We start from the raw sequence: 144,179 nt of genomic DNA, 5'->3' as shown, positions 1-144,179 counted from the left end.
CGTATGCTGTACTACCTCAGGCGGTACCCCCTTATCTTTTTGTAATTCCAGGCGAAATAGTCCTTAAATTTCCTTAAGGAGGGCAATGAGCTCATCTTCTTCAGCCGAAGTCAAGTCCTTCGCAAAATGTATATGGGTTTGGCTTCCTCCCCTGGTCCCGCAATGTCAACTTCCTTGACTTCCGATGGGCCATCGTATGATGTGGATAGCCCATCCTCCTTAATCCTTGTTGCCGTCAGTCGGACCACTTTTCGTTCATCAACACTGTAGGTTTTTAAGTGGTCTGACACTCAGAGCAAGTCTAGTTTATCCTCATTCTCACTTTTTATTTTAGCCATGACTTTTCTAACCTCACGTTCAGATTCTGCCAAAGCTTTATTGCATTTTCGATGCCCAACTTTTGTAAGCTTAGGTGTTTCTAGCTTTTGAAGGGTGACTACCTCTTTGTGTCTTCCTTCTAGTGATATCTTACTCAACTCCTCACCCCAATCCTTAGAAAACTCATCGTGTACCTTAGTGGCCTTTGAGGTATCTCAACCACCACTGGGCATCCGTGGGTTTTCTTCATAATAGGGCATTTCGTTGGGCGTTATATCATTTTTGTTTTCTCCATCTTCTGAGGCGTTGAGTGTTGGTGCGGCCTTGTGTTATGGTCCCTTCTATGCTAGAGACTTCCTCTTTTGATTCTTCATCAATGGTTTGCCAATTAACCATACATATAGAGGTCGTCGGAACAGATCGAGATTCCTCATATTGGGTCCCCCTGGGTTGCATCACATCTATGGTAGCTAGCACATGCATCCAGTTTTCACTGAAGTCTAGAGGAGGAAGTGATACATACATTTTCGTTTCCTCTTCCTCTTTGGAATTTTCCACCGTGGGCTGGCATATTTGTACAGATGTGATCCGTTCTATTGTGACCGAATCATTACCAAACAATTGTCCTTCCATGGGATGTGCTTTCCATGTTCTTAGATCTATCTTTAAAATTTGTGAATCCCTATGCACATACACGTGATCTAATGCCCAATCATGCACCAATTTGGATTCCCTCATGAAGGGTCTCCCCAATATTATGTTATATGAGTCTAGTTGGCACAGGAAGTCCATTACCACAAATGTATGATGGTAGCAAAACGTAAAGAGTTTGAGTTTCACATTCTCCAGAAGTCCCCAATGGGCCTTGAAGATGTTCCGTCAGCCATTTTAATGATTAGATCTACCCTTTTTAAATTGGGTTTTTCCTAGTTCTCCCAGCAACGCTTTGTGATGATGCTAACCCCCGTCCCATCCAAGAGAGCCAGTGCTTGGTATCCACCATGATGACTCGGGATTGTAGCGTTTGTGTCTTCGCTTTCGTAATAACGTCCCAATTGATTAACTGGTATCTTGATGACTCGGGTTTTCCTTGTGTGTCTTAAAGTTCTTTTTGCCAGAGGTGGTAGAACCTTCTCTATAGTCTTAGTTGGATTTAGTCCACCTTCTACCCATTCCTTTATGTCTGCCCATAGGGTTGGTGAACTACATAACAGTTGCACTAATAGCATTTGTACAGGTGTGGACACTACAACCGCTGCGAGACTTTTGAATATTATGGTAAGATCAGTGATGTCATCAAGCCATACATCCAAGAAGACATTATCACAACCATTTACATTATGTGCATCATCATATAGCCCTACATCATTAGTCATAATATCGCATGATAAATCATGGGTTTATCATTTATGACATTCCTCATAAGATGCATTATGTGTCATATCATCATGTGCACCTTGGTATCATCATGAGCGTTATGCTCTATCAAGTCTATTCAGACCATCCATATCATATCATCATTGGAAAAATGATTCTTTGCAATGCCCTTATCAATAATAATCAATCCACATTGATTTTAGAATATCCAAATGTGGCAGGGATGCATGAGATACGACAAGATCATCATTAACATGGTTGGCACCATGATTATTAGAGACATCCTTAACATTCTTATTATATAAAGTATCTATGTTAGACTTATTATTATGAACAGATGCACCATGATCCTTAACATTGTTATTTGTATTACACAAAGTATTTGTGTTAGACGTATCATTATAGGCTTATTATTATGAGCACATGCATCATCTTAAATCGTGTCACCACATGCTATCTTGGCATCATGCAATGCATTATTCCTCACGTTATCCCAATTTACCTTGATCTCCTGCTGGGGCGAGCTTCGTCCTCCACTATGCTGCATTAACCTCACCTTTCCTCTCCTACCATGATGAACACACATTGGTGGATGATGGACCATCATGCTTGTATAATTTTCAAGATTCCTAATGGGCATTTATGCCCATGATGATTATCATTTAATGGATAACCATACAAACTTGGAAATGTTGACACATGCTTTTCAAACCATTTCATTTCACCATAAACATAATTTTCAAAAATGTATAATATATCTATGCCATTTTAAAATTTGATATTTAAAACTATAGAGGTAAGGCATCTAAATTAACTTTTGACTACACAGCCACCCAATCCTTAGACCGGTGTGGCCGAACATGTGCATCGGCGGATGAACATGAAATGTAACGCATTGTTTAGAGTTATGCCATTTGTTGTCACAAAATTATAGATTTTATTTCCCATTATGCTTTCACCAATAAGAATTTGAACTCCAGAGTGGAACTCTTGTGGTTGTCCTCACCACTGGCTTGTGCTACTCTTTGTGCTTATAGCATGTCAGATTTATCAAAAGAAAAGGAAAGATGGTTGATGAGCAGAAATAAAGACCAAAATTTGTCAAAGTTATAGACATCCTTAACATTCTTATTTATATTACACAAAATGTTAGAATTATCATCATAGGCTTATTATTATGAGCACATGCATCATATTGAATCATGTCACCACATGCTGTCTTGGCATCATGCAATGCATTATTACTCACATTATCCAAATCTACGTTGGTCTCTTGGCCTCCTCCAATGCCACCTTAACCTCATCTCTCCTTAACCGAATCTACCTTGGTCTTCTGGCCTTCTTTTTCCTCCTCCATTGTTGCCACCTTTTTCTCATTTTTCTTGTAATCGCATGAATGTTGGTGGATGATGGACCATGATGTTTGTATATTTTTCAAGGTTCCTAATGGGCATGTGTGCCCATGATGATTACCACACATGCATGTGTGCCCATGATGATTATTATTCAATAGATAACCATACAAACTTGGAAATGTGGACACTTTCTTTTCAAATCATTTTATTTCACAATAAACATCATTTTCAAATGTGTCTGATACATCTATGTTATTTTCAAATTAGACATCTAAAACTACAAAGGTAAGTCATCTAAATTGTTTTTCTACTATGCATGGCCAATTCTTAGAGTAGCGTGGCTAACTTGTGCATGAATGAACATGGAATTATCATGCATTGTTTAGAGTTATTCCATTTGTCATCATAAAAACTATAGATTTTCTTTGCCATTATGCTTCCATCATCAAAACAAGAAGTCAAACTGTTGTAGTAGTCTCACCACCTACTAGGGACTTTTCATGCTTATAGTGTCTCAAATTCATCAAAAGTAAAGGGAATATGATTGATGAAATAAAAGAATGACCAAAAGTTGTCAAAGTTAATGAACTAATGGACATGGGGATAGGATATATGTGTTGGGGTGGAGATTAAAGTAGCAACACACACACATAGATGTAGTAAGCAAGGAGAGATAGATGGAAGGACAACACTCAAAGTAGATTGATGAGAATAAGTGAAATACGAGTGAAGTGACATGATAAAGTCACTTAAAAACACTCATAAGAGTGTGTACATATGCTCGAGGGAAGAAACCTCCTAAAGAGGGAAAAAGTGCCCTGGCCCATTATTAGCCTATGTCCACACATTACTACCATATAACTGGCTACAAATCCCCCCTACAGTAATGATGTGAACATATACAAAGATTATGTGGCTGATTAATCCCCAAATGGAAATAAGCCCAAAGCCTTACGAAAAGCTTCAAACTTCTCTTGAGAGAGAGCCGTGTAGAGACATAAGCCAAGTTAATCTGTCTTACAATGAGTCTCTCCCTAACATAATGATAATAGAGTGGATGATTAGTAGGTACTTACAAGGGGGTGGTGATATTCAGCCGCATGCTTTCACTGATTTTGATTGGGCTGGATGTTATGGCATGCAAACATCCACTAGTGGCGTTTGCTTTCATCTGGGTGATTTATGTATATTATGTCTTGGTGAGAAACATCACCTTTTACAGTAACTATGGAGTGTGTATGGCTAGCACATACACATTTTGGCAAATCTTGGTGTTGGACACAATAGTCCTTCCCCTCCATCTTCACTTACAACTATAGTGCATTAGCTGTTTGTGAGTGTTTCATGCTTGCACAAAGCACATTGAGACGCATTATCATTATGTCAAGGAGAGACTCATTTGTAAGACATATTAGCTTGGCTTATGTCTCTCCACACAAAAAACATATTATCTTGGCTTATGTCTCTCCACACAAAAAACAGATTAGCTTGGCTTATGTCCCTTGTAAAGTACCAAAGTACTTGCTTGTTGGCAACCTACCAATGCTTACTTCTAGGACTATGGCACGTAATTGAACAAGCATTATGTACCAATATCTCATACATGTCCAACATGTAAAGCCCATGGCTTAGAGTACTATGGATACGACAATGATGTCTCCATCACTCCGGTCATGAATTGTACAGCTCATCAACAAATGTGATCACAACTAAGCCTATCCTAGCAATGTAGAGACTAATATTAAGTTTTTTTAGTGGCTGACATAAACAAGACTTTTTAAGAGAGTGATTGTTCCACCATTTACAATAGTGATAACCTTACGAACTCTTGTTACTGTGGATACGAGGAGTTGTTTAGACATATGAAAATTCCTCCTTGAGGGAGCAGACTCAAGTGAGGAAAATAAATCATGCTGAGAAGTAATGTGCTTGCTATCACCATTATCAAAGTACCAGACATGTTAACTAACATGCATACATCATGGATAAAATGATCACAATTATAGTGCATAATCAATGCCCAATCATCATGTGCATAGTTTGTTGACTCCTTCTTTTCAACACTTGGTGTTGATGCATCAGTCACATAGCCATGTGCTTAATTCTTTCTTCTCCTCCTTCTCCAGTCTTTTTCTACATTCATTTACCTTTCTTCTTAGGCTTATCACTCCCCCTCTTAGCATGCTTTCTAGAAGACTAGGCTGATTCTACCTTTGGCTATAGCCACCTTGAGAAAAGTTTTGCCTTTACCTTTTTGACTGGGCAGCAAATACTTGACATCCCACATGCATACTACTTTTTTTAAATTGAGAGTGCTCTTCTTTCAAGATAAGCACTACAACCAACTCATCAACAATGAGGGCATTAGGATTAATCTTTATCATGAGCCACCAAAGTGTAGATGCAAAGCCCTGGTGTGAGTCTGGTAGAGCTGTGATAATAGTAGACACTAATAAAGAACTATTTGGATACATGCAAGCTACTCCCTGAGATCTTTAATCCTTGTAAAGAACTCATCCATTGAATCTCCCTCATTTATATGCTAAAATTCTAATTTCTTATACAAGTAGGATGTGCAAGTAGGCCACTCGTGCCTTGTTACACACCTAGCAAAGTGCAACAAGTGCCACATCCATGGTTTTACATAAGCAAATATGAGGAATAATGCTTCTTTTCACTAAAAGTGCCACTAATGCATGTGCCTCTGCATCCTTTCCATCCCACTTAGCTTGTTTCACTATGGGAGGTGTGGAGGTAGATACCATGTTACATTTGACCTAGTGTCACCATCCAAAGTACATGTACTATCCTATGCTGTGGTGAGATAGGGTGTACCTCAATGCCAATGTGTACATGACACATCATATATGACCACCATGGTTAGTTGGTCTTGTTAAGCTTATCCTCAAGAAAGCATCCCAAATACATCTTACTCCCTGTCATTTCAACCTACAAATAACTAGTCTCTGACACAGAATGTAAATATCCTTAATACGTGTAAATATCCCTACTACTTTGTAGGTACTATCAATGCCCACTAATGCCCCACTGAATGTAACCAGCCAGTAAATCATTGATGGGCGAAGGAAAGTTGTATAGTGTATGAAAATTTACAGAGTGTAAAGTGTGGAAATGCTACTTAGCAAGAATGTACAAAAAATCGATAATAATGTTAACAATGTTGTTGAAGTTGTTATGAAGATAAGCTTGAAGATGCGATGTCAAAGATGACAACAGCCCTATCTGCGCACCAAATATTGTTGCATTGTGTAAAAAACCCAAAATCAAACAAAAATAGTTCAAACTAACACCCTAGGGATGCCTCAGAAACCTTACAACATGTAAATGAGCCCCGAAATGCACCTGAAATGCTCCAAAACATGTAAAAACTTTGTTAATGTAGTTAACTTCACACTATAGGGCATACGTTCTCCACCTAAGAGGATAGCCCAATATGAGATAATCAAAAGAGGAACTCAAGGAGAAGATGACAAGGGGATAAGGGGGAGGGGGGGGGCAAGAGAGCTTACTATGATACCAATTGTCGAAGTGGAGATCAAAGTAACAAAACACACATAGATGCAGCACAAGCAAGGAGAGATAGATGGAAGCATAACTCTCAAAGTACACTCAAAGTAGATTGATGAGAATGAGTGAAATACAAGTGAAGTAATAAGATAAGGTTACTTACACACACTCTTAAGTGTGCATATATACGCATATACGCTTGAAGGAAAAAACCTCCTGTAGAGGAAAAAATCATCTCAGCCCATTATCAGCCTACATCCACACATCACTATCATATAAATGGCTACAATATGGTAGTACCACATATATACTACTCTTGGGTATAGTGGAAGGTAGTTGTGGTGAATATTAGCCTACATCGACACATATGTACTACTCTTGGGTATATGGTAGTACCACATATATACTACTCTTGGATATAGTGGAAGGTAGTTATGGTGAATATTAGCCTACATCCACACATCACTATCATATAAATGGCTACAATATGGTAGTACCACATATATACTACTCTTTGTTATAGTGGAAGGTAGTTGTGGTGAATATTATATGGTAGGCTAATTTGAAAATGCAGATAAGCTAGATATAGAGAATATTTTCATCCCACATTTGATCTCGTGTGTTTTGTTACATGCTATCTATATAAGTTATGATGGGGTTCATTCAATCAATTAGGTAGTTAGAGTAGGTATGAGCCTTTTTAATGAAAAAGATTTTTTATTGTGCCCTAATTTTCTATTATAAGAGACATTGAACACCAAAGATTATAGCACTAACAATAAACAATTATGAACTTATGATTAATTAACAAAAAATGATGAAAAAGGTTTTTATATAATTAGATTATATTTCAAGATTGAACCCACATGATCGTCAAATCTTTTAGGTGGCAACTTAGCTAACATGATAGAACATAAATCAAGAATGACATAAAAATGAGCAATGATAGGCTAGAATTTGTGCATCCTAATATATCTCATGCATTCCATCTCTTTCAAAGAGAATTACTTACACATGGGAATCTTGTAACCACCTGCATGTGCAACTCCACTAGCCCGCTACTTGCTATAACTCCCATTTCCTGATGTGTAGTTTATTTTAATGATGCTTTCTATCTCATAGTTGTTAATTAGAGGCGTTTGGACTAAGGGCAGCTCAATCTCGACATCATGCTAAAAGTATATTCATCTATTAATGATTTTCTTTTATTATCCAAAATCATTATCAACCTAATACATTTTTTATGAGTTTAAATCTACTATATATGTATGTATTTTAATCACATGACATAATATTTGATTCTAATGATAGATCATACATAATTTTGAAACATTTATAATGTTTGATATACATTGCTTCAAATCCTCTCATTTATTAAAATTCAAGATCATCTGTCATCATTAATTGTAAAATCCAAAATCAAATTTGAAAGATATTATTATAAAAATATAGTTTATGATATGAGATTTCCAGAATGGACGATATGAACAATTATGATTTGGAGATGGGATCGGCGATCCAAACTATGGACAATCTAAAAATGGGATCAACATTCCAAACTGTGGATGATCTGGTATATGGGATCGTTATCGGCAATCTAGATTCTGAATTGGCGATCTAAATCTCGGATGTTGGTTGCTAGTTTTTTTAGTTTTGTTGGTTTTTTCTGTGTGGTCCTCCCCAACAACTTCGAGGTGCTTAATGCATGTGCTTGTGTAAACATAGGCACCCCTAAGTATGAATTTGAATGGATCATGACGTGCAAGTACACTAAGTTAGGGGTCCATAGGCTATTGGTGAGATGAGATCTTTACCCTAGGTGTTTAGTGCATGTGTGATGTGTTGGTATGTTTGTGCACTAGTAAAAATAGTTGAAGTGTGCCTGATGCAAGTGTGCCACATGAAGCAACACCCTAGGATCCTCTGTTAATTCTATTGTAATAATCATACAATGCGATAAGGAATTGAACAAGGAGATCTCATGCGATAATTCATACACTAGGCCAAGCAGAGAAAGGTTTCCCTTTCATAAACTCACTAGTTCCTACCCATCCAAAGAAGTACATGCTGAGAGGTGCTTGAAGTGAGGCATTCATAGTTGAGGTTTTGCTAAAAAAAAATCTATGGATAGTGCATGAATGGGACTTATCTCCATCACTTCTTTGATTTTGACTTGGACTTGACACTTACGCCTATCGCATCTTGCATAGGTGTCCCGCATAGGTAGCTTGACTTGACTTTTATGCTTGCCTCTCCAGTATAAGCAACTTAACTTTGAAAATTTCATGATGGATAGGGACATTATATGCTTAGGATTTACATGGACACATTTTGGCCTTTCACAACCTGACTCTCCACTCTTATACCCTTAGCATATTTTGGTCTTTTGTAACTAACTCTCCACTCATGCCCTTGGCACATTTTGGCCTTTTTCAATCTAACTCTCCACTCTTATACCCTCGCACATTTTGGCCTTTCATAACCCAATTCTTAACTCTTATGCCCTTGACACATTTTGGCCTCCATCGATAGAGTGGGTTACACACCTATCTTTCTTTTCTTCTTCATGTTGCTATTGGGTGAGCAATGGCTTCTTCTAACTTTTGATTCTAAACGTGCAGTTTATAGTAACCTCCTCATCATCAGTAAGGCTTCATCACATGTAATAAATGAAGACTTGAGAATATTGGGGCTTCCCAGGAATGATGTTTTCTTGCAAACAACATGCTTTTTTTCTCCTTCCACTGGTGTGGAAGTAGGGATAACTGGAATACCCTCTAAAGGAATCTCCTTTAAACAAGAGGTTGATGGCAGTCCTTGGATTTTCTTTTGGAGGTGTTCTCTTTCTTCCTTGGTCCATGATTCTTCTACCTTGGCCTTGGCCTTGAATTTTCAATCTTTTTAGGCAACCATTTTTGCTTTGGTGTAGCTTGATGATGTATCTTCTTTGAGCACAATGATAATTTTTGACACCCTTCTGTTATGATCCTCTATTTGTTGCACCCTTGAGTTGGCATCATTTTTTGTCCCTATCCTTGGTAGTATCCTTGGGCTTTTAAAGAGCTTTCTCTGATCACCCATCATTGAGTGGCTAGATGATCACCCTTGAGTTTGTAGCTTCTTCCTTTCTTTGGGATCCATACCTACTTGTCTTTTTTCATCTATTTGTAGGCTTGAAATATCAGCTTTCAAGATCCACACCTTCTTTGGCCTTTTGAATATGGTCTTTGGAGAAACATAATGTAATGTTGTTGGAGTCATTGAGACTTTTTGTACCACAATTGTCATTTTTTACCTTTGGGGATTCTCTCAGAAGTGGAGGTAGCAGGGATTGGGGTATTCTTGGCAATTCTTTGGTTTCTCCTCCTTGTTTCTAGATTGGATTTCACATCCTTTGATTCAACTTTTTCTTGGCTAATAAGATTGGGAAGGGTTATTTTGATGAGGCTTGGAGCTTGCAAAGACGATTGTACTTACTAGCTTGATAGGACTTTTATTTTTTTTACTTTTTAAAATTAATTTAATATATATTAATCTTTTGAAGATAGCATCGTACATGAGAAACTTACATAGAAAGAGAATAAAATATAAAATTTTAAAGAATAAAATATATGACTTATAAATATAAAAAATAACTAATTTCAAAGGATTATATTTTTTAAATTATCAAAATAGTAGATTTTTTTAATTCCATGTCATTTCATTTCAAAATGTTTTTTATTTAATATTTCATAGAAAAAATATTATGTGTAAGGAAAACCTTTGAATAAATTCAAAAAAATACATTATGAAAGAAAATGTAGTTATATTAGCAAAGAAAATATATATTTTAAAAAATATTTAGTAATGATAAATATTTAAATGTATAAATATTTATTATTAATAATAGATTTTATAAATGTATAATAGATTTATTTTTATCTATATGTTTATCTTAATTATCCAATCAATCATGTACTATATAGATAGGAAATATAATGAGATGTGAAGTGGATAAGCTAACTTTCCTATATAAACACAACTATCCTATCATTGAGTCTTCATAATTTTTTCTCTCTTAGCTTCCTTATGAATAGGTTTTCAAAGTCGTACGAGTTGAAAAACGTAATATGACTCCCCCTGTCCCCCACCAAGCTCAAGAGGAGGAGAGGAAAAGGATAGCTCGTAAGAGAAAGGGAGAGTGAAGAGAGCACGTCAACGAGCAGCAACACGTACCGGTGGGCAACGATCCAAGCCTTTCCTCTCCCTTCGCTATCTTCTCCACCACTATCTCTTAGTTTAGATAATCCATGCAAACTAACCCTTCCTCCTCCTCAAGAACCCCCCCTTCTCTTCCATAAGAACCCACCCCCCTTCTGTGGGTGCCCAAGTGTGGATAAGAAAAAACTATAGAATCGTCGTGCCCATGCAATCTTCCAATTCTATTTTAAAGACCTCACACCTCCATCACAAACATGCGTTCTTAATGCTTTGATCGATCATCCCAACATGGTCGAGTCCAAGGCGCTATCTAACATTGGAGGTCGAAGAGAGAGAAGAGTTGGCATGGCAGTGCTACAAAGTGTTCATCATTCCTATGTGGTTATCAAGAAGTGGAACTATATGGATGCTTTGGATACTTGGTGGCGGACTATTGTGGCGGCCATAAGTAGCTCCCAAACGGAGAGTAAGGTGAGTGCCACATCTCGCATCCTTCCCACATGCACTTAAAGTCGAGTCTAGTAGAGATGGCACAGTTTAGATGCTAATAAGGCTGGTGCTTTGTGGGCGAGTAGTGGTCGTGTAGCTAGGCATGATTACCTACTAGATGCTAATAAGGCTGGTGCTTTGTGGGCGAGTAGTGGTCGTGTAGCTAGGCATGATTACCTACTAGATGAAACCACTAGAGCCTTGATAGAAAGGTTTTGGGAGGAGAATTACCATGCCTCACCAGTTTTCAAGAAAGCTTAGCGAAAGAGAGCCACAAGATGAGTGTTCATTGAGCATGGTGTTTGCTTTCTCAAAATGACCCAAACTAAGTTGTATTCTCAATTTGTGGCATCATTTCCAGACCTTAAAATTGAGCAAAGGTCATTTTAGGGGTGTAAGCCTTGGTTTATATGATAACATGACACCTATCATTATTGCTACTATGTATTGAGTTCCAACTATTTTATAATGTGCTCCGTTCTCTTAGCGGCGGGCATAGAGAGTTGCCTCACAATCCTCATGATTTCATTCACTCTCTTTTGTGTGCATGCAAAGAGCATCTGCCCATTACCATATGATGCCTTGTGTGGAGACTAGTTGCACATCATGTGGTTCAATTGCATGGCTCTACAGATGGTAGATCTTGATGAAAGTGGACCGAGATAGTGCCATGGTGACACTATGAGTATGTAGCACATCAGCTCCAGAGTGGTGGGTAGTCCAAGAAGTTGCCGCTCATGGACAAACATACACCATGTTATCACTTCACAGCGAAATTTAGGAAGCAAATCTACCCTTATATGCAGTGTACTCATTGGGTAGGATTTCCAGTTCGAAGCATGCCTAGCGGAGTTCCCTATTGTTGGTGTGGTTGTCTTTGTGGACAATTTTGCAGAGAACTACACCTTCACACCTTTTCAAGAGATACAATCTGAGTATTACATCTTAGAGTAGGTAATGATTATATTTCATATTATTTGAGCTATATTACTTAATTGATTTTTATGACCTAATCACCTCTCCCCCTAACCTCACTAGGTTGTTATTATGGTCCACATTACCTATCGCATGTAAAGGCACATATAGATGGGATATCGAGCACCCGCGAGGGGCCCATGCCATTGTTCGGGAGTATTTACATTAGTGTTGATTGCTCACATGATGCACATTTTATGCAACACTATTTCCATCTCCATGATGATTTTTTATAAGATCGTGGGGTCACATGGCGTGAGCAATGGGTTTGGTTGGATGGTTGTGGTGCATAGTTCAAGTTAGCACAAAAGTTCTATTGGCTCTGCAAGTGGTACTTATAGTTCTCAAGGATCCATAGATAGCCTAAATTCAGTAGAACATCTTAAAGAAAACAATAACCAAGACTTGCTTTTATGGGTTTATAGGTGGCATGTGCAATCTACCAAGTACCTTGGGCTTGCATTCCATCAGGACCACATGCATGGTGAGCATCCTTAACATCGAGTGTTTTCCAATGAGCACATTGGTCCTATGTGCATGGCCAACTATGATGATGAGCCGATAGATTTGCTACAAGAGGGTGATATATTTTTTGTTATTGTTGATGATGACAATAGCAAGGGAGTAGACTACTATCTCATGAGTTGCACTATGCCAAAATGCATCCTCATGCCTTGCAACATTAAAATCTATTCGATTCTTTCTCCTTTGACATATATGCAACATTAAAACCTTCCGTCTGACCGGTGCTCACATCCTTTATCTACATAGCATCCATGTCTTCATGTGTTGGCAGTGGCTTTTCCAACATGATGGAACACAAATCAAGAATGACACAAAGATGAGAAATGATAGACTAAAAATGTGCATCCTAATGTGTGTCACATGTATTCCATCTCTTTCAAAGAGAAGATTACTTATATATGAAATTCTTGTAACCATCCACGCTAGTGTGGTGTGCAACTCCACTAGCCAAGTAGCACCCCCAATGTGCAAAATTTACAAGCCTGTGGGAGGGACCATAAACAATTTAAATCTTAAAACAAAGTTGGTATACAAAATAAAAGAGACACTTAGTTGGAGACATGATCAATACAACATAAATAATCATCAAGATCAACTGCACTGATAAAGTACAAAGACAAAATTGAGGTAGAAGAAATGTCAACATGAGAAAATATGAAATGCCTCTAAAAGTACAACCATGAAATGAACAAAAGTACTATGATGGTAAGTAGACTCCCTATCATGATAGAGATCTAGTCATCAGTACCCTCTCTAGCTCTCAAATGCTCGAGAATACTCTTGTGGTCATCTACTCAAAGCCAAAAACGTGGGCGAAATCCATGCTTTTTACTCTATACTTGATCAAGAGTGAGCGTGATTGCAAGCACTAGATGAGAGTACTAAAATTCCTCTAACTCCCATTGCCCCACTGCTGGAACTCAAGACTCTCCCACCAATGTCTGATCTACTAGTAGAACCGGCCTACCACGATCATGTTGTGGACATTAAGCCCATCATCATCCACGATCGTATCCTGGTCAAGGATGCACTTTGGCCTAGTGCAACTCATGAGATAGTAGTCTACTCCCTCCCTATTACCCTCACCAGACAATAACGGCAAATACATTACCCTCTTGTAGCAAATCTATTGATACTCATCATAGTTGGCCATGAACACAAGACCAATGTGCTCATCAGATAACACTCAATGTGAAGGATGCTCAAGAGAGAGCATTGTTTGTATCCATGCATCTACCTATCCTCTCGAGGCACAATCTAGCCAATCTTCATCCATACATGCTCCACAAAAGCATGCAAACCGTCGTGGGCTGCCATGCAGATGCTCTCGATTGAATGCAAGCCTAAGTTTTCTGGTACTTTGTCAAAGGGATAGAATAAGGCTATGCTCGCACACAAATGCTAGCACATCTCTGAACCGCTCAACATATTGCGGCAACTGATGATGTCTCAAAGCGCATTTCACACATGCGCTTGCACCATCATGTTTACCCTTCCCGCTGTGATCAATCTCAAAGAAGCTCCACATCAGTTACTTGTTGAATACTCTATGTGGACAGTGATTGTGTTCCAATCCACATTATTATTCATGCATGCATGTATGTTGTTGGGTTTGACTAATGAAGTAGAGCATATGAAATGTGAAAACCAAAATAGGGAACAATACATATCAAAGTTTGAGTTAATCCAGACCTTCTGTAACCATTTGTTTGTAGTTTAAATTCCTTCCGATTTCTCCCAAAATACACGAATTTCACAAAACATGGCATCTAATTATAAACCATGCACTAGGAAGTTCTTGTTCTCATTCCCCAAACTTCACCAAAGGCACAATGCAACCAAGATACTTTCTACTTCCACAAATTGGTTGCCACATCATCATCACACACCACACTAATTTATTATCATGAGAGTGAGTTTACAAAATGATTGCCATGTCATCAATATTTAAGTGACTTCACATAATGGTTGCCATATTATCGATTTTTTATTTACTAAAAAAATTGGTTTACTACATAATCATGTTTAAGTGACTTCACATTATGGCTCCCACATCATCGTGTCTAAGTGACTTCACATATTAGTTGCCACATCATCACTTGTTGGAGTGAGTTGCTACATCACCGTTCACATTTGTGAATGCAATTTAATATTCACACACCATTTTGAATTCGTATTCACACACACCAACAATGAGTCAAATTACAAGCTAAGAAGCAAGCATCCCTATGGAGCTCAATACTCAAATTCTTTTGGAAACGTGAGCACTCTCTGCAAGAAGACTCCAAGGATGGACTAGTTGTCAATTAGTGTAGGTAGGTGGAGAATAGGAGTCAAGTGTGCGAGAATAAAAGTAGGAACAGGTAGAATCGTAGTGTTGTCACTTCCCATGTTAATCTACTATGATAGCTCTTTATGTCACAAATGGAAGAGGGAGGAACAAACAAATTCAATTCTTGTTGAACCCACCACATTAGTGTAGGTAGTTATGTGGCTAGTGACCGCAAACCCAATGATAAACATTTGGGCATCCATAATGCTCACGATATCATTACAATGTTTAGTTTTAATGCTTAAGCCCCTTTTAACATTCACAATATTCATGTACTTCATTGCTCTTCTCTATTGTTTCAATGCTACTAGAGGTGATTAAGCTACAAGAAAATGTGCTTGTTGCCGTTGAGCCACACCCTCAAGTTGCATATATTGAAAATAGTTTAGTGCTTCCTTGCCACCATGCACACGTGAATAAACAACAAGAAGAAACCATTCTAAGAAATAAGGTCTCTTCCCACATTTCATATACTTGTTGATAAAGATGGTGCCAACAAAAATTACTACCCTTGTCCATGGCTCCAATGTTGCCACAATTAGAGAGATACCCCCTTATGTTGTAACGTCATTGTGTATTACGCTACCCTTGTTTGTGGCTCACAATTAGAGAGATACCCTTATGTTGTATTTGTTTAGAAAAGTTTAGTGCTTTCTTGTCATTCTTATCTTGTACAAAACCTGCTAGCAATGCATTCCAAGAGACTAGGTTTCAAATTGGAAAGACGTCAAACATTTTCCTTTTTTCAAGAATCCTTTCTAGAAATATCACCATTATTTTGCTTCAATGCTCCCACATGCATTCAATCTTCAAGAAAAAGTGAGCATTTGCATTCTACAAGACTCAATCTCAAAACTAAATAAGCATGCCAACCACTTTCTCCATTCAAGTGCCACCAAACTTCCTCCACTTTTGTAGTAACCCTTGTTTTGTTGCTTCGATGCTAAGATTGCCACATCATGCATTTGGCCAGGTACCCTCTAGTTGCATACTTTCAAAACAATCAGGCGCTTCATTGCCACACTCACGTTGCACATGCCCTGTGAGCAAAGAATTCCAAGAACCTGTTCTTTGAAAAAGCACATCAAACACATTTTAAACTACTGCATTTAGCATACATATCAACCAACACCCAAGGGTGGTCCTCTTTTCAATAACCCCTTAAAACAATCCCAACATACAACCCCATCTCTAGGAATCTCAACATGTATTTCTTTACACTTGTCTATGGCTCAAAAGCTTCCATAGGCTTACAAGCTACAAGCAAACATAATGGCATTTTGTAAGACTCTCAAGTGAAATTTACTTATAACCATATTCCCACTTTACTACCAACAAAAATGCAACTTCTTGAAAACCCTTTCGAGGAATATACTTCTTGCCACTTATGCACAACATGAATGTTTTGAACGCATGCAACGTGAGGAAGCTATCCTTAAAATGCAATCGAATTTACTTGCAGCTTGAACCTTGGTGTCAAATTGGAGCAACAGAGACGGGCAGTGAAATAAATGCTGAGGGTGCATCCTCTCTTCTCAATTCATCTACATTTAGCCTCAACCCCCTATACAATCAACCATCTATTAGGCATGGAACACGCTTGTTGCTATGCCTTCTCTAGCCTCCCATAAGATGTCTAGTCTATTTTATTTACATAGCAACAACTTACAGCCCACTTCCTTTCGAGATATCAAATGCAATTTGTGCTGGTGAGTAATTAAAATACGTTTGAAGGAAAATTGCCAGCAAGCACTTACGAACAACATGCAGCTCACTAAGATATAAGCCACGTACTCCAACACTGCCCTCCAGCCAAGAAGTAAAGTAGAGACGCCATATTGACTAATGTAAGGTTTAATATGCCTTCACAAGTTAGTTAGTCTTTGCTAGAGCACATCAGAAACAAAAAAGTAAACCTCTGCAGGATATCGAACATAAAGCAAACCTGAAGTTGGAAGACACCTCCGACCGATATTAGAGTTAAGGAACCCGGAATGGCTATCAACCAGGGTTCAAAGCCGAGGACTTGGATAATAGATACCCGACGATTTGAAGATTCATCATATTCTTTAGCGTTTTTTCTGTGCTGCGTGGCAATCACAGAACTTTGACAAATCATTCAAATTTGGAAGATACATTATTATATTGTGTTATCCAAGTATTGCATATTTAAAGTCGGGACATGGTGTAAAAATCACATGTCACGTCATCCTGTTGAATCTTCCAGCATGTTCTTTTAATAATAATCATCGAAAGTTTAACGGTGGTATTTTCAAAACGTTCAAAACAGGCATTTTGGCAGCGCAAATCTGAGGAAAGACCAATAAATAGAAGGCCACACTAGATGCACACTGTTTATACTGTTTCCAAATCTAAAACCCCAGCAAATCTAAGCCTTTTGAATAACAACTGCGTTGACAAGACCTGCAGCCTCAATAGTTTCTGTCACATCACTCAAAACTTTTGGAGGAAAGCCCATGGTCTGCAATTGATAGGTTCTAGCATGACCAGGTCTAGCTGCATCGATGAAGCATCGAATATCAGCAACAGTGTGATGATGATTGAATCGTGCAACCATACGAGTACCATCAGACAGCCGAAGCTGGATAGATGTCACAGGCTGTGAGTTGTCGACAGTGAGACCTTGCGAGGACTGATTGCTGGCACCATGGGCACTAGGTGCATTGCCTGCATCAGTTGCAGAAGAACTCCCTAAAGTTCGCCCAACCCCTTGGAAGGATACATGTTTGGGTTCTGGTGGAGGCTGTAACCGCAACAAGAAGCATGAGATCAACTTTATCAAAATTTATTTGTGACAGTTTACAAGTTGATGTTATGGCCAAAACTGAAAAGACCAAAAAATTCAGGATGCTGATGGGTTTCCATTTCCAAAGAGTAAACCTACATTCCAGTCCTCCTCTCTTCGTATGAGATTTACATGTACAGGAGTACCACGCTCTGCTGGTTCCAACTCCTTAGGGCACTCAGATTTTCCGATACTCTGCCAAAAAGGTCAAGTATTTCAGTTTCTTTGAAATTCAGAGCAGCAGCATCAAATTGAAAGAGTAGAGGGGGGGGGGGGGGGGGGGGGGGGGTATTCATACTGCCAAGAACTGAGCGTTGGCAGGATCATCGATCCTTCTCAGAGGTCCATCATCCACTGTAAAACCGTTCCTCCAGAAGGTTATATTGCGAACAATAGGGTCTGGTTGATGAGGTGGTGTTCTTTGAGCTGCTCCTACAGCTACTTGCTGTGTTGGTTCTCCTGAAAGTGTTCTTCCCACCCCCGTAAAAGTGCTTCTGCTACCGGATCGAGTTTGTGCAGGTTCAGAGGGCCCTTCCTGAGCACCCATTCGTCTGGCTTGCTCAAAAATGGCATCAACACGATTACCCTTCTGGGGATCCTGTACCAACATACCACTAGAATAACACCATAGTGAGATTAAGAACCAGACTCTCAAATCGCTGTGTCAACGTCCAGTATGGAGAGTAAGATAAAAAACCAGCAAGATGCAAACTAATAATGTACATCCACACTAATAAAAAAGTCACTTCAGCACACAACTTCTATTAAAAAGAAAATGCAAACCAACAAACACCTACCTATACATTTTCAAGAATCACTCAGATCCATCTTAATTGCACGCAATTGATTGATGTCATGTTGTACAATACTTTTTGTTAAGATGCAAATCATATGTGCACATGCAAATTAATGAAGACTCTCTTTATTCTTCAACTTCTGCAAGCACAGCACTGCACTGCTGCACTCTGACGCGCATGTCACCTATCATTGACGTATGGCACACCTTAGTCTTCTCTTTTGTCTGCACAACCTTGAAGCAGAATTTCCATCTACTCACCCATGCAAACAAATCAACTGGAAAGGCCTTGCCAAAGAAACTGGTGAAGGCCACCTTGTCAAGTCCTTCAAAGAAACTGGTGAAGGCCACCTCATCTAAGCTCCAGCTTGGGTGTCGGTCAGAGCTGTTGTACGTGCTACTACCACCTTCTCAAGGCCACCTGTCCAGCCTCTTCACCGCCCGCTTCTACACCTGCCCCTCTGTTGCCACGCCACCTTCACCTGACAGCGCCATACAGCTGAGCAGACCTACAGAGCAAGACAATGGGCGGCGATACAGTGGTGAACCACCAGTTCGGCTGAGCAGATCCGTCGACCTCAACTTTCAGTCATTCTGATAGACACTTCTCCAGCACCCCTTCATATGTCAACTCGCTGCCCACTGTCGCTGACATCACCTATGTGCTGCCACTCTTTCCTCTGTCCCATGGCCACTGGTTGCAACACCGACCTCGACTTTCAGTCATTCTGATAGACACTTCTCCAGCACCCCTTCATATGTCAACTCGCTGCCCACTGTGTCGCTGACATCACCTATGTGCTGCCACTCTTTCCTGTCCCATGGCCACTGGTTGCAACACCGACACCATCTGACCTGCAGCTTCCCGCCTCTGCTTTGCCCACTAGCTGTGGCCCAACCGCTGCTCATCAGACCTCTCACAGAAGCTCCCAAGTACACAAGTCATCAAAAACTAATTTGGGGTGGTTTTCTTCATTACTGACAAAAACCAGTTAGTTGAAAGCATTTGCGTCAGAAGAAATAGTGCTTTCAGCAATTAGCTCAAACTGAACCCTACCTGTACTCTAAAATTTGGGGAACTCGCAAAAATCAAACAAAATCAGTCAAATTGAAGCTCTTGGATCAATAAAAATTAGGGGGTTTTCAGAAGTTGAGGTAATTTGACCCTAATTGAAGTCTTTCCATCATTAAAAATTGGGGCTTTTGTATAATCCATAATTTGCCACATAGTTTGAAGCTGTTGTAACCCACAAATTGGGGTTTTTACCCAATTCGACCTTTTAAACCCAAAATTGAAGACTCCAACCCTACAGTTTCGAAAGTCATGGGCTAAACGCCCTAAGCAACTATTCCCATGGGCTACATTGACATTATTTTCTGGGGCATTCTTGCCAAAGGCTTCATTGACAACATCGCGACCAGAAAAGCCCGGTAACATCGCCACAAGAGCAAGAATGTGCACGTGTGCAACAGCTATGCAGGGAGCATCTCCCAACTTGGGAGAATTATCTTTTTTCCTAAATATTTATGTTTGTATGTGTGTTCAATTATGAGTCCTCTACCCAGGATGCCCCCCAAAAAAGATATGTACTAAATGTTCGTTCAGTGTGCCTTGTTTTATAAAAGAATTCGTGTTTCCATTATCCCAATTAAGAGCAAGGGGGCTGACTAAAGTGCTGGCCTTGCTACCTCGACAAGGTATATTTCCCAGATGTTAGGGTGAAACGAGAGACTGGGGTGCTTTTTGTTGTGGCTTGTTGCTCTTTGATGGAGATTCTTATTATGATGATAAAGGTAGTCAAAGAAGAGGCAAATGGTCCCATAAAGACCACACTTATATTCTTTGAAGATCTTAGGTCATTGCACATTCAAAGAGGATCCAAGTGATGGGTCATACCAGGGACCATGCTTGCGCCCGGACCATGCTTGCGCCCACAATGGCCCCCCCATCCAGAGATATACCTAGATACCTATTAATGATGAGACTCAGTGCACGTGCTAGCAATGTGTGTGCCTATGTCTGTAAGATGTGCTTGTGAATTGCAAATGTGGCAACTATGGCTAGGCTAGGAACCTTTGTGTAGTATAGATCGTTGAAATTTTTCATGCAAAGCCACATCTTTATGGTGGTGAGTGATGTGGGTCCAAGGAAAGCTATAGACATGAGCACTTTTCCTTCCATGCATAATAAATTGCACTAGGACCACCTTCTTTTAATTGGCATGGACCTTGAGTTGATGCGAAATTCTCTCGACACGACCATGTACTCTCTACACAAATGGTAATCGTTTAGGAGATGGGGCTTGCGCCACTCGGGTTGTGCTTCAAGATGACCTGTGTAGTCCATTGGTTGGAGCAATAAAATGCTACCTTCTCCTTTGGTGCACCGCGGGTGGTCGATATTCCACTATAGGTAAACAAGTTATCCATTTGTTGATTCCATTATGTGATTGGAGGGCTATCATGACACGTGATGAGTCGGCTTTGACACTGCATGTGATGTGGTTAGAAGGTAGATCTTTCTTTTCAATTCGGGTCTCACCACCTTCGCTCCAAAGGGGGGGTTTGTTGGGTATTTGGAGCCTCGTATTCGTGTATTCTTCACGTATGTACCCGTGTATATGTATCCACTTGTGTCCATGTGAACAACCCCCAAATGGGGCTAAGTATTTGTGAGTGTCATAGTTGCATTCCGTACCCGTACGTACTCATCCGATGAGTACCTTCAATACTTTCCGTACCACTCCATACGTACCATACCTCGTACACATAAGATATTCGTACCAAATATGAGGTTCAATGTACAACACTTATTTGGCCCGTTTTTTTATTATTTTAGTTAGTGGTCATTGCTCAGTATGGATGATGCTAGATGTTTCTTATTTTATATATATATATATATATATATATATATATGTATGTATGTATGTATGTATGTATGTATGTGTGTGTGTGTGTGTGTGTGTGTGTGTGTACATATATACATATACATATGTATATATATACATATGTATACATATATATATACACATGTACATGTGTATATATATATATGTATACACATGTACATGTATATATATATATGTGTGTGTGTGTGTATGTATGTATACATATACATATGTATCTGTATATGTATATGTATATATATACATATACATATACATATACATATACATATACATATACATATATATGTGTGTGTATATATATATATATATATATGTGTATATATATATGTGTGTGTGTGTGTGTGTGTGTGTATATATATATATATATATATATATATATATATATGTATGTATGTATGTATGTATGTATATGTATATACATAACATATATACATATACATATATATGTATATGTATATGTATATGTATATGTATATGTATATGTATATATATATATATATATATATATATATATATGTATATGTATATGTATATACATATATACATATACATATACATATATGTATATGTATATGCATATATATGTATATGCATATATATGTATATGTATATGTATATACATATATACATATACATATACATATACATATATAAACATATACATATATATACATATACATATATACATATACATGTATATATATGTATATGTGTATACATATACATATACATATATGTACATGTACATGTACATGTACATATATAATGTGCATTGTGAACAAGCGCTAACTCCAAGGTCACTTTTGCCCTGGACATTTGGTGTGAAAGGACACCGCTAACTTGAGGGTTAGATTGGTTAGTATGTTAAGGCTCATAAGTTAATAATCCTATAAGTTATAGCTATTTGTAACTCATGAGTGATATATAAGTGGGATGAGCCTAATAGAGTGGATATATTGTAATGTCGTGACAAGATGGTCTAGGCACTAACCATGAGGTGCAATCCACTCCAGTTTTCCATCCTTGATGCAGACGATCTATCAATAGACCCTTGGAGCAAGTCATGGCGGTATGGGACGCCAAGGCTGACTAGTGTGAGTCTGTATGGACAGAGCCTTTAGCACCTATGCTCACAGGAGATCTTGTGTGTACAAGATCTATGGTTGGGTGGTGAGCTAGGCTGCAGAACCTTAATCTAGATACTAATATCCAGAGCCACGTTGTACAGGAGATTTCTGATATGGCATTGACATGGCACTGAGGAGGCAATTGTACAAAGGTCATGCACGCTGAATAGGAGTTGGACAGTGTGCCTTATAATGCTAGTGTAGGTCATTCAACACTGGTAGTGGCCCTACACCAGCGTGTAGTACCGGGACTGGTGCTGGTACAGGGCTGCCTGTACAGCACTAGTGCATGCTCGTACAGCTTGTACAGGGCCATACAGCGCTGGGTCAAGCTCGCAGCTATTGTGCCAGGGAAGGTGCATGAGATTGGCCAGCCAAAAGGCCCTTAAGAGGGTAGTTGGGACTACTCTTCAAGTTCAAGTTATTGCACGCACTAAGTCAAAGAAAGCAATCTAAGCAAGGGATAGAACTCATTGGTTGGAGTCCTCACAACTAGAGTCAAGGGCTAGAGTCCACACAAGTTGCTCCTCAATGCATAGAGTAGCCATAGGTTAATGAAGGAAGCCATGAAAGCTTGGGCAAGAAGCTAATGGCTCCAAGAAAGGTAAACTGTGTATTATGTCCAAAAAGGTACCAAATACACAAGACATGTGCCTTTTATAGTCCTAGGGCCCATGTGCCCCATGTACAAATGACCCTAAGCCCCCATATGCCTAGGCCCGTGCATGTGCACCTAAAATCACTTTCTTACACTAAGTTAATGAACTCTTCCACCTCTGCACGCACGTAAAGCATGTAACAACTGAGACCATGTTCAAAGGTCAATGTTGGCCACTTGTGAGCCCTGGTTGACAAAGAAACAAGGCTATTGTGTGTACAAATACAGGGATGCACCAAGGAGGAAGTAGGTGCACACAATAGTTGGAAGATTCAAGGCTTATATGAGGAATTGTATAGACCTACAAACCCATATGGAGTCAAAATAGCCAGTTACAAAGGATAAGTTATGTACAAGCCAGTTACAATCACCATCCAGTTGAATCTTTAAACACTTAAAAGAAAAGTAAGATTATGAGCAGTTACCTGCTTTCAGTTTATGAAGTCAAGAAAGCAGAAATAAACCAGTAACTACTCCATTAAACCTCCAATTAAAAGCCAGTTGCAGCTGGCTAATCACTTCATTGAATTCTGGGAAACAGAAAATTGATATACTTTTGAAAAATAAAATTGGATATGCACTTTGACAAGTGCGAAAAGTGCTCACATTTGTCCCTCTGCTTCCCCCAATTCATGGGCTAGCCTGTGTTTCCGAGTTTCCCAGCTTCGCATCCTTCTTTCTACTCCAAGCTCTTAGCTACGGTCTTTTTTAACTACAAAACTATCCTAGGCAAGTCTTGTGCTCCCTCTTGGCAAAAAAGCAATGCGACAAATAGCACAACTTTGTGTCAAAGCTCACCTTCCATGACTGGTCTCTTTCCTAGAGACATGCATGTGAGTGAGACCAGGACTCTGCTGGAGGAACCCATCCTGCCAGAAGTATAAAGACCTTACTATTTTTACTCCACGCAGTTCCTTAGGGTCATTCTTTCGACCTGGCAAAGGCAGCACTTTTATTCTTCTGATCAAATTATCAGCTAATATGATCCTTCAAGGTCATTTGCATTATTCCAGTGAGCAAAATGAGGCTTTGCCGAGCTTCAACTTAAGACAAGCCTGTGGAACTAAAGTAAAGCTTCAGGTAGTAGGTAGCAAAGGATTGAAAACCTTCTCTTAAACATATGGAAAACAATTAGCCTCACAGCTTATGGAAAGGGTAGAGGGATGTGGATCAGTCATCCCCCGTGAGTTGGAATAAGGCATAAGGATACCTCTTCTCACCACCCGTGTAGTACTCTTGTGTGTCGTCATCGCTTTCCGAATCGGAGCGCCTGTTGAAATCGGACAAGGTCCTGATGCTTCCACGGTTACTGGCTGGCTTCTTGTCTTTAGCATGATCGCCGCCGCTTCTGCTGCTTGGGGCAAACCTCCCCACACCTTGCACGGGGCCCCCTGCCTCTGCAGCTGCCGGAGCCGGAGCCGGAGTCCCCGCTTCTGCCACTTCTTCCTCTTCCTCCTCCTCCCCCACGCGCGTCTCCCCGACGCGTGGGAGCGCGGCATCGGCCTCGTAAAAGTTCTGCACAGCCATCTCGACCTGCCAACCAGAGCTCTCCAGGAAGAAACGAGCCTGCTCCGGGTTTGATGCAGTGATGCTACAGAACTCCTGAACTGCGTCGTCGTGTTGATCCATGGTGGGCAGAAAGTAAAGCTTTGCCTTCAACGGGAGGAATGCTGCTACTCCTTAAACGAAAAAGACCTAAATTTATAGTATCCGTTTCCCACAACGTTAGACAAGAATCTGCCTTCGGCAGATGAGTGAATAGCAATAGAATAGACACGGCACCCAAATTTTGTCTCTAAGCTTTTCAAGAATAAGAGTGTTTTTTTAATAGCTTATTTTCTTATGTAATGATTAATACTTGAAAAAATCAAAGAAATGATGGCCTTCTATTTGCTACCATATTCAGGCTGAGTGTGCTACTAATTAATTACGAGCGCTAATTAATTATTAGCGCTCTAAGGTCAAAAGCTTACGAAATTATGGCCTTCTATTTACTACCATATTCAGGCTGAGTGTGCTACTAATTAATTACGAGCGCTAATTAATTATTAGCGCTCTAAGGTCAAAAACTTATAGAGCCCAGAACAAAGAAGAAATTTTTGTTAAATCTCATGGCCATGCTCTCTCTCTCTCTCTCTCTCTCTCTCTCTCTCTCTCTCTCTCTCTCTCTCTCTCTCTCTCTCTCTCTCTCTCTCTCTCTCTCTCGTCACACCGGAGACCAGAGTGCACGAAAAAAAAAAGGATCATTCTCTTTCTCTCTCTCACGCGCACAAGGGCTTTGCCCCGACTGTAAATCCTGAGGCGGACACCTTTTTATAACCTTCACTGAGGCGGTTATGGGAAGTTTCTGGAGGCACCCCTTCCTCCTAAGGTTTCCAGCACCATTTCATTCTAAGGTTTGCAATTCACTCCATCTTGCCTCTCCAAGTAATTAATTAATGCAAAATAAAATTTTGGTGTCATATTATTTGCATGCATTCACTCGTGTCCTTTCTTTCATCACAATTCTCTACAAAAGGCTTCACTACACTAGAGGGGGGAAAGGGGGGGGTTGGGGGCTCATATACTAAGGTTGTATTAATTAAATGTCACGTAATTAATGCAACTATGATAATTTAACTGAATATACAACTATGAAAATGCTTTTCGGTTGCACCAAGGGTTCAACGTTATTCTAAGGTTTTAAGAGTTTTTTTAGCAATAATGAAAATGAGTTTCCTTTTAAGGCAACAATGGTGCAAAATCAAAATGTTAGCTATAACAGCTTGTATAAGAATGAGTGTAAGATGGCACGCGAGATCTTTAGTTCAATGTGTTATACTAAATAGCTTAAGCATTGTTAGAATGATTCACTAAGAAAAGGGCTTGGTCCATGCATATCTAGTGGAAAAAACATGTCAAAAATAATGCCCATTCCAATTGCTAACCACTTGTCACATATGCAGGCTAGTGGAAGGGGGGGGGCTCATATACTAAGGTTGTATTAATTAAATGTCACGTCAGTGGCATTTAATTAATGCAACTATGATAATTTAATTGAATATACAACTATGAAATTGCTTTTCAGTTACATTAAGGATTCAACATTATTCCAAGGTTTTAAGAGTTTTATTTAGCAAAATGAGTCTCCTTTTAAGGTAACAATGGTGCAAAATCAAAATATTAGCTAGCAATGCCAAAGCTGACAGCTTGTAAAAGAATGAGTGCAAGATGGAATGCTAGACCTTTGGTTCAATGTGTTATACTAAATAGCTTAAGCATTGTTAAAATGATTCGCTAAGAAAAGGGCTTAGTCTATGCATATCTAGTGGAAAAAACATGTCAAAAACACTGCCCATGCTAATTCTCTTTCTAGTCGAAAAAAAAGGATCGTTCTCTTTCTCTCTCTCGTGCACACGGGGGCTTTGCCCCGATTGTAAATCCTGAGGCGGAACCCTTTTTATAACCTTCACTCAGGTGGTTATGGGAAGTTTCTGGAGGCACCCCCTTCCTCCAAAGGTTTCCAACACCATTTCATTCTAAGGTTTGCAATTCACTCCATCTTGCCTCTCCAAGTAATTAATTAATGCAAAATAAAATGTTGGTGTCATATTATTTGCATACATTCACTCATGTCCTTTCTTTCATCACAATTCTCTACAAAAGGCTTTACACTAGAGGGGGGAAGGGAGGGGGGCTCATATACTAAGGTTGTATTAATTAAATGTCACGCTAGTGGCATTTAATTAATGCAACTATGATAATTTAACTGAATATACAACCATGAAAATGCTTTTCGGTTGCACCAAGGATTCAATGTTATTCTGAGGTTTTGAGAGTTTTTTTTTAGCAATAATCAAAATGAGTCTCCTTTTAAGGCAACAATGGTGAAAAATCAAAATGTTAGCTAACAATGCCAAAGCTAACAACTTGTATAAGAATGAGTGTAAGATGGCATGCGAGATCTTTGGTTCAATGTGTTATACTAAATAGCTTAAGCATTGTTAGAATGATTTGCTAAGAAAAGGGCTTAGTCCATGCATATCTAGTGGAAAACCCATGTCAAAAATAATGCCCATGCCAATTGCTAACCACTTGTCACACACGCATGCTAGTGGAAGGGGGGGGCTCATTCATATACTAAGGTAGTATTAATTAAATGTCACACGTCAGTGGCATTTAATTAATGCAACTACGATAATTTAACTGAATATACAACTATGAAAATGCTTTTCAGTTGCATTAAGGGTTCAACATTATTCCAAGGTTTTAAGAGTTTTTTTTAGCAATGAGTCTCCTTTTAAGGTAACAATGATGTAAAATCAAAATATTAGCTAGCAATGCCAAAGCTGACAGCTTGTATAAGAATGAGTGCAGGATGGCATGCTAGACCTTTGGTTCAATGTGTTATACTAAATAGCTTAAGCATTGTTAAAATGATTCGCTAAGAAAAGGGCTTAGTCTATGCATATCTAGTGGAAAAAACATGTCAAAAACATTGCCCATGCTAATTCTCTTTCTAATCGAGAAAAAAGGATTGTTCTCTTTCTCTCTCTCTGGCGCACGAGGGCTTTGCCCCGATTGTAAATCATGAGGCGGACCCCTTTTTATAACCTTCATTGAGGCGGTTATGGGAAGTTTCTAGAGGCACCCCTTCCTCCTAAGGTTTCCAGCACCGTTTCATTCTAAGGTTTGCAATTCACTCCATCTTGCCTCTCCAAGTAATTAATTAATGCAAAATAAAATTTTGGTGCCATATTATTTGCATGCATTCACTCATGTCCTTTCTTTCATCACAATTCTCTACAAAAGGTTTTCAGTACACTAGAGGGCGAAAGGGAGGGGGGGCTCATATACTAAGGTTATATTAATTAAATGTCACGTTAGTGGCATTTAACTAATGCAGCTATGATAATTTAATTGAATATACAACTATTAAAATGCTTTTCAATTGCACCAAGGGTTCAATGTTATTCTAAGGTTTTAAGAGTTTTTTTGTGCAATAATCAAAATGAGTCTCCTTTAAAGGTAACAATGGTGAAAAATCAAAATGTTAGCTAACAATGCCAAAGCTAACAGCTTGTATAAGAATGAGTGTAAGATGGCATGTGAGACTTTGGTTCAATGTGTTATACTAAATAGCTTAAGCATTGTGAGAATGATTTGCTGAGAAAAGGGCTTAGTCCATGCATATCTAGTGGAAAAAACATGTCAAAAACAATGCCCATGCCAATTGCTAACCACTTGTCACACACGCATGCTAGTGGAAGGGGGGGCTCATATACTAAGGTTGTATCAATTAAATGTCACGTCAGTGGCATTTAATCAATGCAACTATGATAATTTAACTGAATATACAACTATGAAAATGCTTTTCAGTTGCATTAAGGGTTCAACATTATTCCAAGGTTTTAAGAGTTTTATTTAGCAAAATGAGTCTCCTTTTAAGGTAACAATGGTACAAAATCAAAATGTTAGCTAGCAATGCCAAAGCTGACAGCTTGTATAAGAATGAGTGCAAGATGGCATGCTAGACCTTTGGTTGAATGTGTTATACTAAATAGCTTAAGCATTGTTAAAATGATTCGCTAAGAAAGGTCTTAGTCTATGCATATCTAGTGGAAAAAACATGTCAAAAACGCTACCCATGCTAATTGCTAACCACACAAATAAGATTTGAAAATATTTAAAACAAGTAACCTTAAGGAGTTGCACCCCCCTGTTCTAGAAGAGATAACCCATGATTCTAAAAGTTTTAAAACTCAAAATGTGCAAGCCACTCGTGCTATGCGATTGGGTAAGCAATCTCTCAAAGGCCCAACCCAAGAGATTTTTGCACAAGAGAATCTAGTAGCACAAACACTCCATCTCTACTAATGCTAGTAATTTTGAGCCAAGGTAAGGGCTCACTCAAGGGTCCTAACCCTACGTTGATGACCCATTGTGGAAAATGGCCATCAACACTTTAACCTCCTATGACCCTAACAAACTTTTAGGAACAAGAGCCAACTAGTTGGGCACAAGCACTTGACTAGATTGGAGACCCTAGCTAAATGTGCCACTAAGCTTATATAAAAATGAGTGCAAGTGGTATGTGAGATCTTTAGTTTAATGCATTATACTAAATAGCTTAAGCATTGTTAAAACGATTCACTAGTCCCATGCATATTTAGTGGAAAAAACATGTCAAAAATAATACCCATGCCAATTGCTAACTACTTGTCACACACATAAATAAGATTTAAAGATATTTAAAATTAAGGAGTTGCACCCCCTAATCTGAAAGAGATAATCCAATATTCTTTAAAAAATAAAACTCAAAAGTACAAGCCACACACGCTATGTAACTAGGTAAGCAATCTCTTAAAGGCCCATACCCAAGAGATTTCTTCACAAGAGAATTCACTAGCACAAATACTCCATCTCTACTAATGATGCTAATAGCTTTGAGCCAAGGCAAGAGCTCACTCAAGGGTCCCAACCCCATTCAACTAGGTAAGCAATCTCTTAAAGACGCATACCCAAAAGATTTCTTCACAAGAGAAACTAGTAGTTTTAAGCCAAGGCAAAAGCTCACTCAAGCGTCCCAACCCCACCTTGATGACACTTTATGGAAAATAACCATCAACACTTTAACCTCATATGACCCTAACAAACTTGAATGGGCAACCTTTAAGAACAATAGGCAGCTAGCTAGGCGTAAGTGCTTTATTAGATTGGAGACCCCAACTACTTGTGCCACTAAGCACATGGACTATTGAATTTGATAATGTACAAACAATGTCCACCCTACTTGCCAAAGGAAATTTTTGATATGAAACCTTATCTTGAATCTAAGCTATGTTAAGAGAAGTGTATATAGCACTCGAGCTTTAGATTGCAATTAGCATTGTAACATTGACCCACATATCTTGAATCTAAGCTGTGGTAAGAGAAATGTATATTGCACTCAAGCTTTAGGATAATGAGACTAAAATTTATATTGACCCACATATTTTTTACAACCTTGCCAATTTAAATAAGGATGATGAGAGACTAAATTGGAGTATCATCTCATGATTGGATACCCCTCTCTCCACATATGCTAAGACTTCACCCATTAAAGATCGCATGGTTAGAGAGAGAGAGAGAGAGAGAGAGAGAGAGAGAGAGAGAGAGGCTTTTAACGTCATAGGAACAATCCCAAGAGACCAAAATGATCTATCTAAAGAGAAGTGAGATTCAAACACAGAACGTGTGAATATCACCTCCATGAACTAGCCACTTTTGCCACATTTGTGGCAAAAGGGTTAGCCCATTTTGGTTTATTTAAGGATGATGAGACTAAAGTGGAGTACCATCTCATGATTGGATACCCCTCTCTCCACACATGCTCAGACTTCACCCATTAGAGATCACATGGTTTTCATATATATATATATATATATATATATATATATAGAGAGAGAGAGAGAGAGAGAGAGAGAGTCATCCAAGTTCAAAAAATACTCTAACAAATATTATCAATGAAGTGTGTCCTACATTCTTAGGTCTAATGTTGTCATGAACTTTAAGACCCTCGGAGAAAGAATTATAATTTCTTAGCACAAAAATTAGAGCATAACATATATTTGCACAAATTAAAAGCATAAACCTTCATACTAATAAAAAATAAACAAGAGAGAGATGGAGAAGAAAGTAGAGGTCACCATCGATACAAGATTGGGTAAATCTCCCCTATCACTCACCCATATTTATATGTATTAGAAAAAGCGCTTGCTTTCCAAAGAGATAATTCTTAAAACAAAGCACAAGTGCTTTTGAGTTTATGAGAGTGCAAGCTTTACAAAAATATAGCAAGCATTAATATAAAGTCTTGGGCCTACCAAAAGTATGAAATACTATTTGGTATGTACAAAGGTATGAGGCTTTAGCCTTACAAAAATATAAATACCTAAATATAAAACCATAAAAGGTGTTCACATGTCTTCCAAAATATCCCATAGTGATTCAACACATATTCCACCCGCTATTAACACATAATCCATCACTCAATCATTGACTTTATCTAAAATAATATTAGTATATGCATACAGCTGATTAAACACATTAATCTTGACCATACTATACCATCGCACATAGCCAATTAAACAGATTAATCCTGGTAGACATCATACCAGCGCACACAACTTGATTATACACATTAATCTTGGTTGATGATATAAATAAAAGGTGCATCCAAAATAAAACATCCAAAAATAAAATAATGGGCGTCCCTATAGAGGTTACATTCCCTCTTGCTTGGGTTGCAATTGACCTCAATTGCATAGATGGTATGAGTGGATAAGATTTTGGTAAGAATGGAAAAACTTTTTTGGCATCCATTTGGCATCTTCAATAGGATGGTTCTTGAAAGTCATAAGATACTTAACATAAGTATTGCTCGTGCGTGTAGTGACGGTCTCATGTGGTGAATGATAGAATTAGGTATAAGACATTCTTGTTGTATAATGCTGAAAGGTTCATAAAATTTAGGAGCTAATTTTAGCATATATTACTTCCTTGATGAAATATGCAAAAAGAAAATGTTGATAAAACCTTTGAAATTATCCTCTTGGTTGATGCAAGGCCTTGCTCTTTGTTTGTAAAGCTTTTTGAGAAAGAAGTGTCGAAGAAGCCCAAAATATGTAAATTGTTAATGCTCAAAGTGTCCTTGAAAAGCCCTTGATTTAATTTTATAGTTCTTTTTCTATATAAAGCAAAGCTTCAAAGCTTTGGCCAACGCGCTCAGCACTTAAGAAATAAAAGAAACGACAATGGTTAATTGGTGCCAAAAAGAAAGGAAAAAAGGTCGGCGAAAAGGAGGAGAGAGAAAGTCGCTGGATAGCAAAGAGAGATAGGAGAGAGTTGTTAATTCCAAAAAATGTTATGGGCTACCACACCTCCAAGAGGGAACTCAATGCACTTGCCTCCTAAAGGAAGAACAATAGAACACAACTATCGTAGTGCACTTACCAATGCTTCGGACTTGAGTCCCTTGAGGCCTCTAAGCTTATTTGTTAAGCTCCAAACCTCCAAGCTCCACCTCCACGCTATCACCGTAGAGTTTCTCCCACCATCGCAGAAGGCAATCACTCTCTCTCACTCTCCCACATAAGCATGAAACATACAAGCATAGAAGAGGCACAAATGCTAGAATGCTCTCTCTCTCAACCTCTCTTAAGACACAAAGAAGAGCTCTCAATAGCACAAAGGGGCATTGTGTCTTTTCATTTATGAGAAAATGCCTTATATACATTTGGCCCTTATTCACACTTTGGCACCCAAAACTTACTTAACTAAGGCCTTAGGTGGCCAATATCTCATAATGTACAACTTTTATAGTGCCTTTACATGACACTTATTAATGTTCTCAATTGGAGGAGCATGCTTGTTAATCCAAAATGGGATTAACATCCCCCCCTACTTGATGTAGGTTATGTCCTCAGAACCTGTTATACCGAGGTCGAAAGACCTGGTCACCGAACTTATGACAGTAAAAGTTTTGGTGTGATTGAAGCTTTTTGAGGGTTCTTCTTAATGCTGAGTGTGATCTCCAGAACTCTGTGTCCACCATATTCTTGAATGTAACATGCACGTAGGTAGGAAGACATCTTAGGTGATGATAGTACAACATCATGCCCTTATCAAATGGACCTTGATTCATGTCGAATCGCAGTTGTCCAGCTTCATACCCATCATATGGTTCCTTGGGTTGATCAATTAGGACCATGAGCAATTTTAAAAATCTTACACTGGCCACTATTGCTGGGTCCGGGATACGGCGCCATGCCTATATCTAAGTGCATGGCACTGTATCCAAGTCAGCATCTATTTTCTTTGCTCCCTTATGTCTGTAAATGTTGCTGGCATGAAGATTGGGAAGTTATAATAGATATGCGAGTCTCGCTGCTTGGCCTCTTGAAACTCCAACGGAGTCCATCTTCTAGTGGCATGTACAAGGGATCAACTCGTTGAGTTGGTGGCACACACATATACACATGGCTATATTCTGGAATTGTTAGGAATTCCTCTCTCCAGTCTGGCTATATTCCAAAATCTTCTAACTTGGGGTGTGCATCATTTTTGATGATTGTTGCATAGCCCCCTCGTGTGTGGACTGGGTGAGCTTTCCTCCACCTGTGGAAGCAATAACTGATCATAAATGTAACTACTCGGATTTTCAGCAGGTCGGCCAATTGTGGATTGGCTAATTTGGTATGTCGTGCTACATTAGACCACAATGTACCCTCTCCAGCCAAAGATAGTAGTTCTTCTAAATCTGGGTGAGGTGCTTGTAGAGGGTACGGTACATAATGTTGTTTTGTTGGCGTGACATCGGAGTAGGCCTCAGGTAGAATCCTTCGAGTTGGCTCAAATGGTGTTATTTGACTGGCTGGTGGTGGGAGCTGCAGAGCTTCGTGGATTAGATCTTCAGTGATTAGGACTTGCAATCGGTTGGTGGCTTTGTCATATGTTTTTATGTATTCGGCACAAAGCTTTGTGTCGATATTCTTGGGAAGAACCTGTGCCATTCTACCGAGGCCCATCTTCTCCAGCTTGTCCTTTACTTTGGCCTCTTCTAGAATCTAGAGGCACTCCAGGCTATGGTATTGTAGCACCACCTTTCCATGTGTCGTATGGATCTCCTTGGGTGCTGATGATGGCACCATGAAAGGTGTGGGCATATGGGCCCAGGTAATCCCGTGTTGGCCTCTTCTTCTGGCTCACTGGGGAGCCCATAGCATTGGCCTGTGTTATCGCAGGGGTCTCTACGGCTTCGGGGTTTGAGGTCGACATCTCAATGCGTGAATGTCGATTAGAGTTCGAAGAAGCGAGGAGGGATGCAATGCAAGAAGATCGATTACGTTGAGCACACAATGGAAGGCTATTGCAAAATGATGGAAAAAGGAAAGATTTTTGAATTTATGGTGTAGCCGTCGTCGGACTGGGCGGCTGCCTTAACGAAGAAGTCCACGTGTCATCCTACAATTGGTCGTGAAAAGTAGCCGTTTCACGACGTGAAACACTTTGGACCAGTTCACGGTGTGAACTGTTTTGGATTAGTTCATGGCGTGAACCTTTTAAGATTGGTTCACGGCGTGAACCTTTTTGTACCAGTTCACGTCGAGAACTTTTTCGGATCATGAGTGTGCAAGATTGATACCTTCTATTTTTCTTCATGCTCAGACATTCACACATGCATATAAAGGAGTGAATGATACCCAGTTTTACCTTGTATCCATTTCTTGACTAATGGATACCTTCATCTTTTATTGCCATGTAAACCAAGGTGACACCTTGGAACTTCTGGGTAGGTGTTATTGCAGGCATTTTAGTTCCATGTGGAAGTGTTTGATTCTTCCCTCCACCTAACTGAATAGCTTTACTATTGAGTCCTGTGGATTGGGGCTTTTATCTGTGTCCATTTGCTGAACTTCTTTTTTTCTCCCTTCAAGGTCCTTGTCCAGCTCCTTGATCGAAGTGGTTACTCATATTGTTTTGGCAATATTTAATCCATCTTGTTGAGTTGTCTTCTTCCTTCACACCAGTGTTTGTGTAGTTTGAGCATTGGTTTTAGTTGGGAGTTGGTTCCGTATGCTTTTACTACCCTTTCCTTTGTATTCGGGGGTGTTTGCAATGGTGGCCACTGGGAAGGGTTTGGGCACCCACACTGCCGTATTGCCTTGGTAGTATCCTTGTGCCAATAACAAATCCTTTCAGACCCATTGCTTATGAATGCCTTGTGGAGTGTTGATTTGTCTAGAGTACCGCCAACTTTATTGTGAAGGCCATTTCTGATCATTGATTTCCTCTTGAACCCTTCTTATTGTTTCCTTATCAACCTCCTTCTCCTTATGGGGCTAGTTTCTAAGTTGAACCTTGGGCACCCATTGCTATGTAACCTGTGACTTAGGATGTTTTTTGTGTAGGGATTGTGGAATTGTTACCTTTTTTGCTTCATGAGTTTATGTCACCGTGCTTGGTGTTGCTATCTCCTCAATCATGGCATGCTTCCCTGTGTTTGTTAGGCTCCATATAAGGGTATGGACATGACATTGTCGCCCTCGTTCAGCAGTGCTGTCCTCTTCTCCCATTGGATATTACATTTGCCGATGTAAATCCAGGATCGTCCTAGGGTCATTTCCTCTTCCATGGAACTTGTAGGCATGACAAACACCTTTCCAACCAAGGACTTATTTCTGATGAAAATGTAAATACTTAAAAATCCCTCGACTTTCGTAGTTGTCAAGTGCACACCATACTTGTGCATTGGTGCGTTCAAGGTGCAGTTTATCTAAGGCTACCCATGTCTCATATGAGATCAGGTTATGACTTGATCCCGTATCTATTAATGCAATGCTCATTGCATGGTATTTTGTCATAGAGAGTTCCACCCTAAGTTGTGATGGCTCAATGTTCAGATTCTCTGTCCACCAGGAGAGTTAAGGAACCCATGTTTACGTGCAGCATTCTCTTTTGGAGTAATTGTTTGGCTTTGGCCTCCCTTGCCTTAGCCTCTTCTTAAGCTTGTTGGATTTTTTCCTTCGTAAGCTGCTTTTGTTGTTTTAAGAGATGTTCTTGCAAGAGCATCTCTTGGGTCAGCGGTCCAAAATATTTTTTGAGTTTGCTCCCATTGATATAACCCTCCATTTGTATGCCCTTGATTGTCTCAATTCTAACCAACCCCTGAGAGGTGATTTTAGACACTCGAAAGGGTCCTAGGCCTCTGTACTTGAGTTTCTTTTTCCTGGTGCTTCCTACACTATACATAACAAGGTCTCCCATTTCCAGTTCTTTTTGTTTCAAGTTTTTGTCAAACTAATGCTTTCTGCGTAGTTTCTCGACCATGAGTCCATGCGATGCAATTAGTATGGTCTCATCAAGCTTCTCTAAATTGATTAGCCTTTCAGCTATAATACATTCTCCATCAGACGTTCTTGCATTGCAATCCTTAAGCTCAAAACTAGGTATTCCATAGGCATTACTGCCTCAACACCATAAGCTAGACGGAAGGGAGTGCATTCCGTCGCTACCTTATATGATGTTCGATATGCCCATAAGGCTGTTGTCAGCTTATGCTCCCAGTCCGTTCGACTTGCTTTCAAAGTTTTCGTCAGATAGTACACAAAATTTTATTTGTACTCTCTGCTTGACCATTAGCCTATGGATAATAAGGTGATGATTTCCGATGGACTATTAAGAATCCAACAAGTAAATGATCAATCACCTCATTAATGAAATGTGAACCGCGATCACTAACTAATTCTAATGGGTAGCCGAATCTCGAGATAATTTACTCATATAAGAATTTTGCTATTGTTCGTGCATCAGCTCGCTTTGAGACTCTAGCTTCTGCCCATTTGGTGAAATAGTCCGTGGCCATGATTATATATCAAGCTATGGACTAATGGGTCCAACAAAATCAATCCTCCATTTCTCGAAAAGTTGTCTTACAATAACATGGTTGAGCGGCATCTTGTCCCTTTGTTGTGGGATAGCAAATCGCTGACATTCTTTGCACCTTTTGACAAACTCTATGGCATACCTGAACAACGTAGGCCACCATAATCCTACTTGAAGTACCTTACAAGCTGTAATCTCTCTAGCAAAATACCCTCCGACTATCCCTAAATGAGCTTCATCCAATATCGTGAAGAACTTATCTTCTCTCACACATCTTCTTAGGACATTGTCCTTACCTAGCTTATATGGTTCTCCCGTAAAATCAATTATAAGGTGCAGCAAGCTTGATAAGCCGCTGCATTTTATCTTTGTTTAAGGGTTTTTCTTGTGAAAAACCATAAGCTAGATAATCTGACATCTCCTCGCTCCATTTGGGCACCATGTCCAATTTAAACAAGCAAGCATATCAGGGAAGTCATCATCAACACCAGTTGCTGGCTCCCCGTTTGGAATTCCTGACATATGATCGGCCAACACATGCTGTGTTCCTTTCCTTACCGCCGTAACTATAAAGTTGAATTCCAATAGTAATAGCAACCAGCGTGTGATTCTTCCCGTGGTGCAAGGCTTGTTCACCAAGTATAATAAGGCTTGATGGTCCACGAAGAATACAAATTTGTTGGCCAATAGGTAACGTCGATACTTCTTGATAGCGTAAACCATGGCCAACCCTTCTCACTTTGTGGTGCTGTAATTCACCTCTACATCATTCAATTGACGATTAGCGAAACAGACTGGATAGTCCAATTTGAACTCACCGGGTTGTGCTATTACGCATCCAATAGCAAAGTTTGATGTATCAATATGCACATGAAATATGAGGTCCCAATTGGGGGGTCTTAGAATTGGCGTGCTAGCCAATGCCTACTTCAATCGATCATCTGCTTCCTGGCATTCTTCAGTCCATTCAAAGACAATCAGTAGCTTATACAATGGCTTGGCAATTTTAGCATAGAAGATTATGAAGTGGCGGTAATACCCAATGTGGCCCATAAATCTTTGCACACCTTTGTAATTAGTGGGTGGTGGTAGCTCTAAGACCAACTTAACCTTGCTGTTATCCGTGGATATACGGTTCTTTGAGACAATATGTCTCAATATCACACCATGTTTGACCCAAAATTGGCACTTTAAAGGGATTAGGGATACACGATATAATCGACATCTCTCAAATACCTTTCTTAAGCAAGCCAGATGGTTTGCCCATCGAGAGTGTGAATACCCAACGTGGCCCATAAATCTTTGCACACCTTTGTAATTAGTGGGTGGTGGTAGCTCCAAGATCAACTTGACCTTGTTGTTATCCGTGGATATACCGTTCTTTGAGACAATGTTTCCAAATATCACACCATGTTTGACCCAAAATTGGCACTTTAAAGGGATTAGGGATATACGATATAATTGACATCTCTTAAACACCTTTCTTAAGCAAGCCAGATGGTCTGCCCATTGAGAGTGTGAACACAGATCATCAATGAATACCTCCATCCATTTCTGCAAGTAGTCTTTGAAGACTATGCACATCAATCATTGGAATGTTGTTGGGACATTGGTGAGACCGAAAGGCATGATGTTGTGTGCAAACGTCCCCCTCACATTGTATTGAAAACTATCTTATGCTGGTCTTTTGGTGCTATAGACACCTAATTGTAGCCTGAAAAATCCATCCAAGAAGTTGTAAGCTTCTTCACTAGCCACTCTCTCCAAAACATGTTCCGTATAGGGCAATGGTGGATAATGGTCTTTCCTAGTAGCTGTGTTGACCTTTTTAAGATCGATACATATCCTAAGTTTCCCATTCTTTTTTGGTACTATTACGATTGGTGGCAACCAATCCATATGTTCTATCTCATAGATGAATTTCACCAGCAATGTCTATTTCCTCCTTTATATTTGAGGCATACTTAGGATTCATTTGGTATGGTTTTTGCCTAGTTGGCCTTGATCCTTCCATGATTGGGGTCCTATGCTGCACCACCTCAAGTGGTACACCCTTCATCTCCTGGTAATTCCAGGGAAAACAATCCTTAAATTCCTTAAGGAGGGTAACGAGCTCATTTTCTTCAACCGAAGTCAAGTTCTTAGCAATATAAACATGTTTGGGTTCCTCCTCTCGACCCATAATATCAACTTCCTTGACTTCAATCGGGCGATCGTATGATGTGGATAGCCAATCTTCCTTAACCCTTTTTGCCGTTAGTTGGATCACTTTTCATTCGTCAACATTGTTGGCTTTGAAGTGGTTTGGTATTGAAAACAAGTTTGGTTTATCCTCATTCTCACTTTTTGTTATAGCCGTGACTTTCCTGGTCTCTCGCTTGGCTTTTGCCAAAGCTTTGTTCCGTTTTCGACGCCCAGCTTTTGTAAGCTTAGGTGTTTCTGGCTCTTAAAGGACGACTTTCTCCTTATGTTTCCTCTCCAGTGATATCTTACTCAAATTTTCACCCCAATCCTTAGAAAACTCATTGTGTACCTTAGTGGCTTCGAGGTATCTCAACCACTGGGCATCCGTGGGTTTTCTTCGTAATTGGGCATTTTGTTAGCAAAATATCATTTTTGTTTTTGCCATCTTCTAAGGCGTTGAGCGCTGGTACAGCCTTGTGATCCAGTCCCTTCTATGCTAGAGGCCTCCTCTTCTGATTCTTCATCAATGGTTTGCCAATTGACCATACATACATAGGTAGTGGAAACAATTCCAGATTCCACATATTGGGTCCCTATGGGTTGCATCACATCTATGGTAGCTAGCACATGCATCTAGTTTTCACTGAAATTCAGAGGAGGAAGGCATACATTTCCATTTCGTCTTCCTCTTTGGAATTTTCCACCATGGGCTCGCATATTTGTATGGATGTGGTCCACTCAGTTTATGACCGAATCATTACCCAACAGTTTCCCTGCCATGGAGTGTGCTCTCCACATTCTTAGATCTATCTTTAAAATTTGTGAATCCCTACGCACATACACATGATCTAATGCCCAATCGTGCACCAATTTGGATTCCCTCATGAAGGGTCTCCCCAATATTATGTCATATGAGTCTAGTTGGCTTAGGAAGTCCATTACCATAAATGTATGATGGTAGCGAAACGTAAAGAGTTTGAGTTTCACATCCTCCAAAAGCCCAATGGGTCTTGAAAAGGTTCAGTCTGCCATTTTAAGATTAGATTTGCTCTTTTTAGATCAGGTTTTTCCCAGTTTTTCCAACACCGTTTTGTGATGATGCTAACCCCTACCCCACCATCCAGGATAGCCAATGCCTGGTACCCGTTATGATGAATCAGGATTATAACATTAGTGTTGTCACTTTCGTAATAGCGTCCCAATTGATTAACTGATACCTTGATGACTGTGGTTGTTCTTTCCCTTGTGTGTTTTAGGGTTCTTTCAGCCATAGTTAACTGAAAGAACATGGTTGTTCTTCCCCTTGTGTGTTTTAGGGTCCTTTCAGCCATAGTTGACTGAACATCCTCTGTAGTGTCAGCTGGCCTTAGTCCGCCTTCTACCCATTCCTTTATGTCTGCCCCCCCTAGTGTTGGTGAACCGCATAGTAGTTGTCCCAATGGCATTTGTACAAACGTGGACAATATCGCGAGACTTCCTATGTCTTTGGGTTCCCTGGCAATTGAGGGTTCCTTTCATGGTGGGTGTGACTCGTATCCATCCCCAGGGAAGGAATGGAAGGACTCATCCTGCGCATCTTCCTCAAACAATTTTGACATTGTATTCCATTGAGATCCCTCTTCCGTCTCTTCTGGAATTGGAGTAGGTACGTCCAATTCTCTTTCCCCCTTGGCTCGTTTCTTGGATACATTGTATCCCTGACCCGATTAGCCCTTAGCTTGGCTTCATGAAGTCGTTGACATTCTTCCACTAAGGCCATGGCATCTTCGAGCTTCCTTATCTCCTCTTCGGAATTTGGGTACTCCCTGACTCCTTTAGGGGTTGATGGTCTTTCCCTTTGCTCCTCTAGGTCAGGCTCTTTTTGGTTGATTGCTTGATCCCCTTCTTCTCTCGATTGGGTGGATGCGGTGTCGATCGTATCTTCTTCGGACCCATCTTGGATTGTGACCCTAGTGTCACCCTTACCCACTTTTTTCACTCTTCTTCTCTGGCCAATTATGGAAGTGGTCACATCTACTCGGTTCTTCCTCTTGTCCCCCAATTGGGCCTGGGCTCATGTCAGGACATTAAGTGGTGTGATATTTCCAGGCTGCACATTAATGGTCCGTATGGTGGCTTGGTTAGAAGTGGAAGTAAACCACTTGCACGATATGGACAATCCTTGATCAAATGATCAATGCCACATTTAGTACAAGTAAGAACTAGCATGTCATTAGGTGGAGCAGTCAATTATTGGAGTTGGTGGCCGTATGAACCACATTCTTGTTTGGACACTCAGTGATTCGATGGCAACCCACCGTAGCCAAAACATTGTAGCGGTCCTCCCCTCATGTTTGAGTTCATGTCCTTACCCTTCTCTTCCATTGTACCGTGGTTTGAAACATATATACTGGCATGTTATTCTGTAGGACATGGAATTCATGTGCAATCTCTGCACAGCTTCCTTATAGTACTCTCCACTAAGTTCTACTTCATGCACCATATCAATATCTTATGATGGCTCTTCATTCAACTTGGTTGATTTTAGCTTGTGGTGCTTGTGGTGGTAGAATAGGTGGTGTGGTAGAGGTGAAGTGTCCTGTACCCGAAACATCCCCCTAGGTAAATAGGAAGAGTTTGGCTATAATGCAGCAGCTGTAGTGATTTGCACAAGTGGTGCTGGTAAGGCCAACAGAGCTGCAGTGGAACCTTGGATATTTAAACATTGAAGTGTCATGATTCCCTAATTTTACAGTGTGCACAATAGAGTAGTGGCCTTGCTCTTAATTGTGGACATTCAGTGGTAGTGTGATTCAATCTTCACATAGAATACCACACCAATTCCCTACGGGGGTAAAGATGGTTATGCCTATATCCAGATGTTTCTCTTCCCTCCTTTACCTTCAATTTCTCTAGTATTGCGTTACTAAGCTCGTCCATAGTCATGTTTCCGACTTGCTTACTCTCTGAGTTGTTCCAATCTCTTGGTGACTCAAAACATACAAAGTCGTTGCTGCTGAAGATATTTTGACATCTTTCGGTTGTGGGAATTCTAACATATCATCTTCATATTCAATTGCCAGTTTGCAACATACATCTAGAGTAGCCGATAGGGCGAATACTAGATAATCATGCATCTTGTGGTCTTTAACTCCTCTCTGGAAAGCAAGGCAATAACTGATTGTCAGTTAGTCTCTCTCGTAGTTTGCATCTTAAATTGAAGTGTTTTAGTTGAGACACATAGTCTCTCATCGACTCCATTTCCTTTTGTTTGATATTGTGCAGCTGTGCCATAGGACTCCATCTGTCACCACTTCTGGCAAACCTGGGTACAAACACATTCTTGAGTTGTGTGAAGTTAACCTTATCTTCGGGTTTGAGGGTTCGGGACCACTAATGCTTCTTCCCTTCTAGGGTCAGTGAGAAAGCATGAATCATTGTTACATCACTGATTGGCCCGTAGGTTTTGCAAGTGGATTAAAAAATCTCTACATGTTGAATAGGATCCCCATCCCCATATAATTTTTGAACGAGCTTAGAAATGATGTGTGGCTTCATTTGAGAGGGTCGGGATTCTAGAGCAGTGCCTAGTTCCTTGACCATTCCTCAACCCATTTTTGCGGCCATATTCAACAGATCCGTCCTTGTGGCTACATTCAGATCGATGGTTGGATCCGCCCTTGGTCTTTGAGGAATTGCTCCCCCACTACCTAGATCTCGTCCTCTTCCTATGTTGGCTCTTCTAAGCAAATCCGGTCTATGGGATGGTCCTGCCACTTCACCTTGGAATGGCTCATCATTAGCCACTTCACCTTGGAATGGCTCATCATTAGCCGCCTCTGTAGTATGCCTTTGTAGAATTAAGAGTTCCATGTCCTGTATGAACATAGGATGATTGAACATCTACTCGATGTCTTTTTTGGTGTATAGGCAGTCTTCCACTTCCTCTGAGGTTGGGAAGAATACTTGACCCGTCGTGGCCGTACTTTCCATGTCTTTTCTCATTCGGGGGGTGCCAGTGTTTGACAGCCTCGAATTTGATGTTTGGATGGGCACTTCTTGCCTTGGACCAAGTCCAGCGCTGGTTGATGAACCCATGCCCACAGATTACGCTTCTTCGTCATTGTTGGTTTGGAGACCAAAAAATCCCCGAGCGATATCACTACTGTTGGATTTAGTTGGGGAGGGTGGTTTCTCCTCTTCCCCAAACCTAGAGTATCACAGCTCTTCTTCCATAGATTCTTCACTACTAGTTTCAACAATGGTCAGATTCTTTAAGACACTCAATTGAGTGCTTACTAAGTGGCATGAACCCGCACTTTTTTTATAGGAAGATCTTGGGTGATTTGATGCACTATCGTTCAGGAGTAAGGTCCTCTCTCCGATGAGCTTTCCAGGTCTCAAGTGCATGTATGTGTGATTTGATAAGCTATTTTGCTGCCCCAATTAAATTTTGGTCAGATTTTGTCGACTTGTTCTAAGGTTGTACGATTGCAGAGAATAGTTCACGGCGTGGTGTCAGAAAACAGTTCACGTCGTGAACGATTTTTTGCACTTTCATGTGTATAAATTTTTTGCTTTTGGAATCATAATTCCATGTTACCTTGTTATGAGTTTTAATTTTTTCAAGACTTCCTTAGCCTTAATTTGACTATACCAAGTTCATGAGTTTGATTATGTTACCTTGTTATGAGTTTCATTTTTTTCAAGACTTCCTTAGCCTTAATTTGACTATACCAAGTTCATGAGTTTGATTAAGGCGTGAAATTGCAAAAAAAGTTCACAACGTGAAGAGAAGGTTTCATGTCATGAAAAGTAATTGGTTCACGTCATGAACTAAAAAATAGTTCACATCATGAAGGGTTCTAAAATGGTTCACGTCGTGAACTAAAAAATAGTTCACGCCATGAAGTGTTCTGAAATAATTCACGTCGTGAAGTGTTCTGAAATAGTTCACGTCGTGAACAATTTTCTACATGTTCACAATTCTTAATTTTGTCAGACCTCGTGGTGTCAAAGGTATCACGATAAGGCTACCTATTTTTGGTAAGGTAATCCCATGAATTACGGCGTTAATCATGGCATTGATGCCGAGAGTGGTTCATGGTGTGAAGCTACAAAAAATGGTTCACGTTGTGAACGATTTTCTTGCAGTTTCATGTGGGAGTTTCCTGCGTCGACTAATGTGATTTCGGGTGCAAAATACTTATCTAACTGTTTCCAAAATGATTGTGCCATGCCTAAGGAGTGTAATACAAGTTCAAGGCATAATCAGTGGCTCCTTATTATTATTATTTTAGATAAAAGAAAAAACATAACACCAACCTGCTCATTCACGTTGATGATTCCAGTGATGCAAACATTAAAATTAACTAGAAAAAACAATGAAGCTCTCTTCCAAGACCACTCCACCACACAAATACACGGCAAACACGACCAATTTCTCACGATTTTTTTTCCCTTTCATACAAATCTTATCCATTCATTTCCTACACAATGCACTACTAGATTGCAAAGGCAATCATGAATCTTACGCAATGGGAGCTGAAACTACAAGAGGAAAGAAGAAACAAAGGTGTTTCCGGCAGCGGCGCCAAAAATATTATGGGCTACCATACCTCGAAGACGAAGAGGGAACTCAATGTATTCACTAAAGGAAGAACAATAGAACACAATTGTCATAGGGCACCTACCAATGCTTCTAACTTGAGTCCCTTGAGGCCTCCAAGATCACTTGTTAAGCTCCAAACTTCCAAGCTCCACCTCTACGCTATCACTGTGTAGAGTCGCTTGTATCATCGCTCAAGGCAATCACTCTCTCTCACTCTCCCACACAAGCATGAAACATACAAGCATAAAAGAGGCACAAATGCTAGAATGCTCTCTCTCAAACTCTCTCAGGACACAAAGAAGAGCTCTCAATAGCACAAAGGGAGATTGTGTCTTTTATGAGAAAATGCCTTATATACATTTGGCCCTTATTCACACTTGGGTGCTCAAAACTTACTTAACTAAGGCCTTGGGTGGCCAATATCTCATAATGTACAACGTTTATAGTGCCTTTACATGACACTTATTAATGTCCTCAATTGGAGGAGCATACTTGTTAATCCAAAATGGGATTAACAAGAGTAAAATAAAATTTTCAGCGTAATCAGGAAGAGAAGCTTAAGAAAAAAAACTATGGAGAAAAATTTAAACCCTTGATTATGGATTTCTTTTGTGAGATGAGATTAGCAATTTAATGATTAGAGGATTGAAGCTCTTGCCATGCTAATCACATCCATCTTGCTTGATTCTTGAGAGGTAGAAGATTGGAAAAGGTGGTTTTGCAAGAAGAGGGGTGGTTTTGGTTTTTGTAGAGATGTTTTTTTTGAAAAAGTTGATATTGGACTCTAGCCCTTGATCTTGTTCTTGATCTAATGGCTTGAAAAATTCCCATAAACCATCCAAAATTTGCCCAAAGATTTTTATGGCCTTCTTCTCTTTACTCTTTGGATATTTCATGATGTGGTTTTGCAAGAAGAGGGGTGGTTTTGGTTTTTGCAGAGATGGTTTATTTGAAAAAGTTGATATTGGACTCTAGCCCTTAATCTTGTTCTTGATCTAATGGCTTAGAAAATTCCCATAAACTATCCAAACTTTGCCTAAAGATTTTTATAGCCTTCTTCTCTCTTTGGATATTTCATGATGTCCTCTCTTTGGATATTTCATGATGTCCTCTCTTTGTCGTCTGAGCACTTGTATCCTTGTTGCAACTTTTTGTAGACCTTTCTTTTTCCATGTGATATTTCTCCTTTGATTTGTTGAAGCTTTAGTAATTTCTAAAAAGCAAACCTTTGGCCTTCTTTGCACCAAGTAAATTGTGTAAACCTTAATTTTTAAATTTTTCTTAAAAAATCCTTCTCCTTGAGTGGTCCCCAAATCTCTAATACCACTGTCAGGACCTTTAAGACCCTTGGAGAAAGAATTCAAATTTCTCAACACAAAAATTAGAGCATAACATATATTTGTACAAATTAAAAACATAAACCTTATTAAATAAAATAAAATAAACAAGAGAGAGATAGAGAAGAGAGAGATGGAGAAGAGAGTAGAGGTCACCATCAACACAAGGTTGGAATCTCCCCCGGGATGAGTGTGACCTTTGTACCACTTACCCATATTTATATGTATTAGAAAAAGCACTTGCTTTTCAAAAAGATAATTCCAAAAATAAAGCACAAGTGCTTTTGAGTTTATGAGCGTGCAAGCTCTATAAAAATATAGCAAGCATTAATATAAAGTCTTGAGCTTGCCAAATGCTATTTGGCATGTACAAAGGTATGAGGCCTTAGTCTTACACATGTTCCACCCGCGATTAACACATAATCCAATACTCAATCATTGCCTTCATCTAAAATAATATTAGTTAGTACATAAAAATGATTAAACACATTAATCCTAACCATATCATACTAGTGCGCACATTTGATTGAACATATTATTCCTTGTAGACATCATACTAGTGTTGATGTAGTCTATGTGTTGATGACATGAACACACTACAATTGTGTGGATAAAATTTTGTGGTGTGTATAGACAACACTTCTCTTAAGTATTTCTATAACATGTCTAACTCAAGAGGTTACTATCGAAATAGGCCCAATAAGAGGTAGGCCAAACCATGTAAAGAGGCTCTACTTAGAAGCCAAAGGCATTCCCAAAAACATAAAAAAGCCCTCATTACCATACTTTCAATATATTACATATAAAGGCACTTGCTAGTAGTTATAGCCAGGCCAAATAGCATGAGAAGAGGGTCACTAAAGCTTGAAGGGCACAAACAAGAAATTGTATGTATGTGTTCTTATGTTTGGACATGTATTCGTGTATTCAGTGCATAGGTAGGTAGTGTATTCGTGTATTCAGTGCATAGGTAGGTAGTGTAGCTTCTCTTGTGAACAACAATTCTCAATGCAATTGTTGATGTACATGTTTGATAAGAATTCACTTGGTGGTATGTTACTTTTCACCATTTATCCAACACAATACTAGTAATTCCACCATGTCAATGATCATTCTCTCTCTCATGAAGAGATGAAGCATTTGAAGGTGGCAGCTTAAGTAAGGTGCCCCAACCCTTGGAACCTAAACATTAACTTGAGGGAATGTGAGAAAAAAAAAACCAAATTTTCATGGGTACACAATTAAGGGGCTATACGATAATCTCCATCTAAATTATCACAATTAAGGAGCTGTACGATAATCTCCATCTAAATTATCACAAAATCTTATATTCAAAGTTTGGTTTTCTACTAGAGCTTAATAAATTCATGAATGTGTAAATGCAAGTTTTCCCTTTAGCACCTCAATCGTTAAGCTTATAAACTATTATATTTGAAGTTATTGTAAAATTTGTGTATGGCTGTTGCTCTATTTCTGTACCACTTTGTAATCCTTGCCCTAGCTTAGGTACTTCACATTATACATGCCAAAGGCCTTGCATTGTAACAAAAGATGGCTCATATAAGGCTTGAGTTGTATCAAGAACATGTTTTAGGTATCTTGTAAACTGGGTAAAGCCCAATCATATATAAGAGACTTATGGGAGTGTGTAAAGACACTTTTTGGTGCTACAATCTACATTTGAGCTCAACTTTGGGAGCTTCTTTATTCTTTGCTTGATTCTTGCTTATGATTAGCTAGATGTGGAAGGTGATTGAGAGAGAGAGAGAGAGAGAGAGAGAGAGAGAGAGAGAGAGAGAGAGAGAGAGGAATCTTGCTAGCTTCTCCCTCATGTGTGATTAGGTTACGGAGGTCCAAACATTAGATTGGTAGAACTTGAGGGTTTGACACCCCTTGAGGTTTCCATTCTTGTGTTCAATGGGCTTTCATGCTCTAGAGGGGTGTTAGCATGTGAACGCACTCTTAGGTTTTAGGACCTTTCATATGCTCATACCTTTTCATAGCCTCGTATTCACAACTTTTCATTTCACGTTCACGTGCATGGAAGCATAACCACTATAATCATCTTGTAATCGCGCGTGATATGCACAGCAAGCAATTGATGAATGAATTAATGATGCAAAGCTTTAATGGAAATCTCTTTGCCTCTCTGTGTGTGTTTTGCATGCATTTTACTTGTAGTGTTTTCTCAGTATGTTAAAGGAGGTTCCCCATTAACTGCAATTGGTGACCACAAGATCTTGACCTAGTGGATTACTTACTGAAGCCAGTTGTTTCATGATCCTCTCATAATAGGGAAAGAGACGGTCGCAAAATCAACGATGGCTTCTTGTTGAATTTTTAGTGCTGCTAATTTTGATAGCCTGTCGTGGAGCGCAGGTAGAGATGAGAACGAAACAGGTTTTGGCTTGGAGCAACTTTTACATGTAGTTGGGTACCAGATTCAACATTTGATCTAGTGTTATATTTAGCTTCATTTTATAGAGATCCTACCATAGGTCATATTCTTCTTCAGGGTTGCTGCTCCTTACTTCTTGACGGCATAATTTTGCTTCTATTCATATTTCCTTCTTCCTTATTGACTTATTTTATATGGTTCTACCCCTTCTTCCAATGGAAAATTCCTTAAGGTAATTCTCCTCCTCCTTTTGGCTATTGGTCTCCCTTCACTTGGTTTGCTTTTCTTTCTAGCGCCTTTTGATGGTCCAGCTTCATCCATAGGCTCTTTCCCTTTACTCCTAGTTCTTTTGGCAACTACAACATCCAACTCTGTTGCTTCATTTGGCTTCTCCAACTCAACCAACTGTACTATAACATCCAACTCTGTTGCTTCATTTGGCTTCTCCAACTCAACCAACTGTACTACTCTACCTTGACCATTATCCCTTTGCTGATTTCCTCCTTGCACTTGTTGATTTCCTCTTTGCTAAAATGTGTGGTGCTTGTGGAACAATCTATGGATAAAAGTAGGAAAAGCTTGACCACGATCCATTCTAAGCCAAGGACAAGTATACATACTATGTCCTAGCTCCCCACAATTCCAGCATTGCAAATTAGGGATCCTTTCTCTTCCTCTTCCCATTCCTCTACCTCTACCTTCTCCACTTGCTCCACCTGCTTCTCTGTGTTCTCCTTCTCTCATTCTTATGCCATGTGCCAAGTTAATGGAAAGATTATGCATATTCTCATTATTTTCATTTAACCTATTAACCACCTCTGGAGTAATTGTTTGAATTACCTGTGGATGACCTCCTTGTATAGCCTGCTCTTCTTTGCCTTCTATTTTTGGTTCTCCACCTTTTTCCATTGATGGTCCTTCATCCTCCAATGCCCCTTGCATGTATTTTCTATGCTTGTAATTCTTTGCCTTCTTGTATGAAGCCCTAGCTTTTGCTTCTTTAAAATTAGCTGGTTCAACCTCTTCTACTTTGGCCTTTAGCAAAGGATGCAAAATTGCTATAAACCTATCTTTTTTCAAAAATTCCACCACCTCTCCAAGGTTGGTTAAGGCTTTGATCCACTCCCCCCATAACCTCACAAAATTAGATTTATATTCAGCATACTCCCTAAATTTCCTTTGTTTCAAGTCAAGAATCTTCTGCCATAAAGTTGTTGCATCTCTTCTCTTGCAAAATTGAGCTTTGAAAGTTGTTTCCAACTGATCAAGATCCTGCTGTAACCGTCTATCCAAACTATTAAACCACTCCTTAGCCTCTTTCCTCAGTCCCAAAACCAAGTTAGTCCTCCTATATGCTGCTGCATTTTTGTTGCTTAAAATGCATAAAGTAGCCACATTTTCTAAAAATGTCTAAGCATCCTCCCCTTCCTCTCCAAAAAACAAAGGAATCCCTAAATAGGTAGGCATAAACTTGTGCTCCATAGTACCTATTTCTTCACACAAGCTAAACCTGATCTAAAGCCCTCGTCACTGGGGGCACTAGCCTATGAGAGCTTTTTCAACTCCCACACTAGCTATAACTAGCTAGCAGTATAAGAAGGCTTGATGAGATTAGGTATACTAGCCACCACCGCCAAACACCAAATAAAAAAACCACACAAACTGAAGGTCTTGGTTTGTCTCTCTCTTCAGCTCAATGGTCTTTGTTTAAATGGAGCTTCGAACACCTCTTGATCCTAACAGCTCTTGATATGGCCCTGATTCAGATGCTTCTATTTCAGACACCTTCTTGATTCAACTGGCTCCTAAACCCCCTTTAAATCTTGGGCCGTTAGGTTGTCTCCAGACAGTTCTTAGTCTTTCGGAAGCTAACTATAGAATCTCTGAATTAGAGTTATCTATGCCAAATTGAGCACCTTTTGATTCGGATACTTTCTAGGTTCAGATAGCCTGCATCTGAACACTTCTTACTTCAGTCCGCTCTCCTGATCCTAACAATCTAGATTTGTTCAACTCCTAATTTGGCTGCTCTTGACCTAACTAGCTTCTAATCTAATAGCTCCTTGTCTAACGGCTCAGATTCAGATGCTCTTAACCTGACACTTCCTTCTTCAATTAGCTCTTAACTAATTAACTCTTTCTCTAGACAGTTCTAAACTGACTCTTCCTACTTTCGTCAGTTGTGATTCAGTTAGTACTTATCCAGACATTTCCTACTTTAGTCAAAACTATTCCAGTCATCATTGATCCAATCAGCACTACAACTCTCATTCTGAACAGCTTCAGATCTGACACTTCCTAACTTGAACACTTATGAGAGGATGTGAAGCTGCATGTAGTGAGCACTATAATAAGGGAACTGAGTTAGGCTGATCTAAAAAAAGAAACCATGATTGAATTCTCTATCTTCCATACTCACGCTAATTAATAACTTGCACTTGCAAGAATTTCCCCTTTAGAATCTATTCTCATATTGAATTGCTCTGCCCTGACCCTTCAACTGACATCACTCATAAAGGCAACCAAAAAAACCACAAGCAGATAGGTCCTCCCTGACCCAATAGCTCCTGACTCATAGAAACTCAACAACCAACATTTCAATTGACACCAAACACAACCATTTTGACAACCCAGAGGCAATAATCAGATGAAAACAGAAAGACTCTTAGAGAAATTAAATTAACATGAAGATGCTCAATTCTCATCAGCTAGTGAGCAAGATAACATGTTACAAGATTCAAAACCAGAGTCCTTTAAGATTTTTTCCTCTATTGGATTGATTGTGCTAACCCTATATCTCATTCATACGTGCACAACGAAAGAGAAGAGACTGAGATAACAAAATGCTCACAAATTCAGCCATAGCTGCTGCATCTTCATCAATACCCCTCATCAATCACCTCTCTCAAAACCATTAACTTCACAAAGCATATATATATATATATATATATGTATATGTATATGTATATATGTATATGTATATGTATATATGTGTATGTATATATGTACACACACACACACACACACACACACACACACACACACATACACATATACATATACATATACATATACATATACATATATATATATATATATGTATATATATATATATATACATATATATATATATATACATACATATATATATATATATATATATATATATCTCTTTTTACAAAGCCAAAACTCATAGCTCTCCACTTTCCTACTCACTGTCTGTTTGTGTCCCTACGCGCGCACGCGCGCGTGTGTGTGTGTGTGTTGCGACCCTTAGCCAAAGCCCCTTTATAAAAAAAATCCAAAGCAATCCCTTTTTCCTACCTTCCTTCAAAAAAGGATTTGGCACTCAATATCTTTGAACTCCCCGCCTTCTCTTTCCTTTTTCGACACCTTTGTTCTTTTGGATCTCTCCCTATGTAGAAAAAGAAAAGAAAAGGAGAGGTATTATTCCTATCCATATGGCTAAAACACATAATGATCAAGAGGAGGAAGAGGTCAAACCCATAAGCCTTTGCCTAGACTTTCGTATAAACACACAAATGATAGCCAAACTTGCTTTATTGGATCTCAGAGCAAGAAGAAACTTAATGACATATAAGGCTTGGGTCTCATTAGGAAAACCTGCCCTTGATCCAACTCAAGCTCTAGTATAAACTGTGTTTGGCCTGCATAACCAATGCAAAAAGGGATGTTGAAGCTCAAGTTTCATATTAATTCTTACCCAATGGAAGGTAGTTTCTATGTTGTTTAGGACTACAAGTATGATGCCACAAAGAGATCATCCTTGGAAGGGGATGGATAGCCAAACATGACTGCAACATAGATTGGACAATAAGGATAGCTATAGTCAAGCTCGTATAACAAAGTTGTAAGCATTCTTCTTGCTATTGCGGAAGGAGAGCCAAGATGCAAGTCCCATCAAGCCAATAAGTGTAATTAGCTATTAACTCAAAACCTCATCCAATCAAACCCCCACCACATCTTGTAGAACCAAAAGCCAAGGAGGTAAAAGCCCAACCAAGAGAGGAAAAACTTCATCAAAAACCGAGGAGACAACGCAAGAGATAAACCAAAGGCTAGCCACCAATACTTCCAATTCTATAACTTCGATCTCTCATAAATTCCTAAGGAACCGGATAAAGCAAGTGTGCCAAAGGTGCCAAGGAATCCAACTTATATGCCCACCAAACTGCCAAAGCCAAGAGCAAAAATCCAAAACAAGTATGGACTCCAAAGGAAAGTATCCTCAAAACGCAAAAGTGGGTGACAAGATGGTATGGATCTTGAAGCCAATATGAAACCAAAAGTCATGTAATGATCCAGCCACACTGGGATGGGTAACCACACAAAGGTCACTAATAGCCCAAGGATACTGCCAGGAAAGATGCCCAATTTGGGTGACAAAGATGCAATCTACACAAAAATGTAACCCTCCAAGGGTGACGAGACGAAAGAAAAGTTAACAAAATCATCATCATGCTCAAGAACCATGCATCAACAAGTCACACCAAAGAAGGTATGGATGCCCAAAAGGAAAGATAAGGGGAAAGCTAAGATAGAGCACACATACTATAGAAGAGCAAGAACATATTTAGAACTATCCTCTTCTTCAGCTCTACACAAAATCCCAGCATCCAAGTTAACCGTTGAAACCTCTAATGCAAAGACTATCCCATCACAAGGAAGCCCGAGAACCATTAAAACCTCATTATTAACTTGGGAAAAAGCCAAGCTCATCAAGATGATGCACACACCCTTGACACGGATAACAAAACCGAAGATACAGTTGCTTAAGGAATAGCAATTGGGGAATGCCATCAGGTAAGCTGACTATAAGTTAAGTTGTCGGAGGCCAAAATGCACCAATGGCATAAGAGTTCAAAAGTCAAGCTGCCAAATGGCCAAAATGAGCATGAGGCATAAGAGTCAAGAGTCAGGTTACAAAAGGCCACAACAAGCCCAAGCGTAATTCCTTAGGGAGCCACATCATTGGTATATCATCACACAATTCCTTTTTTTAACAACTAGAGTCAGTTGTGCTAGAGAGACACAAGCATATGAGTTTAGTCGAGTCACTTATGTAGGACGCAGTAATACATAGAAAAGCACAATAGGAACACTTTTAGTAAACCTCACCATCAGTCTGCTCATAGCTTTTCTTGCACTGCATGCCTATTCACGGAACGCTATTTTCAAAGCATTTAGGTGTCACACTAACTCACACATGCATCACGCACTGTTTTATTTAGTGGTCTCCCAAGCACTTGCAAAATGCCACATCACTCATGCACCATATAAGCTACACAACCTTGACATCGAAAGCCCATGGATCCTCATTGAATGTATTGCATGGCACGACAAAACTTCATTGAGCATGACTAGGGCACTGATACTACATGGTGCAACATTAAGCACAAAAACTTGTTGGGTAAATTCTTGAATCGTAACAATCCAAATCTTAAACGATCCTACTTCAGCAATCACTGATCTGACTTTAGGATCATCTACTTCTTGGATCGCTTAACATCTGGAGTCAGCATCACGGATTGACGATCCTACCTCTACAATTACCATGATCCTACTTCTTGGATCACTGATCTGACTTTAGGATCATCTACTTCTTGGATCGCTTAACATCTGGAGTCAGCATCACGGATTGACAATCCTACCTCTACAATTACCATGATCCTACTTCTTGAATCACTCAATTTCCTAGTCATTTGGTTCTTGGTGGATCGGCCAACTCTACCCGTTGTGATTGCTTGATCTAACTTAAAGGATCGTTGATCCAACAATATGCCACATTATCAACTCAATATATTATACAACCTGCACTGATTTGACCCTATTACTTCCCTCAGAGCTTGGTACGCAGAAGACCTAACTATCGACTAGTGTGCAAACAAGACCTTCGACTAGTGTGCACACAAGACCTTCGTCACCTCACGCCTCTTAACTACAGTTCCTCTCTCGAAGGTACCATATCATTGTTCTATTTTTAAGGGTAAATTCTTTGAATCATAACGATCCAACTCTTAAACGATCCTGCTTCATGAATTGCCGATCCGATTTTAGGATCGTCTACTTCTTGGATCGCCTAACATTTGGAATCATCATCTCGAATCGACAATCCTACCTCTACAATCGCCACGATCTTACTTCTTAAATCGCTTAATTTCTTGGATCGTTTGCTTCTTGAATCAGCCGACTCTACTGTTGTGATCGCCCGATCCAACTTGAAGGATTGCTGCTCCAACAATATGCCACATCATCAACTCAGTATATAATACAACTTGCACTAATTCGATTGGTGCACAGAAGACCGTACCATTGACTAGTGTATAGACAAAACCTTCATTTCCCCTGCACCTCTCAATTGCAGTTCCTCTCTCCAAGGTAGGCACCATATCACTGATCTAGTATTGGTTAAGGTGTGTCCTTGAGTAGAGATCTTGTGTAAAAGCATAGACCCTTGTGAGTTGGGTTGAAAGTGCATGCATTAGCAGGTTATGTGTGTAGTTAGTGACCTTATGGTGGAAAGTGAATACTGATCTTGCACAAATCAGTGAGACACTCAGCAAATAGCAGATAGGATAGGTTCCCCTTGTGGCTGTACCAAATTCAATCGGTGCCCAAATAGCTTATCATTCTCATTTTGGCCATGTACCCATATTAATAGATATGTCAATCGCCACGGCAATGTACACATTCAAGCCAACCCAATCGGTACGTCGCATACCGACCCAAAGCAAGTCTTTTTTCTACATACAGTTTTGGGGAAAGGGGAAGCTTTTGTATGTTTGCTCCAAGCATATGCAAACAACTATGGGTGTTTACAGACTATAGACCCGCCCACGAAAAAGGTTGAGAGCTGTGGACAGGCACCTTTTTGATAAACAGTTGTTGCTGGGTGACAATACCCTTTATGCTTGTCGCTCTGCGGAAAAGGCATCTTGCAACTGAGAGCTCTGGGCGGGCTATTCGGCTCGGAACTGGAATGCTGGTTGTTGGGCTCCGGTTAGCAAACACATCAGCACTGAGGGTGCATAGGCGTGGTCACAGTCTATAAAGAAATGTCAGGTGGGCGGGTGGTTATGGTGATCTGATTGGTTGGGCAAAACTTTTTCATGGGCTTCCACCCAAGTGTGTAAACACCCTATATGATACCTTTGTCCTTGGGATTGCATGGGTCCATCCTTGGGGCATCCACATTCTCTAGTGCAGGCAATCTCTGGTTTGAAGATTTGTGTGTGTTCTTTGTTGTCTAGGGCAGTGAATATCTTGTGCGTATCTCCCACATTAATAAAGAAGTAATTTGTCGTCTTCTCAAAGGCCACAAAGTGTGCTCCCTAAGAGCATCACAGGCATCCCTCTATTTTGACCTATTCACCCTGCTCTTTTGATTACGCAGGCGGCAGGCACTGTGGCATGCCTTGCAATTTTATGTTTTACGTTGCAGCTCTCATGTGTTTGGCATCATCGCTGCCACCGAGTTCCCACGTAGCCCTCCGATTGGTGTGCCGAGCGTGGAGGCGAGCCTTGCTGCTGTCACGTGGATTACCAAGCTGTGTGTTATATATATATATAAATTGCCACGTTTGGAGATTGCTCATATTTGCTACACAAACCCAAAAAAAGAAAAAGGAAAAAAAAGACAAGTGATTTTTTGAGACCCCATATTATCGCTCTCCTGTAAAATACACGAAAAGAAAAACGTGGATCACAGCAGTCATGTTGGGGGTTTGCATGGACTTACCTTGGTTGTTTTTTTTTTTCTTCCACTAGCCCCTTTAATCTTTTATCCATTACAAGAAGGGCGGCTTGATAATGTTGGATGGGCCTTTATATTATATATATATATATATATATATATATATATATATGCGTAGCTTGCAGCTTTCTTGCTTCAGAAGGTGGCGTTGCTACGACATTTGTGCTATTTCTCCAAGTTTGATTGTTGACGCACCCTTGACACCTGAATAGGGATCATTGTATTGCAGATTGTTGCCGGTAGAGGTTCAGGTCTTAAGAAGGGTTTTCTGCATCTTTAACTTTTAATTAGGTTTTCCTGCATTCTTGACTGGTCGTTAGGGCTTGTTGAATGCTAGAGTGATTATTAGCTTTTGTGCTTTCTCGAGGAGGCTATTTGTCTGCTTGCCCTAATTTTGTCAACAGGGTGGCCTCCAAGAACATCACCATAGACCCCCACACTGTGAGGTGGGATTTTTATCCGAAGGGTTGCCTTGAGGGTATGCTAGCCCGCCCCGAATAGTTTGCATCTATATGGGGGAGGAGGCGGGGAGGGCAACCCCCGAGGCACTCGGCACCCACGGAACCTTGCCGGTACCCGGGAAGGCCTAACATGCCTACCCGGTGCGTGAGTGCGTTCCTAGGGTGCCTACCACGGGTCCGTGCAAGCCGTCCCGGGTGCCGGCGAGGTTCCGTGGGTGCCGAGTGCCCCGGGGGTTGCCCTCCCCGCCTTATAGATGCAAACTATTCGGGGCGGGCTAGCATACCCTCAAGGCACCAAGTCCCTTCGGATAGAAATCCCACCTCACAGGGACGGTCTAGCATACCCTCAAGGCACCGAGTCCCTTCGGATAGAAATCCCACCTCACACACACCAGCCCTAATTTTGTCGAAGGGGTGGCATCACCGTAGAATTGGCGTAGACCCGCATACCAGCACGTGGAGGAGCCTTTTCTTGTCCCAATGTGTGGCCTCTTCAAAAAGAAGTTCGACAGTGGTGGCCTCTGGCACTCCAATAGTAGTTTCTTTCCACACGTTGACTATCGGTTTGCTCTTGAGCATCATCTCCCTGCAGCTGATGATGATGCCTACTACTCTTTCATGTGGTTGCATGCCCAATCCACTACGCACAATGTATGGGCATATGGAGGTGCCACTAATAATGGATCTTCCCATGGACATGATGCATGCGCAATTGGTTATCCTACTGATGAGGATGGTGATACTGATGCTGCTTGTTCAAGGGTCATCCTGACAATGCATGGTCACATAGGTATGGACATTCCCCTGATCCACGGTTGCATAGTCATTCAAATTTCTCTAAGGGCTTTCTTGTAGGAGAAAGCACATTTTACCTTGCAAGGTTTTTAAAGCACATCATCGATTTTGCATACCATCAATCAATATCATCAATGCCAAAATAACGCACAACAATCACAGACAATATCTCGCTAAGCATTCTCAACACATGCACCGAATGAAAGGATGACGAAGGAAACAGATAGAAGGACCCTCATTTTTCATTTGTGAAATTAACTTGAACACTCAGATGTCAAAGGAAACAGATGGAAGGACCTTCATTTTTCATTTGTGAAATTAACTTGAACACTCGATCCATATATATATTGCAAGGCTTGCACCTACATGCCAGGTGGTGACTTTTTTAGGTGCAAGCCCTGTAATATACACCTTACCTTACACCCGACCTCTGTGGATGGCTCTTTGGCCCGCACACCTCCCCGCGACCAACATACACCTCCCCTTCTCTTTGTTAAATACACCTGACCTCTGCCAATGGCTCTCAAAATGTTAAATACACCTGACATTTGCCAAATGCTCTCTGGCATGCATACCTCCCCACGAAGCTTTTGGCTTTGCCCTCCTTCTCGCCCCTCTTCTACATGGGCACCACCGGAGGAGGCTGAGAAGGGGGTGAGCTGTTTGCCAAGGTGGGAAGGCAGCCTCCCAGAAGAGAAGGGAAGGTGTGCGAGCCAGAGAGCTTTCTTTATGAAGATCGGCTAGGGGGGGAGAACGAGAAAGTCTGTGTGGAAGGGCAATCTACTGGACGAGAGAATGCATTCCATGCAACCTGCGTTTCTTTGTCCGCTCTTTGCATACCCTGCCTTCAGAACGCAGGGTCTCCACGGAAGTGGTAGGAGGCACTGCTCAGCCAGGGCTCACAAGTTCTGGGAGCTGGTCGGGAATGTGGTCGGACAGTTGATGAGGCCGCCAAGTTGGGGAGGTGTCGGACCTGTGAGCAAGAAGAGCTTGGTGAGATTTTGGAGCTACCCTGGCACCATTGATGAGGCCGCCTTGGTGAGATTTTCAAGCTGCTATGGAATGGTGCCAGTGAGCCCGCAGTCGGCCATATCCAGTATCAACAGAGAAGACGGCTTCGTATGCACAGGCAAGGGCACTATGCAATCTCTCTCTCTCTCCCCCGTATACAGAAGACATGAGCACCTCCCCCTCGGAGCCACCCAAAACGCTGATTGTCTATGTGTGAAATCATTAGAATCGCTTCTAGGCGCATGGTGGAGACCGGTAGCGGCCAAGACCGGGTGTAAAAACTGCTGCTATTGTTGCTGGGTAGGTCCACGTAGTTGCTGCTACTGAATGTCATGTTGAAGGTGAGCTGAGTATCGTGCAACCACTTTCTGCTCGACTTTTTGGCGGGCTTCTCCGTTAGACAAGCCAGGTGTTTTCTTCTGAAATCAGGGGCTCGGGGATTCAAGCAGGCAGTGGATGACGAGTCTAAAAGATGAGCGTTGGCGTTGTAGCGCGACAGTGAAAACTACAAGGAGGGTGGGTGGAAGGAGATCAAGGCCGGGGCAGCATGGTGGCCGGAAATGAAGAAGGTGGAGGAGTTGGTGGAGGCCGTGACTCGTCAGACAGGCCAGCGAAAGCTACAAGGAGCAAGATGTAGGACATGGCACAACTATGTTGGAGCAGCATGGTGGCCGAAAATGGAGTTGGTGGAGGCCATGACCACACTGAACCGGGCAAGATGTTGCAGTGAGCTTTGGAAAGTATGATTACTCCGGGTTCATGCTTGAATGTGCATTATACTATTTGGGTTATTTCAGTTGTGTAATTTAAGCTCATTTGAGCCTTCAAAAACATAAATATATGTATACGTATGTAGGCATATATATGTGTGAATGTAAATATACATGGATAGACATCTTAGATGTATGTGTATATGTATATATGCCGAAAATGGAGTTGGTGGAGGCCATGACCACACTGAACCGGGCACGATGTTGCAGTGAGCTTTGGGAAGTATGATTACTCCGGGTTCATGCTTGAATGTGCATTATACTATTTGGGTTATTTCAGTTGTGTAATTTAAGCTCATTTGAGCCTTCAAAAACATAAATATATGTATACGTATGTAGGCATATATATGTGTGAATGTAAATATACATGGATAGACATCGTAGGTGTATGTGTATATGTATATATGTTATATGTCATGTCAGTTTTAAATTTTGACGACTTCCACCCACGTGATAAGTAAGTTGGATACCCTCCCATTAAGAAAAATTGGGTCCTGACTCCCCAAATAGGGCACCCAAACAAAGTAGACTATAGAACTTAGAAAGGATTTTTTAATTTCTTGAAGTGTGTTTTTGAAATCTATACTATACTATATCTAAGAAGAGAAGAGTTCATGATCCTACATGTTGTTGTATCTCTCTCAAAATAGATAAACCATTAGGCATGTAAATAGTGCACACAACTCGAAAAAGACGAGAAACATGCTAAGTCCCTTTTGAGCTTGAGAGAGAGAGAGAGAGAGATATGTATGCCTCTCTCTTAGTATGCCAGTAAGCCCGCAGTCGGCCATATCCAGTATCAGCCGAGAAGACGGCTTCGTATGCACAAGCAAGGGCAGATATGTATGCCTCTCTCTTAGTATGCCAGTAAGCCCGCATTCGGCCATATCGAGTATGAGTCGAGAAGACGGCTTCATATGCACAAGCAAGGGCACTATGAAAAATCTCTCTCTCTCTCTCTCTCTCTCTCTCTCCCCCTCGTACACAAAGGACATGAGCACCTCCCCCTCGAAGGCGACCCATCACGCTGACTGTCTGTGTGAAATCATTAGAATTGCGTCTAGGTGCATGGTAGAGGCCGGTGGTGGCCAAGGCCGGGCGGGTGTAAAAACTGTTGCTGTTGCTGCTGGAGGTCCACATAGCTGCTGCTACTGAATGTCATGTTGAAGGTGAGCTGAATATTGTGCAACCACTTTTTGCTCGACTTTTTGACGAGCTTCTCTGTCAGACAAGCTAGGTGTTTTCTTTTGAAATCAGGGGCTCGGGGATTCAAGCAGGCAATGGATGACAAGTTCACTGCACCCTAAAAGATGAACGTTGGCACAAAAGGTTGCAATGCGACAACGAAAACTACAATGAGGGTGGGTGGAAGGAGATCAAGGCCAGGGCAGCATGATGGCCAGAAATGAAGAAGGTGGAGGAGTTGGTGGAAGCCGTGACTCGTCAGACAGGCTAGCGCAAACTACAAGGAGTAAGATGTAGGACATGGCAACCACGTCGTAGCAGCATGGTGGCCGAAAATGGAGTTGGTGAAGACATTGAACCGGACACCATGCTACAGTGAGCTTTGGGCAGTATGATTACTCCAAGTTCATGCCTAAATGTGCATTATACTATTTGGGTTATTTCAACTGAGTAATTTAAGCTCATTTGAGCCTTCAAAAACATAAATATATGTATACGTATGTAGGCATATATGTGTGTGTATGTAAATATACATGGACAGGCATCATAGATGTATGTGCATATGTATATAGGTTATATGTCATGTCACTTTTGAATTTTGATGACTTCCACCCACGAGATAAGTAAGTTGGGTACCCTCCCATTAAGAAAAATTGGGTCCTCACTCCCCAAATAGGGCACCCAAACGAAGTAGACTATAGAACTTGGAAGTGATTTTTTAATTTCTTGAAGTGTGTTTTTGAAAGTTCTGTAATCTATACTATATCTAAGAAGAGAAGAGTTCATGGTCATGTTGTTGTATCTCTCTCAAAACAAGTACACCATCAGGCATCTAAATCGTGCACACAACTCGAAAAAGACGAAGTATGCTAAGTCCCTTTTGAGCTTGAGAAAGAGCGAGAGGGAGAGAGAGAGAGATATGTATGCATCTGTTAGTATGATGGTTTTTCATAGATGTATGATTTTCTCTTAGAGAGAGGAAAGCTCAAGTGAAGGCACTTCTCTTTCTCTCTAAGTGTTTTCTATCACTGTTGCACCCTCCCATCCTCAACACTAAAGTGTACGAGGTCGAAATGCTCCTAACCATAGAGGTGAGAGGATTGTCTTTTGGAAATCACTTACTTCGTTGATGCCTCATGCTGACACTAACCTTCATGTGTTGGTCTTCATGCAAAAGAGCAGGGATATATTCCCTCAAACTGCACTCATGGTGCTTAGCAAGGGCATTGTTAGGGTGTTCTTTGAGGAGGTGAGCAGAGCAAAGAAAGAGATGGAGAGGTGAAAGAGCTGATGGGCAAGCTGACAGATGGAGGTAATCTCTCTCTCTCTCTCTCTCTTTTGTATGGAGATGCTTGTTGTGGGAGGTAAGAAGCCTTTGATCTCTCTCTCTCTCTCTCTCTTTTGTATGGAGATGCTTGTTGTGGGAGGTAAGAAGCCTTTGATCTCTCTCTCTCTCTCTCTCTCTCTCTCTCTCTTTTGTATGGAGATGCTTGTTGTGGGAGATAAGAAGCCTCCGATCTCTCTCTCTCTCTCTCTCTCTCTCTCTCTCTCGTGTGGAGATGCTTGTAGTGGGAGGTAAGATGCCTCCCATCTCTCTCTCTCTCTCTCTCTCTCTCTCTTTCTCAAGTTGCATACGGAGGTCTATGTTGTGTTTGCATGCATGAATGTGTGTGTGTGTGTGTGTGTGGTGTGCTTGCAAGAGCGGAGTGATTGAAGACCTTCATGTTTAGAATGTTATCTCTAAATCTTAGTGAATATGTTTGCCCAAGAATGGTGTCACTGAGTGCTTCTCGAGGTTTCCTCTCTTGGAAGGCGGAAATTGCTACATATTATCACTTGGGCCAAGGGATTGCCCTCTTCGCAAAATATGTCCAATAGGGCATGCCATGATGCTCTCATACATGCAGCTCAAGGGCCTCTTTTCAAATGAATTGGCCTTTGCTTGAATCTTGCGGTTGACAACAGGGGACCTTTGCTTGCAGCTGGCATGTCAAGATGATTTTAACTATTTTAAGTGGATGCAACTTGAGGTCTGTTTTTATGCATGCAAGAATACTCTTGCCCATCGGAGTGCCACCAACAGGAGAACACCACGTCAAGAAATTATAGGCGTAAAAAACACAAATAAGAAACAAACATGCTCGTCATCTTCCAAACACGAGAAAACATAGTTGAAGCAAACATCAAAAAACACACGGAAACCATAAAAAATGGAAAGCTGCAGGCAGCAAACATGACTGAAACCTCAGCACGAGGAAGCAAAAGCCATTGGTAACACATAGTGCTCAAGAGGAGCAACAAACACAACACAACTGGAAGCACAAGGATTGCACACACAAAGGACATGTTTTCGTGTGCATGTAAGGACTGCTTTCAGCAAGCGACACAAATGAGCTCCCTTTGTGACATAATCTCTTTCTTCTGCACCCAAAACTCCTAAGTGCTCAGGAGGTCATTTGGGCTATCTTTTTTACAAATATAGCTTTGTGAAAAGCTCCCTTTTTTTCTGCTAGCTTGCAGTACATTTCCCATCCAGAGCCTACAAAAGGAAACCTTCTTAAAAAGATAGAGAACTAAAGAGACAGCAACAGGAAATATTTAAAACAGCAGGACCCCTCTTTTGGCGATGGAAGCAGGGTCCCCCCCATCCCGTGAACATTCCAAGAGATGATCCGCATATCTAAGAATAGGAGTGAGACCTGCTCAAAACACCCTCTCCACAAAGGGCCTTGGGGGTTAGTTTTGGAGGGGGGAATAATCACAATCAATTACATCTCTTTCTCTGTGTGTGTGCATGCTCTTGTTACATTAAAAGGCACTTCCTGCCTGTTAGGCTCTTGCACCAGGGCAAAACTTCATGACAGCAACGAGGCCATGACCAAATAAGATCGTTTTGCCTGCTTATTCACCATTGAAGGAATTCTGCACGAATCTGGTGAGCCTCCAGCGATGCAGGTTTACAGTTCATTATTAAAAGCTTGAAAGCACCCCAATAGTTTATTATTAACAGCTTGGAAGCACCTTAGAAAGTACTGCCCGGAGGAGAAAGGAATTTCAAAATGAAGGTGATCGTCATAATCCCATGTTGACAGTGATAGAATTTGTCACTGGTGAAACAAAGTCCATCCCGTCATAAATGGCCAACATACAGAGACGAAAACTGATGAGAAAACCCATCGTAGAAAGTGAGCTGCGAGGTGTAATGACACCCTGAATTTATGTGTTCCTTTCATGGACTGCGCACAATTCATCATGCAGAAAACTAAAGCACCTATATATATATTTTTTAAAAAGGCCCTTCCAATACAACTTAAAGTAGCACCAAAAGGATGGGCATCTAACCCAGAAATGACATTAGTTGTTCCTGAGGTTTAAGTTTTTTTGGGCATTACATCAATCGTACACCAAATAGAACTACATATGAAAAATGTAGTTCTATGTGAAAACTCTGCTTCATTCATTTGTGAGTTCACACGAACTGCAATTGCCGAAGACTGGCTGTCCTGTTGTCGCGTATTTTTTTATTCCATCATAAAATTCAGGAACTCCAATTGGCTTGGGGAGTTGTTTCCCTTGCCAAATGCACATGCTCATTCCCCCAAACTTAGCATAACTTTCATGTGCGGCTAATATCAGGCATCAGAGCATTCACCACAAAGGCTACTGAAACTACCAGTGCAGTTCAATGTCAGAACGTGGCCGCATAAAAACCTCTGCCACTGACTTCCACCGTCGCAATCACTTGAATGACACTTTGCCCCATGACCTACAAATCAATAATGTAAGGTCCATATATATATTTTTTTCAGCCCGCCCTTGGAAAAGCATAGGGCCATTATGCAGCTGCATCGTGTGATGTTTGAGAAAGGACATAATCTTGCTGCCAGTTAATACTAAATCACCCCACGAAGAGATTTGCACTAGAAGCTCCTTGAGCAAGTAGAAGAGCAAGCCAGGCAGTGCATATTTCATGCTTTTTGCAACAAACATATATAGAAGACAATACCACAGGAACCCTGATACCAATATCAGTTAAGGCAAAAGATCATTGACTTGTCGAGCATCCACTTGACCACCTTTTCTGCCAAAAAGCAAGATTTAGGCACCTGGAGGATGCAGGCAAAAAATTGGCGCAGCTCAAAATCATGCCATCTTCCCATGCTAGCCTTACTGAATGTAGTAAACTGAAATGGTAATCAGCACTTGGAAACTTGCCAAGTACCAGTCAGCTCAGAATAGTCCTGAGCTGTGCCAGCAGAAATTGGCAACTGCAAACCATGTCATATAAAGGAGGCTTTGACCTCAATTCTGCAGATAATATCGCCCAATTCTTGCACTGCTGAAGGGTTCCTGATCATCATGACCACTTGGAACGGCAGGCATCACCATAATATTTTGATCCTAATTCCTGCAATCAAAGAGATCAACATGTGAAATACCTGGCTTACATGCTGTATGTCTAGAAAGTCAATGAATATTCATAAACTGGTAAACACAGACAAAACTGAGTATTACCTTGCTCAGAGCAAGCTCCTCCAGCCGACTTTGAAGAACCCTGTCTAGAGATATCTGAGACATGGAAAGTTGCCCAACTGCATCACTAACAGATTGCTGCCCTGCAGTATTCACCTCTGAAAGCCTATCCCAGGAAGGAGAATGCTGGAATCTCGACTTGGATGCACCATTCCCATAAACAGAGTCTTGCATCACAACATGCGGGACAGTGGCATTACGATACTGTCCCAGCAACCTTGGTTGACTAATAACATCATTGAAAGATGAATAATACAATGGTAAGGAAGCATCAAGATCCTGATTTGAATAACCAAGCTGGGAAATTGAATTCATACTGCCATAGCTCCTGTAGGGACGTTCTTGATGAGTTTGATAACCTGAATCAAAATCCAGCGGTCTAGGGTGCTGTGACAAAGGAGCTGCTTGTGAAAGAAATCCAGGTAATGAAGGGCTGCCTGCAAAAGACGTAGTCGACCTCACGCCAGCTGGCAACTTTCCTCTTCCAACTGCCATAATTGCAGGGTCGATAAATTCAACATCATTTGTGTTGTTTGCTTCTCCCAACTGATTATAGATGCTGGGTGCTGCCAAAGATTGGGGAGAACCTTGACTGGCCTCTGTATGAGCACACATGTCAGGACTAGGAACAACACAATTCTTGCTATAGCTAACACCCGCACAAGAGAATAACAAAAAATAGGGTAGCAAGAGTGAAACCTGAAATTCTCCTAGAATCTGGTGGTCTGCTGTGCTGGGAAAATCCAGGAGGAGGAACTGCTGACACTCTGATGGCTGAAAATCCAGGGGGAGCACTGATGGAGCACTTTGAACTTGAAACTATAGGTGCTGCTGTCCCACCTAAAACCATACAGAAAGAATAAGAAAAAAGCTGTGCACATTCTGCCAAACTCCAATGCAGAACAGCTTAATTAGTGGGTTTCTCTGGGGCACTCTTACCAAATGATTCTGCTGAAACAGAAACCCTATTAAGAAGCTGTTCACCAGTTGAATCCTCGCCCAGACTGCTTGAAACACTGCTACTTATGGTCATTCTGTGCTTTTCGGTCCACAAATGTCTATTGCTTCCACTTGCCTGCAAAACAAGTTTGTTTGGAGAGAGAGTTTCTTCAGCCACTTCCCCCTGCCTGGCGAAGTGAAACCTTGATTGCTTGCTGCTAGATGATTTCCATGAAGTTATTGCCTCTTTCAATGTTGATGAAGGGGAGTCCACATTTTTCCCATTGAACAAAAGTTGTGCCAGATCTTGTGGGCTTCCATCAGTCCAGAGGTCAAACCCCGTCGCAAACATGTCAGAGATAAGCTCATGTTCACTCAGGCCATTGATCGGTCCCTTTTCTGATGCCTCATGTCCATCCATCTCTCCCTTTCCTGACCTGATTTCTGAATGCAAGGATCTTTCAGACAGGTTCACTATGTCGTCCCCCATGAACAATGGTGACTCCTCACTTGTCACAGAGAGCAAAGAAAGACACGAAGAATCTGACCACGGATCTTTTGACAGAAGATTACATTCTATGTTTTCATGGTTTTCACTTGAAGTATTCGGTATATTCCTGGAGGCATGGTCAGCCTTCAAAAGAATACTCAAACCATCAACACTTAAAGAGGTTTGGACTGCCTCATCGCTTCTATTAGCACAACTATCCGGACTGAAATGACCATGCGAAATCGGATGCATTTCTTTTTGCAAACCATTTTCTGAATGGTAATTTAATGTTTCAGCATCAGCAAACGACTGCTGACTACCACTAATGTCAAGACCCAACATGTTCAAACCACCATATGACAAAATGTCAGTGTCCCCAAGAATTCGGGTTTCATCATGATCTATGGGTGAATTTTCACCACACAATAAGGCTGATGTCCCCATCAAACTTAAATCACAATTTTCCTGAAAAGGTGTTACCATGGTAAAATCTTTGTCTTTAAGAGCATCTACCACCACCCCACTGTCCTCAGCATCAGCAAATTTAAGAAAGAGGGCACGGGACAAAGACTCAACTGACTTCAACTCTTCCAGAGTCTCATTGGTGAGATCATTGCCTTCCACATCACTTAAGTTCCTGCTATGAGAAGCTACCTTGTTTGACCCAGGCCACGGGAATTCCACATCTGTAGATGAAGTGTCTACACCTATAGAACAAGCTTCTGTTGGCATCAATGCTAAAGAACCCATTGCAGAATTAGTCCTTTCCAAAAGTCTGGATGGACCTGCTAAATCTGCTAAAGAAGTTCGGGCTCCATCTGTATTGTTGGCTTTCAAATGCTTTGCTCCATCGTAGTTGTTTACACAGGGTGTCTGTACAGACTGCCCACTTGCGTAGGTTACAGAAACTATTGAAGTGGATGAGGTTGCCGACGCAGTCAATCCTGTGCTCGCTTTTGGTTTAACAGCAGCAAGGCCCGCACCACTCCTTCCTGGGGTGAGTCGAGAAGAAGAAGTGTTCGACCGAGATCCCCTGAATTTCAAGTTTTTTTATCAGAAGCAAAAAACAACTTCAACAAGATTAGATTTCCACATCCCACAATGCATCGAGGAAATTGATAAGAATGAGGAGCAAAATACACACCCACCCATGGCACATGGCTCCAGACATTTATAGTGAATTGACATCAAAACATGCAGACACATCGACACCTCACCCTCTTTAAAAAAATTGGGGTCATACTAGATAGACATTGTGTTTGGACAACTTCAAGACAATACAGGACACAGCCAATTTCCGGATCAATGCCATCACCACTGCAGAGGTTCCAACGGTCCCATGGACCCCACTGACCCCCACTGATCAGTGGTGGAGCTTGTTAGCAGCATAGCAGCCTGGTATATATGGCAAGCACGCTGCAGCAAGGGGGCACACTGCTGAGAGACTATAGAGGGAGGGCATGGGCAACAACAACCCCACCCCCCCTCCCCACCCCGAGACCATGGACAGAGAGCATCCACACTCTCCCAAGGCACTGGGAACATTTGCATAGCAATTCAGAGATTACACAGCAGTGTCATGCAGCAGTCTTCCTCCTTATTTTGAGCTGGAGGCCCTTTTTCAGCCAGCCACCGAGGCCCTCAACTGCCGTAGTCCCACTATGCCACCAAAATGGACCCATAGTATTTATGGAAAATCTCGCATTTAATTATTCACCACAAAACTTAGAGGCCTTCGGTTTGAAATTCGTATGCATGCCCATTGAATAAGCTTTCACAACCTGTTCATTTATACAGCATACACTCTAATTTGAAAGCTTGAGTATGCAGTTCGAATAGAAATGCAAGCTCATAATAAACAACAGGTAAATAATTGAAAAGATAAGCGCTCATCAATAGAAAAATTGCTACAATCAAACAAATAAACAATTAATGCTGTGTAACACACAAAAGCAAACAAAGCATCAGAAATCCCATAATAACAAATTCAAAGCATCATACCATGATGCTGCAGCAGGCAAACTGCTGGATTTTGGAAAGTTTCCAACTGACGAAGATGCTTTATGTACACTCCCTGGGACAGATGGTGCATGCTGAAGCATCAAAGACGAAAAAATAATGTAATAAATAAAGGCGAATGAAAGCCACGCCTCCAAGAATCAAACAACTTCAAATTAAGAGTAATTATGTTTTGCCACATTTTTTGAGTTCAAATACTTAAGCCTACTCTGACTGCAACAACTGGCTCTGACAAACTTACAGAAGTAGAAGTTATAGAAGTCATATCAATGGGAGGAGGCAAGCCAACTCCAGAACGCCGTTGAGATGGGTGGGTAAGGTCATGGAAGTTCTGATTCTTGCTGCAAAATTTGATAAAAAAGCCAAGACACCTTCAGCTAATAGGCTATGAGGTGAAAGCTAGTGGTAAAGCAGGAGCTATCAAGAACCCCTGACGTTGCATCAATTGTTAGTATTTGTGTATGGTCGTAAGATTGATTACCACTACGCAAATTTAAAAAACTCTCTATCCCACATGCATGCATGCATACAAACAGGCGTATTCAAAGCTTAGAAACTGCTACAGAAGATATATAGATTGCAGCAAACTGAAACAGCATGGATCCTACGAAATCCACAACAATCATTAACTCCCAAGTCTGAATACAACCTTTGGCTGAAACAGCATAAAAGATCCAGCTCATATCTGATGAGTTTTTCTTTTTTGTTCAAGATCAAGAGTTCTTGTAACCCGATCAAGCTGATGTTTTCACGTTTTGATCTTCAAAATGTAGCAAGTTGTATGTCATTGAGCAGTCAGCTCAAGAGTATTTCTGACATCGTGAAACTATGTTAAACGACTTGACAATAATTGTTTATTGATTTATTATCAATTTTAATATCTATGATTTTGCTTCTATCTGACAGCCTCCAATCTCGTCAAATTTGTCAAAAGCTGTGACATTTCAAGCTGCCAACATATGTTGTGAACGCAGGCTTAGGGATAATACTTTAGATGTATATATTTGATCATGCATCAAAAACATGGAACACCATGAGTCATAAAAGAAGACCTTTTAAGATTGACTTGGAGGAAGCGTGATTATCATCGACTGATTGTGATTAGCACCTAATTAGAGACTACAACCCATGCACAACAAACTGCGGCTTCTTCATACACAATACACACTAGAGATAAATGATCTTACTAGCATGAAGTATATACAATGCTCAATACAGATACTGCTCCAGAGTTCTCTATGACTCAATGATGACTGACTAATGAATGAATGAATATGACTAAGGCCTAGACTCCTATTTATAGTCTCTAATGTGAAATATGCATTGATGGTATAAGAAAGTGTGTCAAAGGCCCTAGTGTCATTTTTACTATTTTTCCAATTCATTGTAATATTGTCTAAGCGCCCAATGTGGACATAGTTATTGGGTTATTTGTGTGAACACAATTAGTTGGACATATAATTATTATAAGGATTGATAAGGTTGGTACCCAACTCACCAACACAACCATTTAACCACAATCTATAAAGAACTTGCACAATGGACATGACACCTCGGTCAGAATGGGCCGACCCCCCTCAAAAGGTATTTATATTCCAAGTACAAGCTTTGGAGGTTTTCCCAGATTCGGGCAAACCTAGATTATCCACATACAATACCATATCATCATAATCATATACAATGAATTCATAAATTCTGATTTCATAAAACCTTCAGCACTTTCTACATATGGATTATTGTGGATTATAAATCAAGTTTATGAGCAAACTACATGGAGCTATCTCTCAAGATATCTTATGTGTATGCTGAGGAGATACTTTATCTTGGCTTCATGATGAGCCTGGCAAAGAAAAGCTAAGTATACTTTGAGTTTTGCAAAGTTGCTTCTTTTTGCAATTTACTGTAAGAGTTTTTGGAAACTTAACCCTCCCTTGTATGCACGTACAAGGAGAATAGTGTGTTGTTTGCCTTGACCTGTTTCAAGTAAACATAATGGTTAAAAAGCCTAGTTTATATGATTTTTCATATGGATATGTTCAACAACTATGCACTAAGTTTTTGGCATATCTTTCCTTGAGGATTTATACATAAATGATGGTTTGGCACATCTATATGGTTATCTTTGGCTAAGTGATTCGTGGGCTTTATATACAGCCCTATGGCTCCCTTTTACTGGGATGGTGTATGTTTTTGGCTCCTTGTTCTATGGGATGCAATGGATTTCTGGAAAGCCCACGATTCTTTCTGACAGCCTAAGTGAATGGGAGAATTAGGGTTAGAGTAATTCATGTGGGAGACATACACAGAGAGAACAAGGGAGAGAGAGAGAGAGAGAGAGAGTTGTGGGGATAAGTCAACTCATAGGATTGAGTGTGTGACTCCCCTATCACACATGTATATTGCACTAGTACACATAGTGCACTTAGTACATTAAAAGTACTAAGTGTACTATGTACTATAACTTATGGGCTTGTACACACTATAAGGGTGTATGGGCTTGTACACACTATAAGGGTGGGCATTATGCCTTTACCCCAACAACCTCCCACTTAAAGGCAAAGTGCCCTTAAATGAAGGAAAAGAAAAATCAGCATGTACATGATAATATACAAGGCCATATCAAGGCTGAAACTGGCCTCATCCAATGCCCATCAAGTGTCTGCAATGAGCAAACCGCTCCGGAGGCAAACTCTTTGTCAACAGATCAGCCGGGTTGTCATCCGTATGAATCTTAACAAGTTGAATTTGCTTGTTCTCTATCACCTCTCTGATGAAGTGATACTTCACATCCACATGCTTCGTCTTTGCATGAAAGACAGGGTTCTTTGCCAACTGGATGGCACTCTGACTGTCACAATGCAACAATGGAATATCCCCTGTATAACCCAAATCAACCACTAACCGAGATAGCCATAATGCCTCCTTGCAAGCCTCTGTGGCTGCAATATACTCAGCCTCTGTAGTAGATAAGGCAGTGCACTTCTGCATCCTGGATATCCATGACACAGCACCTCCTGTGAATGTAAACACATAACCGGTAGTAGACTTCCGGTTATCTGGATGACCGGCATAATCCGAATCCGTGTAACCATGCACTAATGCATCCTGTTTGCCAAAACAAATGCACATATCCTGTGTGCCCTTCAGGTATCTCATGACACCTTTCACTGCTTCCCAATGCTTCTTGCCAGGGTTGGCCATGTATCTAGAAACCACTCCCACTGCAAATGCAATGTCCGGCCTAGTAGCAACCATGGCATACATGAGACTGCCACAAGCTGAAGCATACGGAATCTTGGCCATATCAGCCCTGCCACTATCTGACTGTGGGCTGTCCATAGCACTGAGTTTCACATATGGAGGCAAAGGAGTACTAGTCTTCTCCCCCCCGTCCATATTGAACCTCTGCAAAACTTTGCCAATGTATTCCTTCTGAGACAAATACAACACATGCTGATTTCTGTCCCGAAGTATCCGCATACCCAAAATGTGATTTGCATCACCCAAATCCTTCATATCAAAGGTCTCATGCAGCCTCTTCTTCAAGGCATCCATCTCTTTACGAGATTTCCCGGCAATCAACATATCATCAACATACAAGATGAGGATCAATAGACTGCCATCCAAAGCTTTCTTGGTGTACAAGCAGTGATCTATGTCACTTCTCCTGAATTTCTGAGATTTCATGAATGTATCAAATTTATGATACCATTCTCTTGGTGCCTGTTTGAGCCCATAAAGACTCTTTTTCAGCTTGCATACAAGCTTCTTCTTTCCACTTACTGCATAACCCTCTGGCTGTTGCATATATATCTCCTCATGGAGATCACCGTGAAGAAAAGCAGTCTTCACATCCATCTGAATCAAGTCCAGATCATCATGCGCAACCAAAGCTAACACAGCTCTAAGTGTGGTCATTTTGACCACTGGAGAGAAGATCTCATCAAAGTCCACACCATATTCCTGCTTGAAGCCCTTAGCCACTAACCTGGCTTTGTACCTTGGCTTTGCATCAGGTGCAACTTTGAGCCTGTAAACCCACTTGCATGGCAAAACCTTCTTGCTTGCAGGCAAATGCACCAACTTCCATGTTCCATTTTTGTGCAGAGAATCCATCTTTGACTTCATGGCACGCTCCCATAGAGCCTTGTCTGCCCTCTGTAAAGCCTCCTTATAACATGAGGGCTCCCCACAGTCAGTGAGCATCAAGTAGTCAACCCCTGGAACAAACCTGTCAGGGGCTCTGGAGGGTCTAGTGGACCTCCGTACCCAATGACCATCATTTGCAGGTTGCTGTCCAGCCTGCATATCACCCATTGGTGGCTCCTGTTCCATGCCATAAGGCTGAAATATCATGCCCGGTATCTCCTCCAACTGTGGTATATCCATAGGGATATCTTCTGCCATCTCTGGCTGTCCATTTGGACCATTTTCAACACCATTTAAGGGCTGGTTTTCCTGCTGTAATGGCTGATTTACAGCCCTTGGTTGTTGTCCATGATGTCCATCATCATCAAAGATGACTCTGCTAGGCTCCTGTTGCCTTGCAGGCTCCTTATACATGCATGTTTCATCAAAGATGACATCATTGCTGCGTATAATCTTTCTATTCACGGGATCCCAAAGTCTATACCCCATTTGACCTCTGTCACCATATCCTAGGAATATGCATTTGTGAGACTTAGGATCAAGTTTGGTGCGCATTTCCTTGCGTATGTGCACGTACGCAACGCAACCAAACACTCTCAAGTGCTTGTATGACGGAGGCTTCCCTGTCCATACTTCTTCTGGCACTTTCCCACCAAGCCTCGTGTTAGGTGACCTGTTTATAAGGTGAACGGCTGTCATAACAGCTTCAGCCCAAAAACCATGAGGTAACGCAGCATGTGACAACATAGAACGGACCTTCTCCTGAATGGTCCTGTTCATCCTCTCTGCTGTCCCGTTTTGTGGAGGATCATAAGGAGTAGAGAGCTCCCTCTTGATGCCTTTAGCATCACAAAAGTCCTGAAACTGTTTGGACATATACTCTCCACCATTGTCGGAACGCAAAGCCTTCAGTGTTTTGCCAGTTTGATTCTCAACAAGAGCAACAAACTTCTCAAACACTGAGAATGTATCACTCTTCAAACGAAGAGGATAGACCCACACCTTGCGTATGGCATCATCAATAAAAGACACAAAGTATTTTGCCCCTCCCAAAGAAAGCTGAGGCATTTCACATACATCTGTATGCACAAGCTCTAACTGAGCATCTTTCTGTCCAAGAGCTTTCTTGTGGGGGCACTGCAGTTGCCTGCCATATATACAATGCTCACAAAACTGAAAACTTGAAAACTTTAGAGAAGGCAAGTAACCCAAACGAGACAATTGCTCCATTTCCTTGACACTCATGTGTCCCAACCGGCTATGCCACATAGAGATTTCCGGCAGCTCGGTTGCATTTACATTAGCATGGTGACAAACACCTGCATGCATGAAGTAAAGAGTGTCCACCTTAAAGCCTCTGGCAACAACCAGTGAGCCCTTACTAATCTTCCACTTTCCACGACCAAATGTGGTAACATAATCAGCATCATCAAGCTGTCCAGTAGAAAGTAGGTTCTTCTTGATCTCAGGCACATGCCTGACATCATGGAGCATAATCTGTGAGCCATCTGAAAACACAAGCCTCACATCACCTCTGCCAAGAATCTTGCATGCATGGTTATCACCCAAATAAACCACTCCTTCATTGCCAGCAGTATACCTGACAAACAAGTCTCTGCAACCTGTGACATGAAAGGAGGCACCTGAATCAATGATCCATGAGCGCATACCATGACCACCTGTAAGAAGTGAATGGGCATCAAGTGAAGACGTAAATAGGACCTCATCCTCACTGTCACCTGCATGTGACACATTGATTTCTTCAATTTTGACTCCACTTTTGCCCTTTGGCTTTACATCTTTGGCTTCATCTTTGTCTTTGTCTTTGCCTTTTCCCTTTTCCTTTTGATCATTTTTCCATTTGTAGCATTGCTTTTTAATGTGTCCCTTCTTGCCACAATAATGGCATTCCAAGTCCTTTTTAGAGCAGGACTTGCTCCTTCCCCGTTCTTGGCTTTTTTCCCTTTGTTGGGATCTCCCACGTGCATTCATTGCATTGGACTTTCCAACAGAGTTGTTTTTTCTATTCATCTCTTCTCGAAGAAGAGCACCCTGAACATCTGCATATGACAGCATAGCATTCGAATTGCTAGTGGCTGTCCTGAATGTATCCCAACTCTCTGGCAAAGTGCATAACAGAAAAGTGGCTTTGAACTCATCGTCCATTGCCAACTTTTGATTTATAACTTGGCTGACAATACCATTAAACTCATTTAGATGGGCTGTCATAGACGCCCCTTCCTTCATCTGAAGACCTATGAGTTTCTTCAACCAATACACTTTGCTTGAGGCACTTTGCTGGGTATACAAGTCCTGCAATCTCTGCCACATTCCCCAAGCTGTCTTCTCTTCACGAATGCTGAAAAGTAAAGAGTCTGACACAGATAACATGATAGTAGATCTTGCCAGCTCATCCATATCTTCCCACTCTTCAGCAGTAAGAGAAGCGGGCTTTACACCCCTTTCTTTGATAGGCTTGTGCTGCTTCTTCTGGAGCAACACATTATAGCACTTATGTGAGCCTTCAAGCTTCTTGATGTGAAGCAATGAAGAGCTCTCACCTGTGGTTGCCATAGCAATATGCAACCTGTCAATGCCTGACTCCCTGCAAAATGTGCAAACACTGCACCAAAAGCACACAAAGTGCTCACAGTTGTTCTCCCAAGCTTTATCTCCCACTGCGCAAGCAAGAAAGTAACTTTTCTCCCACTGTTTGTGATGAAATCACCAAAATCTGGTTGCTGCAGATTTTGGACAGCACCTTAAATGTTCTCTGTTGCCCTTCCAAAGTGTTGTACAGCAGTACCAAGTGCTCACCAATGATGTACCAAACCTGTACCGGCAAGTACAGCAGCTGAAATTGAACCTTTTCCTCACTCAAATCAGTGTACAGCCATGCCAAAACTTGCACAAAGCTGTGCCAAATCTGTACCAGCAAGTACAGTAGCAATAAATGCTCTCCTGGCTGTCCAAATGAGTGAAAATCAGACTTTTACAGTCCGGAACACTGCATACAACAATTCTGAACAGAAATTGGGCAAAAGCCCCTTGACTGTAAGCTGATTTCTGAGGATTCAAGGCATAAATGTCTTGCCTTCTGCTTTGCCAAGCTTAACAAGCATAAAATCTTGAAAAGCCCCTTGATTTAAGATCAATTGCTGATCATACATGGTACATTGACGCACATGAAGGCATCCAGAGTCTTCGCGATGCTTCCCCCTGGCCACATAGACATTCAATACATGAAAGCCCCTTGATTTACAGGCACATTGAGTGCTTGTAAGGCATCAACGCATTATCCACAGCATCAAATGCGATTGCCTGCATGCAAATCGATCAAATCGGCACAAAAGCCCCTTGATTTGCACTGCAATTTGCTGCAATTTTGCCCAAATGTGCGATTTCTCACATCATACAGCATGTATGAGTGCTTAATTGCACAATTACATCAAAAGCCCCAAATTTCGACATCCAATTTCCTGCAAATTGATCCTGATTGTGACCAATTTCCTGCAAATTGATCCTGATTGTGACCAATGTCACCCAATTTTGCCAATTTTGCTCAGAAATTGAGCAATTCGACACCTGTACCTGCTCAATTAATGATTGTACCTGCTCAATTGCAAGTCCCAAAAAAAAATTGAAGCAAGATACCTTGTAATTTCTGATTTTTTGTTGCAGAAAAAAAAAGTTGATGAATTTGGTGCTACTATTGATGCTGATGCTGATGCTCCTGCAGCTGTAGCTGATGCACGGGCTTCTGTTGAATGTGCTGCTGACGGGCACCGGGGTTCTGCTCGCACTGGGCTTCTGCTTGCAGGTGGCTAATCACCCGATGGAGCTGCTCCTTTTTCACACGAGGCAGAGGCGGCGAAGGCGAGCGTGCATTCATTCGTGCCCAGCCAGCAGCGCAGGCTAGCTACTAGGCGCCCTCCTTCGCACGGCCCCCGACTAAAAAAAAAAAAAACAAACGCTGCACGTGTTCGTTTGTTGACGCCGCCTTGTGGCTAACGCTCGCCACGTGCAAAGTTGGGTACGCCGCTGCACTCCGTGTCCGCCTGGCTGCTGGCTACCTGCGCTGCAGCCTGGGCTTCGCTACGAGCTTGCCTTTCCAGACTTGGTAGAGTCGTTTGCCATTCGTGATGGTGGCAGAATCAGGTCCCCCTCTGAACACGTTGCTCAGCTGGGGGCTTGGTGTTATGTCCATCCTCAATGGCTTTCTGTGAGATCGAACAGAACTAACCCTAGATGGATACAGCTTCATGCACCCCAAGGCATTTCGGCAGAAGGGCTCCACTTTCCCCTTGCCTGCACACGCAGGAAGCGAAGAAGCTTTTTGATTATTATTTTTTCTGTCAACGCAGAAGGCCCACTTGTTTTAAAAGCTGAAGAGGGCGACGGTTCTAAAGGGGTGAAGCTACTAGTTTCGGCCGTCCTCAGATTGTGATGGATCCAGCAAGAACAAGCCACAGGCTATGACCATGGCTCTGATACCAGTTGAATGGGAGAATTAGGGTTAGAGTAATTCATGTGGGAGACATACACAGAGAGAACAAGGGAGAGAGAGAGAGAGAGAGAGAGTTGTGGGGATAAGTCAACTCATAGGATTGAGTGTGTGACTCCCCTATCACACATGTATATTGCACTAGTACACATAGTGCACTTAGTACATTAAAAGTACTAAGTGTACTATGTACTATAACTTATGGGCTTGTACACACTATAAGGGTGGGCATTATGCCTTTACCCCAACACTAAGTGCACAGACTCTGGAGTAGTGGGACACACTACGGTCTTTTGTCCCCATCCGATGATTACACGTCATGATGATATGAAGGCTTCGCCCGAGATATAGATTCTTTGACAAAAGACTTCAGTCTCTCATGAAGGCATATGTTTTGTGTAAAGAGGATACTATTTTGGATACACCTCGGTTGTGTAGTTTTTGTCAGTATCCTTAGATCAGCTAAGTATTTTGGCTTATGTATATGCAATCTTTTTGAAAGAAATATATTCAATCTTTTTGTCGATTGAATATAGGTTTTTACTCTTGCATGTATGTGCAAGGAGAATCCTCTGGTTGTTGGTGTTTGTTGCAAGAAAGATACTTTGAGCAATCCAGCTATCTATCTTTCTTTCTCGGCCACAAAGCCTATACTCACCAAGGTCACCAACCCTTCTATGAGTTCACGTACTCATTCAGAGAGTCACCAACCCTGCGACGACGAGTGATTTCATCTACATTTGGCATAGCCCCCTACCAACGAGATGTTAATCCACATGACCCTTGGTGTAGACATGAGTCTCCTGCCAACAGGGCATCATGTCCACTCTACCACATGCACATAGTTTTACAGGCATTTCAACCGCCAATAGTTTTATTGGCATTTCAGCCACCAATAGACATCCATAGAAAAATCCTCAAAGCATAAGATATCCATGAGTTTCATAAGTCGATGGATCCAAAATAAAGGGAGCCAAAAAACTTGATTCAAGAACTGACGCCAATATAATTGTCCTATGTTTGCACAGTCATAATGACAAAAGCGCCATAGAAATCCATTAAATCGCCTTTGCAGACAGATAGCACCGAATTTTAATTAGTTCATATCGCATAGAATACCGAAATCATGAATTAGTTTAGTTGAACTCGTGGAAGGGTTGGTGACCTGGTGAGTCGTGTTCATTGGCGGTTATTCATGTTCTTTCTACTTGGAAGCATTACCTTCTTGGGGCTGATTTCATTGTTCAGAGTGATCATCACACTCTACAATACTTCCTTACTCATACGAAGCTCTTAGAGAAGCATATGAGATGGGCAAACTTTTTATCCATGTTTCACTTTCAAATTGTTCATGTGGATGGCAAAAAGAATGTGGTTGCGGATGCTTTATCTAGGAAACCACATGTGGCCGCCGTCTCTATTATCTTTCATCATGAACTTGATGATATGTGAGAACAGTATGCTCATGACACAGATTTTCAGCAGATTTTTGATCGTTTGACTAAAGGAGAGCGAGTTGATCATTATTCTCTCAAGGAAGGATTTTTGATGATGGATGACAAATTGTGTGTCACATCTCAGTTGAGGCAGAAGGTTTTGACAGAATGCCATGCTCCACCTTATGCAAGCCATCGTGGTATTGAGGCTACAGTGAAAGCTTTGGAGGCATTCTTTTATTGGCCTAGTATGCGCAGGGATACTGATGCTTTTGTTCGTGGTTGCATCATTTGTCAGAAGGTGAAGTATGACCATCAAAAGACACCTAGGTTACTTCATCCTTTGCCTATTCCAGATAGACCGTGGGAGAGTATTGCTATGGATTTTATCTTTAATCTTCCTAGAACAAAGAGTGGAAATGATGGCATCTAGACTATCGTGGATCGTTTTAGCAAGCAGTCCCATTTCATTCCAGTCAAGAAGAAGATTAATGCAGAGAAAATGGTGAGGATATTTTTGACAAATATCTTCAAGTACCATGGGATGCCCACATCTATTATTAGTGATTGAGATCCTCGAATGACGAGTTTATTTTGGAGAGCGTTGTTTGAGAACAAGAAGACTTCGTTGAAGTTCTCATCGTCTTTTCATCCACAAACAGATGGGCAATCGGAAATTGCCAACTCAGTTGTATTGGATCTTCTAAAGTGTTATGTTTCGCAACATAAGGAACAATGGAAAAAGTATCTTCCTTTAGTGGAGTTTGCTTACAACAACACCATTCACACTTCAACAGGTAAGGCACCTTTCGAGATTGTGGAAGGCGAGAAGAAAGTACCTCCGATCCTACATACAAAAGATAAGATCTTCGAGGTAAATCGTTTTGTGGAGAATATGAATGAGGCTTACAAGAAGGTCAAGGTGGCTCTTCAAAAGACTCAAGAGAAACAGAGGAAAGCAGCAAACCTTCACCATCGATGATCATTGGTTTTTGATTTGGGTGATTGGGTGCTTTTGAGATTTGAGAAGACTAGACTTAGGAAAATGAAGGGTAAACAACACTTATATCCTAAACTGAGTATACGGTACTATGGGCCTTTTCAGGTGATTGAGAAGATGAGTGATGTTTCTTATCATCTTCAGTTACCGGATCATTGGAGGATTCATAATGCATTCCAGGAACCTTTCAGAGGTGAGGTGCCTACAGATCATGTTGATGAGACACAACCAGAAGTCAAAGAACTAGATGAGATTCTTCAACTGGAACAGATTTTGGCACATAAAGAAAGAAAAGTTAGAGGAAAAGTTTCACGTCGATATCTTGTGAAGTTTGTGAACTATTCACCTATGGATTCGAAGAGGATGAGGGAGGGTGACTTGGCAGATTCACTGAGAATACTAAAACTTTACCTTGAGGCTTTTGGTTTGGAGCCTACCTTAGAAAGTGCTTCACCAGGTTTAGCTGTGGATTCTGGAGTACTACCTGTTACTCAAGAGGAGGATGACTCCGCTCCTTTGTCACAGAGTTCACTTGGATGAGATCTAGAAGTCGCTTGGTGTTCTTATCAGCACACCCGAGATACTGAACTAACAGTATATCTGCCTATGGGATTTCTATGATATGTGTACTAGTCACATGGTTTGATTCATGGATATACGGATCTTTTGAGAGAATGGGGACGCCTATTCTAGATTATTATTTTGATATGCATCAGTGTTTACTCATGTTCATGATGTACTGCTGATCGTGGGTCCTGTGGGATGGCCATGAGCGGAGCAGGTAAAGCATCCAGGGAGACATGACTATTCACGAGGTGGATGCTCTTGATTTATGTATTCAGATGTTCTGTATAAGTTGGCAGGACATAGTTTTCTCATTGGTCTCTTAGGTTCTGTTTCAGTTTGGCAGATCCTTTGAATGAACAATTAAGGGCGATTGCTTTGTTTTAAGAGGGGGGTATATTACAGGACTGAGTATTTTTACCTCTTTTCTTAAGCACTGTGATTATGTTTAAGCATGTCTAACATTCACTGATCATGTTTTATTCTGTCTGAGCATGTGTAAGATTGTACACGTGTGTGGATGCATATACATGTTTGGTGTGTGTGTGTGTGTGTGTGTGCGCGCGCGCTCATATGTTTGTTCATGTGCATGTATATGTGTTTCTCTTACCTTGTTGCAAGAGCAACAGCTAAGGCATCTTGGGTCAGCCCTGCAAGTACAACCAGTCAGCAAGCTGACGTGGCACTGCCACGTGGCACAAGTGGCTCGCAACTGACACGTGGTACAGATGGCTGCTGGCGCTGACGTGGCTGCTGGAGCTGACGTATGGCTGACTGCAGGCGTTGACACGTGGCTGGGCTGACATGGCTGCAAGTGCTACCACAGGCATGTGTCATAGGCGGCCTGTAATAAGCAGTCCTACAAGCGCTCACAAGCGAAAGAGAGGCGAAGAGAAGGTGACGGGCAGCAGAACGCAAAAGCGATGGGCCGCCCAAAATCGCGCAAGGAAAAGCGACGGAAGAAAACGCCGAGCAGCTTCCTGGATTTTCGAAAAAAGAAAACGCATGCGCCAAGTGTTATATTTTTGTTTTCTTTACATATAAAAAAAGAGAAGAAGAAAAGCTATTCGAAGAGTTTTTTTTGAGATAAAAGCACTTGTAATAGTTTTTTTTTTCTAAGGGAGAAAAGCTATGCTTTTCACCCCCAATGTTGTATAAAAAGGGAGCCAAGGCTCTTGTTTCCACACAACACAAACTGGGTGAAAGTTGAAGGAGATCTCCTCCACGTGAATCAACGAGGCATCTTGGGAATTGTACAAGGGCTACGCCGACCTCGAGTGATAAATAAATACCTCCGGGGGTGCCACGCTTTGGGGCCAGTTGGTCTTTTGTGCAAGAGCACTCTAGCTCCACTTATTCTTTTTCTTCTTCCTCCAAGTTTATTATTCCAATTCATAAAGAGATTTAAGTGTGCTCACCGCCCGTCAAGTTTTCTGAAGGCCGGTTTCAACTATTTTTGGACAGTTATTGGGACTGTTTTGTCCTTACAGAGAGCTTGGTCTGAATCTTGTTTATGCTTTGTGGAAGGTTGCTCAGTATAGCTGTGGAAAATCTAGTGCTATGTGCACCCTCACCTTGAGTTCTTGTAAAGCTCCTACTGAATAAAGAAGTTCCTACAGGGGGCCGGCTGCTTTGGCTCAGTATGCTGTCACCAATCAGAGACCCGGAACAATAGATAAACACTTCAAATCTGCAAACAAAGTATTAACACTGCAGGAAGCCACAAAAATATAAAGACAACACACTGAGCCGGAACGGCCAACCCCCCATAAGAACTTCTTTATTCATTAGAATCTTTACAAGAACTCAAGGTGAGGGTACACATAGCACCAAATTTTCCACAGCTATACTCATCAACCTTCTAGAAAGCATAAACAAGATTCAAACCAAGCTCTCTCTAAGAACAAAACAGTCCGAGTAACTTTCCAAAAACTCTCCCCATAAACAGTCCCAAAATTCAGCCCCAAATCTCCCGTTGCATGGTCAAAACTAAAAGAGAGAAAACATCAGTGTTGTTGTCACACATGTACGGCTGTTGTACAGCTGTTAGTACAACCAGAAGGCAGCCAGAACTGAGAGAGAACAATGGCTGCTGTCGGCCTGTGCACCTCTATACAGCCAGCGCTGAGTGGAGAGAAGGACAGCAGCCCTCTGAACAGTCCACGCAAAAGAGAAAGGAAACAGCTGCTATCGACCAACCCAAGACTGTATGGCTAGCACAGAGTAGAGAAGGAGATAAAACAGCTGCTCCCGTACGGCTAGCGTGGAGAAGAAACAGCACCTCCTGTACGGCCAACGCTGAGAGGAAAGGAAACAACAGTTAGCCAGTGCTCTCATGTGCATACCTTCCAAAAGACAGCCCCTCCTTGCTTTTATGGAGTCGACCAGCTCTCTCTCTCTCTCTCTCTCTCTCTCTCTCTTTAGCTTCGCTTTTCCCCTTTTTGCCAAAAGTGGTTGTGTTTGCTCAAAATATCCCCACTTATTGCTTTTCCCTAGCTTGCTCCCCAAGTTTGTAGCTAGGCGCCTGTCCCGCCAACCTTTAATGATGTGTGAACACATTGACTTATAAACCATATAAGTCACTTAAATGATTAAATCCCATGATGTTGATGTTGTGTGGCCATCTTTCAGGCCAATCCTTGCCGGTGAATGCTTCAGCTTCCTTATGTGGAAAATCCCCTTTCTCACCTTGGTTTTGTTCTGTGTATGCTTGCCCTAAAACAATGATCAAAGCTAGTGAAGGGACCAAATGGTGACAGTGAGTCCAAAGTTGTGCCTTTTGTTGGGATTGTCTTTGGAAGAAGTATTCTCAGCTTTTTCCTCATGTTTGGCCTCTTTTGAGACACATTTTGGTGGCTGTCCACCCTTTTGCAGGTTTTGGACAGCCCTCTCTTTGCCTTCGTTACCACACCCATCCTTATTGGATTGCTTGATCTTTTGTTCTAGTTGCTCGGTGGCATGGACAAAGGCTATAAGTTGTTGCAAAGTTTGATTTGGATGAAGTTCCAACCTTGATTGATAGATGGGATGTAAGCCGGACACAAACTTTATTTTCTTCTATTGATCACTAATATGCATAAACAATGATACCTCAGAGAGAATTGTAAGCCCAGCGGGGCGTAGCGGGCGTGCCGTGACAAACTCAATCACGTATCCAAGAGATAAAGATATAGAGAGAGAGAGAGAAAGAAAGAAAGATATATTAAGCGTCTACTAAAGACCCAATGGGCCTATGAAACCAAAGTGATACAATAATGTCCATGGCATATCTCATCATGGAATGGAAAATAAAACACAAAGAAAACATAAACATAGCTATCTCACTGGGGTGATACAAAACTGTCCATGGAAACTCATCATGGAAGGGATTAGGGAACTTTGCACAATACACCACACTGAGTGGGGAATAGGCCTTGGCCCCTTTTAGGAATTTATTCAGGAACAATCTACGGGCCAGGATCAATACATCAATGAATACAAAAGCAAACAAATATGCCGATGTAGTATATCCAAGTCGATGTCGATATGGAGGCACGAGATCTATGATATGGAGGCACGAGATCTGTGATGCCGAGCACACCACGAGAATGACTCACAAGAATCTCTCACCGGGCTAGTACAAGATCCAAAATCCAAATCCAAGTCCAAGTCCAAGTCCAAGTCCAAATCCAATTCTAGATACTAGTCCAAATCCAAGTGCAGATACTAGTCCAAATCCAAGGATCTCTGTACTCAAAAACAAGGTGCACAAGTGATTCAAGTAGATGACGAAGTATATGTTGTTCAATAGCAAGATCAATGCTCAATCCGGAGTAGAAGACAGCCCACAAAAGAGACCTCCCAAAGGAGTATGACCAGAGAAGTTCCGTGAGGCAGTACTGTAACTGAGCGGTACAGCACAGTAATAGTGCACCAAAGTGGCCTTAGTAGGCAGCGGTTCAGTTAGGTGCACAACAGATGTATGGTACTAGCAAGAACTGCTGGTGATGACGGTAGCAGCCAAGTGGCAGAGGTGCTGACAACTGGTGCTGGCTGGCGGTGGTAACAGCAGCACAGCCAGGCAGTGTGGCAGCAACAGCGTTGGCGATCGTGACACTGGCTGCTGAGACCAGGCCGCACTCAGCTACTTGGCGGCGGCTAGTGCCAAACAGGCTATATAGGCAACAGGCAGCGGTGCACAGAAATAGGCAGCAGTGCAGGTTCAGTGCTGACGGTGCAGCCAGGTGGTGCAACCTCAACAGCTGGCATCAGAAGGTGGTGCACAAGTGGCGAAAAGCAGGTGCAGATACAGGCGGTGCTGGCGGCAGTGGCTAGAGGGCAGCACGTGGCATCCAGAGCGAGGCGATGGGATAAGTTCCCATGCTTGGGTGATGAGAACGAAAGTGAACCCCCCCACTCTTGATGTTGATGGCAATGATGAGTTTTTCCTTTCCATGAAGATGGTCACGCTTTGTTGATGAAGTTGATTAACTTCATGCCTTGTCTGATCTTGTTCCCGATGCTCAAATGGGGTTCATGCTTCTTTTATACTTGAGGAGGATCCCCGCTTTTTGCCAAAAGCAATGCTTTTGCTTTGCTTTCCGGTCTTACTTTGCTTTTGGTCTTTTACTCTTTGCTTTTCCCTTTTGCTTTTTAATAATAAAATATTACTCAACTTTTGTCAAAGTTCTTTAGTTTTTGCTTTTATAACTTCAGGGCCTTGCTATTTGACCCTGGAGCTGCTTTTTGAAAAAGTAGGCTTTTAGCTTTTTGGTCTAGCTCTGTCTCCCCTTGCCAATGGTGTTGCTGGTTCGCGGTCAACCCAGTTTGACTCTTTGCTTTTCTCTGCTTTTTGACCAAGATTGGCGCTTTTCCATGTGCAAAGTTGCAAACTTCATGGTCCTTGTCCCCATGCCTTCTTCCACATGTTTGGTGTCCGGGCAAGCGTACCATCATGTGAAATAGAGCTTGGAGGGCCAAGTAGTTACAAGAATCTTCCAAAACTTTGACACATATGCATGTATCGATTCATGCTCCTTTTGATCTATGATGCCCCACTTCTTTGCAATCTTTTTTTTTTTTCCCCGGAAAAACGATCCTTCTATTAGTTAATGAGAAAACGCCATAAGGCTACAAAGCTCACCTCGCAAGGAGGGATAAAAACACAGTGAACACCTGAGCTCCACCCCCGTGGCTGGCCGCTCTCTGGGGGGGGGCTACCTAGTAGTACATGTGGGAGGTGAGAAAAGCCAAACTGGAGGCCTATAGTGCCAAGTGACATCCTCGCCCCTCGCGGTGAGGAAAGGGCCAGGCTGCCAAGTGCGGAGGAAAGCCTTGCGGCGCCCTCTCATGCGATCCGAGTCGCCCTGGAGTTTCCCCCCAGTGTCCTCTCAAGGTGTGAATGATATCCACCCAGAGGGCCTGTATGACCTCCGCCGATGGAGTCGCCTGGCGGTCAATGGCCTCCCTGCATCGGGCTCTCCATATGTGCCAAGCCGTCATGCTGCTGATCATCTCCCATCTGTGCCCGACCCCCTCCTGAGGGGCTGCCGAAGAGACCTGGATGGTCGCACTGCCAGGGACGTCCTCATATCCAAGGGCCGGGCCGCTGTCCGTGGCCCAAGCCACCGCACCCCACGTCACCAGCATCTCACCTGGTGAGCCTGCAAAAACCATCCTGAGAGCGCGCTGCCAGACCTGCTGTGCCTGTGGGCAATCCCATAAGCAGTGCCGCTGCGACTCCTGTGCATGGCCGCACCGAGGGCAGGACGCTGGGTGTCTACCAAAAGCTAGCCAAGCCCCCACAGCTAGTCCTCTATGCGCTGTGAGCCAGAGAAAAAGCGTCACCTTCCGGGGCCGGAAGCTGGCCCAAAGGCGCTGTCAGAAGTCCCTAAGAAAGGCAGGGGAGAGCCCCTGTCGCCGCCAATGCTCGGCCGCCGCCGCCGCTGGGGTGCTCGCTATCCTGTGCCTCTGAATCCGCCGCCCCAGCCTCGCTGTGTACTGAAAAAAGGGGATGCCTGGGCTGGTAGGGGCCGAGTAGGGATCTCGCCAAAACCACTCACCTGGATCCCACTGAAGGCGAATAAGAGGCCTGCTGTCCCAAGCCCATAATCTCCAAGAACAGTCCTCCCCTATCGAGGCCGGTGAGGGGTCTACATGCCACTGTCTCTGATGAAAGCCGACCACCCGCACCCTCTGAAGAATACAACCCTGGAGCCCATCCAAATCTAGTTGTCCCCTCTGAAGCTGGCCACCCTCTCCCACCTCGAAAGTGAGTGGGGCGACTCTCTCCGCTGTGCCGCAGACCGCTAGAAGGATCTCATGCCGAGTAAAGACACCCATCCACTGTGGAGGTGGAGGGTCCTGTACTGGGGTCCGCCACTCCCGGGGGATGGCCGCCTCAATGTCTTGTCTCATCAACTCTCTGCCCCTCATCCCACTGAGTCTCCTCTCCTGAGCCTCTAGAGGCAGCTGCTGAAAACATATCCAGTCGTCTAGGGACTGGGCTGGGCCGGAGCTCAACGGGCCCCACGACACGTAAGACCGCGACCCAACCATATGGCCACTGGGAAGTCGAATCAAGGGGTTCCAGATCAATGGCTGCCTCAGGCGCTCCTCATCGGTGCCCGGGGGAGTCTGGAAGAGTGACGGCCTCAGATGCGCCCAGGCCCTCAGAAGGCTAGCTGCAAAACGCTCCTCGAAGCCAAGGCCCACTCCTCTGGATCGCTGCTCTGTAAAGATCCACCTGATGCTGGGGGTCCAGGGGCCGCTAAGAGAAGGAGTGCGGCTGAGCATCCTGGAAACAAGAAACTCCTTCCACGGCTCAGCGCCTGGCAGGAGGCCACGAACAACCAACTTGCCAAGCAAAGCTCGGCTTTGGCAAATAGGATCAACAATGCCCAGGCTGCCTCTCTCCCTCGGTTGAGTGATCACAGCCCATGCCACCTTGGCCCTGGCGGGCCGCCCGTCGCCACCGGACCAAAGAAAGTTCCTGATGAGCCTCTGCACCTGGCCACTGCACGCCCGAGAGAAGGCCCAACAAGAAGTGATGTACCACATGGTAGCAAGCAAAACCTGGTTGGCCACAACTACTCGGCCAGCCAGAGATAAACGAGCGGTACTCCAATACAGAAGCTTCTTCCGAATGCTCAGAAGAAGGGGGGCTATCTGCTGCTCCGGAGATATGTCAATGCCCACATAGCATCCCAGATAACGCACTGTAGTGCCGGGGGCAGCCACTGAAAACCATCAACTGGCCTCCAAGTCGGGGGGGGGGCATAGAACTGACCCACAACCCACACGACTTGTGCCAGTTGATCAAAGCGCCCGAAGCTCTGCAAAACCTGTCCATGGCTGAGGCGAAGCGGCGGAGGTTCTCCTCACCTCCCTGAAGATAGACAGCAGTGTCATCCGCAAACTCCGAGTCTAGGAGCTCCTCTGAGGTGCGGATGGGAAGCTGGAGGCCCCGCAAACCTGTATCCTGTGCCGTCAAAAAAGTGTTCATGGCCTCCGCCACAAAAAGAAAAAGGAAGGGCGCCAAGGGGCACCCCTGCCACACTGAGCGCGAGAGCTGGAACCTCTCTCCGCGCACGCCCTGTATCAGCACCTGGCTATGAGCCGATGTGTAGAGTGCAGAGACCCCACGGATCCACCGAGGGGGGAAGCCCATCCTCTCCATAGTGCCTTCCAAGAAGGCCCAGTCCACCCGATCATATGCCTTCTCGAAGTCGAGAAGGAACACTGCCAGATCCTCCTGCCGAAATCTAGCCAAAGCCGTAGCCTCCCAGAAAGAGAAAATGTTATCCAGAATGCTCCTATCCTGGATGAAGCCTGTCTGCGTGGAGTGGATGATGTCCGGGAGGTGAGGCTGAAGCCGCCTGCTGATCGCCTTAGCTAGGACCTTGTAGGCCGTGCCTAGCAAGGTGATCGGTCTCCACTGTCTAATCTCCAGTCTGTCTCCTCCCTCTTTGGGGATCAAGTGAATCAACCCCTCTGCCATGCTGTCCGGCATGACTCTCGACTCCATAATCTCCTGGAATGCCAATCTGAAGCCCCTATGTAAGAGGCCCCAGTACCTCTGGAAGAAAGCCACTGAGAGACCGTCCTCTCCTGGGCATTTGCCCCGAGGTAATGCCTGAAGAGCCTCCTCCAGTTCCGTATCCGAGAAGGGGGAGAGAAGGGAGTGCTGCAAACGGTCTCGTGAAGCTCCAGACTGCCTCCCGAGCCTCTCTCACCCTGTCATCTGCTGGCTCAGCAGAGAGAAGATCCCTGTAAAAATCTGTGGCTATCGCCCGAACCCTGGGGGGATCCACCACAACCTGGCCATCAGCCTGCCGAAGACGCCTGAGACCCTCTCGTCTGAAGCGAGGCCCTGTCGCCTCAAAGAAATCTCGAGTCACTCTGTCTCCAGCCTGTGTCCAAAAAGAAGCCCGAGCATGGAATCGGAACTCCACCCTCCTCTCCTCGATGGATCTGATCTCAGTGCGAGCTGACTCCATCTACTCTGAGATCCAAGGGCTCGTAGGATCCCTCTCCTGGAGTCTTTGGAGGGACGCTAGACTCCTCCGTAGGCTCCTCTCCTGCTCTCTGAAGGCCTCCAGACGGTCCAAGGCAGCCTATCTGAGCATCCGATAGATCTCCTGCAAGCCACTGGCAAGATCGCTGGCTGCCGATCCTCTCCTGAACTGCAGCTCCTACCAGACCTGCTCAACTCTGATCGCAATCTCGGGCTCCTCTATGAGACAATCTGGAATCCGGACGCTCTGGCCCCGCTCTCCTCTCGTAGGGTCCTCGATCTGGAGAAGCACTGGAAAGTGGTCTGAAAACGAGGAGCCTGCAAGTATGCCCACGGTGCCACCTCTATCACAAGCCCACTCATCAATGTAAAACCTGTCGATGCGGGAAAGGTTAACTCCTGTGGCCCGTCTATCCGAGCGCGAGAAAGATAGACTCCCCTGCAACCTGCCAAACTCCGGGAGAGTCCACGGATCCTGGCCTCTCACCTGCAGCACTAGTTCCTCCCAGGCAGCGAGCTCCGGCCCATGAATGGTCTCCTGGCTGCCCCCCATCCTGTCCTCTGCATCCTCCAGCATGTTGCAATCCCCTCCTAGGCACCAATGGTCTGCCAAGGGGAGGGACTGCCTAATGGTGCTCCAGAACTCGGCTCTCCCGGTCGCCCCATTAGGGGCGTAGAAGTTGAGGAAGCCAATGCGGTCTTCCCCAACCCGAAGGATGATCCACTGCGCATGACCCTGGACCAGAATGCCAGAGTCCACAACCTCGGATAGAAGCTGCTCGCTGACTGAGATGCATACTCCACCCTGGTTCCCCTGGGAGCCATATGCCGGTGACCAAAAAGTGTGACTCCTGCCTGGCAAGATCTTCCCGCAGGTGCGAGTACGCCCGGCAGAAAGGTGGTGCTCCTCGATGAAAAGGATATCTATGGGTCCTCCAACGAGAGCCCTCTGGATGTCCTGGCGAAGTCTGCCCCGACCAATGTAGCAGCGATGTCCACCGAGACCCTGGATGTTCCATGAGAGGATCCTCATGGATGAGCTATGGCAAGTGAAGCAGCCGCCACTGGCTCACCCCTCTCAGCCGGCCCGGATGATCTACCCTCCACTCTGTGAGTCTTGGGCGCCGGCTTGGAGGGAGAATAGTCACTGTCTGTCCGGGTGCAGAGTCTCTCCAAAAAGAGGGTGACCTGTCTCTGTGTCCAGCCCCACTCCGCCTTCGCCCTGTCCAGGGCATAGGCGTGAGACCAATCCTCTGCATATATGTATCTAAAGGTAGGCTGCACCCTCGGGGCGGCATGGAGGAGAATCAATAGCACCGCCTCAACTGAGGTGTGGACCGGATCCGCCCGCCAATCTCCTATACCAAACAAGCTCATGCGGGCTGAGTGTAATCGGGTCTGCAATAGGTCCGTGAGCCCCAAGTCACTGAAGTGGTGAGAAAACTCCAGTATCTGATCACGCAAAACTTCCTCTACAGAGTTGCAATCCCATGCTGTGTCTGGGGCAACACTGAGAGGAAAGGAGAAGGCCACCATGCTGCTCACCACTGAAGGAGAACGAGAGGGATGGCACACCACGCAAACTCGCAAGGGCGCGACCAGTGTCTCGAACGGGCCAGCATCCAGCTGGAGGCACCTGAAAAAACCGTAATCCACCACTGGTAGCCCCATCACTCGCGGGGCCCCCCAGGGGAGGCTGGAGAGAACTCTGTGGCGGGCGAAGCTAGGATCGCCATCTCCACCGGCCCGGAGTGGTGGTGGAACAGCCGCTGGACTGAACTCTGGCCTACCCAGCTGCACTGCCCCGGGGCAGTGGGTGGTCTGGCGAAGTATCCTGGAGAGGCCGAGGGAGGGATGGGGGCTCGCGGCGAGGAGGGGGGAGAGCGAGGAGAGGATGGAGAGGCATCTGCCAGAGGACAGGTGTCAGGGGGGGCCGCTGGGGGAGGCGGGAGGGGGGGATGGAAGGAGTGCTCTCCGGGTGAGAGGAAGGGGAGCCGGGGGTCGCAGAGTGCGGCCCGGGATCCTCAGGAATCTGCTCCAAGGAGGGGGCGGGGCCCCCCGCGGGGGGAGGCGGGAGCGAGGTCTCCACGTGGGAGGCTCCACCAGCGGCCTCAACGGGCACTGAGTCTGAATCCTCGTCCATCGGGGTGGGACCTGCTGGCCGCCTATCCCTGAATGGAGCATAAGTGCGGGTAGGTGCCTGTACGCCAGCCGGAGTCGCCTGTCCGCCAGCCTATGCTGCCTGCTGGCGTCTGCGACGGTCTCTGCGGGCCGGGCGTTTCCGCCGGCGAACCTCCTGCCATCCGCCAGCCTCCTAGGTCTGCGCGGCATCCTCCGCCGGGGCCTGCTCGTCAGATGGTGGCGCCTGCTGTGGCGAGCCAAGGATGTCCGGTCTCTGAGGTGGATGGCCACCCCTCGGGTCTCCTGCAGGGGGTCCAGAGGCGGCATAGCGTGAAGGATGAACCCCCTTGCGGGGACAGGCGCGTGCGAGATGGCCCATCTCCCGACATGTGTAACACTGGCCGGGGAGGCCCGAATACTCCACGCGCTGTATCAGATGTCCTCCAGAAAGACAAGGGAGGAGGATCGTCGTCGGGAGGGACTCCGGTGACGGAACCACAACACGAATGGCCGGGAGTCCTGCTGCCCGAGCAATCACTGAAGCCGTTGTCTGAGGCGTCTCCACCACCTGCGCGAACGCCTTGCCAATGGATGACAAGAGGGGCAAGTACTCCCTACGGAGTCCAGGAAAGCAGATAGTGACGGGGAAACCTGTCGCGCCTGCTAGCGGGTCAGAAGCGGGGTCGAAACCATGAGTCCATCGCGCCAGGAACGCCCGGGATGAGCGGAGGGCAATGGGGCTCCGAGCCAGCACCATCTGAGCTGCCTGTGGGGACTCGAAATCCACCTGGTAGTAGCCACGTCCCAAAAAATCTACGCTGACGATCTTGGCGGGCACGCCAACAAGGCTGCCTTGCAGAAGGTCGCGAAGCTCTCTCCGCATCGGACGGCTACCCACTATCTTGCAGACCAAGGAGGAGGCCTCAAGAGCGGATACTGTGGAAACAAACAACTGAAGATCTTCAGCTGTGAACTCCAGACGGAGACCGGAATCGGCAGGGGTAGTCGGAGCGGCTTCCATGGAATCCTCCAGAGCGAAAAGGCCAGAAACCGGGGTCACCAACGGGAGGGACACAGCCCTGCGAGGAAAAGGAGAGGCGGAGGGCTACAGGATAGCGGGGGCGGGGCGCGGGGGGGGGGGGGGGGGGGGGAGCTGAGGCGGGGGGGAGCTAGCGGTGGGGGGAGAGGCGAGACGGAAGGAGAGGAGAGGGAGAAGGCGGAGGGGAAGAGACGCGCAGCGGAGGAGAAGGCGGAGGGGGGAGAGGTGGCGGGGGAGAGAAGAGAGGCAGAGGAGAAGGAGGCGAGGGGGGTAGAGAGGCGGGGGAAGAGATGTCGGGGGAAGGAAGCAAGCGGGGGGGGGGGGGATGGTGGGGGAGGCAGCGTGGAAGGAGGCGGAGGAGGAGAAGGCGGGGGAGCGAAGGCGGGGGAGGATGCGAGGCAGAAGGCGGGGGAGAGATGGCGAGGAAGGGCGCAATGAAGGAGGCGGGGGAGAGGACGGAGGAGAAAGCGGGGGACTGGCGGGGGGGGGGAGGGGGGCACGACGGCGAGAAGCAACGGGGAGGGGGAGAGGCGGAGCTCGCAGGCGAAGTCGTCAGTCGAATTCTGGAGATGAATGAAGCTATCTCTTACACTCAGCAAGTTTCTTTCTTTGCAATCTTCTATTCTGCATTAGGCAAGAGCTGGACATAAAACCCGCTTTTTGATCTAATCCCAAGTAGCAATGGGAACCAAGGAAAGCTTTTCGGAGATCCACCAATGGACAAATGTGCCTTTCAAGAACATGCTCACATGTCTTATCTTGGACTTTTCCGTGAAATCTTCATCACTAAAGGCAATGTCAAATTGTGCAATAAAAGCCATTCCCTTGCTTGCATCATACTCACCATAGCATGTTTCGACTTGTCCTCAGCCTTGAATTCCTTGAGCTTGTTGACATGGTGCCCATCATCATCTTCATACTTTCTCTTCCCCTTGTCCAACGGGGTGGCCCCTGCTACATGGGGCTCATATGCAACTTGAGGCACGGGGGCATGTGCTCTCTGAGTTGGTAAGCTAGACAATGGTGGCCTTCCTGCATGCATAGACCTCTCTCTCCTTGTATCACCATACTCACAAGAGTACTCTTTGGCACAAGTACTATGAGCTGAATTGGCATCACGTGCATCACCTGTAAGTGGGAAAATCTCAGCCCATTTGTAGTTTCCCCACAAGACAATTCTATAGGCAATGCACCATGCTTTGCATGAGATGCACGCCCTCCATATGCATGACCACCTGGCTGTCCACTATCTTTGGCATAGGCATGGCATGTCTCTCATCCCTCGTGTCATGTGGTGAAGAAGCATGTCGGGAAGTCACCGAAGGCCTGGCTGTCCACTATCTTTGGCATAGGCATGTCTGTCATCCCTTGTGGCATGTGGTGAAGAAGCAAGTCGGGAAGTCACAAAAGGCTCCTCCTTTGAAGAAAAGACTTGATCATGCGAGAGAGAGCACCACCAAGCTCTACGCAAGGAGGTAAGACATCAAAGTTAGCGTCCAATATATCTCCATTCCATATAAGATAGGTGAGAGCCAACTCCCTTGGCTTCGCACCCAACTCCCTCGCCATAGAGTCGAACGTATGGTCCACCATGGATTCAGCTTTAGTGGCGTCAATTTAATTGTGCACCTAACGAGTTCTCATGCAAAAGCTTTAGCTCCTCTTCCTTTGCCTGCAAACTGCCTCTTCACATGATCAAGTTCAGCCCTCAATGCATTGGGCTCTTCATCTTGTACCTTCTCTTTGCCACGGGACGGTAGCTGTCCCACGAAAACCATATGAGGTTCATGAGTGCCTCCAATATACCAACCATAAGATGCATCTAAAGCATGAGTAGTACTAGAGTCCCCTCTAGAGTTGGGCTCATGCCTTGTCTGGCTGTCCACAATGTCAAGTGTGCTGTTATGCTGTGTCCAAGCCCACAAGAACGTTTCCCTACCGAGGAGACTGTGCTTTGATACCAATGTAAGTCACCCCGCCAAGTGTGAGCATGTCTGTTTCTATCGATTTTCCAAATCCACTACCTGTTGAGCTTGTCCTTTCTTCCAAGCGTACCTCAACCTGAAGGTGATTTTCATCCACTTGCTATTTTCTTTTCTAGAAAACACTTCGCATTACCTATCCTATGGGCCTTTCCTTGCCACGGTTAAATTTCCAGATTTTTTCTATCCCCCGATGTATTGGGCACCATCTCGTAAATAACAATCACTTAAAGACTTCAATTTCCAGATTTTTTATATCACCCAATGTATTGGGCACCATCTCGTAAATAACAATCACTTAAAGACTTAAATGAATGGAACCAACATAAAACATAGCAAAGCTGAAAACTAAAAATTTGCACAAGTACACCACATTGGGGCCGGAACCTGGGCTAATCCCCACCCCTCCATACCAAGTATATTGGAGTATTTTATTTGTACAATGTTCTACCGGTTATAAAAGCCAAATTTGCCATAAACAAATAAATGAATACGAATACCAAACAGTTTGTCAAAGAAGAATTCTATCGAAGCAATTCCCCATCACTCACTCTTGGTGTTCCGGGTCCACACACGACACTGGCGTGCCCATATTAGCACCTCGCTTGCCCTAGAGCTCACACCTGTGGACACTCCAAAGCACGATTTCAAGCAACGGCAGTGATGTTGCTGATGTCAGAGCGTGACGGGAACTTTCAGCTGATCATGGGTGCCGCCTACGGGCTCAAAAAAGGCTCACAGGCTGCCCGGACAACACCAAATCTGTATTCAGCACCTAAAGGGCAGGCGGCCAGCAATGAAACAGGCTGGCCAGTGGAGAACGGGCTGTACAAGCCCGTGCAGTGTACAGCCTGTTGACATGGCTGGTCGTAAAGCAATTTTTGTGCCAGCTGAATTGTCGTGTGCTGAGTAGTAGAGAGAGTCCCCTTCTGCCCGCTGACCACCACGGTGTGCTCAGAATCGCGATCCGTTGAGTATTGCACCAGTAGTGAACAAAAACAATGAGCAGATTGGTGCACGAGCTATGCGATTTTGACGATTTGCTTCAGGGAGATGAAAATGAGTCGTGCATGGATTATTAGTTGCCCACACCAAACATTGGCCGCATGGATGTTCACCCTTCACTTTGTCAGAATGCACAGCGGAAATGAAGACAACTGCTGTAGAAAGCAATACACATATGAAAGAGAGAGAGAAGCTAGTGTGACTCTGCTATATACACCAATAAAATCCCGGTATACAGAATGAAGAAGTGTGAGGGCAAGGGGCCATTTTATATGGTCCCTGGCTGCTGTTTGGCCAGCTCAAAATAGGCCGACAGCAGCCTGACTGCTCACGACCAGCAGAAAAGGTCAGTCAGCCAGATCAAACCCAATTGGCCAGCACTGAGGGGTGGTCGGGTATCAGTAGAGCAGTCGGACAGCCAGCAGACACAGTCGGCCAGCACCTGGGGGCAGCCAACAGCCCACACACAGCTCCAAATAAATGGGAAAAAATACGGGAGAGTGAGAAAAAATGGGAGGACACCAAATACGGGCGGCCACACCCACAACAGAGGCCCTGACATAGTGTACAGACAAGAGATGACTGCTAACACCCCCTCTCAGCTCCTAGATGTGGAACCAACCCCAGTGAGCTGGAGTGCCGCCGGAGCATAGCCTGAGGTAGAGACTTCATGAAGAGGTCCGCTGCATTGTCCTCCGTCGAACAATAAAGAAGCAAGATGTCACCAACCAAGATATTCTCACAAACAAAGTGATATTGTATCTCTATGTGCTTGGTCCAGGCATGGAAGACCAGGTTCCGAGCAATAGCGATACAGCTCTGGTTATCGCACTGAATGACTATGGGCTCCTTCTGTGGAAAACCAATCTCGCCAAGCAACCTCTGCAGCCACATAACCTCGCAATTAGCACCACAAGCAGCCCGGTACTCTGCCTCTATCGACGACAAGGCAATAGTTGGCTGCCTCTTGCTACTCCATGAAACAGCTCTTGAGCCGAGGGTAAAACTGGAGCCTGATGTAGATCTCCTCATGTATGGACCTTCTCCCCAATCTGAGTCACTCCAACCTTGGAGTCGTACTCGTTCCTTCATTTCACCTCCAGTGGTGTAGAAGAGTCCAAGATCCTTCGTGCCCTACAAATACCACATGAAACCGGCCTCTGGTAGAAACCAAAGTGCGGTAGACTAGCAGTCACCTATCCAATTGTAGTCCAAACAATTAAGAAGTGAACAAGAGCTAGGATGCTCCAGAACAAAAAGGAAAAACGACACCTGTTGGCCCCAAAGCTTGGCGCCCCTTTCGGTATTTCTTATTCAAATTCAATGGAAAAGTTTAACTGAGTACAACAAAGCCAGTCAAGGAAAGTAAGCATGCATGTCCAATCTGGCAGCCCTCAAGACCTCTTAGCATAGAGGATTCACATACAGATCTGGGTCCCACAAAAGCAACACACTGTGGTCTCCTCTAATCAACCAAGACAATACAACAGGGCAGCCTTGAGCACGCATCTGGCTGTTCCATGTTCATGGCTTCAAACTCAGCCAAAGTACAAATCCACTGTCCAACTCTGTTTCCACCCTTCAAACTGCCATACCCCTCCTCTCACAAAGGGCCAGAAGAAACAACTCTATAGCAAACATAGGCCAGTGGAAAGAAAAAGAGAAAGATATGTTTAGAGTTTACCAACTGTTATGCACAGTTCTACACCGGATGGACTGACCGTACTAGCCTGTACCCGCAGCCACCTGTGTCAGCAACTCTGCAGCGCACGTGTGCACCTGTCCGTACAGATTTGTACTTGCAGCACACGTGTGTACCTGTCCGTACTAGTCACCCTGTAGCCGCCTGACTGATGCACCGCCTGTACTGTGGGATTGGGCTGGACTGTACCCGACTGTACCCACCCGTACAGAACTGCACCTGCAATCGCCTCAGAACTGTACCTGCAGCCGCCTGAATGATGCGCGGCCAGCACAGCTGGACAGTTCTGTCCGTACAGTACCCACATGTTCCTGTCTGCGTCAAAAAAACTGCAGCACCTGTACCAAGCCGTACTTGTCCGTACCAATCGCCCTGCAGCACCTGTACCGTACAGCTCTCCTTCCGACATCCTGTTCCAGCTTGCTCTCCACGCAGCCAGACCACACGTCTTCTTTCAAAAAGCAAGAGAGAGAGAACATGGAGAGGGAACCGTGTACTCTAAAAGTAGAGTAGCCCCCTCCATAATTATCCTAGTGGCCCCTTTAAAGTTTATTAAACTTTCTAAGGGCCACCCAAGGTTTATAAACTTAATAAAGTTAATACCTTGGTCCCCCTTCACACTTGAGGTTGTCCACACATATTACTTTTGTCCAGACACCCAAATATGCATCTTGAAAAATTTATTTTGCTCACCAACCACCATGCTCACACTTGTGCTGTTCCACTTTCACAAGGTCATGACACCACAAGATCCACGATCCTGTGCCCCAATGAGACTTCCAACGCCATCTGCATAAATGAGCTCAACAGCCGCACAAGAAAGCTCAAGTCCAATCTAGTGTTCAACAACCAGATCAATGAACCAACCAGCTTCCGGTACAAAGAGGCATCAACTAGCTCACATGGATCATTCACTGTAAGTTGTGTTCGGGTCTATCGGTGACGTAAAAGGATTGCAGTTCTCCATCCCAAAGGCCTCAAGCAACTCATGAACATACTGTTGCTGAGAGACAAAGAACCCCCTCTGGGTCTGCCAGATCTCCAATCCCAAGAAGAAGTGGAGTAAGCCTAAATCGGTCATCTCAAACTCCTTTGACAAGGTAGCCTTCATCACTGCAATGTGCTCCATATGACCGCCAGTGAGAATGAGGTCATCCACATAAAGGATGATGAACGTGACCATACCGCGTTCCCGAAAGAGATAGAGATTGGGATCTGCAACCAATCTCTAAAATCCATTCCATAGAAAGAAGGAATCAATCTTATGATTCCAAGCCCTGGGAGCCTGCTTAAGACCATACAAGGCCTTCCACAACTTGCAAACCATCCCCTTTGATCCTGGAACCTCCAAGCCCGGAGGCTACTCAACATACACCTCCTCCTGCATGTCACCATTAAGGAACGCAGATTTACCATCCATCTGAAATACGGGCCACCGCTAAGAAGACGCAAGGGCAAGAACGGTCCGAATCTTGGTCATCCTCGTTGTCAGTGCAAAGGTATCCTCATAGTCGATCCCAGGCCGCTAAGCATAACCCTTAGCCACCACAAGTCTGACTTTGTGTTTGTCCACCGACCCATCTAACATATACTTGGTCTTAAAGACCCACTTGACACCAATAACAGACCGTTTCAACGGCCTCGGAACCAACTCCCAAGTATTATTCTTCTCAATGGCATCCAGTTCCACCTGCATGGCTTTCCTCCAAGTATCCTGTGCAAGGGCTTCCTTGACGGAAGAGGGCTCTTTGTCCCGCATGATACGAGACATCAAAGCATAGTTTACCTCTAAAAGCTCCACTGAATGACTTTTATCACGAACTCTATGCGATCTTTGAGGTCCATCCTCTGTCGTTCATTCGGAGGAAAGCTTCGTAACACCGGACTCTCGAAGGGTGTCTACCAGCCACCTAGGTACTCGACAGAACACGGAGCCTCTTGCTGCTACGAGGGCTCATCTCCAATTGCCGGCTCAACCTCCTCAACTGACTAAAGCTGTCTAACTGGAACAATCGACTGGGAATCATCATCAGAATCATCTGGGTCTCCAAGAAGTGGCGGCTCATCAACAGTGGAAAGCGGAACATGTTCATCAAAAACCACATCCCTCCTGAAGATAACCCGGTTCCTCTCTGGATCATACAACCTGTGTCCCTTGGAAAGAGAGTTATATCCCACAAAGACAAGCTTTTGGGACTTCGAGTTGAGCTTCCCCCTCTGCTTCTTTGGAATGTGAACATATGCATCACTCCCAAACACACAGAAATGGGAGACATCAGGTTTCCTACCAAAATACGCCTCAAAGGGAGTCATGTTGTTCGGTACTGAAGTCATCGGAGACCGGTTGAGAATATGGACAGCCATAGCCATAGCCTCTCCCCAAAGTGGACGAGGAAGATCACGATGCTCCAGCATCGTCCTCGCCATCTCCACCACAATCCTGTTCTTATACTCAACTACTCCATTCTCTGACGGCGAACGTATATTGGCCAACTCCCGCTTGATGCCATGTTCCGCACAAAACCGCACGAATGCATTGAAAGAAAATTCTCCTCCTTTGTCAATCCTAAGAGTTTTTATTTGCAAGCCAGACTCTTTCTGCACCATCACATGCCACTCCTTGAACCAAGCAAAAGCTTGGTCCTTCTATGAAAGAAAATAAACCCATGTGAATATGCTACAATCATCAACAAGTAGCATAAAGTACAAAGAACCTCCCAAGGATGTTGTCTGCATAGGCCCACACAAGTCAGTGTGTGTACCAACTCCAAAGGTTTCAAAGCCTACCTGGAAGCTTGCTTTGGAAAAGATTCCCTATGCTGCTTACCACGAATGCAAGAACTACAACGTCCTTGCCTATTGCCAACATCTGGCAAGCCAACCACCATTTGGTCCTGGAAAGCTCACCGCATCGCATCCACAGTCAAGTGGCCAAACCGAAAGTGCCAATCTAAGAACTTGTCAAAGAGGAGAGCGCGGAGAATTTGTATGTACCATTCTCCACGCCGCCTTCCCAAACATTCTGGCCAATCCCACGGTCCCGTAGAGCAACAAAATGCTCCTCAAACTCCACCCCAAAGCTAGTATTGCACACCTCATGCACTGACAACAGATGAAAACCAAGTGCGGGGACGTAAAGAGAGAAATGCTTCCCCCCTCTGCCATCGGGAATGATCTCCATCCGGCCCTCACTGTGAATCGGTATGGTGGAATTGTCGCCAATGAAAATGCGACCTGACTGCCGTTTGAAATCTTGAAAAAAGTCACGGAAAGGAGTCATGTGCTTGAAAGCACCACTATCAACAATCCATTTCCGAGTATCCTTGGCGGTGAAGCCAACTGCCTCCTTGCTCGAAGAAGATGCAACATCGGTGTGTAACATCTCCAAGTGCACAAAGACTGGAGTCTTTGCAACTGAAGCTAAAGAATAAGCACTCTTCCTTGTCCGCTTGGGACACTTCCTCCAATAGTGGCCTTTCTCGCCACAATCATTACAGGTCCTCTTAGCCTTCACTTTCTCTCAGTCTGAATCGGGCTTCTTCTTAGAAGACTTCTCCGATGAAGACTTCCCTTTGTCCTTGTTGTTGATGTTGTTACGGCCTTTCAACCGCTGGCCAATCAAGGCCTCAAAACCTCCGCCCTATGGAGGGTTCATGAATCACTCTTCCTGGTCCAAGACCATGGGCACAAGCTCCTCCCATGTGATGGTGTTCAGCTTGCCACTGGTGATCAAAGAGGAGTAAAAGGCTGAGTACTGAGAGGGCAAATGTGACAACAACGTTATGGCCATATCCTCTGTCGATATCTCTTTCCCTGCCTGGAGAACTTCCTGCGGAAGAGCCTGCAGCCTGTTGATGTGCTCCTGCATCGTCGACGACTTTGCAGGATTCATCACCCGCATCTGAACTTCCAAGGAGATTCTCTTCATGGGTGATACCTTCTTGTAGAGAGAAGCCAAATGCTGCCAAATCCCTCTGGCCAATGTCATATGCTTTATGTGGTTGATCACCTGTGGTGTGCAATTGAGGAAGATGAAAGAACAGACTCGGGCATTAACACGATCCCATAACTGTGCCTGTGCCTCCCGCGAACAGAGGGTAACTCCCCTTCTTCCAACTCCAACCCTGGAACCCCAACAACAATGAAATCAGCCAAGTCATAGGACTCCAAAACAGATTCCATCATTACCTTCCATATGCCGTAGTTGTTCCCGTCAACTGTCGGTCCACCGGGAACATGGGGAGTGTCGGGATCTTCACGTGCTTCTCAGCCATCTCAAGGGTTCACAAGATCTTGTGAAGGGAGGGTGGGTGGAAAAAAGAAGAAGAAGAGGCTGCAAATAGAATGCAAGGTGGTTGTCCAACAGTGATAGCTACCTTCTACCCGATCTCCAAGTCCCGTACAGCCCAAACAATCTCCAATCAGCACCTCAATCAACAAACCCTCAACGTCCCACTGTCTCCAACCTTCAAGCCACCTGGGGCTCTAATACCATGTCAGAATGCACAGCGGAAATGAAGACAACTGCTGTAAAGAGCAATACAAAGATGAAAGAGAGAGAGAAGATAGTGTAACTCTGCTATATACACCAATAAAATCCCGGAATACAGAATGAAGAAGTGTGAGGGCAAGGGACCATTTTATATGGCCCCTGGCTATTGGTCGGCCAGCTCAAAACAGGCCGACAGCAACCTGACTGCTCACGACCAGCAGAAAAGGTCAGTCGGCCAGATCAAACCCAGTCGGCCAGCACTGAGGGGTGGTCGGGTATCAGTAGAGCAGTTGGGCAGTTGGGCAGCCAGCAGACACAATCGGCTCGCACCTTGGGACAGCCGATAGCCCATACACAGCTCCAAATAAATGGGAAAAAATATGGAGTGAGGAAAAATGGGATGACACCAAATATGGGCAGGCACACCCACAACAGAGGCCCTGACAGAGTGTACAGACAAGAGATGACTACTAACACACTTGTGGGGTGCCCACCGTGGAGTGGCCGCTAGGGTGCCCAAACCACGTGCCCACCAAGTTGGCCCCGAGCAGTTTATCAAAAATGTTTACCCATTTTAAATGAATGTGAACTTGCAGTGGTTATAAACTTTTTAAAACATTTTAATAACTAATACGAGAGTTTTTGAGTGCACTAACCGCACTTCATACGCCACAAAAACATGTCAAAATACAAGGCAATCACAAGGTTCATAGGTAAGTGTCCCAAGCTCATTAACTGAACATCCATAGCAAGGCAAACACACGAAAACAGTTTCAAACATGCAAACATGTGTGCATGTGCACTTTGTTATGAGCAAACCTCTCAGTCATGGGACAAGTACAGCACCAGCATATTTTCGAGCACAAACTTGGCACATCGGAAAGCGCAGAACTAGGATCCCGGGCACTTTGGATGCACACACTAGCCACATAAACAAGCACCAAAAACTGGGATCCCGGACACTCGGATCCACAAATTGGCCATAAATAGGCGCAAGAAATTGGGATCCTAACCACTCGGATCCACAAATTGGCCACACACGGTCACAAGAAACTGGAGAGAACCGTTTGGGTGGCCAAATGGTGACAATGGGACCCATGAGAGTAGACATGGCAAGATCCCTTTGCCCGAAAGGAGGCTCCCGGCACCCCCTCCGCAAGATTCAAATGCCTGAGATTGAGGGCACTCTAGTAGCAATGGGGCACTAGCAATCCCATGGCCTCCCTCCACAATTTCTTTCAAATTTTTGGAAGAGGTAACGGGACAGTTTTTGGTCGCACAAGATTACACTCTTTCTGTGGTAGTTAGCACACCGGAGCCTTGCAATTGGCACTTGGTTGGCCATTGGAGGTAGATCAGCCCTTCTACAGGAGTCCCAATGTCACTACCTTTGGGATTGCTCGAAGGCTCAGCAAGTTTAGCAGAAGTTTGGCATATCTGGCGAGCTTGTTGTAGCAAGGCCATCAAGGACACCCCCACCCTACCAACGGAGTTCATCTGGTGCATATGGTTCGATATCATTCATACCCTCCAAATACATGGGATAAAACTTCAAGTTGGCTTTGATCGCATGCGGAAGTGCCGCCACAAAGCCCTCCACGAACTTGGCGGCACAGCCCTTTTCTCACTGACAATGGAGGTGATCCCACCTAGCATTAAAGACCACTATTATGGTTGTCCCCCACCCCCCCCCTCCCAACAACTATATGAGGTAACCTCCTCCCCTAGAGCAACCAACCAAGGGAGGAGAGCACCCCCCCTTTTTTTTTCTCGTCGCTTTGATTATTGCTCCCTCATTGGAGCTGAGTTTGTACTTAGCCTGCATGGTTGTTTTCTTGGTAACTAATAGAAGGATCTCTTTTTTCGCGCGAGCCGCAAGGTGGAGAAGGGGGGGGGGGGGGGGGACTTTGTCCACACAGGGCTGCTGATTGGGCACCTAAACAATATTACAATGAATTGGCACAATAGCCCTTACAAACACATGAATCCAGCCACGTAGACATTCCCTCTTGCTTAACTTGGAGGACGAGTAAAAATTATGCTCCACCGCTCCAACCCAGGATGGATAATCTAGCGAACTCACTCTCTACTCCACACACCAATCCGAACTCCAATAGCATGGCAACTAGACCTATTGTCTTCAATGATGTCTCCGCCACTGCCTTCTCCGGAGCTATGAGCATTGGAACTAGCCCCTTTGCCTCGAGATGCTCAACTAGCATGGTAGACACCACTGTAGAATTGCTCATCTCACCCTCATCAATGGATTTGGAGAGAAAAGTCTAAAACTCACTCAATGACTCCTCTCTGTCATCAAAAACTAGAATTGACTTTGGGATCGATTGTTCTCCATCTATCTGGATCACCTCCAAGCCAGGTAGTGTCTGCTCCCTATGCTCATCCTCTAGAATATGCTCCTTACTTGGGAGCTCTGTCACCAATACCGCTTCCTCTTCTGAAAGCTTTCTAGCATCCTCAGACACACCCTCTTTTTGAGCTTCATCTATGGACGTACTTACCAATGTATGTGTTGCCTTTCTTGCTTGGATCTCTTGTCGACAAGCTACCGACAACTCACGCTCCAATTGTGAGATAGTCTCCTCACCCCCCTCTATCCAATATATTTCCACTATGCTCTTGAAGAGATTGATGTTGGTGGCCTATGTTTCCTCCCAAAAAAACCTCTTTGACATTTGCCGAAACTCCATGTTCTACACTCATATACTTGCCACATATATGTGAAGAAAAACACACACACACACACCTCTGTGGTCAAGGACTAGGCGAAGGTTTCATCCTTGCACCCCCTTGCCCTCATGCTCTCCCAAATCTAGCCTTTGAGTGGCCACCACTAGACCCCCTGATGCGCCTTCTTCCACCTCTGTCTGGAAGCATTTGAAGTACCTCACACCAACATGCCACCTTGCTCTGTCCGCCCTCTACTTGGTGCAATTTTGGCCCTCTTTCTTGCCCTTTAGTTGAGCACTTGCACACAAGGGCTAGCTCGTAGAGAATTTACAAAACACAACCTTGATGAAAAAAATGCAAACCGAAGTGAAAACACTGATGACAATGTGGTTCTTCAAGATGGATCTCCACGCCCTTATATGAGAGAAAAAATGCAATCTTTCTTTTGTCAAAACCTAAGGCTTTGATACCAATGTAACATTGGTGCTTGCAAAAGCGTTTTTATGATTAATTGATTGTGATTAGCACTGAATCAGAGACTTAAAACCCATGCACAACAAACTACTTCTTCTTCATACCCAATACATAGTAGAGAGAGATGACCTAATCTACCATGTATTACTAACATGAAGTATATACAATGCACAATACAGATACTCAATGGTACCATTGCTCCTAAGTTCTGAATGACTCAATAATGCCCTTCTTTCAATGAATGAATACGACTACGGCCTAGACTCCTATTTTTAGTGTCTAATGTTGGTGAGTTGGCTATAATCATGTTCAACTATGTGTGTTCACACAATAACCCAATAAGTCTCTCCACACTAGGCTCAGTCGACAATATTACAATGAAATGGCACAATACTCTTACAAACATAAATCCTTCCACGTACTCGACCTTTGAGCTGTGGCCAATGGGTAGAAGCACATCCATGTCAAACTCATGACAGTACACCTGGCACTAGAAGGTTCTAAAAGAGTAAAAAAGAATGTGCAATATATTGAATCAACATGAAATGTAATGATGCAAGCAACCAAACACCCCAAAAAAAAAAACTTTTAAAAAAAACTCTCTAAAGATAGATAAGACCTAGCTGAAGAGGTCTTCAAGACAGAAATCCAAAAAAAAAAAAACCACTCCAAGCGGAATGAGTTTTCTCTCACTAAAATATCAACTTAAGTCAAAATATCAATGATGTCACGAAGAACATTTATAAGCATAGTTTGAACAAATTGAAATCAACTCCCCAGAAAGAACAACCCATCAATTACAAAAACTGCATTCCGTGCTGACACTAACTGACATCAAAATATCAATCATGTCACAAGGAGCATTTATAAGCATATTTAGAACAAATGAAAATCAACTCCCCACAAAGAACAATACATCAATCAGAAAAGCTGCATTCCATACTGTCCTGAAGAATTGCAAACAACAGCTAAGTACAGTTGTAAGAGGCTCTTTGTACCTTCCGTACTTTGCAAGCATTTCCTCTTTAGTAAAACTATCTTCCCGTGTACCCTCATCATGCAAATACAAGCAATCAGGATTATTGCAAGGCTGCAAAACAACACAATAAATAACCCACATGATGTAACCAGAGGGAAGAAAGGTTGGAAAGAGCTGCAACATACAAATTAAGGCATTTAAAGAAAGCGGGGTTTTACAAAACTCAGAGAATCTCACTATGTGTTTTAGCCAGGCATTGCAATATTTTGTTGTTCCGAAACAAGCCCTGCAAAAATGAATCATAAAGTTTATCAACAGTGTGAAAACAAAGCCAACAGACACGCATAGCAGTGAGAGCTTGTGACTCGGGAAGGGGAGGTCCCAAGTTCAAATCCCCACCAGCCCCTGTTGGTATTGTGGCCCTTTGTGATTACGAGTTGTAACACCTTCCAGCAGGAAAGACCAAGCCACCTCCTGACAGTTAATCAAACCTTGCAACTACAGAAGGATCTGCTCGTGAAAGAAAAAAAAAACAGTGCGAAACTGACACCAATGAACCTATTGAATTCTAGCTCTAACTAAGGGTGCAAGACACTTACTTCAGGACCTTTCCCTCCAAAACATAGCCATTTACGGCCTGGATGCACCGAAGGGCATCTTCCTCTTTCACATATGTTACATATCTGTACAAACAAATAGCACTCGTAAACTCTTGATATCATCCTCCATCTACCATTTTGTATATGTTTTGAAACTTAAAACCATATTAAAATTCACCAAACTCACACGCTGATACTCGGTCCTGCAGACGAATGCTGAGAACTCTGACCACTGGACTTAGAGACTGAAATTTTCAGAATTTTCCCATACTGGCCAAAGTACTCTTTACGCTCCAATGTCTGATACAGATAAAAATACAAGGAAATGTTAAGAGTCTTCAAGGCTTTAAAAACTGCTATTCATTAACAATGACCTGTTAAGTCATTCAAATCTACCTCTTCATCTGCCAAAGTTGTAGGTATTCCAACAACATAGACAAGGTTTCTCTGGATCACACGGACATTGCTTAAACTCTTCCTTCCCTCCACTGCCTTTATTTTGGCTTTACCAGGTTTCTGTTTCCGTTCGTTGATGTCAACGAGTCTGCCTCAAAATCGTTCCACAGTCACTAAGTTTGAAAACCATCATCCAACATGAAACTAAACAGAGGGGTCAAAAAGTAAGAACATGTCATTGACCATGCCACGTGTTACTCATACAGCACAGAAAAACATTTTGAGTGAACAGACTCAGTTCAACCCAGTTCAAGAACCTTTCATAACAATCAAAAGCTTTTCAGAACAATTTGATGATATAGTTTCTCTCTCAAAATGACAGTTGTAGCATTGTGATCACAACTAACATGAGACATCTCCTAAACTTGATAAAGCATGTTGAAGCTAAGAATCAACATTAAAACTAGCAAAATCAATCCTACAATCAGGACATAGGCAAACTTCAACACACCAAAAAGTGTTTACATTACACAGGAGTAAAAGAGCAGGATCACAAGTAAAGATAGCAGCAAGGCTTTGTAAATATTGTGATAAGACTTGCAAGCAAGGAATATTAGGCAAAAGACTAGCTGTTCATAAAAGCTATACCTGTCACAACTGACTGCAGTAGACACTATCTTCTCCTTGTCATATGGTGTCCTGCATGCAGGACAACGCCCTTCAGTGCTGTCCTTCTCTGCCATTTCCATTATGTGATTCCAGCACCATACACAAATCTGTTGTATCATGGAAACATAGGAATGTGAAGGATTGACAAAATAATCATTTTAATTACCAGCTATAAGGCCAATATGGCTAAAAATACACATAACTCTGAAAGCCCTGGTCTAATTTGTAGTTTCAAACTTGAAATGGTTACATGTGAATTTACATATTCCTACACCATCATGATGCCTAAGTTTGGTGCAAAGGTCCGGAATGACACATAAGGAATGTGAAGACTTGACAAAATGATCACTGTTACTATTGGCTCTTAGAAAATAGACAGCTAAAATACACATGACTCTGAAAGCCCTAGTCTAATTAGCAGTTTCAAACTTGAAATGGTTACACGTGTGAATTACATACTTCTCACACCATCATGATGTCTCAAGCATCTGTGGCCATTAGTGCATTCATCTCCTATTGCAGAGGAATTGAGGGAAGGGATTGGCATGTTTTTAAGAGTGTGTGCACGCTCCCCCCCCCCCACCCCCCCGGTGTGTGTGTGTGTGTGTGTGTGGGGAGGGGGGGGGAGGGGGGGGGGGGGCTTTGTCAACCATTGTCGAATGTTTAACTAGCTACTGGTTGGTTAGTGTTCTAGCACCCTTTCTTTTCGCTAATCATGAGACGTGTTTCATAAACTGGTTTGCTCGGAACTTATTTATGCTTCCTAAAATAATGGAAATTCTAAATGAGCCATAGGATTTTTATGTCTTCATTCCTTTCTCTATCTCTAGAGGGCCTTTTCATTTGTGGGTGAATTGACTTGGAGATCAGTGCCTAACAAGTGGATGATGAAGGGAGAATTCCCAAGCTTCTCCATTTGGTGTCTGAGTTCCTTGATTGCAATCCTAATTTTATTACAAAGTGAAAGCTTTTGGGTGGGTCTTGAAGGCCTGAGGTTGAGAAGTAGTTGGACTACGATATGCTCCACATGCAATCAAAACACTTCCCAAAACCAAATATGAGCACACCAACCAGTTTGTTGAGGAAATAGCCAATAGGTTGCCTAATTCTCAAGCAAGGGGGTTACAGACTTAACTATTAATCCAACTTAAACACTTGTGGATAAACACAGCCACATTTGTTACGAAATTTAAACCACAAAACTGTAAAAGAGATATGCACAAGCAACACCACGCTCGGGTTGGAATGGATCAACCCCACACATGCCTCCCCTTGGAATATTTGATTACCAAGGTGAATTTCACTTTGTAGAAGCCTAGGGGCCTGTTCTTCTCCCGCACTAAAGAAAGGCTAGATTACAAATATACTTGGGCCTGTGACATGTAACCAAGGCACCATACCCTTATGTATAAAATTGGAACACCTGTGGAGGTACTGATCTTCCCCAAATGCAAGGCTGTGTCTTTACAAATAGCATAAATACCCACAAGTTTATCCAAAGTAAAAACCCATGTAAATGCACATTCATACCCAACCCAAAGTAAAATCAGAGTAAATCAACTAGTACAATCAGCAAATCAGCCAGTACAATCAGAAATTCAACCACAACAGCCAGTACATACAATAAATCAATCAGTACAAGCGGTACAAATAGTAAATCAGCTAGTGCAAGGCAAAAACATGCCTTACAATTGTAATACAACGGTGTAGTACAAGTGGTATGGATTGTACGATGCGGTGCAAAGTGTGGACCTGTACAGACATGTGCCAAAGCTGTTGCATGCGAAAGAATCATCTGTATTAAGTAATAAGAACTATGCAAAAGGCAGATATTAATAGAGAGAAGAGAGAGATGTTGTTGTGACAATGTTTTCTATATACATGTATCAATATGTACATAGATCCTAGCCAACATGGCCTCAAAAAGGTATCACTTATGCGTATGACCTGTCCCACAAACCTAGGATAAAATGATTACAGAAGGGAATGAACTAGCCTTTTTTGAGGCTCCCTAAATACACCTATATACAATTGGCCAGCTGTCGACCAGCACTGGACAAGTATAAAATGAAATATAATGTGAAACGGCTTGGAAAAGCCCTCCAGCTCCTCTTGATTGCCTTGGGTAAAATATCTAGCTTTTAACTGGGCTGTTTACTGCCCCAAAACATTCCTAATCACAACCTAGATTGGGTATTAAGCATGTCCATATGCTATGCACGTGACATCCCCTCCTACTAAGCTTGATGACAGAAATCAAACCGATCTTGGAATGATTGACAGCATCCCCTTAATTGCATGTGGACTCTATAAAGTCCTTCCTTGAATCCCCTTAACATAGTTGAAACGTAGGTTAGTCATCAACCAAATCATGTGGTAGCAGCTAGCTCACCTCCCAACCGCAATCAGCATTCACCAATCTCTCCCAAGCCAAGGCTAGGGCTTCCTACACAATCCCATAGGCCCGTGCCTAACTCCCACACCCCAAACCACTAAAGCCTACCCATAGCCCTTTGACACGCCAACCTACATACTCGCCATGTGCGTGGCATGAACATGTCTGCTCTCCTGGTCCAAGCCAGTGGTACATCCGCACAACTATGTCTCACAATAACCCAAACTCTCACTTATATAGTGATAAATGTGCCAAAAATAACTAACTCGTTGTAAAAGGCCATTAAGCTTGTTTTATAAATCCAAGAACCCTAGCCGAGTATCAACTTGTTAATCCCTAATCTCAAGGCCCTCTAACCCTGTTGCATTAGTTCATGTCCACATACATAACATTCTTCCCCTCTTCAAACATTTACTCTTAAAAGAAATTAGGGAAGCGCTTACTCAAACTAGCTGCCGACTACCTAGTCGACTCGTCCTCCGCTCTATCTTTCCACTTAAGCTCATACTCAAGGATCAACTTGTTCCTCAGTTGTCTTTCCCTGAAATATATAATCCTTTCATGTTCATGTATAGCACAAGTTCTCACCCTCAACAAGTTCCTAAGGGGTAACAAGGTTATCCTCAGCTCCCAAATTGACTGACGTAAAAGACTGGATAAACCCACATTCAAAAGCAACTCTACTCTATAAGCAACCCCACCAATCCTTTGTTGGGTATAAAGTCCCAGTTTCGCCTCCAGACCTTGATCATCGCGTAGCTCTTGTCGAGAGCTTCGCGGCCATATATTTACTTGTACATTTGGCCCTCATTTGGGCCTTGTAAAGGCATTCTTTGTATTTGGTCCGCCGGGCGCCCCATAAGTTGGGCGCCCGCCCATACCCTTGTATTACTATAAATACGAGGTCTCCCTTGAGCCTCAATAAGACATTCAAGATATTCTTGAGCATTGTGTGAGTTCTCTCTCTCTCTCTCACTCTCACTCTTCTCTATCTCCTCTGCACTTCCTTGGCTAAGGCTCTTGTGTTTGAGTCATTCTCCTCCAACAACTGGTATCAGAGCTATGGAGGGAAGCTGTATGCAGAAGCTATGGAGTTAGAGGTGTCTTCCACCACTTGACTACGGGATCGTCAAACACCTCCCTTTTTATCATCAAGATGGTGCGTTTTTCTTTCTAGAGTGCTGCGTTTTTTTTTATTCTCTCCCTCTGCTGCCCCCTTGTGCTGCGTTTTTTTCTCTCCCTCTGCTGCTCCCTTGTGCTGCGTTTCTTCTATCCCTTGCTGCCCCTTGTGCTGCGTTTTTTTTTGCACTCCATTGCTGCGTTTCTGTGCTGCGTTTTTGGTGCTGCGCTGCTGTAAACAGCAGCGTTTTCTGTGGTCTTGTTCTCTGCCTGCTGTACGGCTGCCATCAGCAGCAGCTAGGGCTGCAGCCAGCAGCCCCACGACTACCAGCAGCAGCCAACGCTGCTGCCAGCAGCCCCACGACTACCAGCAGCAGCTAGGGCTGCAGCCAGCAGCCCCACGACCACCAGCAGCAGTCCGGGCTGCAGCCAGCAGTCCCACGGCCACTAGCAGCAGCCATCTTTGCCTCACGGCCCTCCAGCAGACGGGATCTTCGAGCAACACCAAAGACAGCAACTTTCTGCCCCTCGGCGAGTTTACATCGACATCTGGTGATTCTCTTCCGACGTCACCTTCACTTGAAGTTGTTTCATCAATCTACGAGCATCCTACAAGTCAACCCATATCTGGTACATAACATCTTGCTATTACTTACTTTCTGAAGTGTCAGTTTGATAAGTCATGGCGTCTACAAGTGATCTTAAGGGTCTACTAGAGATTAAGAAGTTTGCAGGCACTGGGTTTGATCTTTGGAAGGTGAGGATTCAGAATATCCTCTATCTGCGGGAATGTGATACTGCACTTGAGCAGTTCAAACCCGCTGCTATGACAGATGATGAATGGGGAATCCTGAACAGAAAGGCCGTTGCCTATCTCCAGATGGCTGTTGCTGATGAGGTTCTTGTAGACCTCAAAGGGCTGACAACAGCCTATGCCGTTTGGGAGAAGCTGAGAAGCACCTATGAGATCACCACGCCAGTGAACCAGGTACATCTCATCAGGAAACTCATGAATATGCAACTTGATGATTCTAAGAATGCAGTAGAGCATATTACTACTTTCACAGGGGTGCTTAATCAGATGCAGGATTCTGGATTGCCTGCTTTTGATGATAAGTTGAAAGCTATCTTTTTGCTCACTACTTTGCCTGACTCTTGGGAAACACTTGTGGTGTCACTTGGGACAAATCCCAACCTAACTTTTGATGGAGTCAGGGGTGCTATTCTCAATGAAGATATCCGGAGGAAGACCTCAGAGACTAGCGGTTCAGCAAATGTCTCACGAGGAAGGACGACCAAGCGGGGAAATACTACTACCAATTCAAAGGGTAGAAGCAAGAGCAAGGGCCAGCAGTCTGATGTTACATGCTACCAGTGTGGTCGTAAAGGCCACAAGAAGCCAGATTGCAAATTTTACAAGATGGAGCAAGACCGGAAGAAGAAATCCAGTCATTCAAATGACAAAAAGAAGGAAAAAGAGAGTAATTCCAGCAAAGCAGAAGAGTTTGAAAAGGACAAGAGCAAGGCCAATGTGGCCTCTGGTGTTGTCATAGAGGAACTGTCTGACTCAGATGATGTGCTATGTGTTTTTTCTGCTAATGCACTTGATGTTCATAACTTGCATGTCACAGAACCAGATGTTATTCATGCCTTGATGTATGAATCTGATGTGCTTTCACAGACTTGGATTATTGACACGGGTGCCTCTTTTCATGTAACTCCTATCAAGGAGTGTTTTGCAACTTTCACTGCAGGCTCCCGAGGAAAGGTGTTCTTGGGGAATGATCATGCTTGCAATATTGAAGGTATGGGCACCGTGAATTTGACTTTGCAGGATGGTAGTGAGTTTGTGCTGCCAAATGTGAGGTATGTTCCTGGTTTGAAAACCAGTCTCTTGTCTGTGGGCCAGCTTGATGCCTTGGGATACACGGCCATATTTGGAAATGGCACATGGAAATTGACCAAAGGCACAAGGCTGATTTCAAAAGGATGCAAGAAAGGAACATTATATAGCCTTCATGGTCAGGCTTTGTCTGGTAAGTTTATTGCTTTTGCAGAGGTACGCTCCCACATGGAGCTTTGGCATAAGAGACTTGGCCACATGAGCCAAAAGGGTCTCTCCATTTTGTCCTCTTTGAACAAATTTGATGCAAAAGGAAGCAAGCTTGATTTTTGTAATGATTGCTTGTATGGGAAACAGAATAGGAGTTCTTACTCCTCTCGTGCCTCTCGCAAGGCTGAAAAGTTGGACTTGGTCCACTCTGACATATGCAGCATGCCCATTAAATCTAAAGGTGGTTCAAAGTACTTTGTGTCTTTTGTGGATGATCACTCACGAAAAGTATGGATCACTTTGTTGAAATCTAAGGATGATGCTTTTGCTGCATTTCAAAAGTTTTATGCATTTGTTCATACTCAAACAGGAGTGAAGATTAAATGCTTACGCACTGACAATGGGGGTGAGTTTGTTAGTACTAAATTTCAGAAGTTTTGTGATGATAATGGCATTAAGAGGGAACTTACACCCCCCTATAGTCCCTCTTCAAATGGTGTGGCTGAAAGGTATAATCGTACACTGTGTGAAAGAATTCGATGCATGCTGTCCACAGCTAATCTCTCTCAGGATTTTTGGGGAGAAGCCTTGAAAACTGCAGTTCATGTTTGCAATCGATCTCCACACACAGCTTTGAAAGGTGGAATCCCTGAGGAGGTTTGGTCTGGCAAACCGTCCTCATATGCCCACTTACGCATCTTTGGTTGTGATGCATATGTGCATATCCGCAAGGAAGACCGGAACAAGCTTGATGCTAAGTCCGAGAAGGGCACCTTCGTTGGCTACGGTGATGAAGGTGAGATGGGCTACCGTGTGTGGTTGCCATCAACCAACAAAGTGGTTCGCAGCCGGGATGTTGTATTTTATGAGGCAAAGCTGCTCCGTAATGTTTGTGCCTCTCATGGTGATCAGAAAAAGGTCAAATTTCAGCAAGGGCAGCCACCCATTGATGCTGAAAATGAGCCCCAGGATGCTTCACAAAGGGCTGAAGATAATGAGTCCGTGATATTTGAGCCAGAAGAGGTTGGACAGCCGCTTCATGCTCCTGGAGGTGTAGGGCAGCAACCCCTATATGCTGAAAATCAGGCTGTTCGTGAAAACCCGCAGCCTTTTGATGCTGAAATTATGATTCCTCCCGATATTGACCCCCAACCAGCCAATGATCATTGGGTACGGAGGTCTACTCGCTTTCGGAGGGAACCTCAGCGTTTTGATCCCTCTTTGCAACATGTTTTGCTTACAGATGAGGGTGAGCCTCTTACTTTCAAAGAGGCTAAGTCTTGTGAACTCCGAAACAAGTGGGAGCATGCTATGCAGGAGGAGATTAAGTCTCTACATGCAAATGACACTTGGGACTTGGTTGAGTTGCCCAAAGGAAGGAAGGCTATTCCTAACAAATGGGTGTACAAAGTCAAGACAGTTGACGGCCAGCCTAAGTATAAAGCCCGCCTTGTTGCTAAGGGCTATGCTCAGAAGGAAGGTATTGATTTTCAGGAGGTCTTCTCTCCTGTGGTCAAAATGACCACCCTTCGTGTTTTGTTTGCTCTCACTACTGTTTTGGATTTAGAACTGTATCAGATGGATGTAAAGACAGCTTTCTTACATGGTGATTTAGATGAAGAGCTGTATATGAAGCAGCCTGAAGGCTTTGTCATTCCTGGCAAAGAACATCTGGTTTGTAAGCTGAAGCGCAGTCTCTATGGGCTGAAACAAGCCCCGAGGCAGTGGTACAAAAAGTTTGATGCTTTCATGCTTAACCAAAAGTTTAATCGTAGCCATGCAGATCATTGCTTGTATACTAAAACTGATGCAGATGGCAGCCCAGTGATACTTGTGCTGTATGTTGATGACATGCTTCTTGCAGGGAAGAATAAGAGCATTTTGGAAGCTCTTAAGGACCAGCTGAAGTCAGCTTTTGCTATGAAGGACTTGGGTTCAGCTGAACATATTTTGGGTCTTCGGATTAGACGGGACAGAGCACAGAAGTTGCTTTTCCTCTCACAGGAGAAGTATATCCAGAAAGTCCTTGATAGATTTAACATGGCTGATTCTAAGCCTTTGGGTGCTCCATTGCAGCCCTATGTTAAACTATCCAAGGATGATTGCCCAAAAGATGATGATGCAGCCAATACTATGCGTGGGATCCCTTATGCTTCTGCTTGTGGATCTCTTATGTATGCTATGGTTGCTACACGGCCAGACATTGCTCATTCAGTGGGAGTAGTCAGTCGTTTTATGTCCAACCCGGGCAAAGCACATTGGGATGCTACAGTTGTTGGGTATAAAGTCCCAGTTTCGCCTCCAGACCTTGATCATCGCGTAGCTCTTGTCGAGAGCTTCGCGGCCATATATTTACTTGTACATTTGGCCCTCATTTGGGCCTTGTAAAGGCATTCTTTGTATTTGGTCCGCCGGGCGCACCATAAGTTGGGCGCCCGCCCATACCCTTGTATTACTATAAATACGAGGTCTCCCTTGAGCCTCAATAAGACATTCAAGATATTCTTGAGCATTGTGTGAGTTCTCTCTCTCTCTCTCACTCTCACTCTTCTCTATCTCCTCTGCACTTCCTTGGCTAAGGCTCTTATGTTTGAGTCATTCTCCTCCAACATCCTTTTCAAGATCTTGTAAGGTCCACAGTACCTAGGGGATAATTTCTCAACCTTCCCCGTACGTAACGTCACTACGCTATTGGGCACTCTCAAATAAACTAGCACTCTCTCGGTGAATGTTGCCTATCAGCATAAAATCGTGCATGATCTTGTGCACTTTTGATACCCACGGACTGGCATTTCCTGCATATCTGCTAAGAAATCTCTGGCCGCATCAATTTGAATATCCTTAAATCCAACTGTTACTGAAGATCTAGTTGATATCCGAATGTAACATGCAGCGGAAGTATTCGTATTGGAGGATCCTGTCACACAAATGCTCACACCGTCTTCTGTATCTTGAGTTTCATGAGTTTAGCAATCCACTTTAAGAAACTTTTAAGAGATATGAGAGAGAGAGATGAGAACTGTACACCGTATGGGGTCCCGAATTACCCATTGAAGGGCCCCTATCCCGGTACCGAGATAATATTTGCTTTAGTATCTTTAAAGAGACTGACGGTGTGACTGACGATAAGCCAAACGCAAGACCTCTGAAGACCAAGTGTTGGGCTGAACTGTACACTGCTGTAGAAGCACCAAAGATGTCCAATCTCGGGCCTATGCACTCTTCCCAATGGAATGAGAAGGGGATGCAAAGCTGAGGCTGAGAGGGGCTGTTTGGGACTGTTCTAGACTGAGTATGAATACTGAAAATGACTATGAATGCTCCGTTTTACCTTCACCAAGTCGCTGGAGCAAGACGATGAGATGATGAATGCTGAAAACTGTATGGATGCAAAAAACACAAGGTGGACTGTAGGCTGAATGCTGAACTGATGCGTTTTACTGATACAAGATGGCTGAATGCTCATGCGTTGATGCACCTATTGCTGTAGGAGGAAAACGCCGAGAGAAGATGGCTGAAACTGCAATCGCTTATGCTCCTGGTGCTGAGGATGACAAGCGCTTGAATGCTCCTTTGCTGAATATGATGAATGAATGGCTGAATATGCAAGTACTCTATTTATATGGATGGACACCATGAGCCAGTCGGCTAGCTACTGAGCTGGCCGACTGCTCATGTCCACCATAAATGCCTAAATGATGTATAAAATGATGAAAATGATGGAAAAAATACCAAAAAAATCCTAGTAAATATCCTGATAAATACTAGATGATATCTGGGGTGTTTGCCATGGTCTAGATGCAATGGATGAATGATGTGCAATGTGCAGAATGCTTTCTGATGCAAATCCTAAGGTTTCTACTGACTGTATATGAATGAATGCGTCTCTTTAAGTGGGTTAAGGAACTTAGACTGAATGATTGACTTGCTATGGCTGAGAATGACCTACATAGCTCGTGCCTGACTTATCCTGGACTGAGGATTACAATGGGGTCACGGCGTACGACAAATATCATCCTGAGTGGAACTAATACTGTTACAATGTTGCACTCATGATGATGAGCCAGTTTGTCACCATGCACTACAGTGCAGATTGCATGTGACACCGAACATCAACATAAACGGACTATAACTAGTAGTTACATGCTTAGCATTGTTATAGGAAAACTCAACCATCGGACATACGCACGAAGCATATCCTCCAACACCTGATTCACTCTCTTTGTTTACCCATCAGACTGAGAATGACCAAAGGAGCTCATACTCAATGCAGTCTCTAGTCTCTAATCTCTGGAAAACTAGCTGCTAGAAATGTCCAAAAAACTTCGAGTTCCTATCACTAACTATATCAAAAGGCAGTCCATACAACCTAAAAAGCTCATCAACAAACTGTTGCGCCAATTCGATTGCCTTCACTATCACTATTGCTAGTAAAAATCGTGTCTTCCGTCAATTTGATGGTCTCTTGGAGCGTATGCACGAAGCATATCCTCCAAAACCTAATTCACCCTCGTTGTTTGCCCATCAAACCATGGATAATTAGAGAAACTCACCGTAGTCTCAAATCTCTCGAAAACTAGCCGCCAAAAATGTCCAGAACAATTCAAGTCCTTGTCACTACTATATCAGAAGGCAGTCCAAACAAATTGTTGTGCCAGATCGGTTGCCTTCACTATCACTTTCATAGGTAAAAACCATGCCATCTTCATCAATCCGTCTACCACCTGGCACCACCCAGAAAACATCATGCCCTCTCCTCATCCGTGGCAAACCTACAATGAAGTCCATGGAAATAAACTCCCATTTACCTCCTCGGATCTCTAGAGGATGTAACATAGCACTAGCCCTAAGGCGTTCAGCCTTATTCACTTGACATTAATGACACTTTACCACATAGTCCTCAACATACGCTGAAACTGGCCTTTAGTAGAAACCAAAGTGCGGTAGACTAACAGTCGCCCAAACACAGCTATAAATCAACAAAGAAGACAAACAAAAGGGAGCTAGAGTGCTCCTACACAAAAACAACGACACCTCTTGGCCCCAAAGCTTGGCACCCCTTTCGGTATTTCTTTATTCACATTCAAGGAACGACCCGACCCCCCCTCAATACTGAAGTATATTATTGGAGTATTTAAATCTATACACAATTCCAAGGGCTTGCCAACCAAATAATCCAATGCAATGCAAGTATGAAGACAGGTTACCCAAACAAAAGTGTGTCGGAGTAGTTTGTCATTGTTGGACTTATTGAATGAGTCTAAATAGACTGGCCACCAGTCTCATACACTTCCGAGACCACGCACAAACAAGCACTCTTGTACTAGAGCCTAGCTCACACCCTCGCAAAGACCGTGGCTCAAGCCTTCTTGGTACGAGTACACAAACAGGTACAAGTATGCAAACAAGTACAAGTACACAAAAAGGTACTGGTATGCCATGTCAACAGGTACTCAAACAAGTACACTTGGTGCTGGTTCACAGCACGTACATCTGGTACTGTAGATGTAGGATGATATTCAGCAGGTACTTGCATGTACAGTAGGGTTTCTTGTTGGTGCAGTAGGGTTTTCAGCATGTACTTGCAAGTACAATTAGGGTTTCAGCCTGTACTTGCAGGTGCAGTTAGGGTTCAGCCTGTACTTGCAGATACAGTTAGGGTTTCAGCAGGTACACAGTCAGGTACAGCAGGGTGTAGGCAGCTACAGCAGTTACACACTCAGGTACAGAAGGGTGTAGGCGGCTACAGCAGGTACTTGCAGGTACACAGTCAGGTACAGCAGGGGCAGGCAGCTATAGCAGGTACTTACAGGCACACTCAGGTACAGCAGTAGGGGAACACCTGTGAGAAAATCGACTTGCGGATGGAGAGGTTTGGAATGAAGTGCCAACTACCAAATGAGAGATAGGAGGAGAGAGACCAATCATGGGAGAGAAGGTGGGAAGGGGTCCAATGTCTATAGGGCATGTCACATGTCCCTTTAATGAAGGTGGGCACCTCTATAAGGTGCCCCTCATTAGAGAGTCCCATGAATGGGTTTTAATGGGTTAAGAAGGTGCCCAAGGCTTGGACAGGCCATACTTTGGTCCTTGGGCCCCGGGCACTAGCCAATGGCCGGTGCCCACCAACTTAAAAGAATGTGAACTGCTAAGCTTATAAAGTCTTAGAGAAATAAACAAAGGTTTAAATGAATACTTACCACTTGTTCACATTGCACAAACCATGTCAAATACAAGGCATTCGCACAGTTCACAAGTGGGCATCCCCTGCCCATGAACTGGACATGCCATAACAGGCAGTCACACGAAAACAAGTCACGCAAAATTAGTCAGTTTCGAAAAAGCAGTGATGCGTGCACATGCATTATGCAAAGGATATATCTCCTGTTCCTAAAACCTATAAACAGCAAGTCTTCCCAAGCTCCGAACTGGCTCAGTGGGAAGCCTAAACTGGGATCCCTCACAGTGAGTTCCACGTCTTGGCCACACTTCGGGTGACACAAGGCTTGGCCCCCCGTAGGTGACGCGAGTCCTGTCTCGGTACAGGTGACTGGAAGCTCCCTGGCCTCCCGTACCTTGGCACGAAAAAGGGGAAGACCGTTTAGGCGGCCAAATGATGGCATTGGATCCTTATGCTGACGGTTATGATGATGTGCGGCTCATGATGATAATGATGATGATAATGATGCCCTAATTAACTTAATTAATCTAGAGATGAATTTAGATGAATGCAATGCAACTATATTAATGATGCAAATGATTACAACTGAGATGTGATATGTGAACAGATCTATGATCCTAATGTTGACTTCATGTTGATGTCAACCTCAAGATCTAATAAATGAACTTGATGATGGAATGACTTTATGCTAAATAATCAACGCTGCTTATATATGAATCCCTACTGCTGGTCGGCCAAAAGTAGGATGTCGGCCAAATGCTAATTGGACAAATAATGCTTAAATCAGCATTAAATGTTGGCCGATTGGTTGAAGTTTCCTCCACGACTTGCTACTGAGTGGATAGATGTTGGCAGACTGGGATCCTATGCTGATGGTTATGATGATCTGCAACTGCTGATGATGATGCCAGCTTGTCATCGTGCAACCCGAAGGGTGTGCATGTGACATTCCCTTCTGCTAAACTTGTTGCTAAGGTGGAGACCTTGCAACACTTTGATTCTGGCAACTAATTCCAACTCCACTGACGCCACTGACCCCGTACTTCTTCTTTTGCAAGGATTGAGGCTTATGCAAGAACAACTGAGGAATACCTTAATCGAGAGTCCTAAACTGCGGAAACTTGTCTAGTGATGCCACCTAAAACTGCTTGGAAAACTCAAAACACCACTGACTGGCCTTTTGAAACTTTTCACACATCATCTCTAGAAAGCATGAAACTCCGTACCTCCTAAGGCAAATGTTGAAGCCCCTTCCTGCTAACATACGCAAGACCCATTTATCTACCGGAACATGCGCTAACTAATGGCGATGTTGAAGAGAACTTCCTATTGCCGAGCGATGCACAAAACTCCACTTTCCCCTTTGATGATGGATGTCAGACTTCCAGACAACCAAGGATGGTCTTGTCTACCTTGCGAATGCAAAGGATTGATGCATGACTGAATGAGATGCGGGTCTAAAATGACCTACACACTGATGCAAAGGATTGATGCATGATTGAATGAGATGCGGGTCTAAAATGACCTACACACTGATGCAACCCTACATGCTATGCAAATGCAAATGAAGGGTTACTAATGCAAATATAGGCTAAAGCCTATGATGATCACTTGTAAAATATTTAATACTGCATTTATCTGAGCGGAAGCAACTACTGAATGAATGGAAATCATCTGGCCAAAGCAAACGCTAGCACAGGTGAAGACGGAAGCCGACCCAATGCAGATGAAGGTTGGGTTGGAGTGGCTTACTAGAATGGCCATGCGTTCTAGCTAGTCCGGGGTAGCGAAGCACAATATTCTCATGTTCTGAAGATACTATATGCTCTGACTTGCACTAAGGTTGGTTACCTTGCATGCTCTGATACCAATGTTACATGATGCGGTTGATCGTAGTAATCACAACCTTAATTAACTTAATTAAGGTGGAGATGAATTTAGATGAATGCAATGCAACTATATTAATGATGCAAATGATTGCGACTGAGATGAGTTCTGTGAACAGATCTATGATGTTGATGCTGATGTCGACCTCAAGATCTAATGATTGAACTAGATGATGGAATGACTTTATGTTGAATAATTAGCGCTGCTTATATATGAATCCTTGGTGCTGGTCGGCCAGAAGTATGTTGCCGACTAGATGCTAATTGGACAAATAATGCTTGAATCAGTATTAAATGTTGGCCGATTGGTTGATACTCCACGACCTGCTGCTGAGTGGATGAATGCTGGTTGACTGGGATGCTTATGCTGATGGTTATGATTATGTGTTGTTGATGATGATGATGATGTCACCATGTCACCGTGCAACCTGAAGGGTGTGCATGTGACATCGACAGCCCTCTTATGCATATCCTATGAACGAGCAATGGGCTGTCCGCACTTGTGCAAAGGCAGCATAAAGATCTCTAACATGCTCATCAGCTGCAAAGATCTCATTCTTAATGCATAGAATGGGTAGCAATATCACTTTGCCATAAACAATATCAAACCGGGCCTTTCCCGTGGAGACATGTATTGTGTTGTTGTATGCGAACTCTACCAACGGTAGATACTTCTCCCAAGTTGTTTCCTGATCTGCAACAAAGCATTTGAGGAGATCCAACACAGCTAAATTTGCAGCCTCACTTTGCCCATCTATTTGGGGGTGAAAAGCCGACAAGAAGTCTAGCTTAGTGCCCATATTGTCAAACAAGCTCTCCAAAAGAGACATATAGTCCTAGGATCTCTATCTCCCACAATGGACTTAGGCATAACATTGTGTTTAAACACTTGTGTAACAAATATCTTGACCACATACTTAGGCTTAATGGTCTTTCTGACCAGCGAGAAGTGTGCCTACTTGCTAAACATGTCAACAATGGTCCAAATACCATCATTGCCTTGTTGAGTACCAGGCAAATCCATGATAAAGTCCATTGCAACTGCGAGGGAATAGGCTGAAGCAAACCTCGAACCTTTTGCCTGTCAAACTTGACCTTCTCGCATGTGATACATGCACGTACATAAGCCTCAATATCCTTGCGCATGCTTGGCCAAAAGAAATAGTGCTCAATCATGCCCGTAGTAGATATGATACCTCTATGTTCTACATAGAGAGGAGCATGGCACTCATCAATGGCCTTTTGCCTCACGTTTGATACAACACATAGACAGTTATCCTTCATGAGATACCCCTCTTTAATCACATAAGAGGCATGTGTATGTCCAACCACTAAATCAATCCATATATGCCCACAATCAACATCTATATGGTACATGATCTGAAATTAAAACATAGACAAGAAGTTTGTCATCCTCATACGCTTTGTTTGCGTCAAGAAGTATCCTAGGCTTTGTTGATCTGTCTTGACCATAAAATCAGCTCCAAGAAGGTAATTTCTCCAAATAGTTAAGGCATGAATTGCAGCCAATATCTCCTCATAGATGCCCAAAGAAAGCTTTGCATCATGCAAACAACGGCTTTCATAAGCTACAACATGTCCTCCTTGATTTAGGACACTCCCAATGCAACTTCCAGATGCATCACACTGCACATAGGAAGGTTTCTGCAAGTCTAGGATGGCTAACACGCCCACTCATAATGGCATCCTTAAGGCAAAAGAAAGCCTCCTCATCATCAACTGTCCATTTGAAGACTGCCTTCTTCTTAGTGAGCTCATGCAATGGCAAAGCAATCCATGCAAAGTGCCTAATAAAACGCCTATAATATGAGCATAAACCCAAAAAGCATCATACTTCATGTACGGAAGATACCAATTCCGAATGGCTTCAATCTTTGCATTATCCATCGTGACGCCATCTTTTGATACAATGTGTCCCAAACAGTGAATCTCAAAAAGAAAAAATTCACTCTTTTTCGCACTGAAGAAGAGCTTGTGGTTACAAAGCTCTTCAAACACAATGACCAAATGCTGGTGGTGTTCATGCTCATTCTTGGAAAATACCAAGATATCATCGAAAAACACACCTGTGAATTTTCGATGCTCACAAAAAATGTGATCCATCATTCTACTCAACGTGGCCAAAGCATTTGTGAGACCAAACGGCATAACCAGAAACTCATATAACCCAAATGACATCCTGAATGCCATTTTGTGTACATCTTGTGGTGCCACATGCACCTGGCGATACCACTCTTAAGGTAAATACCGTTGAAACATGTGGACCCATCAAGCCTATCAAGGATGTCATCTATGCGCCAGATTGGAACCCGGCTCTTGATAGTAAGCTTATTTAAAGCCCAGTAATCCATACACATAGCGAAGAAACCATCCTCCTCCTGCATGAGCAAGAGCGGTGAGCAATAACCTCAGTCCAATAGCTCCGTCACCTGTTTCATAATCTCCTCTTGTTGTGCTATGCTTACGCTATATGTGGGTTTATTTGGTGGGGAGCTACCCGGCACCAAATCAATGCGGTGATCCTCGAGTCTCTCAAAAGGTAACTCTCCTGGCAATGCATCTGCAAAACAATCTTTCTATGCATCTAAAAATTTCAACCTCTCACTCGTAAGAGTGTCTACCTGTACATCATCGTTTTTAAAATATTTTCTCGTACAAAAACTAAGTATGCAAAAAAACTCTTTTTCATTGCTTAATTAATTTTAAAATGAGATACAACTGGGATAGAGTTTCCTTCTTGGTCAACATCAATAACATGCATGCGGCCCCTATGCATAAAATTAACCCTGTTGGTTTTATACTCCTTGCGATGCTCTTTGCAATGATGCCACGCCTTTCCTAGCAATACATCACATCCCTGCAACAGTGCAACCAAGAATTTCTCATGATCAAGATACCCCTGGACGTGTATGAACAATTTTCCAAAGAAAAGGATCACTTACACTTACTTGCCCACAAAAGCGGCCTCCAACTCAATATGGAGTCCCATGTCTCCTACATCAACGTTCAACGCAAATGCCATCTCCAGCGAAATGAAGTTATTTGTGGCACAATCATCAAACATAAAGAGTGCGGGCTGATCCTTGAGCCCTCCCCAAGCTTTGTAAACCATCTTCTCTGTCTTCATTTCCTGTATTCCCTTGCACATCGGGAATGGCTTGCACATTTGCCTTTTGTTGCTTCTCATTATCCTTACTCTTACGTTTAGGACACTCACGAAACATGTGATCTTTGCTACCACATGAGAAGCATTTACCCTCCTTGGCATATTGCTCCCTTTGCTCAAGAGTGAGACTAAACTTGTGCTTTTTTTGAGAGACTTCCCTGGGCTGTATATTTTCAGCCTTCACACCACTCTTTACATCTTTCACAAAGCCCTCTCTTTGTCCTCGAAAGCATGGTCTCTATAACTTGGTTGAACACAATGCTAATCAATACAATTTAATACACTAAGATTTGATGGACACATGCTCAATACAAGAAGTAATTTGCTGAATTGACAAGAGACACACAATGAGCCGGAACGGCCGGCTCCTCCCTAAAATACAGTATATTGATCTTGGGAGAATTAAGTACATAGTGTCATGGGCATTTATGACCAAATTTCCATACCAATGCATATGAATACAGTATTGCAAACAAGTGGTTGTCGGTGTAGACTTGCAACTCACACTACCCTCTGAAGTGCCCATGTTCCCTACCATCTGCTCTCTATTGTTCCACCAAAATATGGTAGCAACAATCTGCAAGAAAGCACGTAGGACAAGAGAACACAACACAAGGTATGTGATCTTGGAATCCGGTTCCTCGCTCATGTTACTTGCTTCCATATTTAAGCATAAAAGCACCAATTGCAAGTAGAGTCGATGACAGCGGAAGTCTTCGCGATGGAAATGTTTGGAGTGCTGAAATCTTCGATTTGTCACAATTCTTCGCGACAAAAGTCTTCAAGAATCCTAGGAAAGCTTCCTCTATGGTTCAACTTAAGAAAGGAGGGCTGAAATAAGGGATTTCAGCAAAAAGACCAAAAATTACAACTAGAAAGAGAGCTGTTTTGCTGAATTTCAGTCATTGGGAGTGTGTAGGAGAGTGATTAGCACCCGGAAACACTCTTGGAAGCTTGGGAAACACCTTAGCAAGCTTGGATATGGAGTTGGGAAGAAGAAAGTGCAGAAAATACAGCCCAAAAGCCCTCATGAAGGAGGCGCCTTCTTCTAGAGAGAGAGGGAAGAGTGAGGTGGTGAGTTGTCCACTCTAAGTAGCAAGTAGGTGCTTTGTGGAGCAAGCTAGAAATGACACATGGCTGGTTACTCCCTTTGTACAAAGGGCTAAGATCTCGACGGTGGACATTGGGTTTTGTCCACCTCGGGACATCAGTGTGTGTGAACACCATGCTAGTCATAATTTATAAGTGAGTTTTGGTCACCCAAAACTTTATGAAGTGTGTACACACTCACTTATAAATTAGTGCTAATTCCTAAGGCTAGTTTATGACCAATACTTACGACCTGTCACATGCCACATAACCATGTCAGCATGCAGTTTCACATGCATGGTTCGCAGGTGAGCGTTCCCTTACCCAAAACTACACATTGGTCAAGCAAGCATGAAAACAGCATGCAATTTCAATTGCAAGCAAGCACATAAAGATGCTATGCAATGCAGCATTGGTATGGACAATCCCCATTCATGAGACCATACCAAAATAGACATGCTCCAAGCAAGTACACCAGGGAACACCAATCCACCAGGCATTTCCGAGCATGTACACAAAGACACAAGTCCCAACGGAAAGCCAAGTCCATAGTATCACATGAGTGGCATCAATCTCCAACATATACAACTGCCATGGACACCAGTCCAATGTACATACATGATGAGAGAGCACGGGTGGACCAATTGGGTGGCCAAATGGTGATAGTCTCCTTTGCAAAGACGTTGCAATTTACGCTCCAATTTGCTTGGTGGTAAGACCGGCTGCTATATAGTCTTGCAAGGTAGCATAGTGGTGAGTATCAAGACTGCACTTGTAGACTAGCTGAAGGCCAACCTTGAACTTCCTTTTCTTCTCGGACTCACTCACAAACAAGAATGGTGAGACCTCCAAGTAATCTTCCAAAACTTGTTTACATATGTCTACATGGACTCGTTGTCCTTCCGATCAATCTTATCCCACTTGCTCATGATCTTCTCCATGACATTGGGAGGCAAGTATTATGTAAAAAATCTCTCTTTAAAGTCCTCCCATGTCTAAACGAGATTGCTAGAGAGCTTTTCCGTAATCCACCAATGGAAAGCCAAGCCCTTTAGAAACATGCTCACATGGCGAATCTCTGATTTCTCACAGAACTATTAAATATTAATGGTGATTAATGTGGAAACAAACAAGTGCTAGGTGGTTGAGTAAACTAGCACTAAATGTAGGCCTTAAATAAAGCAGCTCCAATGTGTGAGAACAACCGCTAGTATGTATAAGTCTCTTGTGTGGAAACAGCCTCTTAAAAGGCATATGTAGTGGCATCATATTTGGCATATGTGGTGGCATCATATTTAGCATATACTTTAGAATATGTAATAAGGTCTCTCCTATAGAAAGGACCTACTTCTATAATGAATTTATGCTTTCCACTACATCTTGTACTTCCTCAATCCCTTTTAAGCTTCTAGCTGATTATCTTGTTGATCATCATCTCTCTCTCTCCTCCCCACTAGTGTGTGGTCGCACTCTAGGCATTAGTCAACATTTGGTACCAGAGCACAACTGCTGCAGCCACACAAGCTCCACACACAGACAGTGCCTCGGCCTCAGAGTTCGTTGCCGCCCCAGAGCCATCGTCATCGCTTCAAAGTCGTCCACCATCGGCCATAGTGGCGCCGCTTGTAACTCGCCTGAGCACAATTGAACATTTTGGCATTTAATCATAGCCATTAAACAATCCACAAAGCTGAAAATAAAAGTTGCACAACTCACAACTCACACCACATAGAGGCTGGAATGCCACCCCCCCCCCCTCTTCCCTTGGAGTATTTCATTATCCAAAGAGAAATATAACATGTACAAGCTTTGAGAGCCTTACTCTCCCCATGCGAGATGCCGAATTATCCATATATAATCAAAAACCTGTCCTTCATCCAATATGGCTATCCAACATGTCCTTCCATAGATGCACAAGCATGTATAACAGCCCACATGGCTCTTTCATACACGCATAAACTTGTATGACAGCCCATATGGCTCTTCTACGAGCACATAAACTTGTAAACCAGCCCATGTGGCTCATCCATGAACCCATAAACCTGTAAACCAGCCCATATGACTCATTCATGAGCTCATAAACCTGTATAACAGCTTGTATGTCATATCCATGAGCGGCAAAACCTGTAAACCATCCCATGTGGCTCATCCATGAGCGCATAAACTAGTATAACAACGTGTATATCGCATAAAACCATAAATTTCAGCAAAGAACTGTTTTGTTGAAAAACAGCCATCCGGGGTGTGTAGAGTAGTGAAAATCATCTTCCCCAAGCTGGATATGGCTATGGTGGGCTTAGAAATGAAGAGAAATGGAGAAAAATTCAGCCTCCAAAAACCTGCTTGAAGCTCAAACTCGCCCAAGAGATAACTCTCTCATGTGCAAATAAGCAAGAAAATGCTAATTTGCCATGTGTAGAGCTGAATTGACAAGTGTGAGGACACTTGTCTCACTTTATCCTCTTATCTGCCACATGTCCCAAATCCAAAGGCCAAAAATTCCACAATCTCTAGCTCTAAAAATATCCCAAATGATAGCTAAATTCACATCGGCGCTTTGGCAATACTCGATCTCTGTCGTATTCCGGAGGTAATGACACGAACAAAAATTCCATCGGCGATTGCCACTTTCCCTAAAATTTAGGAGATGATCTCTTTGTGTTCCACCACGTGAGAAATACCCATGTAGAAACCTATTTCATTGCTCGATCTCCCCCAAATCCTCAAGAGATCGCCATTCATACTTTCTACTTGACACTTGAGCTCCAAAACCCATTTCTGTGTCCAAGAAACCGTCTCGAGTGCATGGACCATGCTACGAAGTTCGAACACTTGGTCCTCTATACTAGATAATCCCCCATTCCCAAAGCTTATACATTCTTGATCTTTTGGGCATCCAAAGCCCTTCCACACACATGAATTCTGGAGATGCTCAATATGGTGACACCGCTAGTGCACAACCAACCACTGCCACTGATGGTTAGCCCAGCTCCTCCAGCCTTAGGAGCAACACTACTACCCAGCAAACCACCACTGGGGCAGCCAATTTCGCGAGCGCCATCTCCGCCTAGCTGCCACTTGCGCGCTTGGTTACGCCTCTGCTCAGCTAGCACCTACGCCTGTCTGTGTTGGCTCTAAGACCGTCTCCGCTCAAAGTCAGCTCTGAGGTCCTCAACTCACTATCAGCCTGTTCTCAGCTCACAACTCAACCTTGTGTGTTTGAGGGAAAGAGGGAAGAAGAGAAACAACTCACACCAGCATCTTATTCACAAAGGTACAATCATTTTTTGGGCTTTTTTTTTGTCAAATTCAAGGCCTCTATGCTGCATATTGGGGGATTCTTGTTCATAAGGGGAAGTTGGATTCTTGTTCGTAAGGGGAAGTTGGATTCTTGTTCACAAGGGGAAGTTTTGTACAGTTAACCTTTCCACTCCTCTATTGATCCTCTTCCATTGAACCCACTGCCCCCTTCTGACTTCTTTTGCCGGGACTGAGGTCGACTCTAGGAGTTGAATCCTTTGAGCCAAAGACTTCTTTATTGCGAGAACTACATAGCAAATGCTGACAGATCTGCTCGGAAAACCTGAGTTACACTGACCTATCTGTGGAATCCTTTCACACACCATCTTTGTCGTTCCTGAACCTCCTAAGGCGATGTTGAAGCAAACTTCCTTCTTCTGTGGAAGAGAACCCCTGTTGCCAGTTGAAGCCTAAAACTCCATTTACTCCTTTGATGATGGATGTCATTCTTCCCCAAAAAACTAATGGGTAAAACCAGTATGCCTTGCAGATGCAAATTGCTAGACTGACTGCTAGGATGACTACTATGCTAATGCAAGCCATGTGCAACCCTATATGCTATGCAAGAATGCAGATGGATGGATTATTGATGCATGCCTTAGGGAAAACCCCTAAGGATGGCCAACAAGATCCTGAGAACTGGATTTAATTGAGCGGAAGCGACTAACATGCTGACTGCTCTTGCCCCTTGACAATCTCCCATATCCCCTTGGCAATTAACAGACTCTTCACCATCCACAATGAGTAGTTTGGACCATCAACCCGATCTTCAGTTGTCATGAATGCACCAAACCCAGATCTTTGTGACATTCTCATAGTAGTACAAAATCTCCCAAAGCTGGAGAGAGAATTAGGAACAGGAAAGCTCCCCCTTGATGTGAGCTCTTAGGAAATATGAGAAAAAGAGAGTTACGGGAGTGTGCACACAAGGCACTGGGATATTGTTAGCATATTCAACATTCAGTCAGCACTAAGCATTCAGTTCAGTCATCTCCTACCTCCTACATAGAGGAAAGCCGGCATCCAAGGGTGGACCTCAACATTGGAGAAGGAAACAGTCATCATCATCAGCATTCGACATATCTCTCTCATTCTGAGAAGGATATTCAGCATAGATCTATTCATAGATCTCAGTTGTAACCATTGCATTCAATATAGTTGCATTGCATTGCATTGACACCATTGTCTATCTCTTAAGCAGACCATGTTCGAGTCCCGTAATGAAGCACGAGTCATGTACCTTATGCACAAGTTGGACAACTTGACCATGAACGAAGATGATTCATTGCAGATCATCTTATCGAGGTAACAGACTGAAACTCGCGGCCGGTGCCCAGGGGACTAAGGCCTTTGACACACTTGTTAATACCATCAATGCATATTAAAACACTTAAACATGGCCACAGCCTTAACACATATCCATCATCACTTTGCATAAAACATAAAAGCTGGACAAAACATCCACAAATGCTGAAAATGGAGCTTGCACACGTGACACCGCATAGAGGCCGGAATGGGCCGACCCCCCCCCCCCTTGGAGTATTTTATTACTCAAGGAGAATAATATCATGTACAAGCTTTGAGGGCCTTACTCTCCCCACGGGAGATGCCGGATTATCCATATACAAATGCCATAACACAGCCCAACACGAGGCAACCAAGCCAGAACATAGGCTGTAGAAATGCCGAGCCAACAATATAATCCATATACCTCCGTGTGGGTACTGATTCTTCCCAAAAACCACGGGTCTTCATGCAATAGAAAGGGTACAGCAAGTACAACTCTCCATTCAGCTGGTACAGCCGGTACAGCCGGTTGGTACTACAAGTACAATGGCTGGTACAGTCGGTACAGCAAGTACAAAAGCTGATACAGTAAGTACAATGGGTGGTACAACAAGTACGGAAACTGGTACAGCAGGTACAGTGGCTGGTACAGCTGGTACGGTGGCTGGTACAGCAAGTACAGCAAGTACAAAAGCTGGTACAGCCAGTACAATGGGTGGTACAACAAGTACAAAAGCTAGTACAGCTAGTACAAGGGCTGGTACAGCAAGTACAAATGCTGGTACAACAAGTACAATGGCTAGAAATCATAATAAATGATTAAATACCCTTGCCTTCAGTATTTCTTCGCGATGGAAGCCTCCAAAACAGTCCCCAACAGCCGGTATTCTTCATGGGCAGCCTTCAAGAGAGAGAGAAAGAGAGTAGCCATCATTAGGGCAAACTGTAACGGTGGTAGAGGCTACTGTGCAGCAAGAGAGCCTCCATTAATGAAGAGAGAGGGCTCCAATTTATAGATTTGGGCCTCCCATGAGCTAAAATGGCAAGAGAAGGCTACAATGACAAGTGGAGAGCCACACAATAGCTGAAGTGACAAGTGTGAGGCCACTTGTCTCACTTTGATCCACTTTCTAACAAGTGTCAGGCCACTTGTCTCACTTTGTTCCACTTTCTTGCCACGTGTCCCAATCTAAGAGATGGGTCCTTCCATAAACTTTATCTCTAAAAATATCCCAACTGGTAGACATTTTGTCATAGGCACTTTGCCAACTCTTGGTATCTCCTCAATTCCAGATGTAATGACGCGAACAGAATTTCCATCGGAGTCGGGCCAAAAATAGCAACTCTCCTAAATTTTAGGAGTGTGGTCCTTTGTATTCTAGGATAATCCCCCATTCCCAAAGCTTGTACTTTCCAAATATTTCAAAATCCTGAAGTCCACCAGACCCCTTTCAGACTGGGAAATGTCCAGGCTGGTGACACAGACCTAAAAGAACAGCTGCTGAATATGGATGAGCTAGTTGATAGCTAAAAATTGGTCACCACTGTTCTTAACTACTTGAGTCCTATCAGAGTTTCCATACTTCTCTGAATCTCTCTATGAGAGGAGGAGGCAATCCTATATCCTCTGAGGAGCTGGTTGGATTACTTCTCCATGAGAAGCATAGAAGGAAGAACACATCCAAGGGTTATGCAAGCAGAGGAGACCAAGCCTACTTCTACAAGGACAAAGGCAAAGTGCACTCATTACAGGGCGACACCAAGAAGAAGAAAGAAAAGTGCCATTTACTGCCACAAGCCAAGGCACTACATCAAAGTGTATCAGAAGAGGCTTGCAAAGCTGAAAGCTAATGAAGACTCTGCAAAGTCTGCTTCTTCTACCTCTGATGACAAGAACTAGCAACCAGAAGATAAAGTAAACCTAGTCCAAGTCTCAAGATGACTGGGCTTTCTAGCCTCGTTATCACTATGGAGAGGAATGTTAAATATTAATAGTGATTAATGTGGGAATAGACAAGTGCTAGATGGTTGAGTAAACTAGCACTGAATGTAGGCCCTAAATAAAGCGGTTCCAATGTGTGAACAACTCGTTAAGAGGTGACAGCAAGAAGAAGAAAGAAAAGTGCCACAAGCCAAGGCACTACATCGAAGAGTGTCAGAAGAGGCTTGCAAAGCTAAAAGCTAATGAAAACTCTGCAAACCCCACTTCTTCTACCTCCGACGACAAGAAGCAACAGCCAGAAGATAAAGTAAACCTAGTCCAAGATGACCGGACTTTCTAGCCACATTATCACTATGGAAAGGAATGTTAAATATTAATAGTGATTAATGTGGGAATAGACAAGTGCTAGGTGGTTGAGTAAACTAGCACTGAATGTAGGCCCTAAATAAAGATGTTCCAATGTGTGAACAACTGTAAGTATGTGTAAGTCTCTTGTGTGGGAACAACCTTTTAAAAGGCATATGTAGTGGCATCATATTTGGCATATGTGGTAGCATCATATTTGGCATATGTGGCGGCATCATATCTAGCATATGCTTTAGAATATGTAATGAGGTCTCTCCTATAAAAATTGCAAAGTGATAATGGATATGTGTTAAGGCTGTGGCCATGTTTAAGTGTTTTAATATGCATTGATGGTATCAACAAGTGTGTCAAAGGCCCTAGTCCCCCGGGCACCGCCGCGAGTTACATTGGTATCAGAGCATAGGCTTTCTTGGAAGCGGAGGCTTCCTTCTATCAATAAGGAAGAGAAAAGATCTCAAGTGGGGACCACACTTACCATCATTGCTATTAAGCATGGCTAGCCACTTCATAGCTTATGAAGCAAGAGAATGAGCAATAGACAGCTAGGATTTATGAATTCACAAAATTTTATCTTGGAAGTGTGGAGTTGGCTTTATGTGCACACGTTTAGCACTCTTTCCATATGGATATTGTGGATTATATTATCAAGCTTACAGGCAAGCTATATGGAGATATATCTCGGGATATCTTAAGGATATAGTGAGGAGAGTTTCTTTTGGCTTCATGACCAACCTGGCAAAGAAAAGCTAAGTATACTTTGAGTTTGCAAAGTTGGTGCTTTGGATATTTACTATGAAGTATTTTTGATGTTCAATAACCCTTGTATAGCAATGCAAGGAGAAAGGTGGTGTTGTTTGCCTTGAGATGGTTTCAGGGAAACATTGTTTATGGCTCCCTTTATTGGGATGGATTATATCTATGGAGATTTCTTTCGTGGACGAGATTTATATAGATATTGGGCTTCACAAGCAATTTCTATGGACGAATCTGTCTGAGTTTATCGAGAAGAAATCTTTGGATATCTCATGGATATGATGCTTTTATGGATAAAGTCCACCTCTACTCGAAGGTGTGTGGTTAGCACGGAGTATGTGGCTAAAGTTATGGTATACAGGTCTATGGATTTTTGGACTTCTTTTCTAGGGATTTGGATCTATCCTCAGGTTTATGGATTATTCTTTTTGGCTCCCTTTATTTGGGATGCATTGGACTTATGGAACTCATGGTTCACATACCCTCTGTAGTGTTCTCTTATCCTACGTGCTCTCTTGCAGATTGTTTCTACCATGTGTGGGTGGAACAATAGAGAGCAGATGGAAGGGAACATGGGCACTTCAGAGGGTAGTGTCGACACACCATACCATGTGTAGTGTTCTCTTGTCCTACGTGCTCTCTTGAAGATTGTTTCTACCATATCCGGGTGGAACAATAGAGAGCAGATGAAAGGGAACATGGGCACTTGAGAGGGTAGTGTGAGTTGGTGGGCGAAATGCCTATAAACTATGTGTAGCAAAATTGCTTATGGATAATGGAACACCAGGTTATCTATGCCTGTGAGTGATTGATTTATCTTGTTACTTAAGCCCACCTCTCATCCAAGGTGTGTGGTCAGAGTACCAACACGGAGTGCAAGTGGTAAAGTGGACATGATGCCTAGTTGGCACGCGACTTATGTCTATGCCAAGGGTCATGTGGACTGATGCCTTGTTGGCAGGAGACTTATTTTGTCTCGCCCATTTACTTGGGACATGGATTATGATATGTGGACTTATGGGACTGATTGTCTCACCCATTTATTTTGGGACATGATTTTGATATTGGTATTATGGAGACTTATTTAGTCTCACCCATTTCTTTGGGACTTGGATTCTTCGTTAGATTTTTGAGACTGTCTCGTCTCGCCCACTTGATGGGACATGATTATATCTTGAATATATGGCTTGAAGCTTAAAGTTGCGGACAACTTTTAAGAAGTTGGGGAGGATGTCACCAGCCTGGACATTTCCCAGTATGAAAGGAGTCTGGTGGACTCCAGGATGTCTAAATATTTGGAAAGTACAAGCTTTGGGAATGGGGGATTATCCTAGAATACAAAGGACCACACTCCTAAAATTTAGGAGAGTTGCTATTTTTGGCCCGACTCTGATGGAAATTCTGTTCGCGTCATTACATCTGGAATTGAGTAGATACCAAGAGTTGGCCTATGACAGAATGTCTACTAGTTGGGATATTTTTAGAGGTAAAGATTATGGAAGGACCATCTTTTAGATTGGGACATGTGGCAAGAAAGTGGACCAAAGTGAGACAAGTGGCCTGACACTTGTTAGAAAATGGATCAAAGTGAGACGAGTGGCCTCACACTTGTCACTTCAGCTATTGTGTGGCTCTCCACTTGTCATTGTAGCTTCTCTTGCCATTTTAAATGTGATTAATATGGCAAGACAGGTCATACTGAGGCTCGCTGCTTTGCTCGTCGCGATAGCTCTCATGCAACCAAAGCCAAGTATAAAGCCCAGGATGCTTCCAAAGCATCTGACAAGGACAACACCAAAGACGAGGGCAAGGACAAAGTTTCAAAGGAGGGATTTGCCAAAGTTGCATACATGTCCACTTCTTCATAGGATTCACTCCTCATGATCACAAAGATGACTTCTCCATAAGAGGTCAGTGACACACCTAAAGCCGTGGAATGGGTTGGTCTTAGTGGTGCTTCTGCCCACATGACCAATCAAGCCCATATCTTAGAGGACTACCAGACTCTCTTCTTTAGTTCGCATAGGCAACAACTCCTCGCTTCCTATCACCGCTGTTGTAATGTTTCTATGGGTTCCTCTACCACCTTACATGATGTTTTATATGTACCAAAGATTGCCAAAAAACTGTTTTCAATATACAAAACTTCTCAAAAGAGACTTGGTGTGTACTTTGATCATGAGATCATTGAAGTGATTGACAGGAAGACACTCTCGGCTGTTGCCAATGGAGTTCATGATGGGGGTCTCTACAAGATCACCGACTTTTCTTCCTAGATCCCTCACACTGACTCACATATTCATCAGCTTTTCTTCCCCTTGATGGCTTTGGCTTCTGCGGCAAATACTTCTCTGTGGCATTCTTGCTTCGGTCATGTACCCATTGATGCCTTACAGAAGTTCCATTCTCAACAGGTTGTCAGCGGACTATCTCAGCTAAGGTCTCTTTCATACATCTACTCATCCTGCATGATGGTAAAGCATCATTGAGATGCATTTCCAGAGGAGGCCACTCATCGAGCAACCCGAAGACTAGAGCTCATACATGCAGATCTTGCGAGATCCATGAAGGTTGAGTCTCTTAAAAGCTCAATATTTTCTTCTTGTGGATGATTTTACTCGCAAAGTCTGGGTATGTTTTCTGGCTTGGAGGTCAGGTGCTTTCGCCAGTTTCAGAACTTGGATCACGATGGTGGAAAATCGATCTAGGGATATAGTTTCAATTCTTCAGACTGATAATGGTGGCGCGTTTGTACCGTTTCATGACTTCCTTGCGTCGAAGGGCATTCACCGACAGACCACACTTCCTTACACTCCTCAACGAAATGGAGTTGTGGAACGGAAGAACCAGACCGTAAAAGAGATGACTCATGCTTTGTTGCATCGTGCAGGTCTCCCTCCTGCTTTCTGGGGTGAAGTTGTGGCTACCTCAGTTTATCTCATTAACCGCTCTCTCACAAAAGCGGTTCAGGGGATGACACCGAAGGAAACTTTTACAGGACACAAGCCTTTTGTATCTCACCTACGTGTTTTCAATTGAGTTACTTATGTGCATGTCCCAGATCAAAAGCAAACCACACTCGCATCGAAGTCAAAGAGGATGATCTTCACAAGCTACAGTCTGAAATCCAATCATTTCATGTGATGCTCATTTTGATGAGCACTTGTTTGGCATCAACTCCTCTCCACCTGATGCATCTTCTGACTTTCTGGATGATCCATTCCCGACCGATGTTAGTGATCTTATATCTCTTCCATGTCCAGCTCCTCTTCCTCCTACTACTGCTGTAACACCAATGCCAGCTGCTACTTTACAGCCACCAGTTCTTGTTGCACCAGCTTCTCCAGCTCCCAATCCTGCTTTGACTCTAGGATTACCCCCACCAGTGCTTACTTCATCACCTCTCCCAACAGCATCGGATGTGTCCTCTACTACAGCTGGATCTTTGTCACCATTTGGCCACCCAATTGGTCCACCCGTGCTTTCTCATCATGTATGTACATTGGACTGGTGTCCATGGCAATTGTATATACCGGGGATTGATGCCACTCATGTGAGACTGTGGAACTGGCTTTCCATTGGGACTTGTGCCTTTGTGTATATGCCCGAAAATGCCTGGTGGATTGGTGTTTCATTGCGTTTGGTACCTCGTGTACTTGCCTAGACACGTCTATTTAGGTATAGTCTCATGAACGGGGATTGTCCATACCAATGTTGCATTGCACAGCATCTTTTTGTGCTTGCTTGCAATTGAAATTGCATGTTTTTTTCATGCTTGCTTGACCAATGTGTAGTTCCGGGTAACCGTGACCAATGTGTAGTTCCAAGAGTATTTCTAGGTGCTAAACACTCTCCTACACACTCCCAATGACTGAAATTCAGCAAAACAACTCGTATTTTCACCAAACCACTTCTAAGAGCTACTTTGGAGGTGTTACTTTAGAGTGCTGGTATTGGACCGCCCCTCTGGCGCTAAAGAGGAGGTGTTGGAATATATATCATCTCCAAAGGGTCTACATATACCTTTCATGCTTTTACTGGTCATTTTTATGAGGCCCTGCATTAGCATATTTGGCAGACATTATTTAGGATATTTCCAAAATTTTATGAGTCTTTTTTAGGCTATTTAGGCATATTTATGCTCCACGACTGATGTCGGTCTGCTACAGTTGGCCGACCAACTCATATGCGGGATATATAAGGGAGCATGCTCTTCTCCTCATTTTTCATCTCATTCTTGCATATCTGCTGGAGTCATTAGCTGTTGCAACAATCTCTTATGCTTGTAAGCACCTACGGGCTTCCCTCGTGCTCATTTTAAGCAATAATCAACTGTTCTCAGCCTTCCTTCTACAGTTTGCCTACAACCTGTGTTTGCTCCTTCTTTTAGGCCAACGTGTGGATCCAAGTGTTCTAGGTCCCAGTTCCGTGCTTTCCGATGTACCAGATTTTTGCCCAAAAATCCTAGTGCTGTACATGTTCCATGATCAGGAGATTTGTCCATTGTGACCATCCACGTGTTGTGGAACTTGGTGGAAAACTCATCGAAGGAATGCAGGGCTGGTTTCGCATGCACGAGGGGATTTTTGAAAGGAAGGCAAGCCATTGGGAATCCATCAATTTCATTCTCGACGTCTCCTCCTTGGACATGTATGCCTTCCTCAAGAGGAGCGACTACATATATATATACCTTCATAAGGTCAGAAAAATCTGAACTTACGAATTGAGAGATTTGAGAAAGAAATAATAGTGAAGAAGGACAAAGACAAAAACAAAGCATTTGAAAGATCAAAAATAAATAAACTAACAAACCTAGCTACTAAGAAGAGGAAATCAAAAGATAATATCAAACGAAGACTTTTAATTAAGACATTAACCAAACAAAAAACAAACAAACAAACAAACAAACAAAAAAACAAAAAAAAAACAAAAAACTGTAAACTCTAGACCTAAAGCACTAAGAGCCAAAACCAAACATTAAGCTAAACTTTAAAAAAGACTTCGACTCAAAAGTGAAACCATTAACTCCGATGTCTTGTCCGAACATGAAGTGTAGGTTCATCAACTCTATCATGCATAGCGTGGACGACATCCCTACTCACGTCATCAGTGCCCAAGAGTAGGTGCAGATTTGTATAAGGTTAGTCCAAAAGAACATGCTTTATAAAACCAGCGAACTGAGTTTCTATCACTCTCCGGAGGTGATAGAAACTCCATCACCACCACCAAGCCTTAGTGGAAGCTCTGTGCAACACCTTCCATAAGCACTAAGAGGATCTCAAACGCTCTTTTTCCGTCACTCCTACCTCCCACACTTGCTAGGCGTCGACTGGAGCCTACAATCCTACGTCTCTTCTTCTCAAGACCAGGCAGTGCGCGAGTTCTTGTACCACGTTTGTTTTAGAACGTCTCTTGAGTGCAGTGAAAGAAGATCAGATGGGGGTCATGTGCAACATGGAGGAGTTGTAGGACCTAGTCTCGCACTTAAGAGACGCCTCCAAATCCATCGAAAGAGCAGTCGATCGCCATTGACATTCCAACTTCAAATCGGTGCCTGAACCTTACTTGCATTTGCTGATCACAAACAGTTTGCTAGCCGACTATTTGGCCTGGTCGTACAACCCCTATAATTGCTAAAACCTCTTGGCTACCTGCTGAACACTTCAAGCTTTTCAAATTATGGTCTCTTGGCTGATGGCCCACTGCTAAAACAGGACAGACAACATCTTCATCTTTCAACGAGACTCCTTCCACCAAGAGTACCCAGTCCAGGCGTTGGTAAAAGCAAACCAGCATCGTGTGTTGACGACCCAAAAAACCTATATCGTGACTGTTCACTCCAGTGAAGCGCAGGAGAACTACAAAGGGAACTCTTCTCCGACCGTCTTGTTTGGTATCTATATTCATTCCCAATGCATTTATGGCAAATATGGCATAAAAGCCCATCGAACATTCTACAAACAAAATACTCCAATAATGTACTTGGTATTGAGGAAGGGGGGGTCGGCCCGCGATGTTGGCCCCAGTGTGGTGTTACCGAACACTTGCTCTTTTCCAATTTCGTCTGTCTTGTGCTGTCTTAAAAAATCTTAAGTGTTTAAGTGTTGCTAAATCACGATACAGTGCCCAATACACGTTTACATCTTGTGGGGTGGGGTGCATCACAAGAACTAGTCAATCTAAAACCTTCTATATCCGCTCAAGATCAATACTCATCTCATCTCGAGAAATCCGATGTTCTAGATATATGAGCTCTCTTTTGAAGAACTCACACTTCCTATACTTGGCATACAACTTCTCCCGTCTCAAAATCCTCAAGACGATCTCAAGATGTTTGGCGTGCTCCTCAAGAGTATGACTGTATATTAAGATATCATCTAGAAACACAACCATAAATTTCCATCTAATGGAAAGTGGCAGGAGCATTTGTGAGCCCAAAAGATGACACGAGAAATTTATAGTTGACACACATTCTCGAACTTCTGTCCTTGTGCTTCAAAAGTACCAATGCCCCCCAAGGAGATTTACTCTTACGAATCTATCCCATCCTAAGATATTAGGACAACTGTCACGCAATCTTATTCTCTTCCAACAAGCTCATCCTATAAGGCGCAATGCTCAAAAGCTGAGTCGGAACTAAATCGATATTATGATCAATCGACCGACTGGGCAAAAGACCATGAGGTGACTTAACTGGGAAAACATTTACAAATTCTACCCAAAGCCTGTCTCCCACACATCAAGACTAACTAAATTAAACTCACAATTAGCTTCACATGACATGGTATCTAGAACACACCGGAACACCTCATAATTAGGTGTTCAACTGAGTTTATAAGTGTAGAGAATGGGACATCAAAATCACCCTGTAGACGAAACTAGACACCGTCCCTGACAAAAGATAACTTATGACCCCTCAAGGCTCAAGCCATTCCATGCAATGAAGAAAGTTGCTCGGAGTCTCCGATTCTCAAGTTGGCTTCATGGGATGATCCTTTTGAAGTGATTACCGATGCCAACAATTTAGCCATAGGAGCTGTCCTCCAATGAGAAGGACGCTTGCTTTTATAAGCACCAAGGCCTGAGGGTGTTCACACCACTAAAAGAACACTTGACTAGACTCCAGACTAACTCTGAAATACCCACCAAACCCCCTTTCGGAGTGATGGTGGAGTTGCATGCATAACCTTCAATAGTTCTGTACGCCTACACAAGCAAAGACCAGACATGGACCCCGTTTCAAACTCAAAGGCCAGTAAGCATAGCTCAGAGGCTAGTGAGCATGGCTAAAAAGGCTCAGAGGCTCAACAAGCATGGCTCAGAGACTTAACAACCATGGTCTTTGTGAAAGACTCAAAGCTCAAGTCCTATGCAGGAGACAAAGATGGCCAACATTGGCATATCAAAACAACCCCCCTCGCTTGCAGCAGGGGCAAAAAGGGAATGATGGAGAGCATCCTTTTATAGAAACAAGGTGTTACAAAATCCAAAAGGATCCAAAATATATAACTCAAATTTTGGGAGACCATCCGAGCAGAAAACCCAAGACTCAACGTAAATAAAAACTAAATACTAAGGAAGACCCCCCCCCCTATGCCGATGAAGATCCTTTTTTGACGTCATTTCCAAGCTATCGACGCTTGGGCCATCATTTTAACAAGCCACAGTACCTGCAATTGGATGTGTTCGATGAAGATGTTAATGTCGATGCCGAACACATATGCTCTGAGATAGGCATCAATGCTAAACTCCATGGAAGACCAGCATACGATGTAGACCATGTGGTGGTCCCAATAACAAAGACCAAACAACTTTCTTGGCCTTTGTGAATGCCATGGTTGAGTAGCAAACTTTCTATCAACTCATGGCAGAGTCGAACATAGCATCTAATGCATAGAGTATATCCTCTTCTATGACCACATAGCTGAGAGATTTCAGCAAATATTGTGTGAAGCACCTCTTTGTGCTAATTGTGTGTCCCCCTTTAAGAAGGAAAACCTAGAAAAACTTTTGATCCATTGAACTGCTCACCACAGAATTACCTGAGTCAATTACCTGAGTCAACGCACAGTTGATGATGATTTGTGTTGCACTCCCTTTTGACTCTTATGTGTTTATTACAATCATAAGGCTTAAAGTTAACTCTCTCTCTCTCTCTCTCTCTCTCTCTCTCTCTCTCTCTCTCTCTCTCTCTCTCTCTCTCTCTCTCTCTCTCTCTCTCGCACAAATACTTCTATCAACCCATGCATGCATGCATGATCCATCTTTGGGAGCTGAATATCTTTTCGCTAACACAAATGTGCTGGGACACTGAAAGTGTGCTCATTCTTAGGCACTAAAATGTCGTTTTACAAAGATCCATATTTAGAGAGCCTTGACAACAAATGGTACTTTTGTGGCAGCATATTTGATAGTAGCTAGTAGATACCAAGACACTTACATATATATCTTTATAAGATTCGCATACATCCAACCTTACAAATTAAGGGGAAAAAAGGCAATTATTTCAGCAAACACACATGGGCAAGGAAAACAATGATGATAGTTGCCATATGATAGTTATGGAGAGTCTAACGATGAGTACAAAGGGTATGTAGAATGTCCACAAAAGCACAGAAAGCATAGAAAGCTATTATTTAAGTGATTATAACCCACTTGCATAGATACAAGTACTACTCTCAAGTGCAAAGATGCTTAAGCAACAAAGAACAAAAGGAAGATGTATCATAAACTACACCCAATCAGCCACACATCATTACAACTATATAACAAGAAACAGACTCATAAAAATGCCTACCTGGTAACCACAGCGACAGGGTTTGAGCTGCCTGTCTGTAGAATCCATTTCTTCCATGCACAACGGGCAGCAATTTTCCCAATCCTCACTCATTTCTTCCATGACTCTAAGCTGTGGTCCTGAAAAGATGAAATAAGAACCATGGGCTTCAGGAGTAATCAACATGAGCATATAGAAGCTTGTGAAACTAGCCAAATGCAAATCTCAAAAGAAATAGTTCACTTTAAACAATTTGATCACAGTACAAGTGCCGACAAATGTAGAGCTTTAAGTCTTTTTAGGTCAACCAAAAAGGAATGCATATTGTACCTTAAAGATCTATAAGTTCTTTGAGGAAGAAACAGACGCTTAATCAAACACAGGCAAACTGCCGCTTTAAATTAAAGGCAGCCCGAAAAAAAGAAAGTATCCATAAATCTCAAGCTAGAGACTTTTCTAACGCTATTCAGCATTAAAGGCGTTCAATAAAGCAAAGCGCACAAGCTGCAAAATGATCGGAGATCAACTGGCAGGTCCACACCGGCCGGTTGCATATTCCTTCGAGATAGCGGCCGCAGGATCGATCGGAAAGCAATGGCAGGAGAGCGATACAAATCAGGGGACAACTCTCTCTGTTTGTAAAGGGCCGAAGTTACCTGGAGGGGGGCGACTCCGATGCCTGCTTGCTGGATTGCTGCTGACGGTCCAGTTTGTGATGTTGCCCGTCCAGTCCGTGATGTTGCAGGTTTCGATTTGCTGCTGCCGCCTCTGTGGCGGAGCCCTCACCTCCAGATACTTCGCTGCAGGCCGACCGCGAGAATCCACAAGGAGAGAGTTGGAGAGGCTGCGAGGGCCAACGCAGGGGAGGGCGAATACGAAAGAGCAGCAGTAGCACACGGGATCGCGAAGCGCAAAAATGAGAAGAAAGGATAAGAGAGAAGGTGCCCGGCTATGGCGGAAATCTGCAAACTTTTGCTTCGAGAACCAAAATCGGCCTCCTAAAAACCCAACTACTAAAGGTACTGCACCAACAAAAGTGATAAATAACCATAGCGATGCTTAAAATCTATTAATTATAATGAATCTATATAATTATACATGTCCATATACAATTCGTGGTACATTTTCACACTTACTGCCCAAGTGGTTGTACCATGCAGCCCAAGTGGTTGCACCGTGCTCGAGAGGGTTCTGTGCTCTGCTTCTTTGCCTACCCACTCCCTCTTGTGGCTACATATGAAGAAAGAGAGCTATATCTGTGTGCGCGCACCTGCACTGAGAGAGAGAGAGAGAGAGAGAGAGGAGCTCTGTGCATACTCCTCACACCCACCAATCATGATGCAAGCCACCAAGTATGCCCCACCATATGAGAGACGGAGAGAGAGAGAGAGAGAGAGAGAGAGAGAGAGAGAAGAGGGGGGGATGTTTCTTTTAATGAACAGGAGTTAGAGATGGAGACATTATCCTTCTACGAGAGAGAGAAAGAGAGAGAGAGAGAGAGAGAGGAGACTCAACAAGGTTTGCCCACCGCCCAACCCTTTCATCATAGTGTTACAACCCATATGGCTTTAAGAGAGAGAGAGAGAGAGAGAGAGAGAGAGAGAGCGGCAAGGATGTTAGCTAATTGGGGATGCTTGAGAAGCCATTGTGTCATCGTGAGTGATTTCACCAATAAAAATACTAATGTGCTAGTGTTAGCGGGGCCATGTTAGTGACTATGTATTGTGGGTGATATTTTCTGTGTTGATACTATGCTAGTGTATTTGTGTTTGTGCCTTATATTGATAACCTGACATGATTTGATTGTTATTATAGATTTAGGTTATACGGGTGAGGATACCAACGACTGAGGTGTCGCACGTGTGCAAGCTTACCAACTAAGGTGTCACACATGCTATGAGTAGTGCAAGGATATCAACTAAGGTATCGCACTATACGACAGTCATTAATTGAGTTGTCGTATGGATTTTGTTGGTGCAAGTATTTTCTACATGTGAACATTATTATTCTTGGTTGGCCTTAAGCCAAATTATCGTATATATTATTTATTGTGAACGGCATTGCTATTATATTAGTGATGCGATAGTGGATTTTTAGTTTATTACACTTTGTGTGTGAACAAGCTCTTAGTGCTTATTACTTTTGTTAAAGTGGAAAAGCAAAGCCCAATTTTGTACCAAACATCTATTATTAGCTCCAGAACTAACTATTAAAATATATTAATGTAATTCTTAGTATGCCTTGGAGACACAAGTATAATCCACACATTGATTATCACACGTATACTTTGTGTTTCATGCATGTAGGAAAAAGCTCATGTATTAATGGAATAAGGAAAGAGGAGAGAGTAGTACATTCCTTAGCCATACTCAAGCTAAGAGAGCATTGAGGAAGAGGGAGAAAACATTATTAATTTATGTGGATGAGCTCACACCTCATGGCTCATGAAATAAGGATCCTTTATATGACTCTTTTCTTTCCCAATTCTTTGATTATTTTCTTCCCAAGGATCCTTTATATAACTCTTTTCTTTCTTGGTTGTCTGATTATTTTCTTGATGATTTATCCCCTAGTTTACCTAGTTCTAGACATGAAGACCATACGATTGTCATAATACTTGGTAGCATTCCTCCTTGTAGAGCACCCTCTATAGAGTGAACCAACTAAAGAAAAATGAAATTCAACGTAAATAGAAGATCGATTACAGCATAAATTGATTTGCCCTAATAGCTCACCCTATGGTGCCCCATTCCTCTTAGTCAAAAAGAAAAATGGAACATATCGAATGTGCATTGATTATAGGGCTCACAAATCAAAGTCAACAATAGGTATCCTATCCCTTGTGTAGATGACCTGCTATACAAATTGAGAGGAGCAAAAGCATTTAGTAAGATTAACCTTAAGTCAAGATGTGTGAGAAAGTTGTTTACAAAACTGCTTTTAGATTACCATTATCGGTCTTTAGTGATGCCCTTCGGTCTTATTAGTGCTCTGGCCATATTCAATTCTATGATGAATCGCATCTTTCTTAAATATCAAAACTTCGTGGTAGTGTTCTTCAATGATATTCTTGTGTTCAATGATGATATTACCGAACACAAGAAATGAAAAGTTCCTTCTTTCAGACATAGATTGAATACTTAGGCCACAGTTTTTATAGAGGCTATTCGAGTGGACCCCAAGAAGATTGAGACCATAGTAACTTGGCCTAGACCTAAAGACATACATAAGCTTCGATCATTTATTGTTTATGAAATTACTATAGAA

The 144,179-nt window shown here is 43.1% G+C and overlaps 1 protein-coding gene and 1 pseudogene across 2 annotated transcripts; both read right to left on the bottom strand.

Annotated features, from left to right (window-relative positions):
- Positions 1–17,147: 17,147 nt before the first annotated feature.
- On the bottom strand, positions 17,148–25,150 carry PUX4 (plant UBX domain containing protein 4). The gene is made up of 4 exons (XM_086785856.1): positions 24,606–25,150; positions 18,204–18,519; positions 18,005–18,100; positions 17,148–17,863 (listed from the first exon to the last, which is right to left on the bottom strand). Exons 1-4 carry the CDS (start codon positions 25,022–25,024, stop codon positions 17,489–17,491), a joined length of 1,206 nt encoding a protein of 401 aa, XP_086641982.1. The 5' UTR covers positions 25,025–25,150; the 3' UTR covers positions 17,148–17,488.
- A 39,311-nt stretch (positions 25,151–64,461) lies between these two features.
- On the bottom strand, positions 64,462–141,971 carry LOC147611194 (uncharacterized; annotated as a pseudogene). The gene is made up of 14 exons (XR_015263977.1): positions 141,569–141,971; positions 140,934–141,052; positions 106,558–106,685; positions 105,910–106,057; positions 105,701–105,813; positions 105,514–105,597; positions 105,152–105,200; positions 104,934–105,025; positions 68,527–68,626; positions 68,268–68,359; positions 65,777–67,299; positions 65,537–65,677; positions 64,820–65,436; positions 64,462–64,712 (listed from the first exon to the last, which is right to left on the bottom strand). The product of XR_015263977.1 is annotated as an uncharacterized LOC147611194 (transcript).
- Between the last annotated feature and the right edge of the window lie 2,208 nt (positions 141,972–144,179).

Source organism: Cibotium barometz, chromosome 48 (genome assembly GCF_041138505.1).
Source record: "Cibotium barometz isolate CiBa-2024 chromosome 48, ASM4113850v1, whole genome shotgun sequence".
Lineage (NCBI taxonomy): Eukaryota > Viridiplantae > Streptophyta > Polypodiopsida > Cyatheales > Cibotiaceae > Cibotium > Cibotium barometz.
This window is presented reverse-complemented; position numbering and strand designations above follow the sequence as displayed.

Coding starts and splice junctions, on each gene's coding strand:
- PUX4 (XM_086785856.1), bottom strand. CDS start 25,024: ATGGATCAACACGACGACGCAGTTCAGGAGTTCTGTAGCATCACTGCA. Junction 18,101..18,203: donor CCAACGCTCAGTTCTTGGCA/GTATGAATACCC, acceptor CCTTTTTGGCAG/AGTATCGGAAAATCTGAGTG. Junction 17,864..18,004: donor GAAGAGAGGAGGACTGGAAT/GTAGGTTTACTC, acceptor TTGCGGTTACAG/CCTCCACCAGAACCCAAACA.